Source organism: Limanda limanda, chromosome 6 (genome assembly GCF_963576545.1).
Source record: "Limanda limanda chromosome 6, fLimLim1.1, whole genome shotgun sequence".
Classification (NCBI taxonomy): domain Eukaryota; kingdom Metazoa; phylum Chordata; class Actinopteri; order Pleuronectiformes; family Pleuronectidae; genus Limanda; species Limanda limanda.
This window is the reverse complement of record NC_083641.1, coordinates 26,562,035-26,698,976: the sequence shown is the minus strand read 5'-3', so window position 1 is coordinate 26,698,976 and position 136,942 is coordinate 26,562,035. Positions and strand designations below refer to the sequence as shown.

General features: G+C 44.4%; 3 protein-coding genes across 9 annotated transcripts; 2 read left to right on the top strand and 1 right to left on the bottom strand.

The window, feature by feature from the left end:
• Positions 1-40,714: 40,714 nt before the first annotated feature.
• Positions 40,715-77,977, top strand: cdon (cell adhesion associated, oncogene regulated). The gene is made up of 19 exons (XM_061073122.1): positions 40,715-41,090; positions 56,384-56,522; positions 57,292-57,570; positions 58,053-58,199; positions 59,139-59,282; positions 59,373-59,666; positions 59,757-60,026; positions 63,587-63,819; positions 64,272-64,446; positions 66,066-66,182; positions 67,022-67,225; positions 67,768-67,949; positions 69,323-69,428; positions 71,097-71,219; positions 71,424-71,615; positions 72,879-73,174; positions 74,191-74,270; positions 76,106-76,368; positions 77,385-77,977. Exons 2-19 carry the CDS (start codon positions 56,450-56,452, stop codon positions 77,537-77,539), a joined length of 3,333 nt encoding a protein of 1,110 aa, XP_060929105.1. The 5' UTR covers positions 40,715-41,090; positions 56,384-56,449; the 3' UTR covers positions 77,540-77,977.
• Positions 77,978-105,762: 27,785 nt separating this feature from the next.
• On the top strand, positions 105,763-133,359 carry bcl9l (bcl9 like). Of its 7 annotated transcripts, none has more exons than XM_061072668.1 (9): positions 105,763-105,914; positions 123,725-123,798; positions 124,505-124,905; positions 127,240-127,362; positions 127,746-127,920; positions 128,065-128,149; positions 128,491-130,888; positions 130,971-131,225; positions 131,423-133,359. In XM_061072668.1, the coding sequence occupies exons 3-9, from the start codon at positions 124,581-124,583 to the stop codon at positions 132,601-132,603; spliced, it is 4,542 nt and encodes a 1,513-aa protein (XP_060928651.1). In that variant the 5' UTR covers positions 105,763-105,914; positions 123,725-123,798; positions 124,505-124,580; the 3' UTR covers positions 132,604-133,359. The 7 variants fall into 7 exon arrangements, with proteins under 7 accessions (XP_060928651.1, XP_060928656.1, XP_060928655.1 ...); XM_061072673.1 differs by lacking the exon at positions 105,763-105,914 and adding an exon at positions 122,444-122,546; XM_061072672.1 differs by lacking the exon at positions 105,763-105,914 and adding an exon at positions 122,548-122,594.
• A 7-nt stretch (positions 133,360-133,366) lies between these two features.
• Positions 133,367-136,001, bottom strand: LOC133003007 (C-X-C chemokine receptor type 5). Its single transcript, XM_061072593.1, has 2 exons — positions 135,972-136,001; positions 133,367-134,543 (listed from the first exon to the last, which is right to left on the bottom strand). The coding sequence occupies exons 1-2, from the start codon at positions 135,999-136,001 to the stop codon at positions 133,473-133,475; spliced, it is 1,101 nt and encodes a 366-aa protein (XP_060928576.1). The 3' UTR covers positions 133,367-133,472.
• Between the last annotated feature and the right edge of the window lie 941 nt (positions 136,002-136,942).

Sequence of the window (136,942 nt, the reverse complement as noted above, 5' to 3'; positions counted from 1 at the left end):
ATATCTACTGATTCCAGAAGTGTGTATGTGGCTCGAATATCTCAAGAACCTTGCTTGAAGACTTGCTTCGCCGTCCGCATGTTGGTGGTTCAAGGCCCAAGGAAGTGAAGAGTAAGTGCCGTCGAACACAATAACAACGTGTTCATGACAACAGGGTTTCCAGTTCGGCTTCTACACACTGAGTCGAGCTTCACCAAACTTTGGTTGCACAGTTGAGCAGCTCCGGTGCAGCCTCAGGCTTCTGCAGCCTCGGAGTTCTGCAGCCTCTGGGTTCTGTAGCCTCTGGGTTCTGCAGCCTCGGGGTTCCGCAGCCTCGGGGTTCAGGAGCCTCGGGGTTCTGCAGCCTCGAGGTTCTGCAGCCTCCAGGTTCTACTGCCTCGGAATTCTGCAGCCTCGGGGTTCTGCAGCCTTGGGGTTCTGCAGCCTCGGGGTTCTGCAGCCTCAGGGTTCTGTAGCCTCTGGGTTCTGCAGCCTCGGGGTTCTGCAGCCTCGTGGTTCTGCAGCCTCTAAGTTCTGCAGCCTCAGGGTTCTGCAGCCTCTGGGTTCTGCAGCCTCGGGGTTCTGCAGCCTCTGGGTTCTGCAGCCTCGGGGTTCTGCAGCCTCGGGGTTCTGCAGCCTTGGGGTTCTGCAGCCTCTGGGTTCTGCAGCCCCTCGTTTACTTGCAGGTCACAGTTTCAGCTTCATTCCAAACAGTCATATTCAGAACAGGCACAAATTGGAAACACAAGCCCCATGTTTTTATAATATCTGGAGCATTCCAGTGACAAGAGGTGAACGTCATCAAATCACGTTCATCTTCATCTCTAGTACCCCGCCCCCCCCCTCCAGGAACTGTGCAGTAATTCACCGGTTTGTTGGATGCAGCTTTTAGCATGTTTCTGTATTGTCTTGCATTTCTTTGCTGCAAGTTCTTCTGCCAAATATGTGTTTCCCTTCCTTCATTCCTGCTCGTGAATTTGTAAGATGCATAGCACTGAGCTCAGGATTGATGGATGGATGTAAAACCCATTAACACACACGGGCTCATCCCCCATCCGGGCTCTGCTGAGTTTCACCTTGTGTCACAGCAGTAGAGATAGAGATAGAGAGGGTGATGTGCTGGAGGCCGGAAGACAATCTTGATTTGTGTGTTTGTCGATAAGTAGATAAGAACCAGGGATGTGTTTTATCGTCAGGGCCACAAATGAGTTGAGCACATGCTGAGGCCTTTCAAAAACGGGCTTTTATTTTGATGGAATGGTGCCTGCTCGCTCTCTCCGTCCCAACTCCAGTCCTGAGATGAGACGTAACCGCTCTGATTTACTTTTCAGAGGTTGTTTATGGCCTGTGGACAAAAAAAAGACAATTGAATTATGCTGTCGGAAGAGTCGGGCTCGGCCGGGGCAGCTCAGGACGGATGAGCTGTGTGATGGATCCTCCTGAATGCTCCGGGCGACTTCCTGTTCCTCCGATCGGTTCTATGTGCTGATGAAAAGCAGAAGGAGGAGATCTGTTTGGAGTCAAGGCCACGGGTATTCCCTGAGACATCTACACAAAGCTCAGGGTCAAAGGTCACTCTGCAAGAGCATCCGTTCAGGACGTGCATGGACACTGTGTTCAGAGATATATTTTGAGTTCTTCAAATACACCAAACTTATTTATTTCCACTCATGTGCTCTATCAGAGGAAGCAAGGAGGACATATCCTGTCGTGATTTACTGGTAAAGTGATGATTGTTTGTTTAGGTGGTTTCATAAGTTTCTTCAGGCATTTGAACAATGTTTGTTTTTTGCTGTGATTCTGCGTCTCCACTGGAATTTATTGCGAGATCTTTGAACAAGGAGCAAGTTAATAAATATATAAAGTCAACTTTCCACCAAAAACACATTAAACACAGCAAAACAAATCAGCAAGTCCAGATTTCAATATGCATTTATGTAATTCTACATTTTTTAACTAAATCTTGTTATTATTCCTCTACACTATAATGTTTTCAGGTCGTCTGTCCAATTCTCATGCACAATATCTAAAGATTAACCTTAAGGGAATTTCTTCAAATTTTGTGTAAACATTCAGAGTTGATGTGACTTGATATTGGTGGTAAAAACCCACAAAGCACATACTTTGCCTTGTGAACACAATATCTCAAGATACTCTCCAAGGAAATTCTCCAAATTTGGTACAAACATTTAGTTGGACTGAAGAATGAACTGATAAGAATTTGGTGGTTAAAGGTCCAAGGCCTCATGTTGTAATGGATGTGATATATCGAAAAACCCCGAAAGGAAATTGGTTCAAGTCTGTGACATCACAAATCCCTTTATGTCTTGTGAACACGTTATCTTAGGAACGCACCTCAAGAGAATCCTTAACAAGTTTGCACAATTGTTCACTTAGACTCACAGATGAACTGAGTAGCTTTTGGGTGGGTGGGTGGGTGGGGGGGGCAAAGGTCAAGGTCAAAGTGGACTCATAAAACAGGTTTCTGGCCTCAGGGAAGTCATTCTAGTTGAAACATGAAGCGGTTGAAGCTCTACTTAAACTCCTGATGCTCCGTCAAACACTGTGTGCACTGAACTCATCATTGTGTCATGTGTGAGACGTCCAACATATACACAACACTACATATACACAACGCTGTGATGAAGCAACAATCATCAACCAGTGTTTCGTCTGTCGGGTCTGAAAACTCAAACACATGTTCCACACCCAGCCATACAATTATTTCCTGGATGATCTGCTTCCTCCTCCTCACTGACATCATGTTGTTGGTGTTGATCCTCCATTAGTTGAACTAACTGCACAGCAACAGACAGATTAAACCAATATTTGCTGCCACATGTGGAATATTTAACTCTCCGTCATGTCCCCAGTGAAATAAACCATGAGACATTCCCATTATGAAACGCTCTCCTCAGAATTTGTGGCCACATTCCCTGTTTCCTTTAGGATCACTTTCTGATCACTGCTGCAGAGATGTCTATGGCAGATGCACCCAGGTGTTGGCAGGACATCCCTTGTTTTTGAGGAATGTTTTACCCGTTTCCCATCTGGAATCCCTGATATTAAAAAATCGAAAGTACACATTGAAATCCCAGGACACACAGATTGCATGAATTTACCAGCATCACCTCCGGCAGGGGAGTGTGTTGGGTGGCCTTTGCTTGGAGGGTGGCCCACCATGGCATCGTATGAGTGCCGATTGTGTACAATGTGAGTATCAATTGTAACTACCCCCCCTCCCCTGTTCGCCAGTGGGAACATGGCTCCGCCTCCCTCACCTCCCAGGACACAGAAGGTGAGCTGGACCCCGGCCCAGATAAACGTGGCGTCCGTTCCAGCCGGGGTTGGGTCAGGATCTCCCGGGCGGTGGGGACAGGCCCGTCTTTGTCCAACGGGAGCTGCGTGTGGTTTAGTATCTTAAGAGAGTCATAATCACATCCGTGATTGGGGTGTTAACAGGCCCCCACAGCTGTCGGAGAGCAATGCACCCTGGGAATGCGTGACGAAGGAACCGCCGGCCCTTGGCGTGCGTGGCTGCAATATGTGTTTATCCCTGTACACACACGCAGCACGCACATATCCATCTCTGCGAGGGTAATATGGGCCGACGCCTCATTTCTTGTCCAAACACACCAACAGCTATGGCAGCACATTAGCAGCTTCACCCTGTGCAATTTAAGTGCCTCATGAAAAGCATCTGTCTGGGACATTGTGTCCGACGCGGCCGGGCGCTGTCGTGATCTACGTCTGAACGAATGCCGAAGCCACAGCAAATGACAGGAATCGAAAATAAACATAACTACGTGAAACAACAATGTATTTTGAGAACTTTTAAAAAAAACCCGCAGAGCATCATCTGCTTGGAATCAACTGAGGAACATTCCCTCTTCTTGCTGAGCGGACGCTCGCAGGCCTGTCGATGCGTGACGGGCGACCCAGAAATATCCCAGTGATTAGCCGAGAGGAGCTATAGAGCACTGAAGGGATCTGCGTTCAAGTGCCTCCTGTCCAGGGGCTGATTCATGAGCCGGGGTCAGTGCTTCAGAGTATATATCAGGTTCTCAGTTTGTTGCTTTTAGCAGCTGTTATTGCATTCAAGAGCCCGAGCCGGCCCCACTGAATCACAGGCGTGAGCGGAGGGAGAGGACTTTGACCTCCAGGGCCACGGCAGGCCGAGCTGTGGGCGGGGCCTCCTTCCCCGATGACACCGCGGTGCCACTGCCGGTCCCAGGCAGGGCTGTGGTAACACCGGATCCTGCCAGGCTGCGTCCAGGCTGGCAGGCGACTCAGCCCAGGGTAGGTGGTCCGGCCTTGTTTACTCCTCCAGCCGCACGCACGGGCTTGTTTAAACAGAGCGGGTGCCTTCGTAAGCTTCCCCTCGGCCCGTGGACGTCATCAGGCAGGCGTGTGTTGATGTGGCCTTTCCCTGCAGCGCCCTGGATTGTGTACTCCAGAAAGAGAGAGAGAGGGAGAGCGGCGTTGCCAGCTGCAGAGCTCACACCACAGTGCCCTGCTTCTCCCAGTTGTTTGACCAGATCACTTTGGGCCAGAACGACGTGGAACAGCATCCAAAACCTTGGCTCTCTCTCTCTCTCTCTCTCTCAGGCCTGATTAACATTTGGATCCTCGAGTCGAACCCTCCCGCCAACAATTCGACATTCCTCCACAATGCGGAGTGGAAAGTGCTGCCAGCGCTCTCTGTGATCATGGTACACTCAGCCGTCACCTGCTGCCTGCGCCTCACAGGTGATCCTCACTCAACCGGGATGGAAAGTACAATTCACTGGAGAAATATCCGGATCAAAGACACAGATGGGAAACAGAGAGAAGTTCTGCTTTTTGATCACAGGGCGCTGGCGTGTGTCCTAAGAGCATGAATCACAGGAATTATGAGAAACAAGCCGGTTCAAAAGAAAGTTGGACTTTTATCATCTCAGTTAAATGTCAAACACCTGCACCATTGTTTTAGTTTAATGTCGGACCTCTGCAGGATGTGGAGAGAGACGGGAGATGTTACAGAACCCGGTTGGTGGCATCACCATCACAGAGGAGCCTCAGGTGACAGGAGAGTGAAGATGTCAATCAATCACAGCCACATAATCCTGAGATGATGACTCATCATTAAAAACATACATGAACCAGCGCCTCTAATTAATTCTCTCTGCCAAGGAGGTTATGTGTTCACCGCTGTTTGTAGTATTTCCACAAAACTCCATGGAATTATGCGATATGGTTCAGGGAAGAACTCATAAAGGTTTGATGCCTTCATTTATTTTTAGTATTACTATTATATTGTTATTATTATTATTATTATTATTATTATTATTATTATTATTATTATTATTATTATTATTATTATTATTATTATTATTATTATTATGATTTATGTCATCTATTCTTTTATTAATATATTTACTTGCTTATTTATTAATCCTTTATCTCTCTTCCTCTATCAACCCATTATTTTTTGTTTTTCTTTTGTTTGTTTTTCTTTATTTTTCAACTATATGTGCTCATCTGTTGGGGCTAGGTGCCGGAGGGAGGGGGGTGGGGGGTTGGTATCTGTTCTGTGGTATGTTGAAATTACATCTGTAATTTTGACCGTATGGAACACTATTGTTTGTTTGTTAATTATGTAAAATTCAATAAACAGATTGTTAAAAAAATAAAAAAAAATAAAAAAAGGTTTGATGCCGATCTGCACAGGGGTCGAGGAATTATTGTCATTCTTTAACATTGTGAGATCGGGCGTTTTTCAACATTTTAAGTTTTTCCAGAGAATAATTATTCAATCCTTCTGGAAATCAGACATATTTAAAGCACTGATTTTTAGGAATTTGAGCCATTTGGTGCAGCCTGATTGAATTAAAGGGGACTGTTGGTCCATGGTGGAGTTATTTGCTCTACTTTGTTAATCATAAGCTTGAAAATGGTTTAATTAATGTTAACTAAAGGCTCTGATTTGATCAAATGATCCAAACCATTCAAGGCAAATCTGTAAATACATCATGTATTAAGGGAACATGCCTGTTTGAAGGAGCTGGTATATATCTCCAGAGAAAAGCTCTAATCACCATGGACCATATGGACTTTATCTCCTGAAACACATGAGGCTGCAATCTCATCACGCCGGAGCCTTTTTACTGAGGAATTTCAAACTACAGGAAAACCTCCTAATGGCTCGGCTCTGTCACTGATCCCGGGCCACGTCGTCCATATCAGTCACGATTAGTTGGATGAGTCATCACTCTTTGCCGTTAAGGCCCCTGGGCTGCTCAGGCTGTCATTAATCAGAGCTCCATGTCCCTGAGTGACACACGGGAGAGAGCGACCAGCGATCTGTCTCTGCTCTATCTCCGTGCTTTGATCACGTGTCGGCCTGTTATCTCTCTCTCTCTCTCTCTCTCTCTCTCTCTCTCTCTCTCTCTCTCTCTCTCTCTCTCTCGCCCCCCCTACCCCATTGCCTCTCATCTTCTTCTTCTTTTGAATTGATCTCCCATCTCTTGTGTGTGAGTGTGTGTGTGTCTCTCTCTCTCTCTCTCTCTCTCTCTCTCTCTCTTTCTCTTTCTCTTTCTCTTTCTCTCTCTCTCTCTCTCTCTCTCTCTCTCTCTCTCTCTCTCTCTCTCTCTCTCTCTCTCTCTCTCTCTCTCTCTCTCGCCCCCCTACCCCATTGCCTCTCATCTTCTTCTTCTTTTGAATTGATCTTCCATCTCTTGTGTGTGAGTGTGTGTGTGTGTGTCTCTCTCTCTCTCTCTCTCTCTCTCTCTCTCTCTCTCTCTCTCTCTCTCTCTCTCTCTCTCTCTCTCTCTCTCTCTCTCTCTCTCTCTCTCTCTCTCTCCACCTACCCCATTGCCTCTCATCTTGTTCTTCTTTTGAATTGATCTTCCATCTCTTGTGTGTGAGTGTGTGTGTGTGTGTCTCTCTCTCTCTCTCTCTCTCTCTCTCGCTCTCTCTCTCTCTCTCTCTCTCTCTCTCTCTCTCTCTCTCTCTCTCTCTCTCTCTCTCTCTCTCTCTCTCTCTCTCTCTCCACCTACCCCATTGCCTCTCATCTTGTTCTTCTTTTGAATTTATCTCCCATCTCTTGTGTGTGAGTGTCTCTCTCTCTGTCTCTCTGTCTCTCTCTCTCTCTCTCTCACTCTCTCTCTCCATCTCTCCCCCCTCTCTCTCACTCTCTCTCTCCATCTCTCTCTCTCCCTCTCTCTCTCTCTCTCTTTCTACCCTACCCCATTGCCTCTCATCTTCTTCTTTTGAATTTATCTCCCATCTCAGGTGTGTGAGTGTGACTCTCTCTCTGTCTCTGTGTCTGTCTCCGTCTGTCTGTCTCTCTCTCTTTCTCTCTCTCCCCCCCTCTCTCTCTCTCTCTCTCTCTCTCTCTCTCTCTCTCTCTCTCTCTCTCTCTCTCTCTCTGTCGGCCCCCGGTGGCTCTGGGTGGCCCCCGTGTTCGAGTCCAAGCCGGGTCCTTGGGGGTCAGGGGTTTGGGAACAAGGTGCCTATCTCACATGTCCTCCCCTCCTCTGTGTCATTCTTCTACTCCGGCGCTGACATGAATATTTGATCAATGGCTGGAGCCTGTCCAACACCGCTCTTCTTGCCAGCCTCCCCTCCCCTGATGGCATCCCCCCCCTCCCACTCCACTCCTCCCCTTTCCTCTCAGTCTAAAGCTTGGGCAACTCCAAATGTCAATGATGTTAGTTTAGCCATTGTACACGGCTGGCCGCTCCTGAATGGGTGACTTGTCCCCGGGCCAGCCCCCTACAATTGCCTCCTTTCTCACTCTGACTTATTCTCAGCGTTTTCCCCCCTGCATGAAGAGAGGGCTCTCTCTCTCTCTCTCTCTCTCTCTCTCTCTCTCTCTCTCTCTCTCTCTCTCTCTCTCTCTCTCTCTCTCTCTCTCTCTCTCTCTCTCCCGGCACTCCTGGCTCTTTGGCTCTGCCGAGGATCCTGGAGCCGAAGTTAAACGAGAAGAGAGGGCACGGGAGATCCAGAGAGAGAGAGAGAAGGCCCGAGACAAAGTGAGAGTGTTTGGGAAGGCTGGAGGTTCGGGGGTCAGCGGGCAGGTGGGCCGTGACAGAGCAGTAAGTGGGTTTTATAACCAGAATTGTAACAGTGCGCTCTGCCAGTAATTACCAGCGTAGACGAACCGGTGGTGAATCTGGCTTTCACTCACCGGCTAAGCTTGTTAGTGTGTTTAATCGGACAGGGAAAGAGTGTGTTGGTGCCCTGGAAGCTTCGGGGACTGAGAGAATGTGCAACTGGTTCCTTAATGAAGAGTGACGAGAGGAGGTCGGGGGGGGAATGTCATACATATATGTTGAATTTACAGATCGGGACGGGTTGAAATTCCTCGTCTGTGAGAGAGCGAGTGTGAGTGTGCGGCCTGACGAGGAGCTGCAGGTCACACAGGGTCAGGGAGGGAGAAGGAACCAGGGAGGAGGTTTGGATTCTTTATTTGAGCTCCATGTTATTTGAGCTGGTGAAGCGGAGTCCACCTGACGTGGTCAGAGGTGACCACGGCTGTTTTCCTGTCTTCTGGGTCACGTCCATTTTGAACTTCGAGTCAAGTTCAAGCTGCCAGTCAAACCAAATGTCTCCAGTCCTCAAAGACAAACCAGTGGATTCATACTGGATTCAGTTCTCTCAGGTCTCTGAATAACACTCAGTCCCTTTATGAAACCAGGTTTAAACTCAAGAGATCCAGATGTTTTGTGGATCAAATTACAGTTTTTGCATAATTCTTTACTAAAATAAAAACACTTCCTACTTGGTGAAGTCAAAAACCCTTTCATTTGCAATATAAGACTAATATTTAAAATATATCTTGCATTCTCAAGTTTGACTGATCTCAACTTCTGTTACTTCTCTGCGTTCTGTCTCCTTTCTCCTCTCATCGATATCAAATTTGATATAAAGCAGATTTATAAAAAAAAACAATTTCACATATTTCACTCAGCTCAAACATTTTTAAATTGTTTTGAGCTGCTCTTTCTACAGAAGCCTGACTCACATCTCACGTCTACTCCTCCACCCGAGTTCACCATCAATCCCTTCATCATCACTCTCCTCACCACTCGCTGAAAGAATCATTTTCATTTCAACACAGCTTTTTAATTTTGCAATTGGAAACAGATTTCTTTTGTTAAACTGAAAACAATATGATTGTAATATTTTCTTAAACAGCCCTGGGCTGGGTCACGGCCTGATTTTGGACAGGAGACACACACCAAACACACACACACACACACACACACACACACACACACACACACACACACACACACACACACACACACATGCAGAAACTTACTCCCTCTTTTTCTCAATGAAGACTTTATAGACACTGAACATCTGGATGAGGGGAGGAAGACGAGTAAAGAGGAGAAGCAACAAGTCACGTACTGTCACCGACTTCCTTTGAACGGAATGAGGTCATCACTTTTGGCTTAGATTATGATTTTCTGAGATAAAAACGCATCCTGTTTTATGTTTACTCTTTCATTCAGTGTTTGTTGTTCTCGTTCAAAGACAAGTTCTATTGTTGGTTTTGGCCTGGAACTGAACTTTTCCATTCTGTCACATTTACAAGAACAAATCTGTAAGAGATGATATTAAATCTTTGTCCTATACTAATATATTTAGGAACACTTACATTTTGTATCTCAGACTTGAAAGAGCTGCAGTGGTATATTTCCTTCAGGTAAACTTTATGTGCTGCCCCCTACTGATGCCTTGTTGAACTGCTTGGATTCTTTCGCTGTGTGGAGGTCAGATTCACATCTGGAAGGCACATGGCCTCTGAGACAGATGTGTGCCGGGTCGGGGGGGTCAGCCGGGCCCTTTAATGCAAATTAAAGAAAGAAAAGCTCCGAACAAACAGAGATGAACAAACCTCGGCAGCAGCTCTGAGGCGGAACAGCCACTCGGCTGTGAGAGTGAAGACAGGGAACGAGCTGGAGCTGGACAGGAGTCAAAAACACTTATTAATGTAATGTATGTATGTGTGATTGCATTGAGGAAGTAGGGATACAATCATTTTAGTGGTTATGACCTTAATTATCTCATCCAAGGAGAGTGAGTTCCCATCTGTCTGTTGTTTTGTTCTTTTGTTTATTCGGTTGTTGGTCGACAGAGTTACACAAAAACAACTACATGGATTTCCACACGTCATGGACAGGGATCAAGGAAGAAGCCATTCAAATGTTTGGGCTGGATCCAGGAACTATCTTTAATACAGAGATGGATTTGATTTCCCAGATTTCCCAGGAAATAATTCATGGATCTTAATGAAAAACATCTGACGTATTGAGCGGACTGATATCGTTGAGTTTGTGAAATTTGGTGCAGGCCTCGGCACAGACACACACTCTATTGCTTTGTTTGGTTGTTTGTCAGCAGGACTACTTCTAAACAACATGGACCAAAGGGTTGTATCCAGGAATCTCTTCATTATCATTTTCTTTACCATTACACGGGATCGTTTTTGACCTTTTCACCAAGTTCCCAGGGAATAATCCAGCATCTCGTTGGAGGTTTGCCACTCTAGCTGAGGATTGTTACAGCGTCCGACCCTAAATGTAGATGTGTTACGTGGCGTGCTGCTTGTGTCGAGTCTTTGTTCCCTCTGCGACTCGCTCTGCTCAAACATGTTTCTGTCTCCCCCTCCCCTCCCTTAAATTCCCTTCTTTCAGGGAGAGGTCAGAGGTCAGGGACTGTGACCTACCCTGGGGGCGGGTGAAGGACTCCAGCTCCCCCTCCTTGAGAGATGGGCTGTGTCTCCCCATCTCTTTATTTTGTATACACCTGAGAGCCTTCTTCTCCCTGGGATCCACTGACAGAGTGCCGAGAGAGAGAGGCTCCGGTTTCCTGCTCTGTTTGGTGTTGTGGGGACAGATCAATAAGTGCTCCACTCTCAGCTCTAAGGGGTCATTGTACTCCCGGAAAGGAAAAGAGGGACAATCCTTCAAACTCTGCTGAAAGTTTTCATCGAGCTGCTGAGTTTATAACAATCTAGGGAACTCACTAGATTATCTAGTTACTGCAGATGGAATGTTTTCCTCTTTCTGCAGAGAACGAAGAGCTTTTGCCGTCATTACCTGTTTCAGGGAAGTTACTTGAGAAGAAGTTTGGTCTCTAAGGTAACACAAGACAGACTGTTCTCTCCGGACTCGTACTTGTGATGCTGACCAACCTTCCTCTCCTCCCTGGCACCGCTCCTGCATGTGTGTTGGTTCAGAGGAATTCTCTGGAGCCTGCAGGAGACACAAGTTGCACATCGCTCACACCACTGTCTTCCTGCTGAGCAAAGAGTTGCTGGCCCTGTCTCTGCGTGTACTCTCTCGAACACGTTTAAACAACTTGCCTCCTCTCTGCTCCCTCATTCCACATCTTGACAAGCGGAGTGGAGCAGCAGAATCTGGCCCGGTGTCAGACTTGTGTCTCCTCTGTCTCGCTGCCTTCAGAGATCCGCACCACTTTAACAACTCCGCTCCCAAGGATTCAAATGGTTTTTGCATGTGGGCTCGAGTCGTTTTTTTTTTTATAGTCACAATTCAGAATGTGAAAGTGATCAAACTGATTTAATGCACCGGTTTGATACAAAGCTGTTTTCACCCTGGATCTTTTTCTGTTGGTTTGTTTAAAAGCAAGATTTCACTAAAACAACTGAATGGACATCCACAAAACCTGGTGGAAGGATCCAGTACGGGTCAGAGAAGAACCATCAGCCATTGGATCAACATGTCCACCTTCCATCATAAATATACCTTATTTTGGGCAAAGACTTTCGAACGTTTCTCAACACAAAACACAAACATTGATGCTTTTTCTTTTGCGTTTTAGGTCCAGACGACGTTTTGCCTTCTCTGTATTAACATCTATCTGAATATGAATGCAGATACATTTAAAAGCTGATAGTCGATGCATTCCGGCACAGAATATATTTTTCTCTTTCTTTAACATTGTGAGATAATCGTGAGTAATTTGATGCAGCTTGATTGAATTTAAAGTGTTGGGCCTTGTTGGAAGTTTGTGCTCTACTGAGTGACATGTTGGTTTGTTGTGTATTTGTTCCTTTATTTGTGGTTTTTATCACTTACATAATTTACTTTTGTGAAGTTTTCTAAATGCAAAATGTCTTTCTTTATTTTCTCCATGCACTTCCCTGCGTGAGGATTTATTTCTAATCAGACAAATCAAACTGATCTGAGACTAATCCCAACATTTCACCCCGAGCAGAAAGCACCAGCAGGTTAATAGTCTCTGTAAATTATATTATAATATTTGAGTATTTCAGGGTTTTATGAAAGGGATTTGAGACTCTGTCCTTCCTTTGGCGGCATTCCTTTCTTCCTCAAACGCAATTATCTATTCCCATTTGTCTGTTTTTGTTTTTTCCCCATCTTTCCCCTCTTACACTCATTTCCTGTTTTGACTTACACCAGGCTTTTAGCCCCCCCACTCCGCCCGCCCCTCCCCTCCCAACCCCTTCTCATAAGTATGGGAGCATATCTGTTATTTACAGCCCCCGGGGGCTACCTGTCATTCTCACCGCTCCGTCGTGATCGCCATGGCGACACCCGAATTCCACGGAGCGCAGGTCCCGACCCCCGCCCGCTCTCCCATAAAGCTCTGACCCCTGACCTCCGCACCTGGGGACGCAAACTTATTGCTGCTGATTAGAGAGTGCAGGAGAAGAAAGAGAGTTAGAAACAGAACATGGAGGAGACGGATAGAGGGATGGAGGGATAGATGCATGGATAGAGGGAGAAATAGATAGATATGGGATATAGATGGATGGAATTACAGCGCGTATACGAACAGGTTTGCTGTTGCAGGCTCTAGAATCCCAGTATCTGGTGGTTTGTGGACTCGGGTTCATCACAGGGCAGAAACCTGGATGTGTTGCTACATGTTCTTTTGTCGTGTGCGAGTTAACACAAGCCGGTGAGTGTCCGTGTGAGAACATATAAGTGTCGCTGACATTGTAGACCCGTTGCCATGGATACCGAGGCAGCCTGCAGAAGAAGACACGGTAGAAGGTGATAAGAAGCTGCCGTGAACTCATGACCTGCTGTGGGAAGCAAAGTTACTGAGTTACACAACGAACGCTGGGTTTTAATCTCTCGGCAAAATCAAAAACTGTAAGGACGTCATCCAATATCGACCATTTAACAGCGGATTAAAACACCCAGCAGGGGTCTGGTTCTCTCTCCGTCTGAGTCATGCTGCTGCTCTGACTAGAAACAATGATATGAGTGTTAATAAAAGAAGAAGAAGCTGATCCCAGTCACAGGTGCTGTTGTGTGAAATGAGGAGAAAACCTTTGCTCCTGCGACTGTTAATGTTCGAAATCGGGTGAATTAACCCTCCAGCCCCTCCGGCTGTGTTACTGCATAATTACATGGTTTCACGATTTCCCCTTACTCATATTTAGCCATGTAATGGTTTACTTCTGCAAATATTTCGGTCCAGCTGGCGCTAAGGTGTAACCGTAGATGCCGAGCCCGTGTGAGAGTGGAGGCGCTCATGAATGGAGTGTGTAACAGTCGAAAAGTCCGGGCAGACATAATAAAGTAAAAACATTCCACAGTCAGATGGAAAAACATGTCACATTTAGCAATAAAAGAAAAGAGGAAAAACTCAAACTTATCACCGAGTGTTGACTTTGAAAGAAAACTGTTATAAAACCCAGCCACAGATACATTAACGCTGCCGACTTCGATTCAGCTCAGTTACGCTTTCACCAGGTGGAACGTGTTCATCCACTTTTCTTGTTTCCCGACTCATTTATCTTTTTCAATATTTCCAACCGCGTGCTTTCTGACATCTTCCACAGGATGAGCTCTGAAACCCTCAGCTGTGTGAAGACATGAATAAGTGTTTTGTGGGTTCGGTCAGTAGGAACCTTGTGTACACTGTGAATATTGTCTCTTTTATAATAGATTTCCAGTATGTGTTTGGTGTTGAACTTTTGTATAAATGGACAAATGACAATATGATGTAAAATATTTATATTCAAATATTTCATTATAACGACGGACACCGGATAATTGCTTGTTTCACATTTGCAACTTGTATTACTTGTAAAAAATGCCATGATCAACATTTTTATTTGGTATATGACGGCCAAATCAAAGCATTAGAAATAGCTTCACCAAATTGCACACACTTATAGATATTAGTAAACAAAAAACTGATTTCTTACATCAAGATCCATGAATAACTTTCTGGGGAAATTGGTTAAAATGTAAAAACAGAATCTGATCCACCAAGTTTCGTGGAAGTCCGTCCAGTAGTTTTTGTGTAATCCCACCAACTCACAACCCAAAGGACCGGGGGTGAAAACATAACCTCCAAAGTGTGACATTACCAATTTAATCCACAGGTTACAAAAGGTTAAAAATGACCTTTTTATACAAAAGTAGCCGCCACTCCACAGGTCAGGAGAAAACCACAGTCAGTGTCTCATTACCATAAACAGTAACCCACACTCTCCACCTTGTTATTTCACGGTGCGCTGACCCATCTGCTGAGCGGGGGGGGGGTGCTTCACGAGCTCTTTCCCCTCTGGAACAACTGGTCAGTCTCGTGGTTCCGCGTCTAATGAGGCAGACGTTATTGTTGGCCTTTGTGCCAACATGCCAGTCTGGGTCCTCAGGCTGCTGCTTTCCATCTGACTGCCAGTCTGGCCCCCCCCGCCCGCCGCCGCACCCGTGTGACGCCCAACTGTCCGTCACCGTGTGTTTGCCCGTCTCAGAGCTGTCAGCCGTCGGGCCAAACCACAGAACCATCTGCCCTCGGCCTGGCTCCTGTCCTCCCAAACACGGATCACCGAGCTGTTATTCCACTGTAAACCTCGGCAGAGCTACAGGAACGCCGGCGCTCTGGCACACTCCGGTATTGTCTCTGCTCCACGAGGGCTCGCTCGCCCGGAGGCCCGGCAGCCCGGCGGCTTCAGAGAGAGAGAGACACCGGGTCAGAGGGCGCGGATTCATCTGTTGTGGAAACACGTACAACACGTGGTCGGCCATCACGTCCTCTTCCATCTCGTTAGCATCTGCTGCCATCTTTTATTTCTTCTGTTTAATGCTTTTATAGCGTTTAAAATCTAGTGTCTTATTCTAGAACTTTCAATTACACTAATCTGTATGAAAGGTGCTGCTAATAAAGTTTGATTGATTGAGTTTCTTATTCCATCTTCTCTCTCGTTAGTTTTTTTACTGTGATCTGTGTTTTCTATCTTAACCTTTCCCCCACTTCAATGTTTTCATCTTACGTTTGGAAATCTAATTCCTACATTTTCAATTTGTTTGATAAATATGACATTAGTTCTGCACCGCCTGTGAAAACTAATAACCTTGTTTTCCTCTGAATCAAACCCGAAACCGATTTGCCTTAATTGAAAACATGTCGAGTTTACATGAGAAGACATTTGTCTCAGTGGTGGTGAGACGGGAATTAGGTTGTGAAAATTGAAAGTCGAGATTTACTGAGACGCATGCTCACATACATTACATTTCTAGTATATTTATCTCTATGTTCTGTCAGAGGGAGGAACTGATTTTCCTCACACACACACACACACACACACACACACACACACACACACACACACACACACACACACACACACACACACACACACACACACACAAACACACAAACACACACACACACAGGTGGAACTGTTGCCCTGGCCACATGTGTACACAGAGTGAGAGTTTGGTCGACCTCGACATTCTCATTCACACTCACATGCGGTTTTCAGTTTTCCCCGAGTTGAGTCAAACCTCCACATGAAGCCTCAGGTTCACTTGATTATTGTCACAGGGAACTCTGGGAAACTTAAGTGACCATGAATCCTCAGGTGATCGGAAGAGGAAGCTAATTAAAAGAAATAAAGAAGTCATCGCAAAAGCAAACAGAGTTTCTGCAGGAGCTGTTTATATGTCTGCTGCGGATCTGATGGAAAGGTTGTGTGTGTCCAGAGAGAAGTCGGGTTTGGAGACTTAGCCCCTGCTCGTCTGAATCTCCAGAGTGTCAGCGATGGATTTGCATTGAAACTTTTCACAAAGAAGAATTTAATTTAATAGAAATTTGATTTAAAGTGGCCTATAGACTCTTTTAAAGCTGCAGAGTCCGAGGGAGGAGTCGTTATCACAGATTACACCGTCTGCTCAGTATCAACAACACGATTCCTCAGTGTGACCACAACTCACACAGTGAGAGGGAGAGAGAGAGAGAGAGAGAGAGAGAGAGAGAGAGAGAGAGAGAGAGAGAGACAGAGAGAGAGGGAGAGAGAGAGGAAGAGAGGGAGAGAGAGAGAGAGAGGGAGAGGGGAAGAGAGAGAGAGAGAGATTCAGAACTTTTTTCATCGCCCTCGGTTCTCGCTCACGCCTCTCTCTCTCGGTGTCTGCTCTCCTCTCTCCTCTTCTCCCTTCTCTCTCTCTCGTCTTTGTTTGAAAACAGCTTTCAATTTCCTGGGCAGCCGTCTTCAAAGGGAGTGGGGGGGGAGCAGGGGGGGGGGGGGGGGTTGGGGGGGGGGGAGCAAGGGGGGGGCGCGAGAGGCCAAGTAGGATGCCAGAGGCACAGTGACAGCTGGGAGGCAGGAGACTCCGGGACGAGATCAGAGGGTTCGAGTTTCTGCCCGCCACAGACACGCTGTCATTCTCCCAGCTCCTGCCCCTGCTGCTTCACACACACACACACACACACACACACACACACACACACACACACACACACACACACACACACACACACACACAGTTCTACACACAAACATGCATTTGGTAAATCTATACACAGAAGCTTGAATACACAACGACTACAAATACCAATACACACCAGCTGTTGAACAACAATGTGCTGTAGTGAAGCTCCAACATACACAGACACACACACACAAACAGACACACACACACACACACACACACACACACACACACACACACACACACACACACACACACACACACACACACACACACACACACACACACACACAAACACATAAACACACCTACTGAGAAAGATCCGTATAAACACAAAGCCGATTGTTCATGTGAGTCGAAATGAAAAGCTGCCACAAAGGAAACTCCGGCGCACACTTTCCCAGCGGCACCTGCCACGACTCCACTTCGCTTTCATCACGGCGCCAGAGGTCTTCTGAGGCCGCGGGCGCCGTGTTGCAACATCCAGCTTTTTATTCCCAGGTGATGATGTAAGTGTTGAGGGAAGAAGCGAAAAGGATCTGATTTAATTTACATAATGTGTTGACTTTGGAACCGATAGCGTTTCGGGCTGGAAGGAGAAACAGAAACCTTCTCATTGGCAGCGCCGGCGCTCGACACATTTTAGTGATTAACGCACTCGACCGGACTTGAAACATCTGTCCCACGTTCTCATCTGACTGTCTCCTGCACAGTGTGGGTTTCAGCTTGTCCTCTGTGTGGCTCTTCAAAGCCTTCTCCAGGTGATGGCACTTTTGGCTTTTTGGCAAACGCTGCCACAAGCTCACACGATTATAAAGAAGCTTTTGAAGACCCTGGCGCCACATTAGAACCGTATCTCCTCACCGTCTAATCTCATACCTTTCTAGTGGCAAACAAATTACCTCCTGATAGCACCGGGTAAGACGATGCTCGACCTGCGGCCTGGCAGCTCCGTGCAGCGCCGGGAGCAAAGTGACATCAGTGACCACAGAGCTCCCGTTTGCACACGAGGAAGGAGCAGTGGTGGTGGTGTTGGTTGGGTGGGGTGGTGGTGGTGGTGGGGGGGGGGGGTCTGGGGGAATCTATTTGGAGAGGGTCAGTGACGCCTTGCTAAGTCTCACCTCAGAACCCAGGGTGTTGACTGCTCTCGTATTCCCAGTGCATCTCGCACTCTCAAGGAAAAATATGCAAGAGTGGTCGGAGGAGGGAAAGCCCGAGATCCGAGCATGAAGGAGAGAGAGAGAGAGAGGAGGAGAAATGAGAGTGGGAGAGGCAGAGGGAGAAGGAGGGAGAGGGAGAAGGGGGGAATGGTCTTTGTTAATCCCTCCACATCTGGCTTCTATTAGGATGTGGGGGCCGCTAAAATAATGTTTTTCACCCTACAAGCCTTTCTGTGCTATAAATTACCCACCAGCCACTGGGCCTTCCTCACGGAGACTCTCTCAGTGCAGCCAGTCAGGCCGGCCGCTCGCCTCCTCCCTCCCCCCCCTGCGCCTCCTCCCCCCCTGCGCCTCCTCCCCCCTGCGCCTCCTCGCTCTTGTCCTCTCTGCTTTCTCCATTTCGAAAACTCCCTCTCAGCGCCGGCGCAGTAAAATCCTCCCTTTCTCTTCCTGTCAGCTGTCTGCACTTCCTGTCGCTGCTCGGCTCTTCATAAATTTGTGGATCTCTGCATTCAGATGCCTCCTCCCCCCCGCCACTGAACACATTGGAGAATCAGGTTGTTGTTAGGACCAGTAGTAATGGTATTTTGCAAAATCTGGACGATTTCAAAACCATCACCACGAGTGCTCGAGCAAGAAAAGCTCTCAGGTTGATCTTGGCTTCGTCCCATCGGTGACTTCAGCGCTCGTACGTCACTCTGTGATTTGGTAACAGCTGCTTCAACCCAAAACTATTATTAATATTCCAATAACAAAAGTCTAATACTTTTTTTCTTTCCTGGATACGTGTTCAATCCACTTCCATAACAATCAGTTCAAACGTACGGACATGGGACCACGGTGCATTTCATCTTGTTGTGTTTCTGTGTGGAAACTACAGTCCAGGAGATATTCACAGATTCTGTCTTTATGGATCAATAACTAATAAACAAAACATCTTTACAACACAAGAGAAGCCTCCTTCCAACCAGCTCCAGCTTGATTTCATCAAAACGAGCAGAATTCCGATCAGGAGGGAAACACATTGGTCTTTATGCAGAACAGGCAGTGAGACGAGTTCAGGGACCGTCTACAAAGTGCAATGCTGAAAAAACCCAAATCTATACACAGATAAATGGTCTCCACCAGGTCAGAGAACACCTCTCACTTAAGAAAAATATCTAATACTTACTCAATTAATAACTTCAATTATTCTTTTTGTGATGTCCCGTTAGGGGATTTGTACAAATGCACTTCAGTGATTCAAGTTCTTCAGTTTGAGATGTTCACCAAACTCTCAGCAGCACAAACTTTAATCAACTTGTCTCACAAGAAAATCACCTTTTCATGAGGATGTGCACATTTGTGAGATTAAGATTAGATCCAGATTGTGAGACTGTACTTGAATACAGTCACTAACCCTAACCTGACACTAGTGGTGTTCACCAAGTTTGTTTGGGATAAGCACAAAAAGTGACTCTTCATATGTTCTGTCCTATGTACAGTAATGTCTTCACCATCCTCTTACAATGGGCTGGAATGTCAAATGATAATACTTCATGGTTTTATAGCTTTGTGTTCATTCTGCTAAGTGTTGAGACAGAGGATACTTTCCGTTTAAACTTCCCTCAAAGGATTATAACCACTGCTGCAGCGTCTGAGAATCTCACAAACCTCCAGACCCCCTGGTTTCCATTCCGTTGCCTTGTACTTTCCTTCTGAACTCAGCCTAGAAGCCGGACCCGTGGCCCCCTTCAGTCTCTCAGCAGAGAGAAGGCCAGCCCGGTCGGACCTGTCACGGCTGATGAGCCCTCTGCTCATCATCTCCAGGGGTTGAGCAGAGTTCAATGTGCACAGGTTCATAAGAGTAGCGTGGGCTTGCACGTATAGAGCCGGAGACATGAGGTCTAAAGGGCGGTGAGAGGGCCAAGGCTGGGCCTGGTGGGGCGGGAGGGAGGGAGGGAGGGAGGCTGGTGGAAGGGGTGAAGGGCAGCGGGTCAGTGCCTCATCACCAGAAACACCAATTAGATAAATCAGAGCTGACAGCTCCGAGGATGAAAGGGAGAGGATTGACTAATGCGCAAATTCAAGTGGTAACGATGAACTGGCCAAACCTGATTTGATAGCCATTAGGCACCTGGTGGATCCGAGCAGCTGGTGGTGCCAGGAGGCCGAGGCTTCCCCAGGTGATCCCCAGTCCCCGGGCACATCTGCTGTGAAACCAGAGTCTGCACCATCCCTCTGTGGTGTGTGATCGCCAGGGAGAAGCTTCTGGAGATCAAACCGAGTCAAGTGGAGCAGCACTCACTCTATAATCTTAATCTGCGGACCTGTATCAAGGCAGATTGAGATGATCTCACCTGATGGTCTGACGCAGAGTGCAGGATTTCTGGTTTCCTCTCGGTTTTACAGAGATCAAATCAACCTGAAGGAAATCTCAGAACCTCGCCCACATCACACGGAGGGAGAGAAACGACTCGATCCACTTTCACACTCACACCATCGGCATCGACCAAACAAACCGAGGTCTCGTCTTTCTATCGAAGATGATTTATGAGCTATGACGAGAGTGAACTCCACTTTTGATTGTTTGAAGTCGTCCTGAGAAACAACAGGATCGTATGCGCACTGCCGAGGAGGAATGTGCCAACGTATTTCGGCACGGCGTAACTCTATCTGGTCACGGCCTCTCATCTGGATGGAGTGGATGTCATCCCCGTGCGGGTGCGGGTTCCCATTATGTCAAACGGGCCCTTTGCCACATATCTCGATGCGCCCCCCTGTCTCTCCTGTCCGTCTCTCCATTACTCCTCCATCCCATAATCACCTTCTGCGCTTCACTCAGTGAACCCAATCCTTCCTTTGCTCGTCTGCCAATTCCTCCGAGGTTCAGAGAGATCCATGTCCCTCGCCTGCTGGGCTCGGGCCGGCCGGGGGAGCGCCTGTCTGGACCGCTCCCACCGGCTCGTCTGTTTGTCTGTTATTTAATGAAACACATGTAACACCGACCTTTTAAAAACAAACGTGCGATCTTTGGAAACTTGTTATGGACGAGTTACATTTCAGTTCGTTATCTCGTATTGAAAAAGCCGCTGCTGCTGCGTCTATCTGCTCACTCACATGATGCCTGTGTATCCTCCGGCTGTCAGAGTTTATCTCGGCTTAGAGCAAGAATGTGGAGATAAGAGATGAGGATCGAGACAGACAGTTGGAGCTGAGGCTGCAGATGAGAGCTGTTCACCGGAGGAAGGCCGGCCCTGGGAATCCAGCAGCACATTTATCCGGTAAAAGGTTAAAAAAAAAGGACAATCTTTCACAGAGCAACGTAAATGGTAAATGGTTTTGTATTTATAAAGCGCTTTTCTAGTCTTGATGACCACTCAAAGCGCTTTACCACCTTTTAGTTCAGCTGATAACATATGCATGTTAAAGCATGCTTACAGGTTTGCTTGTTTGCTTATTTCATAATTAATGTTTTATCAGCAATACTCTATAGGCCTTGTTAGTTCCAGGTTCAATATGTGCACTAAGGTTCTTTCAATAAGTTTTCAATAAACGTTGAACCCTTCTGGCCCTTGACTTGTAGCAATTTTTTAATTTTGGCCCACTGTGTATTTGAGTTTGACACCCCTGCTGTAAGTGAAGAAACACATGGAACAGGCCTGATATCACAACCTTGGCAATTAAAAAAGTTATAGAAGCGTTAAATCCTAAATGTGAGGGGTTTCAAGTATATGTATCAACGTGGACGTGTGTCAACGCTGCTCAGGATTCTAAAACCCATGTCATTTTTCTATCAAAATCCCCGGGATTATTTGTTTGGAGGTGGGGTGTGTGTGTGTGTGTGTGGGGGGGGGTGAACAGGGGAGGATACTCTTCCATGCAGGGGTCTAAGATATCAAAGCCAAAGGGCTGTGGGGAGGATGGAGAGAGGGTGGGATGCCACAGGGGGGGTGGTGGGGGGGTTCAGAGTGGTTTGGGGTTGGCTTTTGTTCCAACCCCTTCACCAGGATCCCCTGAAAAGATCACCGAGCAGGCCGATTCGTCGCGGCTCCGGGCTGCCCTCCTCTGATTGGCTGTGGCGGGCCAGCAGATGTTGGCGCTGCAGCGGGGGGTTCGGATGATTCCGGCTCCTCGCTCCCGGTCACACGGCACCGGCGGCGTCTCACACACAACCTGCAGGAGCTGAGGCCCACGGGCTAATAACACCCATTCACACTCGTCACTGTTCACTTCTGCTCGGCCACATCAAACACGACCATCATGGCCCCGGACTGTGTTTGCCTCTGGAGTTTATTATGGGTGTGAACTGAGCGTGTGTGAATCCACTTCACGATGCTATTGACAAACTTGAGATCCGGTCACGGGGTCGGAGGTTTACTCCTCATTGAGAATAGATTACAAACTGCATATGGAGCATTTAATTGGTGGTTATAAATGTAAAGAAAGTATTTTAAAACATCAATATTTATAACACTTTATAACACAGGGTTTTTAGTAGTTTTTCCTTACTCTTGCTGAGGGTTAAGGACAGAGGATGTCTCACCATGTTAAATCCCTATGAGACAAGTTGTGAATTTTTGAATATGGGCTATACAAATAAAATTTGATTGATTATTTGATTGTCATGTACCTTTGTGGGATCTCCGGGGTCATTTGAAGGAATCTGATGTAATGTTTTATTAAATCGGCTGCCAACTAGAATTTGGCCTGAATCCATATGAATCAGAATCAGAATTATTTTTATTGCCACGTATATTTGCATATATTGGAAATTGCCATGGTGTGGTGTTACTCGTAGGTATAAAGTTTTCAGTTTCAAGAATTTGAATTGTAAGATGTTTGAGGCTAAAAGCTGCAATCCACAGTTATTTGAATGAATATTAAAAAAGCTAGAGAACAAGAACAAGAACAAACTAATCTCATAACTCCGCCAGTCCCCGAATGAAAACACATTTCAACTCAATCTGCTCCAAAATCATCAATATCTGAATCTTTCTCTGAGAAATTAAGGATCATCCTTGAAGAAAGTTGATGGATCATGGATCTGGATCTTATCGGTCCTTTAGAATCTGAAAGGAACCCACAGTTATTTGAAAGAATATTAAAAAAGCTATGCAGCTCTAAAAGCTGTATAACTATATAGAAGTTGCATTAAATTAAATGGGATCACTCTTAACCGGGTAAGTTGTTCCTCCATGGTGTATTTTATTGTGTAGGAGAAACAACTGTGGATCAGTCTTATTGTGTATTTTTAGAATAATAATTGTAACCGATGCATATTGTCGATTGGAAGATCTGGTCCCGAGCAACGCGGCAGGAGATTGTCGGGTCAGAAAAACAAACTGAAGATTCCCTTTCTCACACACAGCCCGTCCACAACATCCAGAAGGAAACGTCTGGACTTCAGCACGCGTCCGAAAGCAGCTCCAGAAGTTTATTTCTTCTGAAGGTGCTGAAAAGAAATTCTTCACCGTCAGAACTAACTGCGCCGAGATGAAAGGGAAAGAAAAAAGATGCCTCAAGACTCGTGTTCGGAGCGAACTCCCCCTTTAAGTGAACTAATTAGTGTGATTAGTGTAGAGATTACTTGTCAGTGTGTCTTTGAGTGAAGCTGTTTCCCGTCCCGGTAGCTCTGCAGCTCTTTATCTGAAGCTGCAGCAGATAAGAGCCCATGTGTGTGTTTGAGGTCTCGTGATGCAGAGTCCAATCTGCTGAAGCCTCGGAACAGAAAGGCAACAGGTTCTGCTCTGCTTTGCATCAGCAGATCTTGATGTTTGCTCAAGGGTCTGGGTCCCATACAAACGCTTTGTTGCAGAGTTAAAGAGGCAGATATGTTATCTGGGAAAATCTGCAGGCTCTGGAGCAGAAAACAGTTCCTGTCCCTCCTCTGCTTGGACGGAGCCACGGAGCAAAGGGCCAGTTGGACCGTCCTCTGCTTTTCCCTTTCCTTATCCTGACATGTGTTTTTATACATCACAACAACACACACAAATAGAGAAAGGAGATACTGACAAATAAGGATGAAGTGATCTGAAGAACAAACTTAGGCCACATATTAAATTTCTACAAGAAACTTTTTATCTGGCAGGAATGCCATAGGAAAAAGAAAAGTTCACACACAAGTCAGAGCATTCAAAATCACGAGGGACTATTTGAAATTGCATCAAATCTGTTTTCAGCTTTGTGTTTGTCTGGATATCACTTTACCAGCGAACTATCACAATGGCAAATGTTTTATTGACAACACGTCCTCACAAGCTGAAGAACCTTCCACCCGGAGCCGGGACGAGAGCCACGGAGACGAGGAGCAGCAGCTTGGCAGGACAGTCGTCATGACGACAGTAGGTGTGTCCATCAGAACCATAACGTCCCCAAGGCCCTCGGAGCGCCAGCCCATGTGTTTAAGGTTGCTTTATGATAATCATCTTTGTTTCCAGTGTTTTTCCTCTGCATGGCATATTTGCTGCTCCACTCACTTGGATCAAAATGTCCGTGTGTTTCCCTCCACGTGAAGTTTGCATGGTTCGGATTTTCCTCCCGAAACCCAGACGACAAAGTAATGCCGAGTGATTTAAAGCAGGAGACGCACGCGGGGGACGGAATTTCTGATTGATTGAAATAATGAACGGTTCAACTCTGGGGAAGTTAAAGCCAAAGGGGTCAGAGGTCAAAGCCTCTGAGAGAACAGACAGGAGTTGTGTTATCCGCCACAGATCAGCCGGCTGTGGCTCTTCTGCGTGTGCACGCTGGCTCTTTGAAGCCCGGAGCTTCCCCTACGTACGGCATGGCGTGACTGGAGCCGAGCCGCTGGAGGAGCCCTATGAGGGGAGATGTTCTGGTTGTGGTTATCGGTGAGCGATGCTGGCATCCAGGCGGCGCAGCATGCTGGAGAGATAACAGGCCTTCGGGAGGGAGAGCACGGGGGGGAGAGAGAGAGAGAGAGTCAGACCATCCACCTTTTAACACCACGTGACCGGGCCTCCACCCGGGCCTCCACCCAGGGCCTCCACCCGGGCCTCGGACAAATGATGTCTGAGCCAGTAATGCACATCTGTGCCTTATTTTATTGCTGTTCATTTTTGCGTCGGTATGCACGGAGGCCAACAAACAAAGCACAGTTCCACCTTGTTCCCATATCCCCACCCCCCCTCCCCTTCTGAACACACATAGGCTTGCATTACACAGAATGCAAAGGTACAGATCTTATATTGGAGTGGCATTCCTGCAAAGCCCCCCCCCGGGGTAGATGACAGGGTTTTACTTAAAAGCAAAGAGGCATGCGGAGGGAGACTTGAAGTCTGAGGAGGATATTAGAAAAATACATTGGAAAACGTCCCCTCCGGCAATATTTCTTTTTTTTTTCCTTTTCACTTTCAGGAACAATTTTGTACCTTTCGTTCAGAGGCGGGGGGGTGGGGTGGGGGGGAGGAAGGGAGGGATTGCTTAGGTCTGAAGTGCAGAGGACGTAATGAAAACCAACTGGCAGGCCGTCACTATCTATCTATTCTGCTGAGGGAGTGCATTGACATGGAGAGGGAAAACAGGCCCTCGCCCCTAATCCAGTCAGGCCTGCACTTCTCTTTTTCTTCCCTCCTTCCTCCCGCTCTCTCCTTCTATTTCATTTCCAGCTTCCAACTGTTCTCAGGCCGAGTCGCTGCTTTGGCAAAAACAAGAGATTCTCTTACAAGCAGGACGAAGACGTGAGCTGGACGTGTGGCTGAGGTCAGACAGCGACGACAGCGACTTTTCACTCGTGTGTTTCGCTCAAGATCGAGAGAAAGACTTTAATCGTGTGTCTCTTTTTTGACAGTATGAACACAAACAAGAACAAACTAATCTCATAACTCCGCCAGTCCCCGAATGAAACCACATTTCAACTCAATCTGCTCCAAAATCATCAAAATGTGAATCTTTCTCTGAGAAATTAAGGATCATCCTTGAAGAAAGTTGATGGATCATGGATCTGGATCTTATCGGTCCTTTAGAATCAGAGTCAGAATTCTTTTAATTGCCAAGTATATCTGCACATACAGGAAATTGCCTTGGTGTGGTTGGTGCACTGTACATAAATAACAATCAGACATTAAACAACAATATAAAACAATATAAAACAAAACAATATATACAGTAAGAGAGTTATGGGCACGTACAGTGCTAAGGTGCAGAGATTTTCTGGAATAGGTAGGGACCAGGGAGTCCACACAAATATTCTGACCAAAACACATTCTTACAACACATTTAATGGTAATAATAAGTTTACGAACAAGCAAACAAGCAAACCTGTAAGTGAAGAAACAAATGGAACAGGCCTGATATCACAACCTTGGCAATTAAAACAGTTATAGAAGCGTTTAATCCTAAATGTGAGTATGTTTTACTTTGCTGTGAAACTTCACTCTATCGGGCTCCAGACGTTTAAATACAAATGAACCAGTTGGGATTTGTAGTCGTGAATCTCTGTGTGTTTGGGACGTCTGAGGCTGGTTCCTCTCGTCCCACCTGGCCGGGCGGTGAAGCCGTCTCTGGCTGGACGCTGCAGTCGGGGGTGCTCAGGGCGATAAGAGACTTCTTTCACACCCACGCTGCTTCCTAATCCACACTGCGCCACCCAAACCACCAAGCCCAATATTAGTTTTCCTGCAGCTGGCCAGTGCGGGTAATGAATATGAGTATGTTTGTGTGATTGCGTGTGTAGTGTTGCTGAGCTGCGACAGGCTCGTCGCTGTGGATAAGTTACTCGGATGCAGGTTTGGAATTTGAAAAAAAGCCGCGAGGAATGTTTGCTATTCGCATATACATTTTGTGAAATAGTTTTCCAAAGTTTTACAGTCGACAGAGTTTCAGAAGTACGATGATTTCCTGCATGATTTGATTAACTGATTTGGTAGATTTGTCAGAGCAACCGAGCAAAACACTGAGGGTCAAAACTCTACATTTAAAAATACTGTTGTGTTGTGTGAAATGTTGTCTTTTGACCCTCTGGGCCACCGTACAATAAACACAGGTACCAGGAGATCAAACAGAGGAAAAGGAGATAATAATAATGTTCAAGAAGAAGAATGTAATGACTTCTTTCAAATGATTCACTAATTATCCCAAATGTTGGTGATTTCTCTCAAACAACTTGTCAATGGATCAAATATTAATTCCAAGAAAAACTTTCTTGAATCAATATTCATAAAGGCGAGCATCATCAGTTCCCATCGTCTGTTTCTGCCGGTCCAGACCACAACGCAGGTCTCTAACTCTTAATAACTTTTATTTGTCAGATTGATGGATAGAGAGAGTCTATTAGCAAATACTCAATCAAAGTCCACCAAACAAAACCACAGGGCTTTTCCACTGATTGAGGTGATTCACCGTGACGTTCACAAGCTCTAACACGGCCCAGACGCCACAGACTGGGGAGATTATGATTATGAATCCATCAGACGAGGTGTTTTTATGCACTCAGAGGAAACATTGTTTAGCCTTTTGTAGCTGGGAAGTATTTACGAGTGCTGCTCTGCACTTAAACGTTTGTTAACACTCCATCTACTCTTTTCCTGATCAGCGGCCATTAGTGAAGTCCGACCTGGCCTCATTAACCAGGCCAGGCTGACAGGTAGAAGGAGCCTTTCATTCTCTCCACATTTATTGTTGCCCGGCCGTAATGAGCACTTTGGACCATCACCTCCACTCTGTGATTTATAGCGTTTTCAGCAGAGATCAGAGAGCCGGGCCTGTTACGCGCCTGTGAAGCCGGCAGCCTTTCCTGACACCCCGGGCCGGGCCTGGGCACCGGGGGGGGGACGCAGCTGGGCCCAACATGACCAGAGGTGTGAACCTCCCCGGGCCTAATGAGCTGACGGGCGGAGGCGGATTACAGAGGAGGGTCAGAGGTGATGGGACCAGGGCCGAGGAGCCTGGTCTTAATATCCATGAGCCAGATTAAAACAAAAGAGATTTAGTCTGGGAGACTTCCTCCAAAATAAAAACGCTCATTGGAGAATAAGTGGAAAACTAACCTGACATACAGTCTATAAAATCCACTTCTACAACAGGGGTGAGAGAATCATTGTCAGAAATTTATAAGAGAAAAAATGAAAAACCCCATAGTCAAGGTGGGGAAGATGAATCCATCTCCACGAGCCATCATCCCTTTACATGGTTGTTTAAAAAGCAGGAAAAATTTCCTCTAAAATACAAAGCAAAGTCATTTCTCTAAACAAACATGCAGCGTCATCATTGTCCTCTGCAGCCAAACCAGTTCACTGTGGGTCCAAAAGTGGAGTTTTTATCTCCTTATCTCCTAAATGTTCCTGACCGGATGGTCCTCTGCTCGGCAGCAGACGGCAGCAGATGAGTCAGTTTAATGCTGTATATGTATAACGCAGCATAAACACTTTGGAGAAGTTGATCACATATTTATTTTTATTGAAATGGATCATTTTGTTGTCCTCAGTATCTGTAAATTAAATCTATATGGGGATAATTTGGATATTTGGGCCAATGATCCACTTTGGCAATTGGACGATAGAATTGAAGTTACCTTAACTTAAAGAAATGTGGAAGATAAAGTTTTTTTGGATGAGATAAAGCAACTTTAATGAGCCAATAACCATTTATATTTTTATTCCAAATTGGACTTTTAAGTTCAAAAGACAAATCCAAAGGAAAGTCCACATGTGTGAACATCTGTATCTCAGTTAATTAAATGTGCATCAAACGTCAAAAGCCGATAAACGTCTGCAGCAACACAAAAAAAAATGTTCAGTGCTTCAGTTCGGTTATAAATCTACAATTCTTCTCAGATGTGTGTTCACGCCAACCTTCACTTCTCCATTTCACTGCACCCCATTTCATCCTGAGTGCACGAGTCAAGCTGCAGTGACCTCGGCCCATCGGGGCACGGAAGCCAGCGCCAGGGAGGAAGTCCAGTGAACTCACGCTGGGCCGGGACATTAACTGTGGGAGCACACAGGCCATGAAATATACGGCTCTGTAGAGGGAGCTTTATATTCACCTTTAACAGGGCTGTTAAGAGTCTTTCAGAGGACTGATCAGGAGACCACAGGCGCAGTGACACCGGCCTCATCGTCCTCACACTCCGACGCTCGCCATCAGTATCTGTCCACGCCACCGGACCAACTGGGGAGACGGGAATTAGACGTGTTTTCAGCGTTGGGGTCGAGGGGACTTTTGTCCGGCCAGCCTAATCTGAAACAGGAGTCTTTGCAGACAGCTCTATCTGGCTCCCACTCGTACTGTCTGTCCAGGCGTCCCCGGGGGAGCTGCGATTTATGGAGCAGAGAGACGAGCACAGGCTGTGGAATGGAGCAGATTCTTCATGGATGTAGCTCGCCTCTCTGGCGTGAGGGGGGGAGAAAAAGAGAGGGGACGGAGCAGAGCCGGGTGAGATAGCACGAGTTGGACGGGAGAGAAAACTGAATTCGTTATGAAGACATCAGTGTCTTCACTGCACATCTGCCAGAGATTTCCCCTGCAGGCCGTCCTGCAAACCTCCCGTGTCTTGTCAGTGATTAGATGGCGGCCATTATCACACCGTGGTTCGAGAGACACAACATGCATCCGATCGGCTGCGTAGAAAAACAAATAGTGCACACACAGGGAAAAGGGAAATAGACGTGTACAGGGCATCAGCTCACAGGCGAACACACAAACATGTTCCTGTGGCTCCACGGTGATTATCTGGTGATATCCTGCAGCGATTGTGCGCCCGGCCTCTCGCTGGGGGGGGCGAGGCTCCACATCTGCACCAGCGGAAGACAGATAGATGGTATCTTCCTGGTGATGGTGTGTCCGACCAGTGCAATGTACAAACAGAAGAGAGATACAAGGGTTCTCCCGAGACAGAGGTTTGCAAAAAAGAAACAGGATGCTCTATCACACCCTGACTTCCTGTCCCCGGCCTCTAGTCCGTCTGTTACAGTCCAATCTCTGTTTTCTGGATTTTAGGACTTTTCGGTTCAGTCTGAAACCACAATAAGCTCAATAAGAGTCAATTAATCCATATTAAGATTCAGATCATCAGACGTGGTCTCGGTCTGGATCCAACGGAACCCTGGTTCTGTTCGTTTGCAGTGAGAAAACATAAAACAATAGAAGAAGAAAGAGAAGAGGAGGCCTTGCTGGTCTCTCCAGAAACTGAGGTGATCAGGTGATACTGGGAATCAAACCATATTGATATTTCAGTAGATGCAAAATTAACCAAATGACCCAGTTCATTCATCTTCTCCCACAACACTCGGAAATCAAACACAAGCCTTCCTCTAGTGAGACTGTTGTAGTCCAATTTTCTGTATTCTGGATTTTAGGACTTTTCGGTTCAGTCTGAAACCACAAAAAGCTCAATAAGAGTCAATGGATCCATATTTAGATTCAGATGAACAGAGGTGGTCCCCGTCTGGATCCAACGGAACCCTGGTTTTGTTTGTTTGCAGTGAGAAAACACTAATTGCAGAAAGAGACAACATTAAACAAAAGAAGGAAGAAAGAGAAGAGGAAGCCTCGCTGGTCTCTCCAGAAACTGAGGTGATCAGGCTCATATGGCTGCTGCAGTTTTCACTTTTGATAATATAATGTTATAATAACGAGGACGTTCACTTTGTGGTGATACTAGGAATCAAACCATAATGATTATTCAGTAGCAGCTAAATTAACCTTCTTCTCCCACAACACGCAGATATCAGACACACGCCTGTCTATAACCGATGGTGACAACAGGATTTACGTATGAAGTTAAACTCTTCTGTTTGTGTATTTAGTTTAACACCTGTGTGAATGCCAATAACCTCCAAGGGCCATAATGAGATAAGTTTAAACGTCCAAACATTTTGGGCATGTGCTCATTTCAAGGTTGACGAATGTGCTCGGCCGAAGCTGCGGGTCAGGAATGTGAACTAACAGTTTCATGGCCTTGTGTAACGCAGTGTTGGCATGATGGATGTGTGTGTCCTTCGGGACAATGGCAGCTGGTGGAGATGTTTGTGTATTTGTGTAGTGACATCTATTTGTATATGTGTGTGTCTGGATGAGGAAGATTACCGGAGATGAACTTTCTTTAGCGTCTCAGTCTTTGACCTCCCCTCAAAAGTTTTACTGAATTCCAGCAGCTAAGGGCATCTACATATTCTCTTATGGGCAACAGTGTGATTTATTTGGCTGCATCTTACATATTTGTTTCAAATATGTATTTGCTGGATATCTCTTCCCCTTTCAGGCTTAAGTGTCCCGTAAAATAACGGCTGAAGCAAAGTAAATATCTATTAAAAAGAGATCCATGAATTAATCCCTTTGAGAATTACCCAAAAAAATAAATAATCAGTTCTCTCTTTGCCTACAACTCATCCTTCCACAAAGTTTCAAGAAAATTTGTTCGATAGTATTTGTGTAATCCTGCTAATGGAGAAACTGATAAAAGTAATGACAAAATAAACCTCCTTGGCAAAGATATGGTTCCATCCCTGCACCGAACACGGATGTAAAAGCTCACAACTTAAAGGCAAAAGCTAAATATTGTGTTAAAGCCCAAATATTTAACTTCCAGTTCCATACTTTTACTTTTAAAACTACATACTTTTACTTTTACTTTTTATATTCTCTTATGGGCAACTGTGTGATTTATTTGGCTGCATCTTACACATTTGTTTAATATATGTATTTGCTGGATGTCTTACCCGCGCTCTCTTCCACTTTCAGGCTTAACTGTCCCCTCACATAACGGCTTAAACCCCTAAAATATCTATCAAAAAGAGATCCATGTATTCATCCCTTTGAGAATTACCCAAAAAATAAATAATCAGTAATAATCTGATAAAGTAATGACAAAATAAACCTCCTTAACAAAGATATGGTTCCATCCCTGCACCGAACATGGATGTAAATGCTGACAACTTAAAGTCAAAAGCTAAATATTGTGTTAAAGCCCAAATATTTATCTTCCAATTCCATACTTTTACTTGTCTGTGGCTGCGACTGCCTGAGCGATGTCCCACTGTCCCCGGTGACAGCCGAGTCCTCGCACCGCGGCGGCGAACAGAGCAGCGCCACATGCACGGCTCACAAAACCAACAAAACAATGATTAGAGCTCATTGAAACGTCTGCATGGAAGCTCCTGGGCCGAGAGAGGGTTAAAAAAGAAACACGCTGAATGTGGAATTCAGCCTCAGTGAATGTGAGTGGAGGTTATACGACCAGACGGGCTCGGAGTGAAAGAGAGTGTGGTGACCTGTAACAGCTCCATGACTCCAGTCTGGGGCTTTAGAGTCCACACGCCGGGGTCCTGGGCTGAACCCGCGGCAGACCTCACTCCAGTATAGACAAGGCCGCCCCAATGGGAAACTGATTGTTTATTTAACTACTGTTTTATGGAATACCTAGTGACAGGAAGTCCTTAAAACAGCAGCAGTTACTATTTATATAGTCCCTTTTCAGAGTAAACACACCCGCTCGCCCCTCCTCCCGCAGGCAGACACCCTGCCGCTGAGGAATGCGCCCATTCACAAGCTGGTGGCCATCTTGGACGCTTGCCTCTCACTTCCTGTTTCCATGGCTACGGCCCGGTGCAAAGGGAGATGATAAGCACTGGAAGTGGTAATCCTCTTGATCTGGCTCAGTTTCTACATCGCTTCACGCCACTCGGAATGAGCTTGAAAAGCCAGTAAGGCGCAACAAGTGACAAACGCATATTATCTCTGCAGCCACAGACAATGTGGATGCTTTTTTTTTTTTTTTTTAATAACAGCTGGAAAACCTTCAGATGAGGATTTCACAGTGGCTGCTTGCATGAGTCGGACACATGTTTGTGTGCAGCCGTGGGGCAGCTGTGTTCTGATCCACTCCTCCGGCGCTGAGCCGTAAATCACCGGGTCACCACGAGCCCGCGGGACCAGAGGAAACATCAGCGTTGAACAGGAATGATATTTCACTTTTCGCATCTTCCTGCTCCGCGATTCCCCTGATGCCCACTACGAGCGACTCCTGAATGCTTCATCATGACAGCTCCACGTCACTGCTGCTCTGGATGTCAGGGACCAGAGCGGAACAACATGTCCCAGGGGTGAAGAGCAGGAGAGGGGAGCAGCTCCTGGATAATGGACCACATGAACTGTTATTGTGTAAAATAGAGGATTTAGTTGGAAACTGTTGTTTAAATACTTTAAGAAACCACTTGTTGTAACAATATTAATGACTTTATCACATACTTTCTGCCTTTTGTCGTTATTTAAATCCACTTTCTAGGACAATGTGAATCAGGGCCCTAGGCGGAGGAACAGAGCTCTAGTATTCTAGTTTACATGTTTTTTCTTTTTGTGTGGTCAGATACAAGTCAGGTATGAAATCGTGGCTGGAACATGGTCCATTAAAACCGAACGTTAACCTGTAGTCACTTCCAAGTGGTTTCCAAGCTGCTGCTCCGCTAGAATTGGACAAAACCCACAATTCACACAAGTTAAAGGGATTTCATCTACAGTTACTTTTTTAATGATCGCTCTCCGAGAGTTAGAATCAGAATATATTTCTTATTCTGTTTATTACACACTGCACAGGCTCTGAGGGGTGTAACTGGCAAATATTTTATATTGGAAATATAAAGTTTGTCCAAAAAGTCAATAGATGTGTCACTAAAGGTGTTTTGAAAATATCTGCTTTCATTGGCAGCACTGAGGGACGATGTAATAAATATAATATCTTGGACCAATTAATTTTGACAGCCAATGGTGAAACACTTGGCAGGACGACCAATGGTGTAATGGCCTCAGTCATTAACGCGACATTTGGCCGATGAATGGTGGGATTTGATCACATGTTGGCGTCTGTGGAGCTGACTGTAAAATGGATTGTTAATAAAGTAAACAAGTAGTGGAATAATAAAGGAAAAGTTACAACAGTGACAATCCAAAGTAGGTCATCTATGATAATGAGCCACTGATACACACATAAATAAAAATTTAATATATACACTATAATATCAGCTTGTATCTTTATGCTTGTGAAAGAGTAAAACTTTTATTTCCCTTCACCTGAACCCACAATATATAATAAACAATAATACAACCACAACTTCTTTAAAATCTACTGTATTCAATATATGGAAGGCAAAATAATCCAAAGGTCAAAAGAACATTATAAATTAGTTTAGTTCTTTGTGTTTAACTTTTGTTATTCTGTTATTTATTGAATATTATTCTGTTTATGTACGTTTACTGTACATTGAGCACTTTGCGGTCGGATATCAGACGGGGGGGGGGGGAGCGGCTTGAAAGACGAGCAGAGGATGTGCGGGGTCACCGGCGTGTCAGGGGGGGGCTCGGGGTCGTTGTACACGGTGAATTCCGGGGAGATGTGTGAATAAGTGAGATGTTACACACTGATGAAATTCCCAGAGAGCCCACGATGGATAACGTGATCCCACCGCGGTGATGCAGAAACCAGATAGAGGGAAGCGCCCCCTTCAAATCTCTCTTTCTCTTCCCCCTATACACATTCACAAACACACACCCACACCCACAACTGCAAAACCTATGGACAGACACGGACCTACACACGCACACATTGAGCACACCTGTCCGAGCCAGCAGATATATGGGCCTCCGAGGGGAAATCCATTTAGTCTCTGTTGTAAAAATTGTGATTTTTCTCACTCTCGTATATATTTCTTCGCCCGCACAAAGTTTTCATTGTCTTATAAAAACGTATAAAACGCTGCAAATGAATGTCTCTGTCTGGGCTCTGTGACGGACGTTTGTATATAGTTGTGTAATTGTCCCACTTCACGACTAAACAGCCGATAAAAATAAAGGAAACAAGTGCTTTTTCATAGCGAGGACATTTCCCCCAAACAACAACAAGTAGTTGAGTAAATCAAGCGAACGTGTTTGTCAGATCCGAGGCCCGACAAAGAGCCTCTGGTATTTTGTTCCTGCTGACCAATCCACAAACCCCGGCCGGCCCAAACAGAGAGGTGGCAATCCTGTTATCTGAAAGTGCCTTTTAATAGCCCTGGGAGTCAGGCGTCTCCCGGGCCCCTGCTGACAGAGTCAACACAAACCTTGCGTTGCTTTGCAGGTCATAAACACTCTGTTGACAGTGGTCGGAGGCTTATTATCCTCACAGCAAAGCCCAGCAAGCTGCATGTACCTACCCTAAACAACCCTTGTGGATTCACTACACAAAACCCTTGTTAGTGGTTCTCTTGCCGTGTTTAAGCTAAATCAGGAAGTCGCGGGAGGGAAATCGGTATTTTGTGCCCGTTCTAAACCGGCCTGTTTGGAATGATCTGTTCTGTTGGTCTGTGGTGATGCTGGTGGAAGGATTCTTACTTTAAACTGCAAAAGTGACCTGGGACTCGTGCTACATCCACACAACAAGGTGTCCGTCTAAAAACCTATCAACTCTGCTACAGTTCCACTAAAGATCCACTAAAAGTTTGAAAACTTTGCTGACCCACTTAAAAACTCCATGTTTCAGTCTTGACGGGCAGAAATGTTTGGAAACTATGACGAAGACACTCAACTGCTATTATTTGAGCAATCTGTGACACTTCCCATCTCCAGCTTCAAAGTTCTGAGAAGCTCGAGCTGGAAAATCAGCTGTAGTTGTCATGAACAAGCTTGTGTGGTGTTCAACAACATCACTTGTGTTGATGCAAAGCGCTGCTCCCCTGTATTTTCAAAGTTTAGAATCAGAATCAGAAGATGTTTATTGCCAAGTAGGTTTACACCTATCTGGAATAAGCTCTGGTTATTGGTGCATACAACGAACATAGAAACATAAAAACGCAATAAATACACCACACATAAGAAAAACAATAATAAACATAAAATATATGGAATGAATCACGTTTCCAAATCACACTTGATTCACCTCTGCTCTTCCTTTGGTCCTCAACACTTCCCCTGTGAGGTGTGAGGCTGATAAGAGGAATGGTATTTGAGATATGTGAGCCACAAACAGACAGACTGAGGTTTCTGAAATGAGTAGATAAAGTGTAAACTGTGTGTTTGTAAACAGTATCTCTGCTTGATCATCTAAACACAATCAATTGGCTAAACTGTTGTAATCTTACTGATATTGGATTGGGGCTAATGCGACGGAGGCACCAGGCTTCATATCGGTTAAATGTGGGCCAGAGGTCACTGCTGCTTTGTGTACTTATTGTTTTTGCAGCTCCTGCTCTGGGCCGAGCCTCCACCGCTCCGTGAAGCCGCTGGAGCTGGCAGCTCCGCTCAGATAAGTGAGTGTGGACCCCAGGGGGCCAGAGACAGCCCAACCCTGGGTGGATAAGAAGTGTCTGTGCTGTCAGCTTTAGTTCCCAGCGTGGCCTCTCCTCCTCGGGCCGCCCCCCCGCCCCCGCTGAGCCCCTCCCTGGCCCTTTGTGAAGGGGACCCTGCTCCCTGCGGACTCGCCGCTCTCTGGCCTTTCACATGCGACTGTGTCCAATCACCCTGCTCACCCCCCCCTGAACCCAGAGCCGCTGTCTCCATCTCCAACCAGCTCCTGACCCCGAGACAGAGAGGGAGGGAGAGAGAGAGAGAGAGGGTGAGGGAGTGATGGACACGAGGAGAGAGAAAGTCCCCAAACTAAAATCAATCACTCAGGAATATTTAAGAAATAGTGGGTATCAGTTTATAAAGGACCAATCTCGAAAAACAGATTGTACATGTGAATATTCAGAATCTGTGGGCGAGGGACCAGATTTATGTGCCTCAAGCTTCTAGATCCGAGTTTGACCGATTGTGTTTTAACAGCTTTAGTTTCTAACAGATAAACAGTGAAATCTGCATACGTATGCAGATGTGTCAAAAAGCAATGAGCCAAAATGTCATCTAGACCTAAAACCCCTGCACAATCCTGTCCTGGTTTTGTGTTGAGAAACGTCCAACTTGTTTTAAACAATGAACGAATGGAGGACTGAGTCTATCGGATGTCCACTGTCTATGTTGTCCCCAGAGGCTGATTCGTCATTAGAGATTGAAAAAGGGCTAAAACTATATAAATTAGGTGTCGCAAATTATTATTTATGATTGAAAGTCCTTTATGAAATAGGTTTTCCTGCTTCGTAGCCTGTGTGAGCATCAACAATGGTTGCGGGTTCAGCTTCATTCCTTTACTCTAGAATAATAACTCCTGGTTTGCTTCTATTTGTGTCACTTCTTGTCTTTTCCTGAAGTTAGCATACGAACCAGCTAGCCTCGGCCTGCTATAACCTCTTGTCCTGAAATTGCCAAGATGGCTGAAGTGCTTGGCGAGCGACCACAACCGCTACCTGGCAGCAAACCAGGTTCAGCTGCAGAGAAAACGTACATACAGCACCTTAAAAAATCATAAATCATCTCCGAAAACTTTATAGTCAGTAATAAGACATGCGGGGAAAAATACTTTTGGGTTGCCAGGTTGTGAAAGAACACTTGTCCTCCTCCGTCATCAGACCTCCCCCTGAAGAATCACTAATAAAAGGTTCTTCCACTAAAATAATCCATAATTCATAATCTGTGGATCAATAACTGTTGGACCAAGATATGTGAAGTCAAAAGATCGGGCCTCCTAAGAGGGAAATCAATATATTCACAGGTTAATGATGAACAGATTATTGGTCTTTGAGGCGTCATCCTTTTCAACTTGCTTTATTATCATAGTTTTATAAAAGCCACAGTAAAGATTTATTACAACACTTAAGTTGTTTATTGCAAAGCAGAAGGTCTCAGTCTGTGTCTGATAAGTAACCGGTGCTGAAGAGTCTCTTGACAGCAGAGAGTGGATAGAAAATTACGCTTTACAACAACAGAGAATTGCAGTGGTGGGAAGAAACGAAGTAGAAATACTTTGTTACTGTACTTAAGTAGATTTTTCTTATTTTCCTGACGACTTTTTACATTTACTCGTTACATTTGAACAAAAATATGTGTACTTTCTACTTCTTACATTCTCAAACTGGCTCGTTACTTGAACAGCGGAGGTTGGTGCTGCACGCACGCCTCTCTCTCTCTCTCTCTCTCTCTCTCATCTAGGGTTCAAAATTTGTAAAATTATACATTATATACATTATATTCATATTATTGTTATAATTTTTCAGTCAGTTGAGATAAATCTTGAGGAGAAACATTTTGGGTTGTTTTGTGTCTGTATAGGCCTACTATAAAAAGCACTTTGCATTTTTAACTTTTACTTTTGATACTTAAGTACATTTCAACACCAGATACTTTTGATACTTAAGCACTTTTAATATGAGCTACTTTAAGACTTTTACTCAAGTCATTTTCTGACAGGTGACTTTTACTTTTACCGAAGTCACTTTCAGGTAAGATATCTGTACTTTTACTCAAGTATGGCTTTCAAGTACTTTATACACCACTGGAGAATTGGCTCCGTTAGAAGTTAGAAGACAAACAGGATGATCCTGCTCGTGAAAACAGAGCCGAGGCGTCCGTCCTCCACCGGGCTCGTCTCCACCACCTCCTCCATGTTGTTTCTTTTCTCCTCCTCCCGTGTCAGAGGTTTGCCGGTTTGTTAGCTTTGGCCTCGTCACCGCCTGAAGGCCTCTGGCTTGGTGGACCCGGCCTCGGGGGGGGGGGGGGATTGGATCACACCTTCCATCGCACTCAGCTGTCAGATGGCGAGCTGCACCTGCTGTCTGAAGCAGGGTGGGCCCGGCCGCCACCACCCGGCCAACGCTGGAGCACATAATTACTGCCTCGGAGATGATTACGCTGTTTACCCATGCCCATACGCACAACAGATGACTGTTCCTCCCCCCCCCCCGCCCCCCCGCCTCTCTGCTGTGAAGGCTTTTCACCCAGTGATGAGGAAACGGCTGCAGCCAACCAACATTCAGACGATTCCAAGCAGCGCGTCTGATGCCAGGAATGACCCGTAGCTATTAGCTGTTCAAACAGCCTCCTCCCACATAACTTTGATTCAATTCAATGGAGCTAGTGAGCACTGGATTAAGGAAAAGTGTATTCCACTGCAAAAAAAAAGGAAAGGAACATGAGTTTATGGCTGTGAGGCTGTGTTGGGATTTAGGTTTCGTGCAGTAGGTGAAACTCTCCTGGTCTCAAACAGAGGGAAAGACTTGGTCAGGGGAGGTTTGGAGAAATAATCTTAGACGTGCAGCACCTTAGGGTGTGTTCATATTCATAACACAGCTAAGGATAACAGTCTACCTTCTTGAACAAGTAAAACTATATGTAAATATGACTGTAATATTGTAGGTGACTGGTTAAAATGTTCATCTTTACTGTAAAATCTTCCACTTTTCAATTAAATCTTTTGTCCTAATATCAACACACACACATCTGTTATGTTGTTTGCATGGTTGATACTTTTATGATCATCACCTGATTCAAAACCATCCTGTATCTCTGCATAAAAGTACAAACTACAGTACTCTATTATCATATAATCACCCATTGTTTCATTTTTTTACACTATATGTAAGTATTACTTTCATTATTGTAGCAGAATGGTACAAATTTTCAATTTTAGTAGGAAATTCATGACATGAATCCTTTATCCCTTTGTTTATTTACACTGACATTAAACCAGTGTGAAAGTGAAAGTATAATTTGCTTTGTTTACATGGGTGAAACTTTAACACTATATAATCACCTGACTGAGCAACTGTAGACAGTTCACTGAGAGGTCGACTGCAAACTACAATAAGTCATAACAAGAGAAACAATAAAGGTTTTGTATACATGTGTGATTTGATTATAATTTATTCTTGTTTGATTTCCACTGCTTCTTCTCTCATGCTTCCAATGAGCTTTAAGTCAACAGCCCTGTCAAGTGTTTATGCTTTTTGTTTTACTTCCACAATTCTCTCTCTCTGCAGATATAAGAGAGATAATTACAAACCATAGATGGATAGAACGTTAGATACATAAAAGGTTATAGAGACAGATTGACAGACATATAGATTGACTGATCCTAAAGGAAATTTGCATATCTCCTAATGTAAATCGTCACTAATATATTTATATAATATTTTATGTTGTACCGAACTAATTGTCACAAGCAGTGATTCATGTTGAGCTCAGTGTGTCCAGGTGAGCTCACACACGGTTAACCTGGTGAGTTTAAACTGTAGTTAACCAGGTGAGTTAACATAAAGTTAACCAGGTGAGTTAACATAAGTTAACCAGGTTACTCTGAAGTTAACCAGGTGATTAAAACTGAAGTTAACCAGGTTACTCTGAAGTTAACCAGGTGAGTTAACATTGAAGTTAACCAGGTACGTTTACTCTGAAGTTAACCAGGTGAGTTAAAACTGAAGTTAACCAGGTTACTCTGAAGTTAACCAGGTGAGTTAACATTGAAGTTAACCAGGTAAGTTTACTCTGAAGTTAACCAGGTGATTAAAACTGAAGTTAACCAGGTGAGTTAACCCTGCAGTTAACCAGGTGAGTTACTCTGAAGTTAACCAGGTGAGTTAACACTGAAGTTAACCAGGTGAGTTAACACTGAAGTTAACCAGGTAAATTAAGACTGAAGTTAACCAGGTTAGACTGAAGTTAACCAGGTGAGTTACTCTGAAGTTAACCAGGTTAAACTGAAGTTAACCAGTTGAGTTCACACTGAAGTTAACCAGGTGAGTTACTGCAAAGTTAACCAGGTTACACTGAAGTTAGCCAGGTTAAACTGAAGTTAACCAGGTGAGTTAAGCCTGAAGTTAACCAGGTGAGTTACACTGAAGTCAACCAGGTTACTCTGAAGTTAGCCAGGTGAGTGATCGCGGAGGAGGAAGTAGACCGTTTCTCTCTCCCTCTGGTTGTAAAGGCTGTTCCCTGAGCCCGGTGCCTCCCCCTGCCCCCCCCCTCTCCCTCCCTCCGCGGAGCAGCGGGGCTGGGACTCGACACATTCCTGGTCTGAGCAACTCGACACTGGGTCCGAGATGCGAGTGAGAGGAGCCGGAGGATCCGTGGAGGAGCCGCAGTAACGGGACGGACTCACCGGGGGAAACACACCGGGGAAACACACCGGGACTTACCGCTTCTCTCCGGAGCTTTTCCACCGGCCTCCACCTCCACCTCCACCCGGGGGGAGTCCTCGCACCTTCGGCCCCGGGAAACCTCCGCTGCTCCGGGGCGGCTGTGGATCACACTCCCCGCTCCGCCTCGTCCACCTCCGGCTGTGTTCATGTTCCCTCCCGGCCCGGGGCTAATGGAGGGCCCCGTCAGGATCCAGGAGAAGAATGCGGTTCTCTCCTGATTCCACCGACGGCTCGCTGCTCTTTTCACCCCAGCGAGAGAGGTAAGAACCCGGGGAGGAGAGCAAGGGGGAGTCCCGGGGAGAGTACCGGGGCCTGGGTGCCTCGCTGGCCGGGCAACGGAGCTCCAGGGGGCCGGTGTGAGTGTGTGTGAGCACCGGGGGACAGACCGAGCTCCGGAGGGAATCACAGAATAGAAAAAGTGGAGGTTTTTAGTTTTAAAGTTTGTTTCCCAACTATTACAATAACTCGCCTGTCTGGTAAACTAGGGGCGCCCGTCCACGGATATTAATATGTGTACACATCCATCAATGAAGTACATCTACACCTAAAATACTACTGGGTTTCATATATTCTTTAATATATAAAAAATCCATTTCCCTTCCATTGCAATGAGGAGATACACCACCATAGTTTTTGTATTTCCATGCCCTGCAGGCTTCATCTTTTTTCTTATAGATTACAATCTGCAGACAGGAGAGAAAAAAGAGAAAAGGCCCTTTCATGCTTTTCTTTTGTATTTGCACAACAGAAGCCTGGGACATGTCCTGGTTGTCCAGCAGGGATCTGTGTGTCCTCAGGTCGGGATGTGAGACCCAGAGGAAGGAGTCTGGGTGTTTGTTTGGTAAACAGCTCACTGGAAACATCCCCAGCTGCAAACACATGACCTGCACTGATGCTTTTTGTTTTTAATATAGAAAATCTCAAATAAGTCGCTTGTTTGGTGGAAAGAGACTGAAATACATGAGTTGGACTTTGTTCTAAAGTTGTATTTAGGGCCCGAGCACTGACATCAAAGGTCAGGTGAGACCCTATTGAAATTGTAAGGATTATTATTATTATTATTATTTATGCAGATTAATTGGCTTTTTGAGGGCTTTACCATGCTCAAATTCTTACCAAAATTTGCAGAAAGTGGTGAAAATGTACGTATTCTGAAGGAATTTTCAATGGGCATCGCAAAATGGCTCAACGGTGCCCCCCGAGACCCCTGGAACGTGTTCACATTGACCGGTCTTCACAAAAATCGATATACAGGTGTATCATGACCAGACAAACTAAAAAGTTTTTAGGTGCAATTGGAAAAACACAACAGGAAGCCTGCTATTATGCATTTAGTGGCCATTTTGGCCATATTCCACATTTTTACTTTGATGTACTTGTGTTTTCTATATATCATGGATCCAGTTTGTCCAGGAGCCGGCTGTCTGTCTGCCACAGGAACTTTGTGGCTCAGACTAATATTTGAACGTTTTCCTTCCTCGCCCTCCGCAGACAGAAGAGCCTTTATTGTTTTAGATGAGTTTACCCCGAGGCGGTGTCATAAACGGTGGTTTGGTAAATCCCTGTTAATATTTGGCAAGTGCACAAATCACCGGGGCGAAGCGGAACCAAATGGGACTGGTGCCTGCCTGCTGGGATGAGAGAGTCACTGTTCACACACTGGGAACATGTTGGTTTTACTTATTTAGGATCTGGGATGAATTATTAGTGGAGTTATTGACATTATAAAACTATAGAGATCTTTAAAAACCCAATCGACAGCTTCTCCTTTGATTCAATTTAACGTTTCTGTGTCTTTTGATTTGAAAAATGACTCCAAGACTGATTGTGTAGTTGTGTACATGAGTTTGTTCTAAAGAGGTTTTGTTGTGTTGTGATCTGCTCAGCTGCATCTCAGGAACTTTGAGGGAACACACCTTTTAAACATTGTAGTGTATTTTGGGCCAAAATATAAGATTATTCAAAAAAATATGTTTATTAAATACATGTATATGAAGTAAACTATTGTAAAACATGCACATTGTGGATATGAATATACGGTTTTCAAAAGGAAATTTACAACAAAAAGGTGACAGAGTCAAATGTGACTTTAGAAACCAGTTGAAGTAACTTTTCAGTTGAAGTAACTTTTCTTCAATCTGTCCAGGATATTATGTTACCAAAATATAAGATTATTCGCAATTTTTTTAAATTAAATACATGTATATGAAGTTTATTTTGGTAGTCCGTAGCTAAATGTGTAAAAACATGCCCATTGTGGATTTGAATATAAGATGCAACTGTAAATACTGTGTCTTAGGTGAGGTTTTCAAAAGTGAATTTACAACAAAAAGGTGACAGAGTCAAATGTTACTTTAGAAACCAGTTGAAGTAACTTTTCAGTTGAAGTAACTTTTCTTCCCACCTCCTCCCTCCAAGTAATGTCTTACGTCCAGGATATACGTTACCAAAATATAAGATTATTCGTGAATTTACAACAAAAAGGAGACAGAGTCAAAGTGATTGTAATGATGTGACTTCAGAAACCAGTTTAAATCACTTTTCTCTTCCCACCTCCTTCCTCCGAGTCACTTCCTGCGTCCTCTCCTGTCCCCTATCATCATCAGAGCCTCACTGGGACTTTAGTGACATGAGGGCAACTCTTCAGAAAAGTGAACACTTAAAAGTTGTCGAGAACAAAGTCCCGAATCCCTCTCGAACGCATGACATCCAGTCGCTGGGACACGCATGGCTGCTCGCACATAAAACACTCTCAAGTTCAAACAGTTGCTCGTGCATTGTTGCGTCCCGCGGGGGGACAAGGAGACACTTCCGATGGCTTTCAGATCCTCTCGGGGCTCGGCAGATATTGGGTGAGGTTTTGACGGTGGGGGGGGGGGGGGCAGAGAGAGAGAGAGAGAGAGATTTGCTCTTTGTGTTCAGACGCTGGCGACGGCGTTCACTTTAAAAACCAGAGAGAGAATCAGAATCAGAAGGTATTTATTGCCAAGTAGGTTTACACCTATCTGGAATTTGCTCTGATTATTGGTGCATACAATGAACATAGAGACATAAAAACACAATAAATACACCACACATAAGAAAAACAATAATAATACAATATATATTTACTCACTATTTACTTCTTATTTACTCACTTTTTCTAATATTTATACAAGGGAGCATTTATTTAGACATAAACATATTTAAATAAAAATAATCCTTACAATTTCACTAGGGTCTCACCTGACCTTTGATGTCAGTGCCCAAAATGGCCACTAAATGCAAAATAGTAGGCTTCCTGTTGTTTTTTTCCCAAGACATTTTTGTTTGTCTGGTCATGATACACCTGTGTATCGATTTTTGTGAAGACCGGTCAATGTGAACACGTTCCAGGGGTCTCGGGGGGGGCACCGTTGAGCCATTTTGCGATGCCCATTGAAAATTCCTTCAGAATACGGACATTTTCACCACTTTCTAACTTTCTGCAAATTTTAGTAAGAATTGAGCATGGTAAAGCACTTAAAAAAGCCAATTCATTTGCCTGAATAATAATAATAATCCTTAAAATTTCAATAGGGTCTCACCTGACGTTTGATGTCAGTGCTCGGGCCCTAAAAATGCAAAATGCAAAATGCAAAAAGCAAAACAGTGAACAGTGTCAAATTGCAGTATGCAATGTAATGCAGGTTCTGATTCTGACTCTATGACTCTTCTCCTCTTAAGAAGGTGTAGTGCTGTTATTCTTCTGTGGCTTCCCTCCCCCCAGCCGGACTCATTTTAACTTAATAGCCTCCCATGATTTCCTTTAATACCTCGTTCCCTCGGCCTGACCACAGTGTGTCCTGTGGCTGCAGTGTTCTCGGGTCAGCGTGTGGACAAACCTCTTCTCTGGGTTTCTCCCTGTACGCTGAAGCAGTCACAGCGATAGAATACAGTTCTTACACTCGTATATTTTGAATAATTTGATGTTTCCAGATGTTTTCGATTTCAGATTCATGCTTTTCGCTGTCAGTTGCCCTTTGTTGGACGCTGGAATACATTTCCGAACGGCATCGGGTTCAAAGAGAACGTGAATATTTCTCTTGTGAATGAGAAAATAAACCCAGAAGTACAAGTGTTGCTATTATGATCGTCCATTTTGTTAATATGTGGGTTTTTCCCCACGCTGATTCTGCATTGAGAACGTGATTGAATCAGAGAAACAGCTCCTCAGAATCCGGTGCTTTTTTGATTTTGCAGTGAATTTAATAAACCATTAGTGCCCCAGCTCTTATCAGGCGGACCCGAACAAAGCACAGCCAGGCCATTAGGGCCAGTTTGAATAATGTTTGAGCCATTAGGGTGCCGGCTAATGATAAACACATGTTGCTGTAGGAGAAGAACTATGTTAAGTGGGGCAATTTGAATGTAAGCATGTGTAATGATACCAGCCCCTGCTCTCATAATGGCTCTCTTGATTTCTTTTTTTTTTTCCGTGGAGCGGCATTTTAATCACGCCGCCACCGACGCTGCAGCAGTGACAAGTGTTGGTGAACGACGGCAAAACCGGGAAGCCAGCTTGTACACAATTAGTCGATTAGCGGCTCGTCAATTAACTGAGGGCGATGACGCAGAGGAGTGATTCATTGTTTATCATTTTTCAAGCGTAAATTTCAAACTGCTCTCAGCCTCTTAGACGAGTGTTTTCAAGTTGTTTAATAGTGTTTTGATTTAAAATATTTGATAGTTTGGGAGAAATCAAGGTTTAAGATAATGTTTCACAGACCAAAGGATTAATTGGTTTATTTAAAAAGCTCGTTACAGCTTTACATGGCAGAGATAAGTGGATGAGTGTCTCTCTGAGGTGAGTGTGGTGGGAGAGGGTGTGTCCACATGGGTGACTAAAGTATATTTTGGGCCCCTCCCACATTCTCCTGCTCTCCGAGGCCGTACAGATTTGAGGCCGGCGAGCAAACCTCAGCGAGTGCAAGTGAATCTAAACCCTAAATCACAGTGTGGCTCGGGTTGTTTATTTGGTTTCTCGCTGTGATCTGTCACATCTCCGCTGCAAAAGATCAACCTTAGTTCCGAGAAGAAATGTTCGGAGGGTCGTAAAACACAGGAGGGGAGGGGCACCACCTTATTTTTCATCATCCTCACAATATTTTGACCGCTGGAATTAGGTCTCGCTCGTTTGCTAAATCTCACACGGCTAATCCATGTCAGCTTCTTGGTACAATAGAGAATTTAGTGTGGCGTTGTTTGGTTGACGTTTGACCCCCCCCCCCGCTACTCCCAAACTAGAACAAGGCTTGTTTTGAACTTGAACACATCGCCATCGCCGTCCGTCTGCTCTCATTTCTCAGGGATTGAGTCATGCTGCAGCGTTTCTCTCCCAGTTTCCAACGCCGGCCTTTACTCCGGGAGCCATTAGATGGACAGAGGGGAGATTTGGGCAGGCGGCCAAACAGCCCCAATGTTTAAGGAGCCGGGGGGGGGGCGGGGCGGGGGTGCTGATTGACAACACCCAGCAGCCCTTGAGCGAGGGGTTGATGGGAAAGATGGGCAGGTCAGAAAAAGGGGGTTTGAGTTCTTGTGACTGCTGGGCTGGTGAGTGCACCCTGCAGCTGCAGCGCTAACACACACACACACACACACAAAAGAGAGAGAGAGACTTCACTTTCCCTCCCTCGCTCGCCCTCCCTCCCTCGATTCATCCTGAGGACAAGCTGTGAGCGGAGCCGGGTGGATTGAAGCAGTAGCTGGAGGTGTCCCCCTGTGTTTACGCGGAGCTGTCAGCGGCGGCACTTCTTATCCGCTCCGAGCTCGCACCGTCATTACTTTAACTACACAACGCATACGTCTCTCGTTGGGACCCCCCTTTCTCCCGTGTCCCCCCAAGTCTGACAGATGATCCAAACAGCCCGGGCGCTGACTCGCTGTCCTATGCAAGCATGTTCCTCCAGGAGGTTTACCTGTGAACGCCACCTTTCCAACAGACGCTCGTCGTGTCGGGGTTTCTAAAAGATTCAGAAAACCTGGAAGGACCTGAAACTGGATAATGACTTTCCAGAGATGTGAGAAATGAAATGAGAAACATCGGGGCCGTAATTGTTAAGACAAACAAACAGTATTTGGGGAGCAGCAGAACCAGATGTTCCAGCCCAGCCGCTGGAGGAGCAGCGGGACGACGAAGCCGCTGCCGGGGCCGAGGACGGCGTCTGCTTCTTCTCGGGAAGAAGTTTTGTTTTCTGTGACTGTAACTGAAAGCTTTAGGCTGCGGCTAAATATAAATGTCTGCGTTTTAAATATGATAAGGGAATGTAAACCTGATACGGCGAGCGATAGATAAGGAAAATACCTCAACCGCAGATGGTCAAGAGCTGCGACACGTTGATAGAAACTGATTTTTTAAACTGTAGGAAAAAGTTTTTGTTCTCTTGGCTCAGATCAAATCTCAAACACAGCTGGTCGGTTTGATGAAAAAGACCAAAAGGCTAAGAAAAGTCTCTGCCACATGCTTTGACGTTTGTTAGTTTCTGGAGATGCCTTTTTATTATATGCTCATTATCATTCAAGGGAGGGAGTGCTCGTTGGCTGGAGCAGCTGTAACGTACATGATGCAGGACACCGCATGTACGAGAGAGCGAGAGAGAGAGAGAGAGAACAAAAGCTTCTCCCGGAGGGTTGGACGTGGCATCTCTACACAGCGCTCGCCTCCTCTTTCCAAAAACAACAATTTTCCTCATCGTTTTCAAAATCGAATGCAACAACGACGCAACAACCCTTTGTCTTCTGCAGCTCTTTAAATGATTCCTCAGCCCCCGGGGGAGGATTCCAGCGAGTGAACTTCTGAACCGGACCCTCGCTGACAGCTCTCCTTGCAGAAGTACTTCAGTATTTTTTGTGTGTGTGTGCATCCTCGGCGTCTTCCTGTTTGCCAGCTCCATTTCTTTCTCCCCTTCCTGCATCTGACCCCGACTCGATAAGCCCGACCATAAGTCCGTCGCTCCAGCGCAGGCCTCAGGAGCTAGGAGCCTTTTCTTCTCGAAACTTTTTGAGCAACCGCAACTTTCTATTTCAAATGTTGAACCAATAAGTCACATCTGACGTTGGGGTTGTTTTTTTCAGACTGCGAGCGCTGTTGAGAAGCCAGCACAGGGATCAGCAGGACTATATTAAGGCAGAAGCAGTGGCTGGCACTCCCCTCTGGCTGACAAACAGGCTGCTTGTTTGAAGGGCTGTTTCGGAGTGTGAGGCCGTGTGGGTACCGCTGCCGCGGCTGCCTCCAGGCCTGTGGTCGCGGGTGCCATTTTGGGCCCTTCCCTCCACCAACATGTGGCCCCCGTGGGGAGCGACGGAACCCCTTATTTGTAAAAAGAGATATTCAAAGTGAGCGGAGGAATCTGAGTCAGAGGGATGGAACATATGCTTCGGTTGCAGCCTTCTGCATTGTCCTGGGAATCTTCTGGGAGATGGAGCCGTTACTCAACGAGCTGCAGTCGAGTGGCGTCTCCGCCCGGTGATTTATGGATTTATGGTCTGACTGACTTCTATCAAGTAAATTTAAATCAGTGTTATTTCTTTGCGGTGCTCGTACACAGTAGCAAACACAAACAAGGCTATGTAAAGAATCCACCAGGCGAGCAAACGCCACGGGTTCTGTATTGTTCCTGTGTGTTGCTGTTGTCATGCGGTTGTGTTTCTCTTGGCAACGACATCATGTGACCGAACGCTCGTCTCACCTCCAGCGTTTCAGCCATAGACATTTATAAAGACTAGATGTCTCGTTCGACGGAGCCGGACGTCACCACATGGCGGCCATCTTGCTACGGGGCAGCTCGCTCAGCCATAACATTGTGTTGGTAGTGGTAAATAACCATAACTTGCTCAATTTTCAACCGATTTTGAAACGGTCTGGTTTGTTATAAACGTCAGAGATGTAGTTATGACACTGCATAAATTATTTAATTTTTTCAGAAAATAACATAATTATTCATAAGTATGCAGTGTCATATCTACATCTCTGACGTTTATAACAAACCAGACCGTTTCAAAATCGGTTGAAAATTGAGTAAGTTATGGTTATTTACCAACACAATGTTATGGGTGAGCGAGCTGCCCCCTAGCAAGATGGCCGCCATGTGGTGACGTCCAGCTCCGTTGGCCGGCAACGAAGACAAGACATCTAGTCTTTATATATGTCTATGGTTTCAGCAGCCCGGACCCCAAACAGGTTTTTTATGATCTGACCAAGAGCCAGAAGTGGAAACTCAGACGACGTGTGTGTTGATACATCACCACCGAGTTTGTTTTGCGATCACTTGATTGCCACACAACAAGCTTGAAGTGTTACATGGCGAGACGGATAAACATTTAGACAAACTAAATAAAGCGTCTACACGCTCCGAAGGGGACGGGAGTATTTATCTCTGCGTCCTCGCACTTGTACATACAAGGGAGCCGGTCTGCTTGTTTGGGTTTGTGCAAGAGATTTGTCGAATTGGTGAAGACTAATTATATTTGAACCTTTTTTTTGAACATGTGTTTGTTTTTGTTCCGCTGGCTGGCTGGCTCGCTGTGGAGCTCAGACCCTTTTTTAGTCCCCCCCCCCCCCCCCGCCCGCCCGCCCGTCCTCCCCCTTCCTGTGAATACACGACCATCGCTCCATTATAGTTGCCGAGTCAATTCATCATCCTGAGAAATGAAAGTGCTCATTGCGTACTGTTTTTCTCACGCCTCTCGAGCGACAATGTATGAAATTACAATGTAATGTTTGAAATTACGTTATTTGATGTATGTATTTTAACTTGAAAGTGCTTTTGGTCGCCGGCCAGCGAGCCATCAGGAGGAGACTGAGCAGGAACTGTTGTCTGCGTCTCTGCTGCTTGTTGCCGTAGAGACGCAGGGAGTGATGGAATCCAGGAGAGCTGGGGAGGGACGGGAGACTGCGCCGAGGGGAGGAGGAGGGGCGGGCGGGTGAGGCGGGGGGGGCAGCTGGATCAGATCACCGCATGCCCATAGTTCACAGCCCTACACACGAGAGCATTTCAACACACACACACAGAGCGTCTCCACTCCCCCGGAGGAAGGTGGACGTTTGGCAACCTCCATCATTTCTCCCCTCCTCTTCCATCAATGTGTTCTCTCTCTCATCTTCTCTAATCACGGCTGAGACGGAGGAATGTGGATCTGTGGCCTCCGCCTCCGCCGCCGCCACCGGTGCCACGGCTGCACAATCCCAGCTCGCCTCTCGCCTGGCGTGATGAATCAGACTCTTGGCACATGTTGGAGATCAGTGTTAGAACACACCCTGCAGGCAAGAAGGACCCTTCTCGTTGCATTCCTCCTTTCCATCAGAATTACCTTTTTCCCCGTCTGAACAGCGGTTCCCCCCCCGTGGGCTGAAAGGCCCGGTGAAATCAGCCGGAAGAGAGAGAGCGCCGCCACAATGGGGCCGGGTTGTTAGCTACATGCGCTTTGCAAAGAAAGGTCCCGAGGTGGACTTGTATGGCGGGCGATACCCGTGGATCTGTTTCCAGTGTCCGAGGCCGCTATTGAGTTTCGCCCCCGTGGTTAATCCTGCTGTTCAGGACCTTGGGAAACAACCGCACCCCCCCACCACCACACCCACCCCTACCCCCCCGCCCTCCTGTCCCTCCCTCCTCCCCCTCAGATTCCCAGGGAAAAACAAGACATTGCAGAACAATCTCCAATTAAGATGGGGTCTTACATACTGTACCATTCAGTCCCCACTCGCTCTACCCACCCCCCCACCCCCCCCGTCTCTCAGCCCGCCAACAGGCCTCGGGGGGGAATTAGCGCTGTCTCCCAGGTCCCGGCCCTGGCACTTTGGGAGGGTCGGGCGGGGGGGGGGGGGTATGTGTGTCCTTGGTAAACAGGGCTTTGTGGGATGTGACTGTCTGATCCCCCGGGGGCCTCTCCTCCTTTCATTCCTCCTCTCATCTGATCCCACACCAGGCTGGTGTCGTCAGGCCGGGTTCTGGGACCCGCTCGGCCCCCCTGTCACCCCCCCCCCCCCGAGCCCCCCGGACTGCTAATGCTCGGGACACACAGAGGGACGGCAGGGTCCGAAAAGCTGACCGTCCCTGAAGGTGTCTCTCGCTTGTCTCCTGCAGAGTGTGAAGGATTCATTGAAGAGTCTTGACTCAGGTCTTTTTGTTTTTAAGGGTCGCCTAAACCCTTCCACTGTTGTTTTCTCTTCACCTCCAACAGCTCCCTCTCTTCTTTGCCATCCTAATTCCCTGAGTTGATTCCAAATCATGTCTCCCTCCTTCTCTCCCTCTTTCTTTAGCTCTCTCTAAGTCTGTCCCACTTTTTTTTAATAACGTCTCAGCTCTTTAATCAGACCGGGTTGGACCACACCACTCATTAGTTTCCTCCGTGGCCCCATGCTGCCTCACCCACAACCAATAGAGGAAGCTGAATAATGGCCGACACACAGAGGCTCTTCTCTTCTCTTCTCTTCGGGGAGGCTCTTCTCAAACTTCTCCTCCGCTGCTGAGCTCACTGCAGTCGGGCTGAATCATCGGTCGGGTTTGGCAGCCGTGGACGCGAACGCAGCCATTATCTCTGCGTCTCTATCTCCGGGCCAAAGAAAGAGGGAGGAGGAGAGAGGAGAGTCTGGGCTTTGCACATTTTCACCTCACAGAGAAGGTTTCACCTCCTTGCAGCCCCAGCTCCTTTTAACCCCCCCCCCCGAGAGCTTTTCTCTCCAGTTTCTCTCCTATGCCCCCCCATTGCCTCTCATCTTCTTCTTCTTTTGAATTTATCTCCCATCTCTTGTGTGCGAGTGTCTCTCTCTCTCTCTCTCTCTCTCTCTCTCTCTCTCTGTCTCTCTCTCTTTCTCTGTCTGTCTGTATGTCTCTTTCTATCTATGTCTCTCTCTCTCTCGCTCTGTCTCTCTCTCTCTGTCTCTCTTTCTCTCTCTCTCTCTCTGTCTCGCTCTGTCTCTCTGTCTCTCTCTCTATGTCTCTCTATGTCTCTCTATGTCTCTCTCTCTTTTTCTCTCTGTGTCTCCCTCTCTCTGTCTCTTTCTCTCTCTCTGTCTCTGTCTCTTTCTCTCTATGTCTCTCTCTATGTCTCTATGTCTCTCTATGTCTCTCTATGTCTCTCTATGTCTCTCTCTCTCTCTGTCTGTCTCTGTCTCTGTCTCTGTCTCTGTCTCTCTCTCTCTCTCTCTCTCTCTCTCTCTCTCTCTCTCTCTCTCTCTCTCTCTCTCTCTCTCTCTCTCTCTCTCTCTCAGTCCCTCTGTGTCTCTGTCTCTGTCTCTCTCTCTCTCTCTCTCTCTCTCTCTCTCTCTCTCTCTCTCTCTCTCTCTCTCTACCTCTCTCTCTCTCTCTCCCTCTCTCTCTCTCTGAGGAATGTGTGTGCTGCAGATCCTCTGTCAGTGAGACGTGGGGCGAGTGCAGACAGGTTTGGGGTATAGCATGTGAATCGGCTTCAGCACACATGTCAGATTAGACCATCACACCAGAAAAGACTCGCTCGTTCTCTTACACCCGACTGCTCCTCCCTCGCCCTCAAAGTCTTTATCTCCCACTCCGGCTTAATGGCCACTTGTTACCATTCTCCCTCCCTCTTTTTTTTTTTAGATAGATAAACCTTTCTGAGTTATTGGATTTGTCCCACTCCGGTGTATTGATTGTGGTGGCAGCCGGGATCGGCCCCTGCTCCTCGGCGTTGGTGGTTGGCTCCGGTTCAGCTCTGGTGCAGTCGTGTGAAGCGGGGGGGGGGGGGGGGGGGGGGGGGGGGGGGGCGGCCTGCAGGCCCCGGCCTCCGTCGGCAGCACCAGTCGTGACCTGTTCCTCCTCTGCCCTCCAGGCCTTTGATGCACCGCCGTGTTGCCTTTGTCCCTGTTTACCCAATACGACAGGGATATGGGCCGGCCCCACATGGGGGCAGATGGGGCTTTAAGTAGTTCCTGCAGAGAGGAGGCCTCAAAAAGAAGTGCAGGTGCTAACCCCCACCGCCACCATCAACCCACCGCCCCCCCCAAACTCAAACCCCTTTCCCTTCCCTCAGGGCCAGCCTGTCAGTGTGTTTATTTTCTCCTGTGTCATCACCAGGGATCCCTCTCGTCCTACAAGGGGGATAGATGGGAGTTTTGTGTTCCTACCAAGATGGATGCGTGTTAAAGCCTCAGTCTGTCTCTGGAAGGGAGAGCGACAGATAAAATACGAGTTTGAAAGCTGGAGGAAAGGCTTCAAGCTGTCGGAGGAGACTGTTGTTTCACACACTTAAGCCGGGTGTCAGTCAAACATTTGCCAAGCATGCGTGGGTCAACCCCCACACCTGTAGAAAAAAAAAAAAAGAGGAACTTTTCCACTTGAACTCACTGACTCTGACCTCCTTTATTTTCATAAACTGTCACATGTGTCTGTATATCAGCTTTCAACGATGTCTCTGCAGTTTACAGCCGGTCGACCCAGCAGCCTGGAGAGTGGTCATACATCTCCAGTGTATAAGTGCAAAAACAGAGAGTAACACAAGATCAGAGCTGGGACGGGAGCAGGACATTTGCAAGGCAGGATTTTCTTCCTTTTACGTTTGTGTGTAGTCTGGAGATTTGAGGAGAGAGGGAGTGGGCTGGCCTGGAGATCAACGCCGGACCAGAGGAGTCGGCTCTCAGGCTGATCAGACTTCATTTGACGATAGGGGTGGGAATTGGCAAAAATGTGACGATTCAATAGTATTGCGATATTTGGGCCACGATTCAATAGTATTGCGATTCTGCGATATATTGCGATACTGCAAGTATTGCGATTCGATTCTGCGATATACTGCGATTGATGTCCCCCATATTATTCAAAGGCATTACAAAAAATGAGGAAAATAAGACTGCTCAACTCACTTCAAATGTCACATTTAATTCTGTGAACAACATTGTCTTCTACACATTAACTGAAGTGCAAAAACTTTGTCCTTGAACCTTCAGGACACAGGACCTTTGTAATTATTTTCTGAATAGGAGACCTCTCACATGAACACTGAGCTCAATCATATAAATAAGAGTAACCTAGAGCTTCAATCAAATTGAGACCTGCAAGGTCATGACCCAAAATGTTAAATTAATTTGGGAATATTGGCATTTTTGTTCAGAAAAAGGAGTTGGTCAACATGCTCAGATGTTAAAGTTCCTCTGGGCCATTACTAAATCTCCTGCAGTGGAGATCATCCTTTCCTCATACACACTCGGTATCTTTTAAACTCTGAAACTCTCCTCGTCATGCTTTGCCAGCCAGGGGCTGTTACATATATAATTGTAAATAAATATTTAAAAAAATATATATATATCGCGATACTGAACAGAATCGATTTTTTCCCCCACCACTATTTGACGAGGACTTCCCTCTTTTATCAGAGAACCACTCCAGCCTTTGTCTGGGGGGGGGCGTCTGCTCAGGAGGAAGCAGGACTTGCCCGTTTCCACGCCGCAGCCGGTGCCAGCATCGGGACGACTCTCTGCGATGAGGGATACAAGATCTCCTCTCAGTGTCTGTCTCCACTGAGGCGGCTTCATGGTGGCGGATGTCAGAGGGAAAGCCAAACAGATAAGGAGCAGGAATGATGCCCGTGTGTTTCCTCGTTGTGCCAGATCCATGGGCCAGATAGGCAGCTGTGTGTGTGTGTGTGTGTGTGTGTGTGTGTGTTTACACGAGGGCACCCAGTCGCTGCGCCCACTGGGAGGAAGTGAACGCTCCGACTGAGACGCAGGCAGAACATTAGATAAAGACAGAGAGGGCTGCAGAATCTACTCCCTCGGTCCTCGTCGTACCGTTCACCAATGTGCCTGCGCTTGGCTGTGTGCGTTTTTATAGCACGGTTGCTCATTATTGTAATTATATATCATTATTCCCGGCACAGAGGGAAAGATAGTTTCCATTGATGACATGGGGGCAGCGTGCAGGGCCTGTTGCAACTCGTGGGATCAAGAAAACGCCAGCGTGAGAGATGTGGGTTTGATCTGCCTGAGTGGGAATGCACACACTTTGACTGGAGCCTGAAACGCATGAGGACACACAATGTTGTGCGTTCAATCCTATACAGACATAAAGTATGTGTTGTTGTAGCAGATCAAACTCAAAATGTAACTTTTGAGATTGGGTTTGATTGTTTTTTCCCCAGTTTTGAATGTTACTTTAAAGCACTTTTGTTGTGTGTGTGTGTGTGTGTGTGTGTGTGTGTGTGTGTGTGTGTGTGTGTGTGTGTGTGTGTGTTGCTGGTGGTGACCTCTGGGGGCTGGTCCAGGGCCACCAGACACCCGCTGGTTCACCCTCTCTCTCAGCTCCTCCCCGACCTCTGACCCCCCGGGTGAGAAGGGGGCGTGGGCCAGGAGCTGGGAGAGTTTATTATTTCCTGCCTCCTCTCTCCTCCTCCTCCTCCTCCTCCTCCTCTCATGTTGCCCTCTGAGCGAGAGAGAGAGCGAGCGAGCGAGGGAGCAAGATGAAGAGAGTGAGAAAACGAGTGTGTGAATAAAGCATCTGTGTCTCATTGGACGGGATCACAGAGGAGCGAGTGTCTGCCCGGCGTCGCTCACAGCCAGCGGTGAAACTCCGGGTAATTGATGGATCATTGAGGTCATTTATCAAGCCAGATTTTCTGCTTTTGTATTTCTTTTCATAATTGCAAATTTGAAATTGGACTTTTCAAAGCAGTTTAAAGAATCCGGGTCATTTTTTTTTGTTCTTCCCATCACCTACTGGAGAGGCGGCTAAGCATCTTGACCTGTGTGACTGTTGCTCAGATGAAACTGTGTTGAGGTTGGAGGGGCTCCAAACCCGCTCGGCTCCACTGATCCCACGCAGACATCATCCTTTTTAATTTGACCCCGCCCCTCGGCCTTTTTCCGCTAACGTCTGCGAGCCGTCCAGGCGCCAGTGTGAACATCACAGCTGGACGGCCATTGTCCCTCCGGCCTCGGGCTCCGAACCTCTGCACCGGGTAGCAACCTGGGATCAAAGCTGGCCCCGGATTACTCTTAGCAAAAAAGAAGGGAGGAGGTGCCGCAGTCGGAGGGGGGGGGGTCGGGTTGAAAAGGATCGAGGAATGCTCCTAATTACGTCCCCTCCACTCCTTTTCTGTCTCTCTCTCTCCGGCTCCTCTCTTGTCTCCCCCCCCCCGTGTGTGTGTGTGTGTGTGTGTGTGTCTGGGCCTGCACTTCAGGCTACAGTGAACCTGTGAGGGAGCAACACTCTGTGACAAGAGAGTGATATTAAGAGCCAGGCGACAGTCTCTCCAGAGCCACTCCATTAGCGCCAGATCTTAGCGGGCCCAGCGTGAGGGGGGGGGGGTCCGGGAGGCAGAGGGGGGGTCCGGGAGGCACAGGGGCCTCCGTGGAGACAGTGAAGTGGGTGAGAAGACGGGTCACAGGACCGGGGAGGGAGCTGGAGATCAAGGAGTGTGTAAAGAGGATGTGTTGTGAAGATTAGAGAGATTGTCGTATAGAATTCATTTCGAGTGGAGTTCGGTCCCCCCCCCGGCTCACATGTTTTACAGTGTGTTTCCGTCCCTGTGCACGTGCCGAGCTCTGGTCTGATGTGTTTCTCGTCTCCTCTGTGTTTTGTCGCAGGTTTGCAGAACAGACGGAGGCGTACGTGCCGGACACCACGGCTGCTGACCGGGGTCCGAGACCACCATGGACAGTGGCCTGAGGGTCCTCCTGTCCACTGTGCTGTGTCTCAGCCAGTCGCTGCTCATCAGCTGCTCAGGTAAGTTTCTCTCTCTTACACTTGTCTTTGGTTCTGAATGTTTATAAAGAGGACACGTCTCCAGCAGAAGAATCCTGGATAGAGACGCTTCCATCTTGTCCTGGTCATGTCATTTGGAGTCATTCGATCCTGATGATACACCTGAGTCAATCTCAGCTGTCAATCAATCTAACCCTAAGTCTCAGCCTCTCAAATAACTGATTAAAATCAATAGTATCAGGAAAATAAACATTTGGCCAAACATCAGTTTGTTAAGAGCGACTTCAAATGACAGAAAACAACTTTGGGAAACATGTATTTAACGTGGTGGTTTGTGAACTGGCCACAAGGGGGCAATCCAGATGTTTTGGCTTCACTTTTGGGGAGCTGTCATGTGACTATTTATATTTTCTATTTTTTATAATCAAGAAAAGATCATTGTTTAATGTTACACATATTGTTCACTGTTACATTATTATAGCTCTTATTATTTCAGTTGCATAATCTACAAATTTCAGCCTCATCAGTTTGCTTGTTGCTGTTTTCATCAAATAAAACCCTAAAATAACTCAATAAAAAATAATAATACAATAAATACAAATAGTACAACTGTAAATTAATAACAATTTAGTTTATTTAAAAATATATATATTTCTTTGTTTAAATTTGTCAAGGAGTTATGTCTCAAAACAATATCTTTGTGTAATTTGAGCTATTTGACCCTTCATGACAAAATTATTGATTGATCATCCTGAACCTGTCTTTCTTTCTTCTTTCCCCCCCCCTCCAGCTCAGTACCCGTTCTTCAGCTCTGAACCCGGCTCCCTGGTTCAGAGTCGCGGCTCCGTCGCTCGCCTGCGCTGCTCGGTGAATCCTCCGTCCGCCGCCGTGTCCTGGCGCTTCCGAGGCCGTCCCCTGGACCCGGACGCCCTGCCCGACGTGGAGCTCAGCGGAGGCTCCCTCACCATCTCCTCCCTCCAGCCGAGCCACGCCGGCGCCTACCAGTGTGTGGCACGCTTCGACCACGGGCCGGCCATCGCCAGTCGCCTGGCGCGTGTTGACATAGCAGGTACGGATACAGAGAACGACCCCTCTGTGCATTCTCGTGCTCACTTCAAAGCTGCGTGGTAGAGAAAGCAAGGAAGTTGCCTTGAGAGCGGGAAGGCCGTTCTGTAAGTGTTGAACGCTGCCTGCTGCTGAGCGGCCGAGGGGAAGGAAGCAGTCGGAGTGTTTCTACTCGGGCACCGATCCAGATGCCTCTTGACCGGTATCCTTAATGAGCCTCGGGGCTTTCCTGTGTGGTGTGTTATGCTCCTGCTGGGACGCCGCTTGCTGTTGGACACAACACTCGGGGGTTGACCCTGATCTACAACTGTATCAAGCTCAATAGAATCACTCGCTGCAACAATAAACAAACCCAGTGATCCAACACAAACAGCTGGAGTAGCACTGTCGGCCTCCGCTGCCGCTCAGCTCGGATGGAATGTTTCACATGCTGCAGAAGAATCCCAGTTTGACTAAAGACTTCGTCTGTTTCTCTCACCATCGCAGAAATCACAGAATATGAAGCCGGCAGACGACGGTCGTTGTCGGTGCAGGAAGGAAGCTCGGTGCTCATCGAGTGTCCGCTGCCGCACAGCGTCCCGGCAGCACGGCCCCGGCTCAAGGTCCGAGGGGAGTGGATGGAAGCGTCCACAGGTTCGTGTGAAACCAGTGAATTATGATCTTCAGCTGGAGATTAATGATGTGATTGTATATAACATAAACAGTAGTAACAAGAGCTTTGGTTTTATTAATCTAGTGCAGATTGTTTTGCAAATCAGTGAGCAGAAATACCTTTGGATTGATGTGATTATATTAAGTGTTTCTTTTAGAATTTTCACATATTTAGTCATTTAATTAATTTCTCTTTTGAATTTCCAGATTTTTTACAGCATTTTTACCATATTTATTATTGTACAAAAATTGAATTCACCATTCATGGTGTAAGGTAAACACTGGGTTTTATGCAAGAGCCACAAACAGATTTGTTTAGTTCGTACACATGATTATAGAGAATTTACCAATTTTCCTGAATTTTGAGTTTAATGCAGTTAGGAACAGAATTTAAGAGTCACGTGAAATGACTGTTTTCACTGATGGATTTTATATTTCATTAGTTTGGAGCAATTACAAATAAATACATAAATTATAGCTCATAATTTCGTTGACATTATTCTGTTTAACTCTACATTACATTACATTACATTACATGTCATTTAGCTGACGCTTTTGTCCAAAGCGACTTACATATTTTAGTACACTCAGCATTTTATGAGAGGCCAGTTAGGAGGGTTCAGTATCTTGCCAAGGACACTTCGGCATGCAGATGGGGAAGAGTTGGGATTGAACCGGCAACCTTCTTGTTGGAGAACGCCCACTCTACCCCCTAGGCAACACCGCCCTCTCTACAATCTTAATCATAATTTGACGCTAAATTTAATTATGTAACTACTAAAGGTCGCGCGTACCAGGCGTTTAGGAATATCTTGCAAGAAACATTTAAGAACAAGTTTGTGCATCAGGCCCAGTATCTTCAATCTTTGTGTGTACGTAAGTTGTGTTATTATTGAAAATACTTCATCCTTCTCTTTCCAGGTGATTATTTAGTTCTTCCGTCTGGAAACCTTCAGATTGTCTCCGCCTCGGTCCAGCACCAGGGGATGTACAAATGTGGTGCGTTCAACCCGGTCACCGGGGAAACCGTCCTGCAGCCTTACGGCACCAAGCTATCAGTGAAACGTAAGTCAGGTGGTCTCTCATCAGGACTCTTTCTTCTCTCAGCTGTGTTTTCTGTTATCGTCCGCTAACGTTGGACATTTGTTCGTTTAGATTCAGACGCCCCCTCCTCCTCGGTGCGGATGGTTTACCCCACCGCCCCCGTGACGGTTGTGGTGCTGCAGTCGCGGCCTCTGACGCTGGAGTGCATCCTGTCTGGTCGTCCTGCACCGGCGGCCAAATGGTTGAAGAACGGTAAGGAGGTGTCACCGGCGCCTCATCGCCAGCAGCAGCACAACAACCTGGCGTTCGCGACGGTGACGAGGAGCGACGAAGGGCGGTACACCTGCGCCGCCGAGAGCGAGCAGGGGGGCGTGGTCAGCGCCAACTACACCGTGACCGTCCTCGGTGAGACAGAGAGGAGAGAGAGAGTCTCTACGTGGTGACTGGTTTCAGCAGGTGGTCACGGAGGTTAACGTCTCGTCCTGTCCTCCACAGAGCCCGTGTCCGTCCTCCAGGGTCTCACGGACCAGCTGGTCTCCCCCGGCTCCAGCGCTTATTTCACCTGCGCGGCGAAAGGAAGCCCCGCCCCCAACATCACGTGGCTGTTCAACGCTGATCCCATCACGCCGTCACAACGCTTTCAGATCTCCGGAGCCTCACTCGTCATCACAGAGGTGACACCACAGGATGTAGGCGTTTACCAGTGTGTGTTGGATAACGGGATCGGCTCGGCCCAGTCCCAGGGGATGATGACAACACAATCAGGTGAATATCCACAAGCTCTCTTATTCTGATTTGTTATACTGAAGCTATCTCTGTTTTTCTTGTCTTTTTTAGTCATGTATTGGGTGACACAACAGCTGAATGGTCAAAAAAACAAAATACATGATATTGTAACGTCCTCACGTAGAGAGGACAGGAAGCTTCTTCGTCGTTTATCAACTTTATTAACTTTTACATGAACATGTGCCTTTTTCCTTCACTCCGTCACTCGCGCGCATCAACAACAAACTAACTTCCTCATTGCCACCCAATCCCCCGCAAATACCAGCCAATGGGAGAGCCTCTTTACCAAAGAACCCATCCTATTTGTTTAAACAATCACATGTCCTGCCCCCGACCCCTTCACTGCCGCTCAGGACATCAGAACACTCCTTAAACACAATGTCTTACTGACAACGGCCAACAATCACACATAACCATAAACCCCAGTCCGTTACACTATAATACAACTTTAACTTTACCCCAGTGCTTCAGAAAAATTATTAAATAGGTTTTTTGCCTCCTTAAATCCTTAATTTCTTGCTGGTGTTAGAAATCCTGAAGGTTTCTCAGCAGGTTCTCTGTGGGCCTGCACGTACAGTACCTGCAGGGAGTCCTTGCTGTGTGTGTGTGTGTGTGTTTCTGAGGCTGGTAGGAACGGTTTGGCCAAGGCCGCCCTCCTCCTGAGCCTTGAACTGAGCTTGAGCGTGAGAGTGAGCTTTGTGCACGCCGCCGGGGATAAGCCCCCGGACGCTGGAATGCAAGGAGTAGCCGTGGAGGGTTATGACGAGGACCAGACCACCCGGCTGTCAACATCATACACAACTGCCTTTTATTTATTAACACATCACAACCCTCCCCTCCCCTCCCTCCACCGCTCTCTCCCCCGAGTGAACCCCACCACCACCACCACCACCACCCCACCTCTACTCCCAGGGCGCCTCCACGCCAAGGCCCCATTCCTCAGCTCGCCCCGGTGTCTGCCGAGTGATTAATACCGACGCATGTGGAACGTTAGGGAGGACGAGTCTGGAAAGAAGGAGGTTCCCTGCGAAACGGTTGCTGCAGGAGGAAGAGTTTAATATCTGTGGCTGCAGATCGTACACAGAGAACCGAGCCGAGCTGATAGCGAGACGCGTCCAGCGGAGGTAAACACTCCGAGGCGGGTTCGGGCTGCGGCGGTTTGCAGGTACCAGGCGCCGCGGCGTATCCAAGGCTCTTTCCATGCAGAGTAATCGGTCTGTTATTGTAATTCATCACAAGCAGCAAACTGAAATATGTTTGGGTTCAATGTTTGGTGTTTCCAATCGCCATGACAACTCCCTGCTCTCATCCTTTGAGTGGGATGTACCTCAGGGGAGATGTGGTGTCCTTATGCTGACGTGTGATTGGCTGTTTCATCGCCACCACTACTCCCAAAAGGAAACTTAAAAAATAGATGATACGTTGATTTACAGCAAATTAATCTTACAAAAAAAACTAATATCCACTGGTTTAATCTGCTGAAAGTTGGAAGTATCTGATCTGCTTTCTGTTAAAGTCTTTGAAAACTGGATATATATTTGTTTCTTCTAGACTTGTTGGACAGAATTGTTTTAAATTCCGACCTCGGATTCTCCCTTTTTCACTATTATCAGATTTCTCACCTTCACCAACAAGGTTTTCAACTCTGTCCGTTGCTTTATTTGTTAATTTGTCAGCAGGATTGAGCAAAAGCTACTGAACCCAGTGTGGGCCAAGAAGGAATTGGACACAGATCTTCTTTTTTTTGACATTTTCACTGATTTCCCAGGATTTAATTCATGGATCTTGACGAATATAATCAGGGAAATGTAGGGGACTGATATATATTGAATTTAAAGGGACTGTTGCTCTACTGCAAGCCATTCTAGATTTGATTTAAAACCAAATAGGTATATGAGTAATTCAAATAACAGATAAATCATTATTTGTTCTTGAAGTCGCAACTTTGAATTCCCTAGATTTTAATTTGGATCCACACCAATTCACACACACCTCCTTGCATCATAACGCACTCCTCCACAAAGTGTAAATGGAAATCGGCGTAACCCAAACAGACGGGGGGTGAAAAAAGAACCTCCTTGTTGGAGCTAATTAAAACAGATCCATCAACTTGTCCTCTAATAAGCTGAGCTCTGTCCGCTCTGAGGCTCTTGTCTCCGCTGGTAATCCTCCATGAGTTACTGTCACATTTCCTCCCAGGTGTGCTCTTCTCCTCTAATGGACTGACCTTTCTGTTCTGGGAAGGATGAGCGATTCCCTTCCTCCTCCACCGTGACCTTAAATGCCTCCTCCTGCATCAGTGTGTCGGAGGAGGAGGAGGAGGAGGAGGAGCTCCATCTGTGGTGGAGCCATGAGTCAGAGCCGAGGAGAGAGTGTGCAGGACCGAGCGCCGGGTCTGATTCTCCCCGGTATTTTAATGGTTGGCGTGTGGAATGTGTGGCAGCTGGCCGCAGTCCCAGGATCAGGTCTAGTGTTACCAGCTCCGGGCCTGTTTGTTTTACAGAGTAAACCGGTGGCGCACTCACCTAACACTCCCAGACACCGGACCCAGGCTCCTGCAGTTTGCCCCCTGTGGCAAACCCTCGCTGCTCTCACCTACTTACTCACTTGTTTAGCTTTTAATATTGAATCATGTCGCTCTTTGACCTCGGCCGTGCGGCTCCGGGCCGAGAGGTCTCTGCTCTTGTGGGCAGCGCTCGGTGTCCTCCAAAGCTGCTGTGAAAAAATTCCACCCGGGCGCTGCCAAGCCGGTGTCAGCTGTAATCAAGGCTCCCGGCGCTCGGGCTCGGCCCAGGTGGACTTCTCTGGCTCGGGCGAAGCTTTAATGAAAAAAGAAACAAACAAAGCGTGATTGTGCGGCGCTGCAGCGATCCAGCTCTCTCCAGTTATTTTATGTAGATTAAAAAAGACTTGTTCCAAATTCTGAAAGTTTCCAGCCACCCCTTGTCCTCTGTTGACATGCACTGGCCACCTCTGTTCACCACTGGCCAGCTTTCATTACACCGGGCTTGTTCCTTTGAGGGATGTTCAAAACTCAGCTTAGCCAAGAAACAAAATATTTCACAATAAAAGCAGCATTCATGAAATATACCAGCACATAAGGTTACACCCAATGATTAGATTTAACACGTAACATACTCTTACTGAGGAATAAGAGTACACACAAATAAATATTGAATAAATAACACAATAAACGACCCAAAAAAATGTATTTGGATGTAAATAATCTTTTCTGTATTGTTTATTCTGTAAAATACAAGTTTTCCTATTACCAAATATAAACGCAGATACTCGAGTGAGTTTAGACGTTTTCTCTAATTGTTCATTGATTTCTATTTCTCACTTTAGTTTTTTATCTGGCCAAAGAAATGTTAGCATTGCAAGTCGCTTTATTAGATTTTTTTTCTCTAAATGTTGCTGTTTGGTTGCATTTTGCATTAAAACCTCTCTTACAGGTCGTAACTCCACCGATCGTCTGACTGAACCATGATCTCGTATCGTTCAGACCTCGGTGACATTGAGCTTGTTCTCGTTGACAGATCCTCAGCCGGGGGCGTCGCCCTCTCTCCATCCCATGCAGAGCGACGAGGGCCGAGACGAAGACTCGGGCAACGCGCCGGCCGACCGGGGGGGCAGCGACCGTCCCACCCCCGAGGCGCCGATCATCACCAGCCCGCCGCAGACCCACAAACCCGACATCTACGACCTGGAGTGGAGGTCGGGCCGTGACGGAGGCAGTCCCATCGTTGCCTATTTTGTCAAATACCGCAAAGTGAGTACTGCGTTTCACTTCTTAAAGTCGGATTTCAGTTTAACCACAAGGCCACGACCCTTCACTGAAGTGTTTTGAACTAAACCATCTGAGAATGGGCGAATGTAATTTCTTCATTAAGTAGAGAAGGTAAAGAGCCAGGGCCTGGAAGGACTGAGAGTCGGTCGTTTCCTCTTTAAAGTCCTACGTTTGCCCCAGTAACAATCTCACTCTGACCATAAAACAGCAGCGAAACCAGTTAAGACTTTGTTGGCAGCAGGACTCGGTTCTGCTGGAGCTGGAAACTGTGACAGGAATCTCACAGGCGTCGTTTCCCGAGGTCGTTCGCCGCCGTTCCTCGGGAACAGACTGAACCGTGCAGGATTGCAGAGCGACAGATGCTTCTTATTTGTCATTTTGACTCATGTGTTTGTATTTGTCTGTGTGTGGCCGCGTGTTTGTGTGTGCGTCAGGTCGATGAAATGGGAACAGTGGTGGGGAGCTGGCAGACGGTTCGAGTCCCTGGCAGCGAGAAGACCCTGCGGCTGTCGGAGCTGGAGTCCACCAGTCTCTACGAGGTGCTGATGGTGGCCCGGAGCACGGCGGGCGAGGGCCAGCCCGCCATGCTCACCTTCCGCACGGGCAAAGGTCGGTCCCGTGCAAACTCTACAAACTCTCCAACACTGTGATAATAACCGTTATTAGCAGAGAAGCTCCACTTCCTGTGCGCTGCAGTGTTTCTGGTCGTATTCCTGGGAACTGCTGACCCACTGGAAGACAACACTTTCCCCATTTTTCAATAAAACCGCTGGAGGATTAAGAAAATGTTCAGCTGCCTAAAACATCAACAGTAAATGTCAGGTTTTGGTGTCACTTCCTCTGAGTTACGGAGCATCTGGACATTTCTGGACTCGCTGACGTTCAGCAGACGCTCAGGAAAGAGATTTATCGCAAAAGAAGCAGGAACATGCGTCCGTTTGTGCGTCAATAGGAGTCGGAAAATATGCAAATCACACCGTGTGTTCAAGTCGGGGGTTGTTAGAACCAACTGTGGCTTTTTGAGGCTGATATTTGTGTTTCTACCGTTAGAGAAAACCCACAGAATCCCGTTGTTTTGTGATTAATTGAAGAAGAAACACAATTTTCTACTCAGACGATTATTAGTAAATCGAAGAATCAAAGAAAACCAAGAAATTAAATACAAGCAGATGAGGAGACGGGTTGAAACCTAATATTTTACACACATTATTCCTTTAAATATCTTCCTCCCTCACATTATCCAGTTATAATTCAAAGTTGGATCCTACAACTAAAGGTTTTTGTGTGTTTTTTAGGCCAAATATAAATAAGGACAACTGCAAAAGTTCTGTGAAAAACGAACAATATTGTTATACCACAGCAGGGTTTAGAAAGAAATGTCCTCTGGTCAGAAATATGTCAAACGCTGCCAGAGACCGTGGATATGATCGTCTCCCACGGGAGTTTCTCAACCAAAAAAATGCCAACCAGTCAAAAACCAGGCTCTTGTGTCCAGATGTGGATTCAAACTCCACTCATCCACTCGACAAACTCACATGTTTAAAGGCTAAATTGTGCTTTTGATATTGATTCATTAATAAGTTAATTTACCTGCTCACTGCTCAGTTTAACTGCGTTTTCATTTCCCTTTCTGGTGATATTTTTATGTAAAATTGACCTTGATGCTCTCACCAGCTCTTCTTCATTTTCCAGAAATATCCCCACGGTGAAGAAATACTCAATAACTTACTAATAAAGTTTTAATCCATCCTATTAATACTCAGTTTATTTCAATGAAAGAACCCAAAAACCTAATCCTCCTAAAAACAGTCAAATTAAAAGTGCAAAAATATCATAATCATAACCACAAGGCCATTAAAATTATGTCCTTTGCTTCATCAGTTTGACTCTGTTTGAAGATATAAACTAGATTTTGTATCGTTCTTATGAATCAATCTAATGAAACCCTGATGTTTCATGTTACACATCTCTTTGTGTTTGTGTTGGATACACAATCACATCACACACTCCTTCAAGCAGCAACACGCTCGAGGCGTCAGCGCGGCCGCGTGTGAACGTGAAACCCGCCCTGATAACACCGGAGCAGCTCTGAGAAGCGGGGGGGAAGTCTCTGATTTCAGAGCCAACATCCGGAGCTGCTCCGTGGAACTGATAGCTCTGAAGACCTGTCGGGCCTTGTTTTCTCACTCCCAGCCTTTTCCTCTCTCGTCCCTGTCTCCCTCCCTCAGAGAAAAGCACCACCGTCGTTAAGACCGCCTCCAAACCTCCCGTGGTCCTGATGCCCCCTAAAGCCCCGGAGGACAAGACCCCCAACACGCACTTCGGAGTCATCATCCACGACCGAGGTAGATGTGAGCGCCATCAGTGGGAGGTGTTCTGCTGCTGGAGTGTGTGTGTGCAGATGTTGAGCGTGTGCAGATGTGGACTGTGAGGATGTTCCTGATGATGTAACATGCTGATGGTTATTGTGGAGTTTATGACGAATAGATCTCAGAGGCCACACCCACACCACAGTCGTCGTTAAGCAACCAATCAGCGAGCAGTTGTGTCTACGTCCTAGTTTCCAAACTTATTATTTTCAAACAGAAACGTATTGATGTGGATGAAGCCTTAGTTTAAAAACAGTAAAACTACAGTTGACACCTGTAATGACTGTTTGTCTGAAGGATGCTCGGAGCATGAAGCTGTGAGCGTTCACACGGCTCCAGGGTCAGACCTGACTCTCTCTCTCTCTCTCTCTGTGTGTGTGTATTGTGTGTGTTGTGTGAATGCTTTACTCGAATTACAAGCCTTTGTTGCTTTAACTCACATTAGTCTTTTTTCACTAACCCTCTATTCTCTCTCTCTTCCTCCTGCGCTCTCTGACTCTGTGGCTAAGAGCCCAGGCAGTAAGTACACATTCCTCCACGACACGTCACTGTGATGTGTATCTTTCCTTCTTCTTCTTCTTCTTCTTCTTCTTCTTCTTCTTCTTCTTCTTCTTCTTCTTCTTCTTCTTCTTCTTCTTCTTCTTCTTCTTCTTCTTCTTCTTCTTCTTCTTCTTCTTCTTCTTCTTCTTCTTCTTCTTCTTCTTCTTCTTCTTCTCTGTGAACTTGTTCTGTCCTCCTGTGAGATGTGATGCCGTGACGCCATTTCGTATTCCTCTGCCCAATTCAAACATGTTTTTTTCCCCTTTACGTCCCAGTGCCCGAGGCCCCAGATCGCCCGACCATCTCCATGGCGACTGAGAGCTCGGTGTATGTCACCTGGGTCCCGAGGGCAAACGGCGGCTCGCCAATCACGGCCTTCCGTGTGGAATACAGACGCGGCCGCGTGGCGGAGTGGGTCGTGGCTGCCGATAACATCTCACCGCTCAAACTGTCGGTGGAAGTTCGCAACCTGGAGCCTGGTGAGCGCTCGCAAAACTTTCCTCGGGGTTCCTACGGTCATGAAAAACCTGGAAAAGTCATGAAATTGTAAAATGTGTATTTCCAGTCCTGGAAAAGTCATGAAAAAAAATAAAATCCCAAAAGTTTTGGAAAAGTCATGGAAATTTGTTATATTCATATTTTCATGTCGTTCATTTACGCTGAGTTTTAAATAATTCATATGCTCTCATACTAACTGAGTTAGGTATACTGTATGCCTTGGAATTCTCATTGCTAGTTTAAATACTACATTTTGTCACGTTTTCATTTATACACTGAGATTTCACAAAATGTTTGGACATGGAAATTTGGTTTAAAGTTGTTGAAAAGTCAAGGAAAAGTCATGGAAATCCATTGGTCAAAATGTGTATGAACCCTGTTTCCTCTTCAGTCCATTGAAGCGTGACATGAGTTTTTGGATACCTAACACATCTAAAATGATCTTCTGGGAACTAGTTTAGTCTGTTTAAGATTTATTTTTATTTCCTCTAACACATCCTCCTCCTTGCGTCCTCCTCTTCAGGCTCCAACTACAAGTTTCGCGTTGCGGCCATGAACATGTATGGCGAGAGCCCCCACTCCATCCCCTCCAAGCCCTACCAGGTGCCACAGGCCAGCCCGCGCATGGCGGACCGCCCGGTGGTCGGACCCCACATCTCCTCCACGGACGCCATCAGTGACACACAGATCATGCTGCGCTGGACTGTGCGTACACCCCTGACACACACTGTGCACACGGTACCACAGATCGTTTTAATAGCTTCATTCCTGATCTTAATGCTCATGAGTTTTAATTCACAAAGTATGATGCCTTGATTTTTTCGGAATTAATCTCAAATAAGTCACTTCCTGTAGTTATCAGCTATCAAGTTCTACTTTTTACCTCCACCACGGTTATGGTCTCAAACCAGTCTGTTTATTTGTTGGTTGGTTTGTTTATTACACAAACAGCTGAGTGGATTTCTATGAAAACTTTGTGGAAGGATGTGGAAATTTTGCACATCCTTCCCGATTGATCCCGATTTTTGCTGCAAATCGGGATCAGAGGTCGGATCCGGGAAGAATTTTGGATGTTCTTACGAATAATAAGTTCTTGGATCTAAGGAGCTGATATCTATACGAGTGTGTTCGGCCTCGGTGGAGGATTCTGCTCTTTTTGACATTTCTCGAGCCCAAGTATAAAGTGTCAAGTTTGTAGGTGCTGATTAAAAGTATAAAGTAGCAAAAAAATAACAAAGTAAAAGTATTTTAACGATAAAAACATTTTGATTACAAGTACCTGAGTTATCAGCTATTAAATTCAACTTTTTACCTCCACCACGGTTATGGTCTCAAAACAGTCTGTTTATTTGTTGTTGGTTTGTTTATTACACAAACAGCTGAGTGGATTTCTATGAAAACTTTGTGGAAGGATGTGGAAATTTTGCTGCAAATTGGGATCAGAGGTCGGATCCGGGAAGAATTTTTGACGTTCTTTACGAATAATAAATTCTTGAGTCTGAGGAGCTGATATTTATACGCGTGTGTTCGGCCTCGGTGGAGGAATCTGCTCTTTTTGACATTTCTCGAGCCAAAATATAAAGTGTCAAGTTTGTAGGTGTGGATTAAAAGTATAAAGTAGCCTAAAATAACAAAGTAAAAGTATTTTAACGATAAAAAAACGTTTAGATTACAAGTACCCCAGAGCCTTTTCTTTGCTGAACCATCCAGTGGTCGTATAATTCGGTGACCACCGTGTGTAGTGTCTGTTCCAGCTGGTTAACCTGCATCTGAGTCTCCATCAGAGCGACGATTAGGACTCGAGCACAGATCAAGAGGTTCTGTGTTCGTTTTTATTTCTTCAAAGCCTTTGCAAGGATGTAGATTCCCGCCCCCCCCCCCTACATTTACTTAACCTCAGACAGCCTCATTATGTCCCGAACTTCAGAATCACAGCCTCACTCGCAGCCCTGTACATCTGCTGATAACAAGGCCCGGCCATTAGTCGCTGGAAAACTTTCCTCTCGTTTAATAATTGCCCCGGAAGATTGCTGTAGTCTAACGTGATCTTTTTTCCATCCTCCCCCCCCCCCCTACAGTATAGTCCCACGAGTAACAACAACACTCCGATCCAAGGTTTCTACATTTACTACCGACCCACTGACAGCGACAACGACAGCGACTACAAAAGAGATGTGGTGGAAGGTGAGTTTGTGTTTGTGTGTCTGTGTTGGGAGTGTGTAGCCGGCGTGGAGTGTGTGTTGACGGGCTCATCCGGAGCCGGACGTCGGGCCCACGCTGGGCAGATAAACTGGGAGCCGGCGGGGTAATGGGATACTCTCCCTGTAGTGAAGAGGGGGCATTGCTGCTGTTTGATTTATAGAGAGCGCTGTCCCCGGGCAGCAGGGCTCTTTCTGAAATCTGGTTTTAATAAATGGTTGCCAGCTAATGGGCCAGAGCTGAAATACGAGCCCGGCCAGAGGAGAGGGGCTCAGGTTGCTGGTGGAATGCTAACAGAGGAGCCCGGTGCAGAAAGAGGAAGGAGCGATGGCGTTTTAGCATCTGAATGTTTGGCCTCCCGTCGTCTCCTCACTGTCTCGGACCAGTGAGCGTAGAGTTTGGTCAAAACGTTAACGATGAAACCGAGAGGAGGAAAAAGTGAAGATCTGTTCAGGTACTGTATGATCTCTATAGACAGATTCTTCAAGTCAATGTGCAGAATCTGGTTCCAGATGTTTTTTGGCGTCTACTCTGGAATATTGACCATTACCCCCAGAGGCTGATTCGTTGTCAGACAATAACCACTGGGCTCCACATACTGTTTCCACAGAGTTTCAATAAGTGTATTTCAGTGTGTAGTTGTAACCTGCTTCCACTCGATATCGTTATTTAGGTTCACGTTGAAAAACAGATGTAACTTAGATTCGTCTCCAGCATCTAAAATGTCAATGTGGCCGATTCAGCACCGATTTTAACAGGGTTGTCTCCTTTTTTAACTAAAACACACAAACTTGACAATAATGTAGAGTTGTTTGTAAAAAATAGAAAATAAAATAATAAAACCATTCAATGCCAACATCTGGTATTTGAGGTTCAGTTCACGTCCTCTTCCTGTTTCTTACATATTTAAAAAACTGTTATTAAGCATCAACTTGTGTTTAAATGTGACTTAAACTTTGCCTCTGTAATGATTGTGATTTACAGCGCAGAGTACTTTTAATGGTTCCCACTTGAAGGGTTAGAATCCAGCTCGGGGCAGAAGTCACACACACACACACACACACACACACACACACACACACACACACACACACACACACACGTGCAGTCGTTTGTTTCTACGAACAAAACATGAGGAGAACGGCAGCTTGTTTCAGCCCCATTTGTGGGAAATGTAGCATTTCCACGTCGGGAGATTGTCGTCTCATCTGTGATCTCAGAGCACGTAGTTGTGTGATTGTGTGTGGTAGGGCAGCAGCGTGTGTGTGTGTGTGTGTGTGTGTGAGTGTGTGTGTGGAATGGGAATACTGGAGGCCAGCCAGGACAAACACCGAGCTGCCATATATGGAGCTCATCTTGAGTAAAACAACTGTCTGGGCCCTTGTGGGACTGATGGAGTAAGAGAGAGGAGGTGAGGCAAAGAGAGAGGAGGAGGTGGTGTGGGGGGGGGTGGAGAAGGAGAGCGTGAAAGAACATGACCTCCATGAAGGTGTGAGACATGAAGGAGAAGGAGGAAGAACTGATTGTGAGTTTACTCAGGCAACGTGAGTCAACACTGGCTCAGGTAGAGGAGGTGGTTTCTCACCTTTGTCCTCCTTTTTCTTTTTTCTTCTTCCTCCTCTTCCTCCTCCTCGGTCTCTCCTTCCCTCTCAGGTGTGAAACCCTGGCACATGATTGGTCACCTCCAGGCCGAGACGTCCTACGACATCAAGATGCAGTGCTTCAACGACGGGGGGGAGAGCGAGTACAGCAACGTCATGATCTGCGAGACCAAAGGTGAGACAACACAAACTTTACCTCACGAGAAACAACTCATCAGACGTCCAGACACGTTTCTGTTCGATCGCCATAATTACACAACATAAACGCACACTCCTGAGTTTTACGACACCCAACAACAATGGCCTGTATTGTATAGGTTGGTGCTGTGTCATCTTTTCACATGCGTCTCCTCCTCCTCCTCCTTCCGCTCTGCTGCAGCACGTCAGACCCCGGGGTCGCCCAGCCAGCACCCGGTCACCCCACCCGGGGCTCCTCCCCAGGAGACGCCCAGCCCCCCCGGCGGCCTGCTGTACCTGATTGTGGGCTGCGTCCTGGTGGTGATGGTGCTCATCCTGCTGGCTTTCATCGCCATGTGCCTGTGGAGGAATCGTCAGCAGAACAACATGCACAGTGAGTTTATGGATAAGCGGGAAAAGGGGGAAGTCGCTCCCCCACACTGCAGGATGTGGCTTAAAGCTGATGCAGCATTTGTTTATTTGTTTGTTTATTTAAAAGGATCCCCATTAGCTCTACCCTAAGACAGAGCTACTTTTAGTGGGGTCCACATTTAAGACATACATACAGATATCAATATCAAACATTTAAAACATACGTTAAATTACAAATATCAAAAGTTAAAAAACATTAAAATAATGATCATACAATTTTATATTACAGATATCAAAAATTAACTTAGTGGTTATGCAATTTTACCTTTGTCATGATATAAAACACTGATATATCCAATTCCATAGAAGCGAAAACTGCAAACCATGTAAGAGAATACTACACATTTATGTACAGTACATCACCATCTAGTGTCACAAGTATGCTGTACCCAAGTGTTTCATTATTTGCTTTTTGAACATACATCTACGTGTCACGTTTATAATTTCTGTTGGTAGTAGGTTCCATGACTTCATGGCTCTGTATCCCACAGTGCGTTTAAGAAAATTGGTATTAGCATATTGCCACTACAGGTTTTTGGCTGTTTTTAAAAATGAGTGGACAGGATCAGCAAAGAAACTAAACCTGCTCTCAGACATTCACTAAACTCCGGATAGTCTCCAGAGCGGCTGTTTGAGAGAAAGAATGAGAGCCTCAAGACTTTCTACGGAGATTCTCTGATCGTCCACCTTGTAAAAACTCAAGAATAAGCTCGAGACATTTCCAACACACAACAGAAGCAAAAAGGAAAAAAGGAAACACATATCTTCTGTCATACAGAAGAAGACACAGACGAAGGTGTCCAGAGAACCTGTGGTGATAAAAGCCGATGCCGGGCTCACGCTGCATTGGTCATTCAACCTCCGGAGAAAGTCTGGACCTGATTATCTGGACATTCTCCGGAGCTCATATCTGAAAACTCCGATCCCAGGTGTCTTGTATTTCTAAGATATTTGGCCACAACACAGCTCGTGTGGAATATTCCAAGTGCTCATCACACAGATATGGTTCCCACAGCGCTTGCAAAACTCTTTGCCATTATTGGATGGACTCTTTCCTCGACCTTTTGGATTTTATAGCTAAAAGATTTGGGAGAAGCAGCAAATACTGAGTCACAGGTTAAGTTTTTTAGCAACTTGTCACCTGAGTTTCTGGAGCGATGGGATGATATAAACACAGGAACCTAACAGCTGAACTCCTGTCTCTCTCTCTCTCTCTCTGCTACAGAGTATGACCCTCCTGGTTACCTGTACCAGCCGGCGGAGATGAACGGCCACGTGCTGGAGTACACCACGCTGCCCGGCACCAGCCGCATCAACGGCGGCGTCCACAGCGGCTACGGACACACCGGCCCCGTGATGCCCCAGGGCTGCCACCACCTCCACCACAAACTCCCCAACGGCCTGGCGCTGCTCAACGGCTCCGGCGGCCTGTTCTCGCCGGGCCACCCACACGGCCACGATGGCACGCTGCCCCACGGCACCAGGGACTGCGAGCTCTCGCACCCGCACCACCACCACAACGTGAGTGTCGCCCGTTCAGATGCCTCAGAGTACCACAGGCCCTGAGGCTGGGATGCATGATGGTGTTATCCAAGTAGCAGTGGTGGAGGAAGTACTGAAGTTTAGTACTTAAGTAAAAGTACAAGTACCCAGGAAAATAAAAGTACTACACCAACAATCCTACTTAAGTAAAAGTAAAAAGTACTTACTTTTAAATTTACTTTAAGTGTTAAAAGTAAAAGTACTCACGCAATGGGTTGTCTCTCAATGTCTAGGCTGTGCCATTTTGATAAAGAATAGATAGATAGATAGATAGATAGATAGATAGATAGATAGATAGATAGATAGATAGATAGATAGATAGATAGATAGATAGATAGATAGATAGATAGATAGATAGATAGATAGATAGATAGATTACTTTATTCATCCCCGAAGGGAAATTAAGTCGTCATAGCAGCCGGTATATTTGAATACAATAAAATACAATAGAATAGAATAAAATAAAAAATATTGAGGTAGAAAGAATAAAAACAGAAACACAAGATAAATAGGTAGATAAGGTGCAGTGGCAAGATGATGGTAATAGTACTGATGATATGATGGTAATGTTATTGTTAGACAGTATATCAAAATAGTACAGTATATATAGTATAGTATATAATATAACATAATATATATTTTTATATGATAGTAATTATACCAATATAATAGCAGTATAAAGTAATAATGGCAGCAACAGTATATATAATAATAATAGTAAATATAATTATAATATTAACAACATGTACACATGTATAAATATGTGTATGCAGATATAGCTACTGGTAATACTCATGCCTCTACAGATGTCACTACTAGTAATAATTATAAGTAACAACATTTGTTTATTGGAAAAGATGGTGTATTAATTGTGCTTACCCTCTGTAATACTGTTCACACTCTATCTTACAATTCTGCGGATGACAAGTTATCTACCAAGTATTACACAGAGTTTAGTTTAGTGGCTAAAGCTGTGGTTTGTCTCCTCTTCACAGGGTGGAAGCATGTACACAGCTCTGCCCCAAACGGAGTCGTCTGACTGTATGAGCTGTCAGAACCTCTGCAATAACAACAGGTGAGAGAACGAGTCCCACTCTACACACACTACATTCATATGGACACAAACAAAAGACAAATACAAAACATTGAACAATTACCCAAATTCAAGGTCCAGGGGTGATCAATAAATCCAAAAGACAAAGTATCAAACCCAGTACGTGCATACAGTCTCACTCATTGGCCAAGTAGGCTTGCCATTTCTGCCAATGTTTTTCACCTAAATCTTTTTGGAGTCTGACTGAATAAGTCATTTGCTCTAGTACATGTAGTTGTTTTACAATATTAACAAAAGAGTCTGTGGTGGGAGCGTTTTTCTGGAGCCAACATTTTGTGATGGCCTTTTTACTTTCAGCCAGGAAGACCCTAAGTAGGTATATATCAGCTTTACTCAACCAATCTGGCATATTCCCAAGATAGAGAGTTGTTAATAATACATTCATATTAAAGCATAGAACCTTTGAAACAATTTTTGCCACTTCTCTCCAACAAATATTCTTTTCTAATAATATATTAAACTGTTTAAAACAAGTCTGAAGAAGAAACTGTCGTGTGAACAGCATTTTCTGATTGACCTGAATATGATCATCTGTGGAATAAGCAATAATAAATGAAGACATGTGGATTATTCTGTCTTTAGTCACATTATGTAGACGTGTTTACATCTAAATCACTTCATTACGTCCTGTTGGACTTACCACAGCCTTTTAGAACATCAACGTGTGACTTGACGACACATGTCCTGGGTTCACGTGTAAATAAGATGGGAAAAATTGCAAGGAGCTGTAGTTTTTGCAAATATTAGAAAGAAAACACGTGAGGTAGCATCGTACAATAAAATAACTGGCAGAATAACGTCAGACTTTGAATGGTATATTCTATTAGTTACTCGTGTAAAGAACATAATCGAAATAATTCCTTAGTCTCAATACGATCAATTTGTGCTGTCCATGTAAATATAGTCGTTCACAGATATCTTCTTCTTTTATCTCTACATTATTATTCCAGATTATGTTATTTTTCAAGATTCCTGAGTTTATTTTGAATATTAGTCTCATTAAAATTTAAAATGCAACCTTCTTGGAACTGGGTTTGTCACAAATCCATAATTTACCACCTGTCCACCACCTTTTGGTTTGTACCGGATCAAACCAAGTGAAACTCTCACTGAACAATCTGTTTCCTCAAAGTCTCTGAGGATATCACACAAGTTTGCCTGAGAAAATTAAATACTGCTCGAGTTTCATAAGCTGCAGCCGAACAGAAGTGTCCTACTTTGCTCGTGACCCCTGTCGCTCTCTCTCTCTCTCTCTCACACACACACACACACATACACACACACACACACACACACATCGATTTGCCCTCCTGCTAGTCCTGTTTATGTACTTAAGGGTCCCCAGCATCACAGTTTACCCTGTGTGCACCCAGCCAGCAGCCCTAATGAGCCCACTGTTTATTTACCTCTGGCTGCTGGGAAAAGAGGGGGTGTGGTCGCCCCCCCCCTCCAATCCTCATCCCGTTCCACTGAAGCTGAGTTCAGGGAAACTTGGTGAAGATCCCTGCGTGCAACTGTCTGCGCTGGGGAACTTCACCCGAGAGCGAAACCACAATGTGTCACAGCTGTTTAGAGGCAAAGCGACCGGACCTTTAATCTCTGGCTCGACTCTCCCGATGCTTTCTGCAGCTGTGCACGACGCCTCAAGTTGTGTTGGTGCTGTCGTTGTGTTGCACGCTGTCAGGAGTGTTAGCACGAGGGGTTAGCTGTGTGTGTGACTTCCACAGAAAGGAAGAGCCACCTTGTAAACAAATGTCCTTCCTTTTCTTCTCCATCCCCTTTCTCCTGCCTCACAGATGTTACAACAAGACCAACGGCTCGTACTCCAGTGGCACGCTGCCTCTCATGCACCGCGTGGCGCCGTGCCAGCAGGACGGGCTGGAGATGGTTCCTCTGGGCCAGGTGTCCTCGCCGTGTCACGGGCCCGGCAGCCAGATGACCTCCGGCGACCCGGAGGCGGAGGAAGGTTACCGGCCGGACGAGCACAGGGAGTCCTCGCCCTCGCAGCACTCCTGCTGTCTGATGGGGAACAGTGAGAACTGTCCGGCAGACAACACTGGTGAGACACGTTCTATACCAAAGTCTTTCTTATTTAGCCCTGGTTATGTGATTTAATTAGCTTTTTATTCAATTATAATAACTATAGGTTGGGTTGGTCATAGGTTTGAATGACCTCATGCCCTTGTGATCATAATAAAATACATTTTATTCATATAGCACATTATGTCGGGCTATAAACATAGAAAACAAATCAGATTAAAAACATAAAAATACACATCATAATCACATATTTAAAACAATTCTGCCTGATTCTTTTTAAGGAGACATATGATAATATTCAGGTTCATAATTTTAATTTGTGTTATTACTGGAAAAGGTTGATTGAAAACTGAAAAACAGCCTCATATGTCTCCTTTAAATAGTTTATTTATGATTTGTGATGTGTTTCATGGTAAAAGTAGGAATATAACAAATCAATAAAATGATTGATGTTTTACATTTGACAGTAACACATATATATACACCTCTTTAAACCCCAGAGCTCCATGTATGAATAAGCTTAGACAGTCAGAGAAAGTTCATTTGGGCAAAACACTTAAATCCAGAATAAAACACCTTTAAAAGTGCAATACGTCATTTTCAAACTTGTTTTTGTGTGGAAATGAAACTAATGAGACATGCAACAAGTTGAATTGTGATATTTAAAGGTTGTTAGTATTCAGATTGTGTTAATGTTGGACAGTCAGGCAGTTTGTCCTGTCTGTGCTAAACTAAGCTAATCATCTGCTTTTCATCCGACTGTCACAAAATGTTAAACTAGTTCTTTTAGACATTAAAGTTTAAGTGAGAACATTTATTTCCCGGCCGACTCGACTCTAACGGTTCCAGCTCTGACGGCTTCTTCTAAGTGTCTAACTAGCTAGTTTTTATGTAATTACCAGTCCTCGTGGTAAATGCAGACAAAACTATGAAGCATCACCACAAATTACACTGTTGGGCCTCTGCTGAATATGTCCTCGTCTTTTTTTAATACAAAGTATAAAGCTCTCTCTCTCTCTCTCTCTCTGTGTGCAGCGGAGGAGGAGCTGGAGTGTGAGGACCTGGACGGGCCGGTGCTGTGCTGGGAGAGTCTGGGCCTGCCGGACCTGGACTGTGACGAGAAGCCCGGCTGGATCTCCAGCAGCAGCCTGGCAGGAGAGCTGATCCAGCCCGGCCCACAGGAGGTCTGAACCCAGCCCAGTGTGGAGGCTTCACAGGAACCAGACGGACAGAAAGAGAGAGAGGGAGAGAGAGCGAGAGCTGTGGAAACATCCCAGAGGAGCGTGGGAGGACCAGCGTCGGGACAGTCAGAGACACTGTGTGTTACAGTGACCAGGACAGAAAACTGATGACAGAGACACTGGGGAAAAAAGACTGTGTCCCACCGGAGGGAAGACTCTCATACAAGACCCCCAAAAAAACTCTTTAGATGACTTATTTATTTTTTTGTAGTAGAAAAATATTATTTCATATGAATGTATCTGTTTTAAAGAAAAAAAGTTTGTCTTTTATATTATTTATGCCATTCGGATGAGAAATACTGTTTATTTTTGTGGTTCTGTCGCCGCCCGAGCGCGGAGGTTAGCAAGTGTCCGTGTAAAGTTTTGTAATAATATAAAGAGAAGATATGGAAGAGTAAAGCACGGCCTACTTTGATGTCTGTCCCCCCCCCCCCTCACCTCTGTGATGAGTGATGGCCACAGCGAGTTTCCCAGCCTCGGTGATGAGCCGCTCCCCGGCGCTGACCCCTGAACAGGGTGAACATTCCCTGCTCCGCTCAGATTAAGGCGGCTGCTCTCTGCCTCAGTGAATCCTCGATAGCTCATCACTTTACGCAAAATGCACCGTTGCTCTCAGAGACCTGTTGACCTACTGACCCCAATCTGCCAGAGCGGCGGGCAAGTTACGCTTAAACAGAGTCGTCGAGCGTGAGCGGCTTTTTCTCTCACACACTTGTTTCCATTTTAAAAACTGCTCCAAACACAGAATATTTATTGTTATTATTATTATTACGGATTTTTATGCAAATCTCCAGCTGCCACAGAGAAGCACATTTTAAAATTTAAAGTTTTACTAGAGAGCGCATACGTCAATGTGTCAACTTGTGAAACCACATTTAAATTCACTTGATTTTCCTTTGGATCTGCACCAAATTGCACACACTCTCAAATTCATCTCAACAGTCTTCTAAACATTAATAATCCCCTGAGAAATTAACGAAAATGTAAAAATGTCCTTTCTCGGAAGGTTAAAGAAAGTGAAAGGAACCTGAGTGCTCCACTGATTCATATCCCATCCTTCCATTATGTTTTGTCCATAAGTTTCTGTGTAATCCTGCTAAATATCACACAGACATAGACAGAGAAGCACATTTTAAAATCTAAAGTTGAACTAGAGAGAGCATACGTCAAACTGTCAACTTGTGAAACCACATTTGTATACACTAGATTTTCATTTGGATAAATATAAAGACAGTAAATATCAGTCCCCTTAACGTTAATTATTCCCTGAGAAATAAAACGAAAATGTGAAAATGTCCTTTCTCTGAATTTTAAAGAAGGTTTAACAAATTCCTGAACAGGCTTCCTAAATTTGGATCTGCACCGAAATTGAACGACTGCTTCCCTGATTCATATCACATCCTTCCATTAACTTTTGTCCAATATTAATCCTGGTAAATATCACACAAACAAACAATCGCAGATGAAAACATCACATCCTCGGTGGAGGTAGAAACTTCATCCTCGTGGATTTGTGTCATTGCTCTGAGGAAAGAGGAGAAACAGTGTCATTGAATCATTGAATGTGGATGTTTTCGATCACCCAGAGATAAAAGGGACCTTGTGTCTGAGAAGTAAAATATCTGCAGAGATTCATGCAGCACATTTATTTCTTCACCTTCTAAGATCTCAAGAGGGTAAAAAAAAAAAAAAAAAAACAAGATGCAGGAAACCAGAATTATCTGCATGGTTTTGAAATATGCTAATCCACAATGCTCCGTGTCAATTTTAATCCTAATCCACATTCGCTCGTCTTTGTTTCCTTCCATCCAGAGTCAAAAGCAGTTTTCAAACTTAAAAAAAAGTTTTAGCGCCTCCAAAACTAATGAGTTTCCAAATGAAAACAGTGGTGTGGAAGTTGCCGTAGTGATTTGGGTGAAGTGAGCCTTTAAAAGCATCAGCGAACTGGCCTCTGTTCCAGTCTGATGACTTCTCATTCATGGTTCCTGTGGATTCATTTTTGAAACAACCGAGTGGCCGACGTGCAAAGCTGCTCCAGGGAACATGTGTTTTATTAGAAAGTGAAGGAGGCGTGTTCCCTCTCTGCTGTGTGATCCTCCCGCTGCAGATAAACTCATTCATAAAACCCGTGTAACTCCTCAGGTTTCAGCCCCAGTTAAACCAGCCCCTGTTTTCTCAAGGCTTAAACCCTTCATTGGTTTTAAAATAATCTCCGTGGTGTGCTGGCTGATTGGACGTGATGGGATTGCAGCGGGCGGATGACAGAGCTGGCCGCGCTTCACTGGGGGATGACTGCGGCGGCGGCGCAGGCTTCCCGGGCCCGGTGCCTGTCTGCTCGGCGTCCGTGCCAGCGCCGGCTGCCAGTCCTCAGGCCCCGGCTCGCCTGGCATCTCTCTGTTGGTACACGGGTTATTCCGGGCACGCGGATTCACTCGCCGGCTGCTGAGGCGTGGCTCAGCGGCTTCCGGCTGTTATTTATAGTCTGGACGGAGGCTGTTGTGCTGCTGAGGCCCGATGGCGTCGGCCCAGTTGACTTCAAACTCTCCTCTTCTTTCCCAGGAAGAGTTTTCTCAGGCCTGGAACTCTTGTTATGTTGCTTTTGAGGAGTGAATCCAAAACCAGAAGTGGCTCCAGGCCGATCGGGATGGAAAGTCGAGGCCTTTGTTTTCACAGTCTTGTTATTTCTTTTTCTCCCCAAACAAATGTCATATTTCTGTGCAGCAGCTTATTGGGAGTCTCGCCGTCGTTAGAAAAGCAAAAGGAACCGAACAATGGGGGTTAGGAAATGAAGCTGGAAATGAAAGAGAACTGGTCCGAGGAGAGAGAGAGAGAGAGGGGATGCTGACAGATGCAGGCCGGGCTCGATGAGGAGGAGATAAGGGGCCGGGTTGTCTCCGAATGACCTGTTCTCCATCTCCCACGTCTGTCAGTCGGCACCCCCACCCGGCCCTGCACCCTCCACCCACGCAGCTACACCCCTTCATTAAGGAGCCCATGGGAACAAGAAAGCTCATTGTCTGCCCTGGAATTTCTGCCCCTTTGCCGGCCGAGCCGACCTGTTAACGCCGGTCCCGCTCCCCTCCGCCCACCATTCTTCCTCTCTCCCCTCTCCAGCACACCCTGAATGGATGCACTTCTCATGAATCGGGCAGTGTGTTGTTAACTCGCTTGATTCGGCCCTCGGGCGTTTTTTTTTTTTTTTTATCCTTGAGATGTCCCAAAACCCCAAGTGGAGCATGTTGTCGTTGGACGAGCTCCAGTGGGCGAAGGGATGAGCTCATGCACAGAACCAGACTCATAACCTCCGTCCTCCCTCCAGGATATCCAGGCTGTTTATCTGTAATCAGGCTCAGGTCTCGGTGCAGGAAGGTGCTGACGCTTCTCGCTGGTGAAACTGTTGCATTTCTCGACTTCACCTGTTGGACTCAATCAGGAAGAAAAACACAAACTCGGCCTCATCTTCATCGCGGCTGCCTCCATTTAATGGCCTCCACTCTCTCCTCTGTCAACTGTTAAAAACGTGTTCTTTTATCCTTTAAGAGAAGACGAGCCGAACTCAGTTTGCTCAAATCAGGTATTTATTTAGAAAGCAATGAACAGGTTACGGCAAAGGCAATGGGCTTCCAGTACATTAGTTGTATCAGAGCGCCATGAACATCCGGCATCTGTCCATTTTATAACAGTTGATCTTCGTTCCTCCTCCTCGGAAGTGCGCAGGCGTAATCCATCCTCCTGGCTTTTGGAATACGGAAGTGAACAGGGAGACACTCCCAATGACGCTATAGTTGCAAGGCAACCAGTTTTACTTCATAAAAGTCCTTGAACCACAGATGCAATGTGGGGCAAAATTGTTGTCCAGCGAAGCAAAGAATATTATGTTTCAGCTATAACAAAACAAACCTGACTGTGTAAACATTCGCAACAACTTAACCAAAACAATGTCCCAAAATGAAGTCAACAGAGTCTCTCTGTCCCCTCCAGAACTTTATCAGACAGCTGTGAGACTGACCATTCTGAGAATGAAAAGATGATTATTTCTGCTATATCGGCTGTACGTTCTGTTTGTACAGACATTCAAGCAACTAAACCAAATCAAGGCAACAGCAATGTGACGCACATACATTCTAATTCGTAGATTAAACCTTAGGAAGGAAACGGTTATTATTAAATCATTGGTACAAGGCATAATGTCTAACTAAAAATACTTCTATCTTTATTTGTTTAGAGTTCAATCAGACACAGACTATAGTTAAAAAGTTTGAAATTCCAACACAACAGACTTCACGATTCAGGCGTCGTCGCTCGGCTTCCGGATCAATAAGGAGTCTATTGATGACAAGTCGGGGGGGTGGGGAGCTGCAGAGACAAGGGGGATCGACCCAATCAGGAGAAACTCTGAGAACCTGAGACCAATAATCCACACAGTCATTTTTATTCCCCCAGCGTAAAGGATATCTCTGCACAGACACAAAGAATGGTACCTTTATTCAAATAGGCATGAATTATTTACGAGAACATTCGTTTTACATCAAGGTGTCTGTCGGTTCAAAGGGCCTAAAATGCCCCCCCGCCCACCACCACCTGGGTATTATCCAGGAATGAGAGTTTGTGGCCTCGAGCGAGAAGCTTGAAGATGTCGAGATGTGTCGGTCGCACTAAACGAAAAAGAAAAACGCACTTAAAGAAAGAAAAACATCCCAGCAGGGAACCCAGGTGGTTATTGGAAATAAGCAGAAACCGTAATAAAGAAAATATTTCAACAAAAACACACACACATACACAAATATAGTGTTGTCTAATGAACCCGCAAACCCAGATGGTTTTAATAATGAACGCTGCGAAACACAAAGGGCGAAAGTATTTGAAATTGAAACCACAACCTCAGGTCTGCTCGGTGTCACGCTCTGTAAGTTTATATGGTTCAGTCCAGTCTGGAGTTAAAGGATCACTTTTTATACACAGAAATATTTATCCTCTTATTTACCTCTAATGGGTTTTAGTCACAGGGATCGTTTTTCTTTTGACTCCGAAAACAGTGGAGCTGAAAAACGACATTTAACGAAAAGCAGCAGCTGCGTGTTTGTCTGAAAAATACACACAACTTCATTTCATTGTTCTTTTAGGACAGTTTCAAAAGTAGAGTCGTTCCAATAAAATAAAAAATAACCTGTGTCAACGAAACATGGAAAGAACTACTCAAGTCACTTAAGTAGATTTTTTTTTTGGGTACTTTTTACTTTTTAGTCTCCCACATAAATCAGCAAATATGTAAACTTTCTACTTCTCTACATTTTACAATGAATTTTTTTACATGTTAAAACCGTTTTCTCTATTTTATAATAATTAGAAAACAATTGGTCCATTGATCCAATCAGAGCGGGCATGTTCCATCAGGCCCCGCCTCCTCCGCCGAGACTCAGCCATAAGTTAATATGAAGATGTCTCAGTAGATTCATCTGCAGCTTTATTAATATGAGTCGGTTTCATACTCGTATTAAACAGAACATATGGGCCCAGTTAATGAGGCTACACTCTGCAAGTACTTCTACTTTTTATACTTGAATATATTTTAAATAAACCACTTACTTACTTTTACTCTGGTAGAAAAGGTAATGTGGAACTTTTACTGTGGAACTTTTCAAACATTAGTTACAACCTGAGGACTTATAACTTGACAAAGTTAAAGACAGACTCCTGGACTCCTGTGTGAATGGTAGGGTTGCAAAATTCGGGGAATATTCAAAGTTGGAAACTTTCCATGGGAATTAACGGGAATTAACGGGAATATATGGGAATTAACGGGAATAAACTGGAAATGTTGTGGGTTATTTATACTAACTGTATTTACCTTGTCATATACAGACATAAATATAAAAATTTTGTTTTGTTATAGGCTGATTTGAGCCCTGAGGAAACTTTGGGCACTTGACTATACGCTTCTGCATCGTTGTGTCATTCTTAACATAGGTCTTTGCACAGTATTTGCAAATGTACACAGCCTTTCCTTCCATCTTTCCGCCCCTTTGCAACCCTAGTGAATGGGTCCAAAATGATCTGCACGGCCTGAAACCACAGAAAACTCATCTGAGAAGATGTTTTTGGGACATTTGGACAAAATCACTTCATGCACACGATGCTCACGAGCTTAGAAAAGTAGAGAGAAAGTAACGCAGCAGAAGTTTGAGGACATCCTCAGTCGTCCTCCACGTCCAGCCGGGTGAAGTAGAACGTGATCCTGGCTCCTTCCTCCGTGTCGTACAGCGCCTGGCAGGTGTACATCCCCCCCGCCTCCCTCCGCAGCTCCTCTATGACCAGAGCCGAGGTGTTGACCGGCACCTGCAGGCGGCCCAGGCTGCCGGACTGGGCCTGCAGCTTGGGGCCTTGTCCGTAGTTGTACGCCACCGCCATGTTGCTGTCGGTTCCCGGCTTGGTGAAGCCCCAGATGAAGATGCTGGGCATGGTGGAGCCGCAGTCCAGCGTGACCGACCCCCCCGCCGCTGCTGTGACCTGGGAGCGGATGTACTCCACCTCCTCGGGGTCGAATATCTCCAGACCTTTGGAACACAGGACAGCAGGAGTCAGCTTCAGGCACGTGTTGCTTTCTAAACATCGACAGAAAACGGCGTCTCCAGGAAACTTTGACGAGAGCTCACAGTTCTCTGGGAATCGGCTGCGTCAGCTTCTCCAAGACGAACAAAACTCATTAATTACACTCACAAATTTCTCAAGCCTCTGGCCCAGATGGGATTTTTATGGCCTTCTCATTAAAGTTTTGCTCACCTGAGCTACAGCAGGATGAGATCTTACCTTGCAGAGGAAGAGCCAGCGAGCAGAGGAGCAGGCAGATCCTCGGAACCATCCTCAGGCCGTGTGTCTCCTCTCCGGTCCCGAGGAGAGCGAGTGTGCGGCTGCAGGATTGACGGAGAGAATTCTTTCAAAACACACTGAAATCACAGTAAATTATTCATCAGTGCTTCCACCTCCTCGCTCCGTTCTGCCTCTCTCTCTCTCCTCGGCTCCCCGGCTCATGACCGGGCTAATGCCTGGACCTGCGACTGAGGGGTGTAGGGTGTCGGGGGTGTGATGCCATCGCCTCATCTATTATTGAGCGAAGCGGTGGAGATAGGCTTTTTAGAAATTCCATCACCTCCAACGTGAAATGAAAACAGGGGGAAGTGCTCCCACGCAAACACCTGCCAGATATTGTTTACCCTGTGATGCATGAAGCCGGAATAAATTCACCTCAGATTCATGTCGTCTACCGACAGCTGCCTCTCTCTCTCTCTTCGCTCACTCGAAGGCACTGTGTCGTCTCCCTGCTTGTGTGGATGTGAATCGTGGGAGCCGAGCACAAAGAGACGGCCAGAAATGCATGTGTTAATACATATTTAATTCATGGGTATTAGTCCTGTAAAGTAGGACACAACTGTAATAAATGGACAACATTTAGGAGCAGACAAACAGTTTCCCAGAAGCTTTGGTGTATACTCGGGCCTGTGAGCTGTAGCGAACACAGGCCGAAGCTGAACGCAGCCCATAAACCGAGCTCTTATACTGGAGGCAACCCCAGACTCAGGAGAAGGCTCTAATTAGTGCTCTGCTCCTTTGGGGGGGTAAGAGCAGGACTATATTTAGAAAGCTGCTGGAGGACAGACAGATGTAGTAAAAAATGTGATATAAAACCACATGGTTCCTGAGTGTGGAGCGACTGATGAGGAGTGGACGATCCGTCTGAGAAGCTCATTGCACTGAGGTGTTTACAGAAGTAGATCACACGGGGAAATATAGATCTGTGTGGGAAACATGAGAATGGAGCAGCAGCCAGCCTCGAGGAGTGCGGTGAGGTCGGGCAACGTGCTGGAGTTTCTACAAACTGAGAATAACGACCACTTCACAGGGAATAAACAAATGTGGGAAAGTGGTGTTTTCTTTTTGGAAAGTTGTTGGAAGTCGGTTTCATGTTAGTTGCTCACCCCCCGAGCCAGGACAGTAACAGCACGGTTACAGCAGCATGTGAAAGGAAGGATCAGGTATCCAGACAGGAATCTATTAGGACGTCTCAAAATCAGAATATGCACAAACGAGATTGTTTAGCATTGAAACCAAAGCTGCTTTCAGACATTGCACCGGAACTCCTGATATTCTCCACAGGGGCAGTTTGCAAGAACGAGAAATGAGGGAGTGAGAAGCTCTGGACTTAAGTTTATTTAAAACAGATCATTTCCACTGAGACAGCAGGAGAGGTAAGATGCTTCTAACACGGGTCAGATGCAAAACTGGAAAAGGGGTAAATATCCCAGGAAGAGGTAGATAGATAGATAGATAGATAGATAGATAGATAGATAGATAGATAGATAGATAGATAGATAGATAGATAGATAGATAGATAGATAGATAGATAGATAGATAGATAGGTAGGTAGGTAGGTAGGTAGGTAGGTAGGTAGGTAGGTAGGTAGGTAGATAGATAGATAGATAGATAGATAGATAGATAGATAGATAGATAGATAGATAGATAGATAGATAGATAGGTAGGTAGGTAGGTAGGTAGGTAGGTAGGTAGGTAGGTAGGTAGGTAGGTAGATACATAGATAGATAGATAGATAGATAGATAGATAGATAGATAGATAGATAGATAGATAGATAGATAGATAGATAGATAGATAGATAGATAGATAGATAGATAGATAGGTAGGTAGATAGATAGATAGATAGATAGATAGATAGATAGATAGATAGATAGATAGATAGATAGATAGATAGATAGATAGATAGATAGAGATAGATAGATAGAGATAGATAGATAGATAGAGATAGATAGATAGATGGATGGATGAATGGATAGATAGATAGATAGATAGATAGATAGATAGATAGATAGATAGATAGATAGATAGATAGATAGATAGATAGATAGATAGATAGATAGATAGATAGATAGATAGATAGATAGATAGATAGATAGATAGATAGATAGATAGATAGCTGGAAGATAGATAGATAGATAGATAGATAGATAGATAGATAGATAGATAGATAGATAGATAGATAGATAGATAGATAGATAGATAGATAGATAGATAGATAGATAGATAGATAGATTACTTTATTCATCCCCGAAGGGAAAGTAAGTCGTCATAGCAGCCGGTATATTTGAATACAATAAAATACAATACAATAGAATAAAATAAAAAATATTGAGGTAGAAAGAATAAAAAACAGAAACACAAGATAAATAGGTAGATAAGGTGCAGTGGCAAGATGATGGTTATAGTACTGATGATATGATGGTAATGTTATTGTTAGACAGTATATAAAAGTAGTACAGGATATATAGTATATAATATAACATAATATATATTTATATATGAGAGTAATTATACCAATATAATAGCAGTATATTTTAATAATGACAGCAACAGTATATATAATAATAATAGTAGATATAATAATAATAATAATAACATGTACACATGTATAAAAATGTGTATATTATAGGAGTCGAGGGAATCATGTCATCCTGAGATCTTCTAGCTTTTTTTGTGCCTCGCGACCATCGTTTATTTTCACAAACAAATCAAAACACAGCGACCTCCTGGTGCCACACAAACATCCGCTTTTAACCACACCCAGTGCACTCGTTACCTTGGTAACCCCACAGTAAGTGTGCAAACCCCATTAGTGTAACGTCTTTGGTGAATTATGTGTTATCACCTGTCCCCTACAATATAGACTTATATATACAAAGAATATACAGAGAGTATGATATAATATATGATATATAGTAGAGGTATAAATATAAGTATTTGACTATACAATAGATAATATAATATACTATGAGTGTAAGAATATGTAGACAGAGTGTGCAAAAGACAATATTATTGTATAAAATTATATATAATATCAATATGGTTTATATTAACACATATCACATATGATGTGAAGTAAGTGTAAGGTGACAGGTATGTTTAGTGCAATCTCCCGCTGCATTCTGCACGTGTGAAAGACAAACTCCGGAGAAAGTCCGGTTCCACTTCTGCAGCTCGTCCTCCGGAGGTCCGGTCTGAAAACAGCTCAGCAGAGTCAAATGTTTTTCTACCACGTGGAGCCAATGATGACACCTGATCAAACTTGATTAGCTCAGTAAGATGATCTTGAATCATGATTCAACATCAACAGAATTAGGTTTTAGCTCTTGCATCCCACATTTCAGAAATAGATAAGATGATCCTAAATATAACACTTTCATTCTGAGCACAGTACAAAAGGAAGCTCATGCCAGTGCAGCTGCTACCTCGGGCGATAAAGTTCCTGCTGTGACAGAGGAGAGAGGGAGTGTGATTTGTCGTTACTGGGACCAGTAAGAACCTTTTCTGCCGGAGTAAGAGCTGAGGAAATTCTTTACTGGTGAAGCACGTCCTGCCACATCTGCTGCCGCCTGAAACCTTGAGAAGAGACGACCGGGCGACTGGAAACTGTGAGTCGCCGAGAAAATGGCGACTCACAGGCCTGTTGGGCGGGAGCGGGGGGGCAGAACAGGTGGGTTCCCTGAGCCCGCCCTGTGATTAGATCAGTCATCACCACGCTGGCCTTGTTGCAGTCGCAGCCCACCTCTCCTCTCACGGGACCACCTGCACTGGAACGTGTTCCCGGGTCTTCAGGGCAGAAGATCTCCTCTGAGGAGAGGGGACGTGTTCACGTTTCTAACAGAGGGGTTCTATCATCGACTTCCTCTCGTTTCCTCCTGCTCTTCCTCCTATTCCTCCTCTTCTTCCTCCTCATCTTCCTCTTCCTCCTCCTCCTCTTCCTCCTCCTCTTCATCTTCTTCCTCCTCGTCGTCCAACTCGTACTCATCCTCCTCCTCCTCCTCTTCCTCCTCGTCCTCGTCCTCGTCCTCTTCCTCCTCTTCCTCTTCTTCCTTCTCATCCTCATCCTCATCCTCGTCCTCGTCCTCCTCCTCTTCCTCTTCCTCTTCCTCTTCCTCCTTGTCCTCGTCCTCCTCGTCCTCCTCTTCCTCCTTGTCCTCCTCTTCCTCCTCATCTTTCTCCTCCTCCTCCTCCTCCTCCTCTTCTTCCTCCTCTTCCTCCTTGTCCTCCTCTTCCTCCTCCTCCTCCTCCTGCTCCTCCTCCTCTTCCTCGTCCTACATCTCCTCCTCCTCTTCCTCCTCCTCCTCCATCTCTTCCTCTTCCTCCTTATCCTCCTCCTCCTCCTCCTCCTCCTCCTCCTCCTCCTCCTCCTCCTCCTCCTCCTCCTCCTCCTCCTCCTCCTCCTCCTCCTCCTCCTCCTCCTCCTCCTCCTCCTCCTCCTTGTCCTCCTCTTCCTCCTCCTCTTTCACCTCATCTTCCTCCTCCTCTTCCTCCTCCTCCTCTTCCTCTTCCTCCTCCTCTTCCTCCTCTTCCTCCTCTTCCTCCTCCTCCTCTTCCTCCTCCTCCTCTTCCTCCTCATCTTCCTCCTCCTCTTCCTCCTCTTCCTCCTCCTCCTCTTCCTCCTCTTCCTCTTCCTCCTTCTCACTGCCTCCTCCTCAGTTGACAGGGACCACACATCTCAGGCTGGCTGTGAGGCCTCTTCCTCCTCCTCCTTCTCTTCCTCCTCCTCCTCCTCTTCATCCTCCTCCTCCTCCTCCTCCTCCTCCTCCTCTTCCTCCTCCTCCTCCTCCTCATCCTCCTCCTCCTCCTCCTCCTCCTCCTCCTCCTCCTCCTCCTCCTCCTCCTCCTCCTCCTCCTCCTCCTCCTCCTCAGTTGACAGGGACCACACATGGAGGAGGAGCAGAGCGAGTCTGTTGCTCTACTCTCCTCGACAGACTCACATATATTAACCGACCCATCGTATATTTCAGCTCCTTCGTCGTGGAGGTGAGCGAGGCTGTGCTCGTAAAGAACATGCCCCCCCCCACCCCCCCGAGCTGACTGGCCTTGGGACGAGGGCAGCAGGAAGGGGCCTCTCTCTCTCTCTCTCTCTCTCTCTCTCTCTCTCTCTCTCTCTCTCTCTCTCTCTCTCTCTCTCTCTCTCTCTCTCTCTCTTGTCTGGGTATCCGAGTCCCAGGAGAACCCGGTACTCAAAATGTTCAGGAGACCCATTATGTCACAGTGTCCACCATGAATTTGTACTCACAGCCAAACATAGCGAGTCTTTTAGTTTTTAGGTTTACAGTAGATTTTCTCGAAGCAAGTGTTGGATTATTTAACTTTTTCCCAGTTACATCAGCTTGTGTTCTGCTTGTTTAGAGAAACAGAGTCGTGAGTCAGAAGCAGACACAAGGGATCGAACACTCGTCTCACTCCACTCACGGCAAAGTTTTTTAGTTTTATTTTAGTTTTTCGAGGAATCTACGGTTAAGACCGAACAGCGTGCTGGTCCCAGTCAGTGGATTAAACCTGCGACATGCTAGGTTCGGTTGGGCGTGTAAACCTGCAGCCTGGCTCTCTCTCCTCTCAGCAGGGGGTCCGTGTCAGGGGACGTGTGGAGGACGTGACCTGGAAAGAGCCCGATGGCCACCAGGGGGCGTCCAGCACCACAGGGGGCTTCTGCAAACACACACGTGGAGAGGCTTCGCTGGCTAATGTAGCGTTGAGTGTTTATGTACTGAACTTGACCACTGTCAGTATTCAGATGGGCCTCATGGAGCCTCTGCAACTATTTCACAAGACCTCGTCCAGTGCCACCCCCCCACCCTGGTTCAAACAGTAGCTCATACCCGACGCCCTGGGGGGGGGGGGCAGAGAACCACAGGAACATATAATAATCCAGCACTTTAGGTTGATTTTTGGTTTTATTTCCCTGCTTTGATTTGTTGAGTGAGAATGTCCTGAAGTCAGATGAGGTCGAAACAGCTCAATGGATATTTCAGTTTGTGTGTGTGTGTGTGTGTGTGTGTCTCTGCAGGATCATGTGACTGCAGTGAGCTCTGCTATGACATCACTGGGTCCTCTTGATCTTTCTGGATCTGGATCTGGATCTGGGTCGTGTGATCTTACAAATCAGAAACCAAACGCGTGCGTGTTCACAAGATGCTGAAGAATCCGACAAGAGCAAAGTTTGGATGATTCGATTTTGATGATTTTCAGTTTTACTTTAAACTTTGTCCTAATTTAAAGTGTTGCTGAACTAGAACATCCGTAAACGCAAAGCATTAATCATTAAATCTCATGTTTTGATTCACAGACAGGAAACTTTTGGGAGGAGCAGGTCCAGTCAACCTTCGCCCAGCGTTCACTTCCAATCTGTGCGACTGAGAAGGAAAATTAAACTTTGGGGATTTTAGGGAGTGGATCTAGGAAAGAATAACTTTCTGTGAACTTGTGAGAATTCATTTTTCACCAATTTTTCAGGGAACATGCATATTTAGGGGACGCATATCTATGAGTGTGTGCAATGTGGTGAAGATCCAAATAAAGATGTGGATTTAGTGGATTTAGGGACTGTTACTTTTACGGCCAAATGTCTGGAAAACGGTGATCACAGCAGAGTTCTAGTCGGTTTCAGTGTGAATGGAATCAATCTTTTCAGAAAGTGAAACTGTATTTTCCAAAATGTGAATTATTCCTTTCAGTTAGTTTAACGCACCTAATCGTTTGAGTCTGCGAACATCATCTTAAAGATTGTATGCAGCCAAGTTGAGATCCTTTGTCTTATGCAACAGTTATTTCCATATTTCATGAACACATGCAGGGATTGAGAAGGACACTACAGAGAGTTGAATCTTTATGATTAATGTAATGAGTTTATACTTTTCACCGAGGTCTGACAGTTAACAGGCTGAACGCTCATTTCAAATTGCAGCTTGTTTTCACAAGTAATCAGCGCTGATGCAAAGTGCTCAGTTCGAGACGTGAAGTTAAAAACATGCAGATGCTCCTGTTCCCTTCTTCAAACTGTTTATACTTCAGCAGCGAGGAACACTTTGTATTATTATCCAATTCATCACCAGATGTACGACAGTAAATTCTCAGCCTCTCTCAACGGAAGCTGCAGCCCGAGGTTTGTCGACAGTTTAAACGTTGGGACCTTCCCCTAAAAACCCAAAACGAGCTTCAAAAATGCTTCAAACATGACAGTGAAATTACTATTTTGTTTCCAGTGGTGTAATGAGAGTCGTCAAACACGCTTTAACTCCTTCATCGTCTGAGGAGGAAAAAAATCTAGAGTGTAATTTAGAAGCACGCAGCTGATTTGTGCGAGTTCGGGTGTGAACGTAAAGAACGCTGGTTGATGGAGGAGCGGCAGGAGAGGAAGTCTGATTCCTCACAGCAGAGCGACTCAGTCCGGAGGAAACAGGAAGTCCAGGTCGAGCTTATGTTGCAATGAAAAAGAAAGTTTAAAGTATACCAAAAACTTTCCGAGAGTGGCCGAAGTAAATGACTGTGAAAATGGAAAGTAAAAGTTTTAAAGGGTTTTACGAAATTCACAAGACAATTATTTTATACATGGATTCATGGGATATATTTTATTAAGGACTATGTGCTGTATGAGTAAAAGTAATAAATATGTAAAAATACAATATAAATATGAGGAAATATAAGTATAACAGTATATATAGAGTACAACAGGATTACACGTACAAGGTATTGAAATTGCACAGATAGAAAAATAAGTATTGTTCAGTTAAATAAGTTAAATCTGATCAGTTATATATATATAGAGAGAGGAAGACAGACAGACAGATAGATAGATAGATAGTTAGATAAATAGATAGATAGTTAGATAGATAGAGAGATATTTAGATAGATAGAGAGAGAGAGACAGATAAATAGATAGATAGTTAGATAGATAGAGAGATATTTAGATAGATAGAGAGAGAGAGACAGATAAATAGATAGATAGATAGATAGATAGATAGATAGATAGATAGATAGATAGATAGATAGATAGATAGATAGATAGATAGATAGATAGATAGATAGATAGATAGATAGATAGATAGATAGATAGATAGATAGATAGATAGATAGATAGATAGATAGATAGATAGATAGATAGATAGATAGATAGATAGAGAGAGATATTTAGATAGATAAATAGATAAAGAGAGAGAGACAGATAGATAGATAGATAGATAGATAGATAGATAGATAGATAGATAGATAGATAGATAGATAGATAGATAGATAGATAGATAGATAGATAGATAGATAGATAGATAGATAGATAGATAGATAGATAGATAGATAGATAGATAGATAGATAGATAGATAGATAGATAGATAGATAGATAGATAGATAGATAGATAGATAGATAGATAGATAGATAGATAGATAGATAGATAGACAGGTAGATAGATAGATAGATAGATAGATAGGTAGATAGATAGATAGACAGATAGATAGATAGGTAGACGGATAGAACTCCCTGAGTTTCAGTGATATTCTTACTCCAGACCTCAAACACCTCACATCTGCACAGATGTTTTTCATGTCCGAGAAGTAAAAGTAGAAATCCACCATTGGACTTCTCCATTCTCCTCGGCTACTTTACAAGCTTCTAAAATGGATCCTCGCTCACAGTGAAGTGGTTTCTGACACTTCTATAGAGGAGGACACTGGAGCTGGGGGGGGGAGAACATCAGGATTCACAGCTGACATTTTGAGGTTTAATCATGATGATGACGATGATGATGATGATGATTCTTCATCGTCAGAACCTGTCTGAAATTGGTTTTCGCGTTATAAAGCAGCTCCGTTTACATTTAATCTCTGAAATCAGATTCTGGTGCAGAAGATCCAGGAATCCTTTTTCTCTTTCTCTAACATTGAGAGAACAATTCATGGATCTCGGTGGAAAATAGCTGATATCTCTGAGTGTGAGAAACTTGGTGCAGATTGATTGAAGTGAAGGGAGGAGTCGGGTCACGGCCGAGGTTTGTGCTCAACTGAGGGAAACTCGTAAAAAGAAATGTTGAAAGACGTCCAATCTCGCAATGTTAGGAAAGTGGAAAGAAACTCCAGCTTCCACCCTGAAAAGAATCCGCTCCAAACATTAACGTGTTCCTCCTTGGCCCGAACCCCAGCCTTCAAGTTTCAACACAATCGGTTGTGACCTCCACGATGAGGTAATAAAACAAACGTGTGCTCACATATGACAACATGGAGCTTGTAGCCCGCTCCCTGTCACACACACACACACACACACAGCTTCTCCACAGTGTGTGTGTGTGTGTGTGTTCAGGGACATGCTTCCATTCACACGCTGCGCCGCCAGGAAAACAAACAACCATCAAAATGTGGAATAGAAATAATCTGCGGATGCACGGTCAGTGAGTTTCAGCGAGGGACGTAAATCTGTGACAGGCTGCACATCACACTCCTGCAGCTTTCTCCTCTCGAGGTAAAGACATTAAAGCTTTTCTAAAACTCCAACCCCACGAGTTCCTTCCCCATCTGGAAGCAGTACCGGGTTTGTCTTAAAGATAAAAAAAAAAACTAAAACGATATGAATCGCTGCTGGCAACTCAAATGTCCAGTCTGGGATCAATTACACAGACAGGATTCAAAGAGAGAGAGAGAGTAGGAGAGGGAGAGAGAGGGAGGAGGGGAACACAGATTCTGTATCAGGGCCTGGTGCAGTGTAGCAGCACAAACACACACACACAGACACACTCACTAAACAAACTCCTCTGCGCCCTGCACACGGTTCCCAGTGTTCCCAGTTCAGTGGTGGGAAGTAACGGAGTAGAAATACTTTGTTACTGTACTTAAGTAGATTTTTCACATATCTTTACTTTACTTGAGTGTTTATTTTCCTGACGACTTTTTACTTTTACTCGTTACATTTGAACAAAAATATGTGTACTTTCTACTTCATACATTATCAAACTGGCTCGTTACTTGAGCAGCGGAGGTCCTCTACGCACGGCGCACCTCTCTCTCTCTCTCTCTCTCTCTCTCTCTCTCTCTCTGTCTCTCTCTCTCTCTCTCTCTCTCTCTCTCATCTAGGGTTCAAAATTTGTAAAATTATACATTACATACATTATATTCATACTGTTGTTATAATTTTTCAGTCAGTTGAGATAAATCTTGAGGAGAAACATTTTGGATTGTTTTGTGTCTGTATAGGCCTACTATAAAAAGCACTTTGCATTTTTAATTTTGGTACTTGTACTTTTACTTTTGATACTTAAGTACATTTCAACACCAGATACTTTTGATACTTAAGTACTTTTAATATGAGCTACTTTAAGACTTTTACTCAAGTCATTTTCTGACGGGTGACTTTTACTTTTACCAAAGTCACTTTCAGGTAAGATATCTGTACTTTTACTCAAGTATGGCTTTCAAGTACTTTATACACCACTGTCCCAGTGTCTGGTGAAGGATTGGCTGAGACCGCATGCTGCCATGTTCCCGCCCCCCCACGCTCGCTCACTGGGTTTAACAAGCGGCTGATGGCAGCTCCAGATGAGGCCGCTCTCCGCCAGCTGCACTGTCATGTGGGCTCGGGCAGGGAACTTTCTGTGAGGATCAATGGAAGAAGCCGGTGGTCTCGTTTACAGCTTTCTGCTGTGGCACACACACACACACACACACACACACACACACACACACACACACACACACACACACACACACACACACACACACACACACACACACACACACACACACACACACCAGTCTCATGCAAATATTTGATTCAGTTTTAAGCATTCATTTCCCAGCTTTAACATTTGCTTTCCCCCAGAATTCATAAACTCTCCGGCAGCACGAAAAAACATCTGCCAAGCAGTCGTCTCCGAGCAATGCATTATGGGATGATGCTTGAGACAGGGGGGGTGGTGGGTGGGGGGGCGAGGGGGGTAGCGGAATGAATATGAATAACCCAAAGTCAAAACAGACAGGAGAGGGGAGAATGGGAGAAGGACAAAAGGTTTAATGGGATCCAGACTGTTTGGAGCTCTCTCTGTTTCAAAGGGAGACGCTGCCATGTGCACGTTTACACTCAGTGTGTGTGTGTGTGTGTGTCTGTCTGTGTGTGTGTGTGTGTGTGTGTGTGTTGGAGACCTGAGCAGACAGCGACAGGCATTCACAGCATCACGAAGGGTCACAGCAACACCTCCAGTCCCTGTGACCTTTCTTTAGGGTCATGCTTGGATTCACAAATAGAGCAGGACCTCACCTCATGTGGCCTCATTAAACTTCACTGCTCTGTGTCTCCCGTTCCCCTGGATAATGTAAATATATTATTTATTTACATTATTATATTATATTATAAGTCAAATTAATCTTTTTCAACTGTCCTGCACCAGTCTTGATATTACTTTGAAGAACAAATTAATATTTATAATATAAGTGTATTTTTTTCTACTTTTTAACTTTTCTTTTAAATATGTGTTTCTATACCTGCACTTTTTTTTCACCTTTATACTTAAAACAGTTTCAAAAATATTAGTTCATCAAATATTATATGTTTTGGTGGACCAACCGTAAGCGCTGATTCTATATTGGAGGACAGAATAATGGTAATAATAGAGGTACTTTTTATAATAAGTGCATTTTATACTTTTCTTTAAATTATTTGTATCCATGCATGTAAATGACAAGGTTCAGACAACTGCACTTTTTCCAACTTTCCACTGAATACTATTAAATATTAAATTAAGTTCTTATTTTTTAATGGACACAGGACATTAGGAATAAAACTCCAGACTAAACCGTTCTGTGCAGTTCAAGCTGCATCGCAGAGGATTAGGAATTCATCATTACACCACAAACATCTGGATTGTGCAGCTTTTGAAACACATCTGGAGCTCTGTGTGAGTATTCTTGGAATCTAACTTCATTAAGTTTTACTTCCTCTGCTTTTCTTTGAGTCCTCACCTGTGTGCATGTGACTGATGGAGGGAAAATGATGATTGAAATTCATCATAGCAACTCTACTGCCATCTACTGGCTGCTGCTGTTGTCCACAACGACAAGTGCAAGTTTCCTGTTCAGTTCCTGTGGACTTAAGTGTGATTCTTTATCTGTGTTGATAGTAAAGAGTCTAGAGCAGCTGGTTTTGTCCAAAGTAATTTTTCAGTTAACCTGAAATCAGATCTTCTTCAGAGAGGAAGAACCTGAGCTTCACTATGAGCGAGGATCCATTTTAGAAGCTTGTGAAGTAGCTGAGGAAAACGGAGAAGTCCAATGGTGGATTTCTACTTTTACTTCTCGGACATGAAAAACATCTGTGCAGATGTGACGTGTTTGAGGCCTGGAGTAAGAATATCACTGAAACTCAGGGAGTTCCATCTATCCATCTATCTATCTATCTATCTATCTATCTATCTATCTATCTATCTATCTATCTATCTATCTATCTATCTATCTATCTATCTATCTATCTATCTATCTATCTATCTATCTATCTATCTATCTATCTATCTATCTATCTATCTATCTATCTATCTATCTATCTATCTATCTATCTATCTATCTATCTATCTATCTATCTATCTATCTATCTATCTATCTATCTATCTATCTATCTATCTATCTATCTATCTATCTATCTATCTATCTATCTATCTATCTATCTATCTATCTATCTATCTATCTATCTATCTATCTATCTATCTATCTATCTCTCTCTCTCTCTCTCTATCTATCTATCTATCTATCTATCTATCTATCTATCTATCTATCTATCTATCTATCTATCTATCTATCTATCTATCTATCTATCTATCTATCTATCTATCTATCTATCTTCCTAAATTGTTATCATGTTTTTGAGAAAAGATTAATTACATTTTAATTTATTTTACATTTATATATGTATATTTGTCTTTGTTTCCAATATGCCATAACCTTGAAAGTTGGAAGAGGTTTCAATGTATATTTATATATTAAATATTTCAAGCAATTCTGCAGCTATATACAATTATAGTAATTGATAATTCATAGATGATTGCTCCTTCAGTTCCCACTTTTGTCCACAAGGTAACAGTACTGCTCAGCTTGAGTTGATGTTGTGATCTGACTAGAATATTATTATTATGATGATGATGATGATGATGATTATGATGATTATTATTATAACCATAATTACCATTATTTATATCTTATATAACTCTCTCTCTCTTTCTATCTATCTATCTATCTATCTATCTATCTATCTATCTATCTATCTATCTATCTATCTATCTATCTATCTATCTATCTATCTATCTATCTATCTATCTATCTATCTATCTATCTATCTATCTATCTATCTATCTATCTATCTATCTATCTATCTATCTATCTATCTATCTATCTTCCTAAATTGTTATCATGTTTTTGAGAAAAGATTAATTACGTTTTAATTTATTTTACATTTATATATGTATATTTGTCTTTGTTTCCAATATGTCATAACCTTGAAAGTTGGAAGAGGTTTCAATGTATATTTATATATTAAATATTTCAAGCAATTCTGCAGCTATATGATAAACTAGGGCTACGTTGAGTCAAATTTACAACTTGGATGCAATAAAATATGTCTATTATCAGTTCAGGGTCGACCTCACATTCGACATTACACAAGTCCAACCTGCTCAAAATGAAAGAAACACAATCCCTTGTTCTGTGTCAGGGATAAATGAGTTCTGTTTCATTTTGGTGATTTACGTGATGCATCTCTTAAATATGTTTTTCTTCTTGAAACAAATCTATGAAAGAAACTGATGATGAACAGTTGTAATACAATAACTCGTCTGGCTAAACTTAAACTAATCATGTGAACATCACCTTAATTCACCTTCCTCCTGGACTTCATCCAGAGCCTTGGCCTCATGGGTGTTCAGGTGGGCCGAGAGCCTTGATCACAACACAAACAACACTGTGGAGATTAGATCGACTTCCTCAGGATCCCATGTGCTCATCTTTCCCTGGTAATCAATGTCACTACCTTGTGCAAACGCTGGAGTCGATCACACACATCGAAACCCTCGGGTTTTATTCCCAGTCAGACTGAGAGAATCTTCCTGCAGCTCCAACATGTCACAGCAAATTTCGGTCCAAAATCCTTGTCCAGGAGAATTTCGCTCAGCATCCATCACGGCTTGATTTACCTCCGCTGCCTCCTCCACCTCTGAGCACTTTGTCTTTTCTATGTCTGTTGGCCTCCCTCCATCATAGAGTCTGCAGGATTTCAAAGTACAGGGCAGGAGGGAAACATGAGAGTTTCTGACTTTGCCCATCTGGGGATCCACCTGTTTGAGGTACTGGTCCTGCACCACACGCAACGGCAACCCCTCCTCACAAAACACACACACACACACACACACACACACACACACACACACACACACACACACACACACACACACACACACACACACACACACACACACACACACACACACACACACACACACACACACACACACAGACAGGCATACATAAACTATAGGTTTTACATGGGTGTTCTGAATTGTGATAAGTGCTGCTGCTGTTGTTATCTTTAAAATATTGGAGTTTGTTAAAATGATGACTTTATTTCCCCTTTTTAATAAATGCTTTTGTAATTAAAGTATCTGTAGTCTGTGATTATTTGTGCATATGTGTCACACACACACACACACACACACACACACACACACACACACACACACACACACACACACACAATCAGACTGCACTAAGAAACAAACCTGTGAGAGGTAACATCTATCAGTATCAGCCACCGAGAAATCATTTGTTTTGCGATTCTCTGAATTCTTCCTTCTTCCATCTCTTAATATGACAGTGTTTCATGTTGTGTGTTATTGTTTAGTACCGTATGTGTAAAATGCTGCACAAACTTGATGTGGCAACAGCAAATATCACTGAATACATGATACAATTTCAACATTTCAACATTCATAAACACATGTACTGCACAGGTTTCTTTAATGTGTGTGTGTAACATTTGAAAACCAGTTGAAGATGTGTGATACTGTGGCTCACGCACACATGCTTCAGATCTGTTTCTTCTCTGAAAGCTCTGGTGGAGATTGAGGATGAAAGACTTGACTTCCTGCATAGCGACACCCAATGACAGGAGCGGTGTTTGTCACCACGGAAACCATTAGTTTCTTGGCAACATTCATAATATCTCCGGCCGTCTCTCTCTCTATTCGACTCTAATGATGGGATTCCAGCAGTTGAGTGAAAGAGGAGCGTTTGCGAGCAGAGTGGTGACAAATACTTCAGCGGTGTGAATGGAAAACACACAGTTGAGGGAAGGAAAACATCTTCAAAACTTCTCTTATCCCTCTGTTCCTGCAGCTGCTGATCTGTGGGTTTGCATCCTGTCATGTGTAATATTCTTGAATGCCGAGCGTGAGAGGCGGCTGCCGCGCATCTCCATCACCAAATGTCGTCCTGTTGAGAGGAAATGACAGCTCTCCTATTCAGGGATGGCCGAGCCACAAGTTGTTTATCCACATAAGTAATTCACCCACTCAGACTGACCTGTGAGCCTCTCGAACAGATGCATTTAAATGTTCAGAGGCTTTTCTGCAGCTGTCTTCATCCAAGAGACGCTGGGAGTGTGTGCACTAAGCCTCTATATTCTCAGATTCTTGGACACTGTATTATCATTTCTATTATACATGTATTTTTGTTTCAAATCTCTTCATTTTAATGGAAGATCCTCCCTTAAATACAGCTCCCTGCTCATTTCTCCCCCTGTAGCACCATCACATTCCCTGAGGGTAAACCAATTTACATTCTTGTTTTGCTCTTCAGATCCATGCCAGTTTCCATGACAACATAGTTTCACTTTCTCATCCTCTCTGTCTCACTCTCTCTCTATCTCCCTCCTCTCTCCGTCTCCTGCTCTCTCATTCCCCACTGCTCCTTTCTTATGTTCTTTTTGACCTTCCTCCAGTGTTTCATTTTCTTTCTCTCCAAATAGCGGCGTCCAAATTCCTCTCCTCTCATTTCCTTACCTCAACCGAGCTCATTCCTCCGCTTTGCCGTGTACAGGCAAAGAGAATAATGGACTGAAACATGCCGGATCTCAGGGGAAAGAGGGGGGGGGGGGTAGAATTCACAGCATCTTTTCCCATTTTTATCCTAATATACAAATGCACAATGCTCTGCGGAGGATTTTATTTACTTCCCAAGTATCCCCGGGCTGTTTGGCAGGATTGATGCCTAGAGTCCAAAATTGCTGAATCAAAAACAATGTGCAGCAGAGAATCCTTTTCTTTGATAAAAAAGTACACTTGTTTGGGGAATAATACCCCCCCCCTCCACACATACAATCACATTCACAAAGAAGAACACAGGAGGTGTACATCAAATGACCAGATATATGTTTGCTTTTCCTTAATTTGAGTTATTTAAATTAAAAGTGATCCCGGTCTGACCTGATCTCCATGATGATTTGGCAAATAATGACAGAGCGACATGTTGTGCAGCTCTCGACCAAATGGCATGATTAAAATCTCCAAGCTATTTAATTGCCCAATAATTAAAAATGTCTGATGCCAACAGGTGTGATGGTGCTTCTCCGGCTGATTAATGCCAGGCCTCTGTGTCTGTGTGTCTGGACGCAGAAGGTCATGCAGAAGGTGGTCCGTCTCCTGAACGTCTGCAGGCTGGAGAGTCACAGAGACCCCCCCCCCTCGGTGGGTTGTGATTATTTCCTCTGCTCCGTTCTGACCCTGATCTGCTGCAGATTCCTGATTTATTCCTCCACTTTAAATCCCTGCTCTCACCACACGACTGGTCGTCTCATAAGGAGACATCAGGGCATCCATCCTCTGTTCACATGGAAGCTTGTGGGTGGCCTAGAAACCTACATCTAAAGTTGAAGAAGCAACTGGTGCAGGTTTAAAATGTTGCTCCAGAAACATCTGGTCGAGGAACTTGTGTAAAATAGATAGATAGATAGATAGATAGATAGATAGATAGATAGATAGATAGATAGATAGATAGATAGATAGATAGATAGATAGATAGATAGATAGATAGATAGATAGATAGATAGATAGATAGATAGATAGATAGATAGATAGATAGATAGATAGATAGATAGATAGATAGATAGATAGATAGATAGATAGATAGATAGATAGATAGATAGATAGATAGATAGATAGATAGATAGATAGATAGATAGATAGATAGATAGATAGATATATAGATAGATAGATAGATAGACAGACAGACAGACAGACAGACAGACAGACAGACAGACAGACAGACAGACAGACAGACAGACAGACAGACAGACAGACAGATAGATAGATAGATAGATAGATAGATAGATAGATAGATAGATAGATAGATAGATAGATAGATAGATAGATAGATAGATAGATAGATAGATAGATAGATAGATAGATAGATAGATAGATAGATAGATAGATAGATAGATAGATAGATAGATAGATAGATAGATAGATAGATAGATAGATAGATAGATAGATAGATAGATAGATAGATAGATAGATAGATAGATAGATAGATAGATAGATAGATAGATAGATAGATAGATAGATAGATAGATAGATAGATAGATAGATAGATAGATAGATAGATAGATAGATAGATAGATAGATAGATAGATAGATAGATAGATAGATAGATAGATAGATAGACAGATAACTTTATTCATCCCCGAAGGGAAATTAAGTCGTCATAGCAGCCGGTATATTTGAATACAATCAAATACAATACAATAGAATAAATTAAAAATATTGAGGTAGAAAGAATAAAAACAGAAACACAAGATAAATAGGTAGATAAGGTGCAGTGGCAAGATGATGGTAATAGTACTGATAATATGATGGTAATGTTATTGTTACACAGTATATAAAAGTAGTACAGTATATATAGTATATAATATAACATAATTTATATTTATATATGATAGTAATTATATATATAATATAATAGCAGTATATAGTAATAATGGCAGCAGCAACAGTATAAATAATAATAATAGTAGATATAATAATAATAATGATAATAATAATAATAACATGTACACATGTATAAATATGTGTATATACAAAGAATATACAGAGAGTATGATATAATATGATATGATATATAGTAGAGGTATAAATATAAGTATTTGACTATACAATAGATAATATAATATACTATGAGTGTAAGAATATGTAGACAGAGTGTGTAAAAGTCAATATTATTGTATATATTATTATTATTATTATTCTGTATATATAATTATATATGATATCAATATGGTTTATATTTACACATATCACATATGATCTGAAGTAAGTGTTCCAGTATATGGAGCGGAGTGTTGTACAGGGTAAAATGTGAATGATGTCTCTTGTTCCCTTGATTATGGGAATTACTTCAGTCGGGCTAAATGAGAGCCGGCCCCTTAATGGTGTGAATATCTGTTTCTGCTCCAAATCTACGGTCAGGAGGATAACTGTGTTTTTAATTTGAGGGGTATAACCATACACTGTGGTAAAACACATGTTGTGCTCTCTCAGCTTTTCCCAAACCAGTGCCTGTTGTAAACCTGCATGTTTGGAATGAGCTGTTCTCTTGCTGTTGATGATCTGGAGAGCTTTTTATGAAAAGTATATGGTGCTTAGATGTCTCTGATTTCATCCTACCTGGTTTATCTGCAATCAAATTTGATCGTCAATGTTTTTAATCAAATGAAACTGATGTGTGTGGCTCATATATATATATCTATATACACTATCACCTTGACTGATGTTGTGTTCAGCTCAGTTTGCAGACTAGGGGCTGAACTGCACGATTTCAGACATGACCTCCAGAGGAAGTGGGGAAACTTTCACTGACACCTCTACGTGTTTGGTTCCACTTGTTCCTCTGAAGATATTTGTTTTCTTATTGTTGATTTTTAAACTGTTTCTTCTGTCACCTGTGAGAAACATCATCAACACGCCTACTTGCTTGCGGCGAGGAACTCCTGCAATTTTCTCACATCGGCGCCTTCTCCAACCGGTGCCTTGGTATAGAGTCCTTGAGGATCTCTGGAGTTCATGCAGATCTGGAAGCAGCTTTACAGACAAATGACAAGAAACACAACTTAGATTCCTGTCTCCAATTGAAAACCCAGCTGGTATCTTAGCTAATAAAAGCCTGTGACCAGAGTTCATCTGAGGGTAGAGCCTGTTTCCAAGCCTTTACCTCTGCTGTGCCCACACCACCAGAGGGAGCATTCATCTGAACAAACAGGAGCAGGTTCAGTTGAGCAACAACTGGATTCTCACTTCACTTCATCACAGTTCCTGGGCTCAGTTCTCAGCTGCTTCTTCACTTTTGTAAACTTCGCTCCAAAGTTCAAGGAACAGACTCGATATCAGAGAAGCTTCAAAAAGAAATAAATAAGCGCTCCTATATATATATTCTTTTTGAATCATTTTCATTTTTTTTTATTCTTATGCATTTTTTTAAATTGTATTATTTATTTTTTATGTCCCTTTCTTGTAAATGTCATTTTCACACGTTCTTATGATTCATAAAAAATATTTTAACACGTTTTCCTCGTTATTGCACGTAACACACTTTGAGCTGAATTTCCACAAAGTTTAAATCATCATCATCATTATCAATATTACAATGACTTCTGATTTGAAAGTATCATCACTCAGCCCTCGGATCGATGGGGATTATAAATTCAAATACACGATTAATCAGAATTCTTTTATTTGCCAAGTATATTTGCACATACAGGAAATTGCCTTGTTGGTGCACTGTACATAAAACGTAAAACAAAGATCGGACATAAAACAACAATATATACAGTAAGCACAATTAACTGAATTTAAGACTAAAAACAAACACAGAGAGAGATTAAGCTTCTATTTGATTGATTGATTGATTGATTGATTGATTCCTGGTTCCATTTCTAAAAGAGGAAAACGCAGCTTTACTTTTTAAACTGCAGCAGTAGAAATTGAAGTTGAGAGAGAGAGATTAAACTTCTATTTGATTGATTGATTGATTGATTGATTGATTGATTGATTAATTGATTGATTGATTGATTCCTGGTTCCATTTCTAAAAGAGGAAAACGCAGCTTTACTTTTTAAACTGCAGCAGTAGAAATTGAAGTTGAGAAGAGAGAGATTAAGCTTCTATTTGATTGATTGATTGATTGATTGATTAATTGATCGATTGATTGATGATTGATTGATTGATTGATTGATTGATTGATTGATTCCTGGTTCCATTTCTAAAAGAGGAAAACGCAGCTTTACTTTTTAAACTGCAGCAGTATAAAATGAAGTTGAGAAGAGAGAGATTAAGCTTCTATTTGATTGATTGATTGATTGATTGATTGATTGATTGATTGATTAATTGATCGATTGATTGATTGATTGATCGATTGATTGATTGATTGATTCCTGGTTCCACTTCTGAAAGAGGAAAACGCAGCTTTACTTTTTAAACTGCAGCAGTGGAAATTGAAGTTGAGAGAGAGAGATTAAGCTTCTATTTGATTGATTGATTGATTAATTGATCGATTGATTGATTAATTGATCGATCGATTGATTGATTGATTGATTGATTGATTCCTGGTTCCATTTCTGAAAGAGGAAAACGCAGCTTTACTTTTTAAACTGCAGCAGTAGAAATTGAAGTTGAGAGAGAGATTAAGCTTCTATTTGATTGATTGATTGATTGATTGATTGATTGATTAATTGATCGATTGATTGATTCATCGATTGATTGATTGATTCTTGGTCCATTTCTTAAAGAGGAAAACGCAGCTTTACTTTTTAAACTGCAGCAGTATAAATTGAAGTTGAGAGAGAGAGATTAAGCTTCTATTTGATTGATTGATTGATTGATTGATTGATTAATTGATTGATTGATTGATTGATTGATTGATTGATTGATTGATTCCTGGTTCCACTTCTAAAAGAGGAAAACGCAGCTTTACTTTTTAAACTGCAGCAGTGGAAATTGAAGTTGATCATGTGGAGGCAGAGCAGCAGGGGGTGGGGTGGGGGGGCAGTGACAGTCAGACGGTGACAGATCGGCTCGGGGACATACGGAAGCCCGGTGTGGACACACTCATGCTTGTCAGCGGCTGCATCTCGACCAGTGGGAGCCAGTGGGAGTCATGAGGAGCCGGAGCTGCTGCTGAAGGTGACACGTCCTCGGATCTAGAACCTAGAACCTAGAACCTCCACCCGGGGATTCATCGGTCTCCATCGGGGGGCGGGAGGAGGGGTGGTGGTGGGGGGATCGGGGGACCACCGGATCGGGACCGTGTTGCGCAGCGGAGGGTCGCGAAGGGACCGAGGACCCGGGGACAGAGGAACCGAGGACCGGGGAGGAGGCAGCGGCCACTCCGGGGAATGTGGACCGGCCGTCAGTCCTGACATCGGCCTCTTCTGATCTCAGCCAAATGGGGTAGAGTCCACACTCACACACACACACACACACACACACACACACACACACACACACACACACACACACACACACACACACAGACACACACTTCACAACACTGTCACCACCGAACCATGCTAGCTGTCTCATCCCTGACTCGTCCAACTTTCACCGCCTTGTGTTTTCATCACGCTAGCAAAGACACCAACAAAGTTCGAATCCCGTTAGCTAGCACTGCTGTGTGAGTGTGTGTGTGTTAGTGTGTGTATGTGTGTTAGTGTGTGTGTCTCTGTGTGTCTCTGTGTGTGTGTGTCTGTGTGTGTCTCTATGTGTGTGTCGGCTCACACGCCACCAGCACCAGGCTAGCGCAGACAGGAATTAGCATGCTAAGTTAGTTAGCTCCCCGTGGAGAACACCGGGGCTGGCGCAGCGAGTCTCTCCCTTGCTCATGGGTTCACGTCAGGGGCATGTGTCCTCAGATCCCCCCCACCCTCCCCCTGGCTCCACTGTACGCTCCACATCAAGCCCCCCCCACCACCCAACCTGCATCCAGATGTGGTGGAGTTAGCTTCAACAGCTAAACGTGTCAGACTGCGAGTTGTTGTGTGTTTGATTGACACCTGTCACTCACACAAGTGTCAGGATCCACACACACACATGTTCAGACAGCTGCTGCTGCTCGATGTACACAAAGTGAACATACATGTGCTGTCACACACATGTGCTCCTCTGTCCCACTGTCACACACCAACCAACCTGTGGCTGTCAAATCAATAACTGTCATATTTAATCAGTGGTGTATAAAGTACTTGAAAGCCATACTTGAGTAAAAGTATAGATATGGTAAAAGTAAAAGTCACCCGTCAGAAAATGACTTGAGAGAAAAGTCTTAGAGTAGCTCATATTAAATGTACCTAAGTATCAAAAGTATCTGGTGTTGACATTTAGTATCAAAAAAGTAAAAGTACCAGAATTAAAAATGCAAAGTGCTTTTTATCGTAGGTCTAAGACGTCATTTAAAAGTTGATATGATCGAACGTGATTGAACGTGTAATATCAAAGATTGGCGACTTCCTGTTGCGTTTTCCGTTATGTTACGGCATAATATCTTGAAAAGGAACTGTTGTTGTACTGTTCTTTGAGAAAAAAAATGATAAAAAAATAAAAACTATATTTATAATATATATTTATATTATATTTCTCAAATAGTAATGGACTAGTGCATAAAGCCCGTTTTGCGCTAACCTCTGCTGCTCAAGTAACGAGACAGTTTTGAGAATGTAAGAAGTAGAAAGTACCGAAATTGGTTGTTCAAATGTAACGAGTAAAAGTAAAAAGTACTCAGGAAAATAAATACTCAAGTAAAGTACAGATATGTGAAAAATCTACTTAAGTACAGGACGAAGTATTTGTACTTCGTTACTTCCCACCACTGCATTTAATACCACGATTCAGTTTAATATCTAATTTCTAAATCTCAGGGGTATATTGCTTATTGTAAACCTCTCATACACATGTTGGTAACCGACGTCAACTAACTTTAACATTTAACATATCGTCACCATCTATTCAAATTGTAGTTTTTTATAATTTGATAGCTGACGACTAGAACTCGACATATATCAATTATATCAATCGTTAATATCTCTTGATGTCAGCGTTTACGCCCAAATGAAAACTCTTCTTTTACCGGATAAGAGAAGATGTCATGTCAGGGCGTTTTACTTTCACAAGACATTTCCTGTCCCACTTCACTGTGAGTCCGTCCCACAGAGACATCGGGCTGCGACAGCTAAACTGTGCTGGCAATTAAGTTAATAACACAAACTGGATGTATCTGACACCACTATTCAGTTTAATATCTAATTACTAACTCAGTATTGGCGTTTACGCAAATTAAAATTTACATTTTATACAAATAAGCGTTGCAGAACAGATGAGGTAGCATTCAGGTGTCAGGCAGAGTGTGTGAGTCTCTACCTGTCGCCTCAGTGTGTGTTCCTGTCAGGACCAACAGGTAGTTTAATATAATTTAATATCTAATTATGAAATCTCTTTTGTTGGTCGTTAATATCGCTGATTACAAAAGCTCGGAATCAGACGTTAGGCTGAGACAAATATAATGTGATGCTATATAAAGTTAATTATTTTAAATTTAATATATTAGTTACCATTATTCCTATTGTAGATGATTTTATAACCTTTCACACATACGACAATATTTAGTGTAGAGAATAAACATTGTAGGAATCAATGACATAAAAAATAAATTTATATACGAGTATAATGGCCAATATATCGGGATCAGAATTTTATTACTCCCTAATATGAGTATGGGCTTCAGCTGTGAAGTTAAACTGTAGAAAGTGGTGTAGAATAATTGTGCGTGTGCGTGTGCGTGTGTGTGTGTGTGTCTGTGTGTGTCTGTGTGTGTGTGCGTGTGCGTGTGTGTGTGTGTGTGTGTGTGTGTGTCCTCTCGGTCGAGTACGCTCATGACAACCCATGACCCTGCGAGTTCAGCCTGTTGCATACAGTGTGATAATGCTGCTCTTAAAACCTGTTCACAGGAAGAGATACTGCAGCTTCTCTCTGTTGGTACACACTCAGCCTGTGTGTGTGTCTGTGTGTGTGTGTGCACAGGCGCTCCATGCTGTGTGTGTATCTATAATATCCTGGTGAGCTATATATAGCACCTAACAGAGTTTGCAACTTGATCTGAATTGTCTTCCAGGGCTACAGTACACTGTGCATTGCTCTCCACTGGAAGGGAAATGTCTCTGCCTCTCTGTTGTCCTCTGAGCAAGCCTGTTCTATTTTGTGTGTTTTGTCTGTTTTGTCCTCAAGGGGCTCCTGTAGATTAGATTGTTGTGGATAATGATGGAGGCTTTGTGCGAGGCAATCGATCTACTATGTCAGGGCTGTAATAAAAAACAATATTATCTTGGACTGTATTCTAAACACATGTGGGTGGGATAAAACAAAGCAGCCTCTCCTGCAGCAAGACGACAAGTGCATCAGGCAAACATGTTTTATATCGACATCTCCTAGGTGTGAATGAGAAGTCTGCTTCCTGCCCACTCGGCTCCGGCGTGTCCACGCAGTCGCTCGGGTGCAGAGACAGATTTGGTGAGCTGCTGACAAAGTGTTTCTTATCTGGCTAGGTGATCTGAGAACTTTGGGGGTGAGTTACAGGGAGCACTCCTAAGGTGAGCTATGAAAGAATAATGTGATACTGAGAACGTTTCCACCTGACAGAATGCACTAAGACATTTAAGTACGGGGACTAGTGAGCAAAGCAAGGCCCCCAGTCTAATCCCCTGAAGGGAAAGTGTTTGAGCTAAGCAGTTCTTTTGTTTTTGCATTATGGTTCACATAAATGTCACAGTGTCATTTGTGGTTCTGTTTCCTCCCACGTGCTTGTCTTTTGCATATTTTTGCATAATTTCTCACCACAGGGCTACCGGTCCTTTTTAGAAATTACTTTAAAGGTTCCCCATATTGTAGAAGTGAGACTTTCATGTCTATTTTTATTATTAAGTATGTCTCGGTTAGGGCCGGGCGATAAAACGATCAAGACAATTGGTGGGAAATAAGTTTTCCACTGTAGAAATATAAGACGTGGTTGATACAACGTCGATAGAACCGATTTTTTGTCTTAAATATGTTTGAAAACTGTAAAAAATATCTTGTTTTGTACAAAGGGAAAATCCTTTCTAGGTGAACGGGTAGGTTTTGTCTCATTTGTGTTAGACGCCAGCTCAGATTTAAATTCTTCGCCTCATCACCGTAGACCTGTGGGAGCAGAAGCATGTTGGAGAATCTCTAAATATCATTTTTATTTTATGCATTGAATGCAGACAGTTGCCAAATGACTCGCTGGTCGTGTGGCAGCAGAACTCGGTTTGACTTCTTAATGCGTGCTGTGTGAATGCACAGTAGTATTTTGTCTGTGTGAGGGTCTCATGTAGCCCAGTGTGGCTTTAACAGTGTATTCCATTGTTCTCCCTCAGCAGCATGTGTTGCAAATACATTCGAATGCAGAAACAGGCTCTAACTGGGATTCTTCATCTGATCGCTGCATCTGTCAGCACCTCGATCCCCTTTGGCTTTTGTGTGCACTTTCTTTTTCAAATTATAAGATTATTTACAGTGGGTATGTTGTAATGACACTTACTATTTTACCTTACAAATCTGCTTTAGCTTGACAAGTGCAAACACTGATGATCTGGAGGTAATTTCCCAGCTTGTTTATATCAATTTCAGTAATTACAAGTTCTTTTCCTGTCCAATAATCCAGGTGCAATTTCTTCCTGGCATTCATTCATCTTCTTTTCATCTCTGGCTTTTCACTGCTCCAGTCTACAGCACCTGATGATGATCTCAGTTATGACCAGTGTAAACTTGTATTGTTACATTTTGGGAGGTCTCATTTTTGTCCTTTCCCACAATTCTAGGCTTAATATTTCAGTCCGAATCAGGTTGAAGTTCTGGCCCATGTTCATGTTGGCTTTGGAAGAAAATGCTGTGTTTAACCCCAAATGCTCCCCAGTCGAACAGCAGTTACACTTCACCTCCACTGTACTGATACTAGGGATGGGAATCGGCAGGGACCTCCGAGATACGATACTATCACGATACTTAGGTGGCGATACGATATGTATTGCGATTTCTGTGGGTATTGCGATTCGATATTACGATTTCCTGGGATTTCTTTTGGTTATTTTTTTTTTAAATACTGGACCATGGAAAGATGTTGAATCATACCTTCAAATACAACACAGACAAATTCACTTAGAGCTTTACCAGTTTTATTTCAAATATTAACATTAACTTAATGACTGCCGGGCAGCCAATAGAGAAAATAAATAAAAATGTTCCCTATTATTGTATAGACCCTGTCAACTGCACACAAACTGACAGATTAAGAAATGTAAGCCACTTAGGCTACTTTTAAACAATAAATAAAAGGTAAATTAAATAGAATGAATAAAAGTTTACTTAAAATATAAACTTTGAAATAAACAAAAAGTAGGCTATTGTTGTTTGCATGTAGCCGATGCAAAGCTAGTGCTTTGGTATGTTTAGATTCTTGTGCAAAAACAAGAGCTGGTCAACATGCTCTGGGGTGATGTTGCTCCCCCCATATATCCCTTTGGGAGGCAGCATGGCGATTTAAAATCGTCATTCACAAGAATCGCGATTTGTAACTGAATCGATTTTTCCCCCCATCCCTAACTGATACTGGGTGAGATGTGAAAATGGTTTGTATGTTAAACTATGTGTGGAATGCATTCTTACACGTATCTGTAATGATGAGGATCTTTAAACTATGAGGGAAAACACAGAGACACAGAATCTGGTTGGATGGACCGCTCGTCCTCTCCTGAGCAGACTGGGAGTTGTGTCTCCAGATTCAGCTCGACACCAAATGGCTTCTGTCCATCAGCTTCTTTTATGCCGACTTGCCTCTGTGCCGTAACGCTTGATTTCTGTCCGTGCTAAGGTTGCAGTTTGATCTTCTTCCTTGTTCCAGTTGGCGTTCATCCCAGAATGTGCTGGAGAGGATACAACCCTTGACCCTGTGTAAAAAATGAGCTTCTCCGTCGCTGAGTGGAGGCAAAGCCACGAACTAGGTGCCTACAGACTTCTTACCACTTCATTTCCAACCTGTTGTGGAGATTGTTGTGTGTTTTTTGTCTGGAACAGCCAAAGATCCATGCCTTCAGCAAATAATCCACTAAATGAGAAGACATATGTCTGGAACACGTGCAAAGGAAGGAGTTCATAACTCTGTCAAGGCCCAACAGTTCCCCCGAATCAGTTCCCTAAATATGTCCCACCCTATATCACAAAATAAAAGAAAGTGATCATTCTAATCCAAACCACAATTGAACAGCTTCTGTCTTGTCCCGTGCCCCACCCTTCCACCGAGCTCTGTGGAAATCTGCCGAGGAGTTTTTGCATAATCCTGCTAACAAACAAATCAACAAACAAATGGACATAACCTTTTCCCCTCAAGTGAACCGGTTGATCCTTTCAGCTGAATATCTCTTTTCCTCCCTCTCTTTAACTCCCTACTCTTCATGTACCATTCATGATACTCTCCCCTCGGTGTGGAAGGGAAAGTGCATCTTAGGTCATCTCCTCTGTTGACACCGTTTAGAGAACCAGAGGCATCAAACCACAGAGGTGCTCTGAGATCTTCACAGATGTCTGCCTTTTCATTTTTTTGTGTGTGTGTCCTTTCCTCTGTGGCAGGCCTCTCTCTCTCTCTCTCTCTCTCTCTCTCTCTGCCTCTCTCTCTGCCTCTCTCTCTGCCTCTCTCTCTCTCTCTCTCTCTCCTTCTCTCTCTCTCTGTTTGTCTCCCTCTCTCTGTCTCCCTCTCAGTCTCCCTCTCTCTCTCTCCGTTTGTCTCCCTCTCTCTGTCTCTCTGTCTCCCTCTCTCTCTCTCTCTCTCTCTCTCTCTCTCTCTCTCTCTCTCTCTCTCTCTCTCTCTCTCTCTCTCTCTCTCTCTCTCTCTGTCTCTCTCTCTCTGTCTGTCTCCCTCTCTGTCTCCCTCTCTCTCTCTCCGTTTGTCTCCCTCTCTCTGTCTCTCTCTCTCTCTCTCTCTCTCTCTCTCTCTCTCTCTCTCTCTCTGCCTCTCTCTCTCTGCCTCTCTCTCTCTCTCTCTCTCTCTCTCTCTCTCTCTCTCTCTCTCTCTATCTCTCTCTCTCTCTCTGCCTCTCTCTCTCTGCCTACTGGTTAGACTATATTTACGCAGCCCCGTGACATGTTTTGTTGCCACAGCAACCTGCCACAACCCCCACTGTTGTGTGCAGATTTTATTATTTGGCTGTCACCTGTGCACTGTCCCACAATGCACTGCGGTTTACTCCCAACAAGTGCTACGAGGAGACTGACAAGTACAAAGCTACACAGATCACGGCCTTGTAAACAGAGTTTGAATTGAATTATCCCAAAAGTTAAAAAAAGGACCTTCCTTATTTTTATTTATATTTTTTTAAATCAAGGCTTCATAAAATAGATTTCTTGGTGCTGATTGAAACCACTTGAATTTTTAGATGTTTGTTCAAATAGATGTTGACCTGCATTAACCTCGTGCAGAGTAATACATTCCCACAACACCAGCCAGGAAAACAAACTTGACGCTGGGAGAAAAAAAACAAGCAAATGATAGAAGGAAGGACAGTAATTCAAAGTGTTATGGCAAGGATTATAAGGAGCAAGAGGACGCTATGTCTATAGGGTTGAAAGTGGTCACTAATCCTTGTCTGTTACACTCTTCACTCTGCAGAGCGTTCCGACCGAAAAATGCCAAACACGCAGTCCACTTTCTCTTTTTTTTCTTTTCCTCCTCCGAGATTTTTGAACAAGTTCCAGTTGTGTCCTTTCCTTCGCTCCGGCCCTGACGGCTGAACAGAGTCTCCTCCAGCACAGAGTTCTGAACCCCCCCCTGCGTTCACACCGGCTGCTTGGATACCAGGTCATCTGTCCAACACTAGTAGTAGTTTCTCAGTTCCTAATCTGGAATCAGACCAACCCAGACCAACCCAGACCAGACCAGACCAGACCAACCCAGACCAGACCAGACCAACCCAGACCAACCCAGACCAACCCAGACCAACCCAGACCAGCCCAACCCAGACCAACCCAGACCAACCCAGACCAGACCATACCAACCCAGACCAACCCAGACCAACCCAGACCAGACCAACCCAGACCAACCCAGACCAGACCAGACCAGACCAGACCAAGCCAGACCAGACCAAGCCAGACCAACCCAGACCAGACCAACCCAGACCAACCCAGACCAACCCAGACCAACCCAGACCAACCCAGACCAGACCAACCCAGACCAACCCAGACCAGACCAGACCAGACCAACCCAGACCAGACCAGACCAGACCAACCCAGACCAACCCAGACAAGACCAACCCAGACCAGACCAACCCAGACCAGACCAGACCAACCCAGACCAACCCAGACCAGACCAACCCAGACCAGACCAACCCAGACCAACCCAGACCAGACCAACCCAGACCAACCCAGAACAGACCAGACCAACCCAGACCAGACCAGACCAACCCAGACCAACCCAGACCAACCCAGACCAACCCAGACCAGACCATACCAGACCAGACCAGACCAGACCTGACGGCTGAACGCAGTCTCCTCCAGTACAGAGTTCTGAACCCCCCCCCCCCCCCCCCTGTGTTCAAACCGGCTGCTTGGATACCAGGTCGTCTGTCCAACACTAGTAGTGGTTTCTCAGTTCCTAATCTGGAATCAGTTGCTCTATTATCAGACACAGATGCTTCCTGCTTTCCAATTAACTGACCTTTCAGTGGTCACAAGGGACCCGTGATTGAAGTATTCTTCTGAGACATTGGTTTTGATTCTGAGCGGAGGCATGGAAAATCAGAAACTCAATTCATCAGAGAGATTCCTACAGGCTGTAATTTATCGGGTGCCGGCACCAATAATCACTGGAAATGTTCGGGTGGTTCAGTGTTTCCTTATACAAATCTATTTTTCCTAATGTATAATCCTAATGTTGGCTAGTTTAATCTTTTGCTGACTTCTCTCTGTCTCTCTTATTCCCGTCTGCCTCCCCCCATGTGCAGGCCTTGGCTGTATCATCACGTGACTCCACTTCCTTGTTTCAATATAAAAGCACAAAGCCTTTATATACTTTGCTGAAGTTGTGTAATTTGTTTTTCCGTGACAGTGCAGCAGCAGCGGCAGCGATAATTGGAGAAAGTTTCACGTTATTGGTCCCAGTTGGATTTACCCCGAGGGAAAGTTGGCTGGGGCTTGATGGCTGATTCAACATCTTCCCAGCGAGCAGCACTCCACCATCATCGTGTTTGTTGATTTTTCTAAAGTTGGGTGGCTCGCAAAATCAATTCAGCTCCAACGGCAGGAGAAGAGCTGATGAAACAGTTTAGATGTTTTAATTCTCAACTTTGTTTTTCTTCCCACGAAAACATGATTTTAAATTCAGCCCAAAACCCATTTCACTTCAGATTCCCAATCACAGATGTGAGCTTTATGGTAATTATTGCTTGTGGATGTTTTTATTACACGTTATATTATAGCATTAATTATAAAGATGGGATTTGCACTACAAGAGACAATGACTGTACTCTGCTGTATTTACAGTTCACATGTAAAATCTAAAATTGTCTGAGAATCCTTAGTTTCAGTTGTGTCCTTAAGCTGCAGGTTGTGTTGTCTGTGCACGATGAAGGAGTGCGTGTTCAGTTTCCAAGTGTTCATCTGCTGCAGATTGTACTTTGGGAAAATGTCAAGTTACCAAGCAGCTCAGCTAGTGACTGAAAACATTGTAAAAGTGTTTGTAAAAATGACAAAATCCTAAATTCCCACAAATCTCATAACACCATATTCCACGTTTTGATGGTCCAGACCAATTGAAACAGTTCTCTTGGCCTAATGTGATCATGTGATAGCGTTGTCACATCGCATTTCGTTAAATTTGTCACGGCCCACTCTAGAGTTGAATCATTTATCAGGAGCCGGCCCACAGGTAAATTCAGCAGCAGCAACTCTGTGAAATATGCAGGAAGGAAAGTGGTCAGCGGTGATAAGAGAAGCAATTTTGGGCTTGTTTGAAACCTTTATGTGTGGATATGCAGGGAGTTGTTTCACCAGCAGCAAGCGGGCAAACACCCGTCAGAGGTGTTTTGTGTTTTTTCATCTTGAGCAGGATGTGATAAAAACAAAATTAGTTAATTTATTGGTGTTTATTTGTGGCATTTATATGGTTATAAAGCTCTTATTCAAACAAGAATGACCCAACATGAAGTCCCTTTTACAAAACCACTTTTAAATCCGCCAGATCCTGCATTTTATTTGGATTCGCACCCACTCATAGATTTATTTCTTTTTAAATCAAGTTTATTATCCCCTGGGAAACTGATTCCCCCTTTGTTTAGCTCCATGCCAAACTATAATGGGTTCTGAGGTAACAATGACCCATGGTGACATGTATGTCATCGGGACTTTGATACTGTGGCTCCACAACATCACAAACTGTGAACTCTGGCCCGAAATCCAATCAAATAGGCAAGATTGTGGCCCCCACACGTCTTCCATCTTTGTATATGGTCTCTGGTCTGTTCTCACAACTCTCATGCTAACACAAGCAGCATAGAGTAAGCTGAATGTCATCGGTCAAGTAATTTAATGTCACCTGACACATAAAACATTGATTTTTACTGTCTCTTCCTCCCACTTCTCCTCTTTCCCTCGAGCCCCTTGCACAAGAACCAGTGCTCCCTGTTGCTAAGTGGCTGGAATAGTGGGAGTCACTGTATTTGTTTCCCATTTACAGAGCAATACTTTAACAAGTGGAACGTCCTCTGATGAACCTGCCATGGACACTCCTGTTGTTTCTGTGCCAGATCCCCGTTGTTAGAAATAAATGCTGAAGAGAGTGGTAAGATCCCGTGAGGACCTGTTATAGCTTTAATTTGTCCTTTATTTTGTTAACAGTCCTACGTGCTGTGTCAGTCCTACATGTTGTGTCAGTCCTACATGTTGTGTCAGTCCTACATGTTGTGTTATCCGAGGCCTTGTGCTAGCTTGGAGCGCGGCTGGGGCCTCAGCACATTTAAGTCATTTTCCTTGGGCTACATTTCGACTGGCGCCATGTGCAAATGCAGTTTGTTAAATAGCCGACGTCAAAAAAAATTCCCAACTGTGCACCTCTGTGTAACCGTGCACTCTCCTGCGTCACGCGCACATTACTCATTCATCAATACTGTTAAACACTTTGCCCTCAGTGTTTACTGGTGTTGATCCACAGAGCAGCACTGTGGCATTTGTGTTTCGGACCGGCGTTTGTATTTTGTTCTCACCATCGGCCCCCGACTTCCCAGGCTTTCTGGGTCTATTAATACCGACTTGCTCTAAAAATACAGAGTACTGTGTGACCCACTGGGACTAAACAGGAGCGCAACCTCTTACCGTAAACTCACACACACACACACTTACGGACACACAAAGTTATAAATTCTGACCTGTACTACAGTGGCTGTACTGTTATTGTACTGAATCGTAGAAAAACAACATCCCTGTTTGATCATCTGAAAAAAAGAAATAACAGATCAGACTTTTCCACACTCAGAGGCAAATACCTTTTAGTAGCTTGATCATGCATCGAACCCCGAGGCCGGAGCTCAGAACACTGATGTTTGTTTCCAGCGATGTTGAAGGAATGTGAGGGTGTGTGTGTTTGTGTGTGTTTGTTTCGTTTGTGTGTGCATACGAACTTATGGCCCTCACTTAATCGGCGTTTTATATATATAAAGAGCATGTGCTATGGATTTTAAAACTCATTGAATTATTTCCCTAATTTGTTCGGCGCGGTGATTGGATGCAACTGGACGACGTCCAACCGCCAAATTGAATTTGTTTCCCAAACAACCTGTGAAAATGTCAAATGAGAAAAGGGAGACGGAGAACAGTGTAGGCCGTATTGCATTTGTTGATTGGATAATAGCCGACATTAGCATAAACATACGCTCATCTGCTTTAACAGGAGCGTCTCCTGCAGCATTTTTCATTAAAGGATTAATAAGAGTCTCACAAAACCTAATTGAAGTCCACAAGAAAAAAGAAACTACCAGCCCACGTATTTGTTTTTCTCTTTTACCGCTGGATCCCTTGCTGTTTGTGAAGTCCTTCAGAATAAATGGTAAAAAAAACAATCACAGAATTTATTTATAATAGTAACTCCAAACTGATTGTGTCCCCTGGGTGAAACAAACTGGGGCAATAACTCAAAAAACCAAAGTGAAAATTAATGTGGTTTGATTTCGTCTCATCTTAAATCAAATCTGCATTTGTTATAACAAGGTTTTGATTCTTATTGCAGGAAACCGAAGAGGCACAGCTTCGCGCCGTAGAGTCCTTGCATTTATTTGCGTATATAGCTGTACCTTTTAATTCTAGCTAATACAGCAGCTATACCAGAAACCTCACACTACAGGCCCCTACTCACCTTCTGTCCATCATCACAGATCTTTTATTATCATTCTTAACAAGACTCCTGTTGAAGTGCAGCATCGGCTCGAACAGGCTGAGATCCACCGGAGTCCCAGCATCAGTTCTTCAGATGTGCTCCTTTACTGAGAGCCCATAATGATGATGTAGGCCGGCTTGGGCAGGAGGGAAGATAAACACATAACAGGCACTTTGCCCCTGCCTGGCACAGAACAGACCACAAGCAGACAGAACACACAGTACTGGACAACATGTTAATTTGTCCAAAGGCCAGAAACATTTTTCATGAAATACGACACAATGCTGAACAGAATCCGCAAATAAATGTGCTGCGGCTGCTGCAAGTCTGAAAAACACAGGGACTGGTGGATATGCCAATATTACAAAAATCATACCAACACAAATATAGATATAGAGGCTTAAATGTAGCACTGAGTATTTGTTTAATTCTCAAAGCTGTGTGTGTTCTGATGCTTGGTGCTGGTGCGATCGTCGTAACAACGGACAATCACAGCTGGTATAATACCTGTATTCAATAGCTTGAATATGGCACCAGCACTTAAAAAGATTGAGCTTTTCTTAACTTATGACTTACGCAGCGCCATCAAAGAAAAGTCCTACACAAACAGTAAGTGTCTGTTGTACTGGATTCTATGTTTCAGTAACTTTATAAATGTCGTTTACATCACGGTCATTAGCAGCATTGTCCTGAATCAGATTTCCTTAATGCTGGGTTTGTTTCTGTGAACTTTGCCTGGTTTGCTCACCACGAAAAAGCTTCCTTGATTCTACTTGATCCAGTTGCAAACCTCCATCATCTCGCTTGCCTCGGCTGGAGACATCTTTTTCAGTAGTTTCTTGAAACGAAAAAATGGAAATACAAGTAACCTGGCAACAGTTGTTTTTCTTTCTGTAACTTTTCTTGCACACCTGCTGCACAATGAAGGCTGCTATGGATCACACTCATTCAATTTAGGACGTCAAACAGTTTTTTAGTCAGAGCTCGTGATTCTGTTAACTGTTTCCAGTTCAAATATTTCCAGGTGAAACGAAGCTGAGAGATGTTACCATTAAATCCGTCATAATACTGGGATAATACCATTATCCTTAGCTACGAGTGATATTTCCACAGCAGTATTTTGAATTGAGACACCCAGTTTTTTTTTTTTTTTTAACAATATATTTATTGAGTTTTACATATAAGAAACATACATTCAAACATTTATAAACATACAAACGTTTTTGAACACCCCCAACCCACAATCAAACACTCAGGGTAAATAAAAAGAGGCAGAAATCAAATAACTTAAAATAAGATTAAATAAAATAATAAAAAAAATACATATATAAAAATATAAGAATAAATGGAAGTAAATAAAGACATAATTATACTAATACAAATAAATTTAATTAAATTCCAATCGATCAAATCAAAAGCCTAGATAAAATAACGTTCTCTTATTCATAATATTAGTTAGTTTTGAGACACCCAGTTAGTTGCTCTTAGTTTACTTCTCGTCTTAGTTGATATTTTCCCACTAAATAGCTTTTAAACAGAATTTAAATTCATACTTATTTGTATTTTGTATATTTGTATTTTATATTAATTTATTTGTAATAACAAACACTGAAGCTACTGGTAGTAGCGGGTAATGTGGACAGTCCAGGTTGAGTGACACCTTTGAATTTCTTATTTACTTTAATTTCCTTCACTCCCGTTGTCTGTCTGGTGCCACACTTTCTCTTAATGTTGCACAAGACGTTTTAACATTGTTTACTTTTGGTTTTGCCGGTTTTGGCTGCAGGGTGAACACGTGCGACTGTATAACGCGCCGCAATAACAGTGAAAGCTGTCAAGTCATTGGCAATCTAAATTGGATTGAATACAGTTTGATGTCGTATCGTTCCATGGATACATCACGGTTACCGGCTGTTACACACCCACTGTGTGATCTTTTATATTACTACCACATGTTTGATATGACAACAAATTGTTTCCTGTATTTTTATTCCCATATATTATTGATATGACACGTACAGATGGCTAATCTGATTCTGTCTTACAAACTATACTCCATGTGGCTGCATTGAAAACCCATAGTTATATTAGTCATCGGGTTCCAAATATCAGGAGATCTGTGCAAATTTAGTCAAATACACAATCACCTTTTACACAGTTCTGCAGTCATCTGTTCACACCTTTTATTATAATGTGCTCATTTGTAACCAGCTCCTATAAACGTGCAGGGTTGTGTTATTTACTGAGAGTCAAATATCACAGTACTTCAGCTGTAATTGTTTTTCAAGCTTTTTGCAAAAGTGTGTGGAGATTAACATTAACACGGTTTGTTTTTACTCTGTTTTGTCAGTAACCAGTCAGCTGCTTGTGAGTGATGTCATAGCCTTTATTAGTCTCTGTAAACAGCAGGTATGTGGGATTAATCACCGGAGCCAGCGCCCTTTACTTAACACGCTAAACTGGTGTTTGAACATTTCCAAATGTGTCAGCCTGCTCTGTGGCACCGTGAGACTCGGGTCTTAATCAGGTTTCATCTATTGATCGATCTGTCCATCCATTACCCGTCCCTGCTTGCTTTTCAGGCTTTTTGGGGCCTGAGTGTTCAGCTCAACCTTGGTGACAAAGACTTGAATGCCTGGTTCCAGATGTTTGTCATTTTGCGTCTGGAAATTGGCTTTTTGGACCCTGCAAACATATTAGAGCAACACATTTCCCATTGATAAATATGATTTTAAACTGATGAAAAGAAGAGGAGACGTTTTTTTCTTCATGAACACAAAGAGAGCTGCAACCTTGTCAACACGACAACAAAAAGCTAGACCTGAAAAGAAATGTTGAAATCTGCTTTTGCAGAAACCGTTTGAATAGATAAGGGGGGAGTGAAAAAGGGAGAGCGCTTCCCCTAAGGGACATTAACTTTGATTTTACAACCTTGATTTTATTGCAGATTAATGCCACAGCAGCCGGGGTGATTTGATTTAATTCATCATTCAAATGTCATCATAATTAAGTACTAATCATTTTTCAAGATTAGCTGTTAAATGTCTTGTTGTGTTCGTGTGCCGGGGTCAGGATGTAATGAATGCAGATGACATCAATTAAGTTTAGTCATGGCGCTCCAGCTCTGCCTGATTCATTGATGGCTTTTTCTCAGCAAAAATAAAAACCCATTGCACCTCATACAAAACAGACTTTACATGCATCTGTGCTGCTGCTCGATTTATATTGTACCACATATTTAAAAGTATTTAATGGCCTTTTTCTTTTACAGAATTGAATTGAAGTGAAAGTTGAGTGAAAAACAAACACACAACATAAAGTACAAGTAGTTCTCACTCGACACTCTGACGCACCTCACTCATCACTGGTCCACCCAGTTATTGTCAGAGGTTGTATGTTACACAGACTGGAGATCAGATATGTGTGTAATCAAGGTGTGACAAGATAGTTCAGGGTTAATAATCCTCAAATGGATAATTTTTCACCATCATGAATTAATTGTTTGTAAACCAGAGCTTCCATGTCAGCGGTTTAACCTAAAATGAGCTGTTATTGAACATTACGGTTTATGGTTTTCAATTGTGTTCCCCTGTCTGCAACGCCCGAGGCACTTCTCTCCAGATGTTGTAACACAAACTGGGACTTTTTCCAAACACGATAATGTTCAAAGTCGGCAAACAGCACTGCACAAATACACAGTTATTTCTTGGCTTGAACGGGGGAAACCTGCTTTTCTCAGACCTGTGACCGCATGACAGTTCTGTTAAACATTATTGTTCCAACCAAAAATGGTTAGTCACAACAGCATCTAATCACGCTGCTGCTGCAGAAGGTCGAACAACAACATCTTATATTACATATTCATCAGGGCAGATTGGTTCGACTGCTTTTATCGGACAGGAAATCTACTATAAAACTCATCCTGGTCTCTATTTCCATGATCTCTTTACTCAAGTTGCTTTAAATGTGGAGAGGAGTGTGGATAATGGTGGCATGAGGCCTGTAACCCCTGGTGCAGTAAGACAACGCCTTTACTAGATCCTCCAATGACTTCTCCTTACTGCAGAGTTCATCCTGGGACGCACCAGGCTCCTTCAGGCTTTTCCCTTTTCACCATGTTGATAACGTTTAATGCCAGAAAGTAGAACGGCCAGATTTTTCTATATTTCCTGGGAAATTGTTAAATATCTGAAAATGCCCAATGTTGCAACGTTAAAGTGATTAAAACGTTTAATTTAATTGTTTCTTTGTGTGTCTACCAGGTTTCATGGGAATCTGTGTAGTTGTTTATTGCATAATCCTGCTGACAAGCCAACAAATGGCCGGGGGTGAAACCAGTCTCCTTGGCGCAGGTAGTGATTGGGAGTCTCCTTGATGTCTCCCAGATTGGTATTCTCTTTGGATAGACCATATCTTTTCTTAACCGCCAACTCAAAGGTCAGCGTCTCACCGTGCCATTAATCTGCCTCCTCTTTGTGTTGCACAAAGCCAGTGAGTCACACTTTGTCAACAGGAGTGATGCCTGACTGTCCCTGTTTGAGTTAATGAGTGATGAGCTCCTCTGCCAGCGAACAAGGATCCTTTCTGTTCGGACTTGAGCCGGCGTGAGTTAATGACTAATTGCTGCAGTGTGTTTACCATTACCTGTCGAGGTAAGTGAGCGGTACAGATGGTTGTGTAGGAGCGTGACAGCTGACCTGCCTGACGAGGCCGTGTGCACTGCAGGGGTTGTGTCATCGGCCAAAAATGGAACCTCGATGGAAATATTTACATGAGATCTGCTGCTTCACGTCGGCCAAATATCTGGGCCTAGATGTCTTTGAGCAGGCTGTGATGACTGTTTTGACCAACTATTGTTCACCAGCAACAGGTGTGGGGGAGTCGTGTTGAGACCTGCGATTACTGAGAACTGCTAAATGCACCGAGCACAAGCAGCTCTGGAGGGATAGGCATCCAGACGAGTTGTGTACAACTTTGTGTTTGTGCAATTTGTAGTTTGCACACAGATTCTCCGGCACAGAGAGAAAGCACACCCCAGTTACTCGGGGTTAAGGACCCAGGCATGTGGTGTCAGGAGGGCGTCAGCTCGCAGCTCTGGACTTGAACTCGAGAGCGAAGCCTCACACGCTGAAGAGTGTCCTTCGTTCTGAATGCTGAGCTGGAATCCTGCTCGGCTGAAAGCTGTTTTCACCAGTTAACCATGAAGCAGATAGCAGAGGCTCGAGGTGAAGGCTGTGCTGCCAGGTCACATAAAAACAGGTTTTACAAAAAAGCGTACAATTCTAATGAAGTCCTAAGTTTATGGTGTCACTAACTAACTGTGAAAACTAAAGCTAATGAGGTTTTGCGTGTTCATGCTTGAACTCAGAGTGTGCAACAGAGAGTGTGTGTGTGTGTGTGTGTGTCTGGGCGGGAGCGAGAGACAGGTATTGCTACAGACAGTGTTGTGGAATGTGTGGTGTCTTTGTGGTTTGTTAAGTGTTTGGCTGGGGGAGGGACCTGAAACGCTGCTGAGCTACTTCTGAGTTTCAAGTCACTCCCTCGCTCTTTTTGCTCTCTGTCGCTTAAAGGGACAGTTACCTCACAGTGTGTGTCTCCGCGGCCTCGCACACAATCCTCTCCCGACAATCTCATGGCTGCTTCTCTCTCTCCGGCCTCGGCCCACGACGTTGATATTGACCCGTGGGCCCGAAGACACGCGAGCTGACAGATAGCACCGACTGTAAAGGCTTTGCTATCTGCCTCCACTGATGACGTTACTCTCTGGTTGTTGTCCCCTCAGGTCCATGTGTTGTCAGTGAGGCGTCCTGGAGTGCAGCATGGCAGTGTGTCAGCTGAACATCTGGGTGAGATGAGGTGAGTGCAACGGGCCGGAAAGGTGAAAGATTAGAGCCCTGACCTGAAACTGGATTGTTGCCCAACGCCAACTTTATACAGAGTCAAGATTTAAGCTTTATTGTAAAGGACAGAATAGGCTAAATACTTTATTATAATACGTTTTGACTTAATCTGTCCAGTAAAGATTTTAAGAGACATTTCCGAAGTGCTGCTCGGACAGTGGTCGGATTCAAACCCCTAAATTAGACCTTGTAACAGGGTTCCCACGGTCATGGAAAACCTGGAAAAGTCATGGAATTTTAAAATGTGTTTTTCCAGGCCCTGGAAAAGTCATGGAAAAAAATAATCTCCCAAAAGTTTTGGAAAAGTCATGGAAATTTGTTATATTCATATTTTCATGTCGTTCATTTACGCTGAGTTTTAAATAATTCATATGCTTTTAAAGAAATACGCTCAAAATATAAGCAGGCATACCTCGGTTTGTGTCATTTAAGGTATTCTGTATGCCTTGGAATTCTCATTGTTAGTTTGAATACTACATTTTGTCACTTTTTTGCGTATACACCGAGATTTCACAAAATGTTCGGTCATGGAACTTTGGTTTAAAGTTATTGAAAAGTCATGGAAATCCATTGGTCAAAATGTGTATGAACCCTGATGTAAAGAAAACGTAGTGAGTTTTATTATGAAATTCTAATCATAATGTTTTTCTTCTCTCCACCAGTGTTGCCTGTAAGCAATGTGAGCTCCACTGACAAACTGGCACAGCTATTCTCCACGCCGGACCTCCAGCTAATCAAATGCTCCAAGACAGTAAACTGGCCAATCATGGCAAGCAGGTCACCAGTGACACCCGATCCCAGATCCCGGGCGTGAACCCACAGGCGCAGCAGCAGGGAGCTGCCGGCCACCTGGGTTCAAAGGGCGTTGGCGCCGGGAGCCATGGAGTCAAACCCAACCAGATCTCCTCCGGCGGCAACCCCGTGCTGAAGGCTGCCAGCCAATCGGCGAGCAGCGTCGGAGGGATGCTGAAAACCAAATCCAAGCGGGAGCGGAGCGTCTCCATTGACTCCGGTGACTCCAGAAATGCCATTCCCCCGGCCCTGGAGACAGACGCCAAAGGAGGTAAGGCATGCGTCGTCGCACACAAGGAACTGTGTCAACGTCTGGGATGTATAGACAGTGTGTTTCTGTTCTGAGAATGCAGACGTTCACTTCCTTTACATTCTTTATCAGCAGAGCCTTTACCCGAAACCCCAGATTACTTGAATTCACCGCCTCCACAGCAGGAAGTGAATATAAGGACCGAGAGGACACGAGCGCTTGTTTTCTCTCTCACTGAAAAGCCCTGACCTTTTCGGCGAAGCATCAGAATTTCCCCCTGGCTTTTGATAGTTTGTGCCATGTGTGCAGTGCAGTGACGTGCATCAGATGGCTTTCTGTAGTGCTCCGAGGGAGAGACGGGTCACGAGGTTGTGAAAATGTAGCAAGCCCGGAGAGGTTGTTATTAAAGTAAGAGATGACGCGTGGGAGGAAGGACATAAAGCTCCTCATTGAGTGTGCGTCAGGGTAAATATTTGTGTTCACGTGGCTCAGGACAAAGTGTTTAATTTGCATTTGTTTGCTGCTGCTCATCGGACACGTGCTCACCTGAGGGTTTCACTGCAGATGAGATTAATTCTATTTCGTGAAACCTTATCTGAACTCGCTGGACACGACTGTTAAAAGTCACACACAAAAATACTCACGCTAACAAAACACATACGTACGCACACACACTCATTTGACACACACACAGGGGGAGGTGTGGCACCAACACAAAGAACGACAGAGGTTGAAAGAGAGGGTGGATCATTTGAAGGCATATCTTTACTGACCTCCCCTTACACACACACACACACACACAAACACACACACACACACGCACACGCTGCCTGAGATCTTATTTCTGTGTGTTGAAAAACAAAAGTGCTTTCAAATGAAACACAAGCCTCCCTCCTCTTCACTTCAAGCTACTCGGCTGCCAAACCTGGAAACCGGTAGAGAGACAGGTTAGAAAACACGGTTCAATAGCCAATTTACTTATTCAAATAAAGCAGTAACTTGCGGTATCACAGAACAGAAAACAAGAGGTGGCTGTGTGTGGAGGCCGCCGCCCTCCCTCTGCTGTCATCTGCTCTGTCACTGCAAACTTCCTTCCTCTCTCACTCTACTGTACATTCACAGTGTATAACGTGTTCAACCTGAAAACTCGTCTCCTATTTTCCCTCTAACTTTGTGACACTAATCTGGGAAAGTGGAGTTTAAAGCCACCGTTGTGTTTCCTCCGTCGGAAGTGGATGTCTCTCACGCTGCAGGATACCTTGTGGAATTGTTTTTAGGGCTGCAGAATGCTTCTTGCAGCTGTTTGCACCCACTGACACACAACAGCTTGTATATCCACAAAGTTATTACTCAGGGCTCCCAGGGGTCCTTCACTTCCGTGAAAGTTTGAGAATTTGAGAAATGACAAATCAAGGCCTTAGACATGAAAATAGAGATAACAGAGGAAAATGCAAACATTGTTTGTGGGGAAAATACAGAGATTGAGGTTCTTTCTATATATTTTTCACCTTAGAAAAAATTGTCTCTGTGCCGCTGTCTGCATGTGTCTCCTCTCGCTGTCTCTCAGCTCTTCACTTCGACACAGAGACCTTCACACATTCAAACCCGTCTCTCTTTGTAACTGTTGTCTCAGAGCCTCTGTGAAGCCTGCTAGATGTCATTGAAAAAAAATTGCTCCTTGAAGTTAAGTGAATTGGGTTCTTGAATTCGATGTTTAAGAAGGTTTGAGAACCCTGATTAACGCTCGACATGAGAGGGCTCAGCACACTGATCTCTGCAGATGGGATAAGAAGGCATTACACATTGTTTATGTCACACAAAGATTTGTTGAAGTGCAAATGATCATCAGGTTTGATTTTTACCGGAAAATATGTTTGGCTGATTTAAGAAAACCGATTTTTAAGTCAACACTGTTTGTGGATATCGGGCAGAAAGATCAACTTTACTTGTAAATCATTAGTTTCATGTCCTATGGAAGTTCAAGAATGAGAAAGCAGAAAGTATGAGCGTACTTATGTCCTGGTGAACATACACCTTTTAGAATTTGTCACGCAGACAGATTGTAACTCTGATTAACCCAACCCGTTATTTTTATGACTTGACCATGGTACATATTAACTTAAGGTTTTGATAGATAGATTACATCAGGGCCATCTGCATTAGAATAGATAGTAATACTTTAGCTTCTGGCTCTGGGAATTACAGTGGTGGGTCAAGACCATTAGTTGTAAAAGTAAAAACAATACTGTTAGAAAACCCTTAAAGGGACAGTACTGTGACAGTTGTTATACAAGTGTTGATGTGTGTGTGTGTGTGTGTGTGTGTGTGTGTGTGTGTGTGTGTGTTATTCTCCAGAGGGTGTTATGCGCAGTAAGCGGCGCTGTGTCCTGGAGAAGAAGCAGCCATACAGTGGAGATGAATGGTGCTCTGGACCTGACACAGAGGAAGATGAAGACAAACCGCACACCACGACCCACCGTGAGTCTGTCCACCTCCGCTGGAGAGGAAAACCAGTCCCGTGTGCCGTTATCTGAATGTCCCGCAGGGCTCACCAAACAATGGTGTCATTGTGGCCACAACTGTGAGGGCAGGATGAGTTACATGTAGAAATCCCCTGGCATGTCTCGGTTTTATTTGTTCTGAAAGCAACAGGTTAAGGCCATAAATTATCCATCGCTGTGTTCAGATCCTGCACAGACAGAGAAAGACAGGGGAAGTCAGCCTTGACTGCTGTGCTCAGTTCACTTTACCTGTTTCTTGGCTCCATCTAGTGTTGAGATGATGCACTGCTGCAGCAATTCTGAACAAGGAGACCTCTTAAGATGAACCTTACACAAATGTGCTGCTGGTTTTTCCTTCAGGGGAGCGCGGGCTGGCCGGTCCTATCCAGGGCCTGGCTGAGCGCCTGTCTGCAGGACCCATGCCTGAACCGGGGGGTCCTGCAATGGGATGTGGACTGGGACCAGGGCTAAAAGCAGAACCACCTCCACCTTCACAGCAAGTGGTGTATGTTTTCACAACCAACCTAGCCAACAGGTGAGAGCTGCCTGCAGACCTGACATGCAGTGGGAAATATCTAAATATTCTGATTGGATCTGTTTGTTGGATATTGACCTGAACATTGAATCATGCAACATCTGTCCTCATTTAGTTTGTGTCTTTCCTCTTTATCTTTGACAGCGCTGCAGAGGCTGTAATTAAAGGACAGACTGATTCCATCCTTCTGTTTCACCAGCAAAATGTTCCACGCACCAAGTTGGACCAGGTCAGACTTCTACAGCTTAGTGGCAAATTAAACAAAATGTCCAGTTTGTGTTAAACCGGTTCAACCACAGGGGATTACAAGTATTTTTCCACAACAAACACCACAGGGGGAAAGTATTTGAGATGGTTAATTTATTAAGCTATGTTAGTCTCAGCCAACTCTTTGTTCCTGTTTCCTTTAGCAAGTGAAATGTACTGTTTTGTTCAAGTATACTATATATATATATATATATATAATATCATTCATTCTACTACTTAACAATAGTGTTATTTGAAGAGAAGCAGTAGCATTTCAGTAGCTTGATAATAACTTGTTTCTTTCTTTTCTTTTGTCTGCTACAGGGCCACCCATTAGCAAAGCTTCCTAACATGTCTGAGAAGGGGAACTCCAACAGCTCTCCTCCCACAGGCACCCCGAAATCCCAAAGTGGAACTCCGCGGCCAGCCTCTGCAGGAGCTGGAGGCCCGCTGCACCGTGCAGGGACACCGTCATCAGCGGGACATTCTGATAATGAATCCTCTCAGACCAGATCAGGCGGTGCCTCCTGCAATAACAGCAACGTCGCCCATAGGTCAGAAGGAGGGAACTCGGCCACACCAGCAGGCCCGGGTCCAGGTCCTGGAGATGGGGAGAGCGCAGGGGGAATGCCTCTTCCTGTTGCTACTGTTTATCCCTCCGAGAATCCCTCCATCCTATCTGCACACTTACAGGGTGACATGGGCCAGAGGGGCGGCCCAGGGAACCAAGATGGCCTCTCTAAAGAGCAGCTGGAACACAGGGAGCGCTCTCTGCAGACGCTGAGAGACATCGAGAGGCTGCTCCTGCGCAGTGGAGCCAGTGGAGTCCCTGGAGAGACGGGTGGCCCCAACAACAATGCTACTAATAACTCTTCCAATCTAAATAATAACAACAACACTGACAGAAGTGCTATTCTGGAGCACAGTGATAATGGTACTAATAACCCTGGAAATTGCAGTAGCAGTAATATGCTATCGTCAGCCTTGGCTCCGATGGGAGGGATAAAGAAATATGAAGAACCCCTCCAGTCCATAATTTCTCAAACACACTCCCTTGGTGGTCCTGGCCTTGACAGCCCTCAAATGGACTCTCACCACAACCTACCACAGCACCCCCACCACCAGATGTCTTCACCTGGGGTTGATATGGGTCCCTTACTCGGACCCGAAGGGCTGACCCAGGAGCAAATGGCGTGGAGGAAACTTCAAGAAGAATACTACCAAGAGAAGAGACGACAACAGGAAATGCAACCCCCCACACATCCGCAGCACTTTAGAATGGTGACTGAGATGGGCGGACATGGAGGTCCCATGATGATGAGAGGACCCCCTCCTCCCTACCACAGCAAGCCTGGAGACCAGCAGTGGGGTCCCGGCAATATGATGGGAGGAGGAATGGGCGGAAATGCACGAATGATGGACATGCACCAAGAAGGACCACGTGGCCCGAGGTTCTTGGGACAGATGCAGAGAGGGCCACCCGGGGGAGGGGCCTTTCCTGGTAGTCCAGGGGGAGTTTTATCAATGGAGGGTCTAGGACCCCAAAGGCCGACCAGGCCAGGGATGATTTGGATAGACGACATAGGTGGAGGAGGCCCTTTTCATGGCTGCTATCCTGGTGGGCCTCCTCAGCACTTACAGGGAGAGCCAGAGCATCTGTTAACACGTGAGGAAATGTTTCGCATCATGGAGAAACGGCAAATGCAGGGGCTACCCAGGTTCGAACTTGACCGATTAGCAAAACAGCAGCAACAGGACAACCTGAGAATTATGGATAATCCAGGGGGCCCAGAGTTTTCCAATTTGGCAATGGGTCGAGGCCCACCCTCCTCACGGGGAGATCCAATGGACTTCCCTGGCTCCCGGGAGATTATGGGCTCTCCTGGTGTGGGGCCTCAGATGAGAGACATGGTGGATTCTCCTCTGGGGAACAACCTCACAATGAACATGAACCAACAAATGAATGTTCAGCAACAACATCAGATGATGCTATCTCAGAAGCTCAGAGGAGGTCCTGCAGGAGGGGGGGCTTTAGGTGAGATGTTAAGTCCTGGAGAGATTGCACGAATCCGGGCTTTACAGAATGGAAGAGGAGGAAATAAAGTAATGATCCCAGGACCTGATGGTCCCTTCCAGTTTCACAATCAAGGTCCCTTTTCTGGAGGACAGGTGGAAGGACCTTATCTTCAACAACCCGGCCATGCAATGTATGGGTCGGACCAGCAAGGACCTAATCAGATGGGGTGTACCTCGCGGCTCAGTCACATGCCGATGACAGGAGGCCCCAGGGGAGCAGACCTCGGTCCTCGGCACCCCTCTGACCTGTCGATCAACATTAACCCTCTGACATCTCCTTCAGTGCCTCCTCCTCATCAGCTTAAGTCCCCATCCCTCAATCGAGAGCCATCTCCTCTTCTACCTTCCCCCTCTGCTCCAGGTCTGAAGTCACCCTCACAGATCTCCTCTGCAGGCCACCACCCCCCTCTTCCCCCTGCATCTGGTGCTGGGACTCCGTCCTCTTCTTCCATGAAGTCTCCCCAGGTAATGGGCTCTTCCAACCTCGGCTTGCACTCTCCGTCTGCCTCCCCTGGACGACTGAAGTCCCCGGCTATGGCTGTGGGTTCGCCAGGGTGGTCATCTCCTAAAACAGCTCTTCCAAGTCCAGGTGGTCCAACCGGTGGGAAAGTCGTGGGCAATGGAGGAAGTGGTTCTACTGAGACAGGTATGTTAAGAATCGATGACACACATCTGAGTTCCTATTACTATTGCTGTGATATTCATTGTGTTTTATGTTTTCTTTGCAGGGCAACAACTTCACCCCAGGAGTTCCAACTCTACCCCCAGTAGCCAGCCAAGCTCTATGAATCCTGCTATGCCATTTAATTCCTCTCCTGACGCCCCTCCATCTCAAAATCCTTTATCCCTTATCATGTCCCAGATGTCCAAGTATGCCATGCCCAGTTCTACTCCCCTCTACCATGAAGCAATCAAAACAATTGCCACATCCGATGACGAGATGATGCCTGATCGCCCTCTACTGTCTGGTGTGAGCATTGGAGGTAAGAAAAACAAGCCCTGGGGTCATTGTGTCATTTGAAAGAATATTTTTTTCGCTTGTAAAATCATTCTTTTATGGTAGTTGTACTGTTTAAAAATATGAGTGTATCGTGTTGGGAAAGGGGCAGTCCAATTTACAATATTGAATGTGATTTAATTATGATTTTTTTTTGACATGCTCGCCTTGTTTCATCTACAGGAAACATTGGAAATCTCCAGACCTCCCAGATACTTGTCTCCCAAGGCTCCATGGGCCCGCACAGTGATCCACAAAGCCCCATGGGTATTGTCAATCAAGGTCAGCAGCACCTGTCCCACGATGCTTCAGGACCTGTTCTCTCTTCTCCAAACCAAATGGTCTTACCTTCCATGAATTCTGCCCTGATGGGAGGAGGAGGACCTGATGGAATGGGGCCTTGCAATGTTTCCCCCATATCTCAAAACCAGATGGCAGGTTTTCCTCGCATGCAGCCGCAATCTCACGGGCCCATGCACTCGCCTATTGGAGGAATGTCACATAATTTCTCTCACCCTAATGAGGATGGTCTGCCGCCCCAGCAGTTGCACCTGTTGAGCAAAGGCCATCCTCACCAACGACCCTCTCACCCCTCAGACTCATATGGCCCTCTGCCCATGGGGGAAGGCCCGGATCTAAGTGAAGTCATACGTCCCACTCACATGGGGATCCCTGAATTTGATCTGTCCCGCATCATTCCTTCTGATAAGCCCAGCAGCACTCTCCAGTACTTCCCCAAGAGTGAGCAACATCAGCATCCACACCAGGGGCCACCTTCCCAGCAACCTACTCCCCAGCAGCTCCTCAAACAGCTTTCTTCTTCTGGTCCTTCGTCTAACCCCCACTTAGCAAACCTACAGAATATGATGGCCGAACAGCAGATGCCACTTCACCCTTCGCATAGTGGGATACGCCAAAGCATGGGTATTCATCAAGGGGGCTCTAGGGTTATGGTTTCGGGCGGGGGCATGGGCATGGGCCCCATGTGCCCCCCTGGACATATGATGGGAAGGACAGGCATGGTACCCCAGCAGCAACTCCAGCAACAGCAAGCCATGATGGCCAACAGTCTCCTCCACCATCCTTCCAATCCGTATCCTGGCATGATGCCCTCCCAGCAGCACCCACACAATCTGATGGCACAGCAAAACATTATGATGATGCAGGCTAAGCAGCGAAGCATGTCAGTTCCAGGGGATCCGTTCGGCCCCCAGGGTCCTCTGATGTCCCCTCAGGGCCCCATGATGGCCCCTCCCCATCCGCAGTCAGGTATGATGGGACCCCAGTCTCTAAGACAGCGGGGAATGTCTCTGGACAGTCCTCTTGGCTACGGCCCTGGAGGCATGGCCAATATGCCATTCTGATCCAAGTCACACGAGCTGTTGAAAAAAAAGAAAGTGTCCACAGGTCACGTCCCCCGTCGTGTCCAAATGTTTTCATTAATGTTATTCTTGCGGCTGTTCGAAAAGAGGAATGTAAAAACAAGGTGTCAGTGATAATCTTAAAATTTTGGATTACAGCTGATAAAAAAAAGTTGAATCTTTAAAAGCACTGTATTATGGTTTAGTCACAAATCTGAAGCCATTTTCTAAAATACTGTAACATATGTATATTTATAAGATGTGTGTATTTGTTGTGGGAACAGAATGGCGGTCGGGAGAGGAGTGCCTCAAATTTATATTTGTTTTAATATCATTGATTTATTTTCTCCAACTACCAAACTGTCGTGCAAAGGAGTTATATATGTATATATGTTTATGTGTATGTATGTATATATATAAATATATATACATACATACACATTTACACACTCATATAATATATACTTGCTGTATATAAGATGCAATTTGTGAATGTTTGCAGTTGGTCTGTAAAGCTGTGTTTTAATAGAAGTCTAAAAAATAGAATAATACTGATCTCTAAGGTGGCTTTAGTTTCCGTTATTGTGTTGTCGATTACTGTTGTTTGATAACACTGACGAGGGGCAAAGTGGTTGTGTAACATATTAAATCTTTATTAAATTCAATTTGCAGCTGCTAAAATACAAGCAAATACAGATTCAGCCATCAAAAACCATTTTTTTTTCATTACTGGGAAAATAAAACATCTATAAAATACAACGGGTACTGTATTATCAGAACATCTGGAAAGATTTGAACATGATTTATCACCACATGTGAAATATAACAGAACAGAAGCATTGTACAAGAGATTATTTAGATTTTTGTCCCGTTTAGATTGTCGAGCTGATGGTTGTTGCTCCATCAGAAGTGGACGGTCGACTTTGACCCTGACTCCTGAAGAGCGGGTTGGCGCCGCAGCCAAGTTGACGCAGTAACCGATTTAACTCTTTCCGGAACTGCACCCCAACGAAGGCGTAAAGGAAGGGGTTCAGGCAACAGTGGGACAAACCAAGACCCTGGGTCACATCACGGGCGGCTGACAGCACGACTTTAGGTCCACAGCTTTTGTAGCCGATGACCTGGAAGTCTACCAGAGTTTGTATCAGTAAGGTGATGTTATACGGGAGCCAGCAGAAGCAAAAGACAAGAGTGATAACTACAGCCAGTCGCATGGCTCCTTGCTTTGCATGGCTTTTCTGACTCTTGCACAAAGTAAACACCACTGCTGTGTAGCAGTAGCACATGACAGTCAGAGGTAGGAAGAAGGAAATGTGATCAAAGACTCTGGCGGTCAAAACCCAGTTGTATGCATGGTTTTTATGATGATAATAGTAACAGGAGAGCCTAGAGGTGTTATTGTTGTCCTCTCTCACAGTGAGAAACACAACATTTGGTACTGATAAACCCAAACAGACAAGCCACAGGGTAATGCAAGTTACATGCACTGCCCTCGGACGCCGATTTCGCATACTGGGAATGGCATGAACGATTGCCAAGTAGCGATCGAACCCAATGCAAGCTAGAAGGAAACTCCCACAGAGGAGATTGAGATTTCTCATCAGGCCCACCAGCTTGCAGAGGAACTCCCCGAACACCCAACCAGAGACGACGTCGACCACATCGAAAGGAAACGTCAAGAGGAGCATGAGGTCCGCCATGGCGAGGTGAAGAAGGTAGATCTCAGTGATGCGCAGGAGGCGCCAACGTCTCAGGAGGACCGTTATCATCAGGCCGTTCCCTGCCAAGCCCAGCAGGAAGATCAGGCTGTAAAACACGGGCTGGAACGCAGCACCGAGGGTCTGCAGGGCGAGGGCCTGCTCGTCTTCATCACAGCTGTGGGTTGGGAGGCCGGAGTAGTCCTCATACACGTATTCTGTGTAATTGTCATATTCTCCGAGGTCCTGCTCTCAAATGTAAAGGGAGAGGGAGGGTGTTAGTTTTAATGATCTCATCACCTAGAGAAGTCCTTTGTGTTCTGTGGGTTTTTTACACAATTTGATTGATATTGGCTAAATTCTTATAAGTAGTTTGATAATAGATTTATTTGATAATGCTTTAAACAGTTACTACCTTGATGTTTTTGTCGTTATCATAGTCAAATTGTTCAGGAAACACTGTATAGGCCAGATTTTTTTCACTTCCCCTTTAACAGTCCCCAGGAGAGCAAATATGACAAAACATCCTATTTTGGCTGCATATTAAATAATTAATTAATAATAATGACTTTGTTTCCCGTCAAAGTAACATTTGCCGTCTTGTGCTATTTTCTAAAATAATTTTAAAAATCTGTAGTTGACGACCACGTTAATATTTTGTCAGATGGAGATTAAACCTTCAACTTGATCAATGAAGAATGAGATGATGCAAAAAATAGTTTTAGTTACTCAAGGTCTAAACAATTTTAAACTACATTTTCCCATGCGTGACAAAGGTATAAAAAAAACACCCAAAACCTATATGTTAAATTGAATGCACCCTCATGAACTTAACTGCATTCCAATTTAATGTAATAGAATAATTAACTTTTTTCACCTGTATTGTAATGCAACTTCTATATAAAATAATGCTTTAGAAAAATATAGATCAGTAAATATGATAAGATATATTTGTAAACACGTTTATCATCTTTTAAGAGAACAAAATAAAAATGTACATTCCAATAAGCACATTTTTACATTTTAAAACCTTATGAATTAATTAGAATTGTATTGCAGCTGCAGTTGGTGCATGTCAAATAATATGTAGCACATAAAGTTCATGACTGCCTCATTTTAACGATATCAGACATTTTAAACAACATTTTAATCATGTCATGTCTTCTAAAGTAAGGAAATGTATACATTGGATTCACATTGTAATCGATGTATATATCATTAGAGATAAGACCATTTTAAAATAATGTATAACCCTTCTCTCCTCTCAGGACAAACCTACAGCATATATGTATGCAACCCTTACATTGAATTTCATCTCACTTATTTCCCTGGAGAGTTGACAGGAAAGAAGCTGAATCTGTTCTTGTCTTCTCTTAAGCTTCAGTAATTCAAGCCAGATTTGTTTGTGGGTTTTGTTCCTCAGCTTTGTGACAATTAAAAGAAGAAGCTTTGTTTAGCTTGTTACCTTAAAAGAATACTTTTGCTTTACCAGACCCAAGGCTGAGTTTGACAATCGTCCTTTTATGTTTTGAGGACTCCGAACAATGAACTTGCACACATGCTGTGTTTGAATATCCGAATTTTAATCTACAGCGGATGTGATCATTCTTAAAAAAATCCTTATAGCTCCAGGAAACGTACCATTCATTTAATCAAATATTAGTCATGTCTTACCTCGAACGTAAAGGTCTTTGGCCCTGCCATGTCCATAAGTCACTTGAATGTATATCTCTCGCTGCCGTAGTCAAATGTGCTGAACTTCCTGTTAATGCTGGTTCTTATGTATTTGCTTTGCTTATTTCATCTCTGGGGGTTTAGCTGCTACTTGGGGCGGAGCCAATCTATAGTAAACATCAAGAACCATAATACGAGTACAAGTAACTTCTCAATATTCTAGCTTTCATATACAAGAGACAATTATACTGAACTGTTCAGGTTTATTTGTGTTATGTCTGATGACAATCACCTTACAAATCATATTTGAATGCAACATCCGGGCATGTTGACCAGAGGGTTTAATTATCTACAGTCGCTAGTTGGAAAGATGGGAAATAAGATAAGAAAAGATCAACTTTATTGAGACAGCAGTGCAAAAAAGTGCAGGGGTAAACTGTATAAAGATGAAATAAGCATACAAAAATAATAAATACAGTAATAATATGCAATACAGTAGACTCATTCTATACATGTGCAAAGACTTGAGGATGAAAACTGAAGTTTGAGCAAAATAAATGAGAAATAAGATATATAGGTATATGGACACATTTTACTTCTGTAATTGTATCTACACAAATACAGCCTAAGTTTTTTAAATGATATGTATGAATAAGAGACGGGGGATGGAGTCTTGATATAATATAAATCAGGATTAGAAATACTTTATTGATCACCGGGGGAAATTGGGTTTTGCGTCACAGTTGCACCAACAAAGAATGGAAACGTATACAGACCTAAAATTATAATAAAAACATATATATAAAAAGCATAAATTGTGTCATAATAATTAATTTAAAATAAATAAATGGAGGAGACCAGAGTCTGGCATTTGAAGGAGCTCCTGTTGTTTTCAAAACACTAACAAGATGCTTTATGAATTAAAAATTAAATATTGAAGGCAAACAATAGGAAAATAGCAAAGATATTCA

Excerpts from the sequence above, each read along its gene's own strand:
- cdon (XM_061073122.1), top strand. The coding sequence starts at position 56,450 with ATGGACAGTGGCCTGAGGGTCCTCCTGTCCACTGTGCTGTGTCTCAGC. Across the intron at positions 59,283-59,372 it reads CACCAAGCTATCAGTGAAAC|ATTCAGACGCCCCCTCCTCC; the intron begins GTAAGTCAGGTG and ends TTGTTCGTTTAG. Across the intron at positions 60,027-63,586 it reads GATGATGACAACACAATCAG|ATCCTCAGCCGGGGGCGTCG; the intron begins GTGAATATCCAC and ends TCTCGTTGACAG.
- bcl9l (XM_061072668.1), top strand. The coding sequence starts at position 124,581 with ATGCTCCAAGACAGTAAACTGGCCAATCATGGCAAGCAGGTCACCAGT. Across the intron at positions 127,363-127,745 it reads ACCGCACACCACGACCCACC|GGGAGCGCGGGCTGGCCGGT; the intron begins GTGAGTCTGTCC and ends TTTTTCCTTCAG. Across the intron at positions 130,889-130,970 it reads AAGTGGTTCTACTGAGACAG|GGCAACAACTTCACCCCAGG; the intron begins GTATGTTAAGAA and ends TTTTCTTTGCAG.
- LOC133003007 (XM_061072593.1), bottom strand. The coding sequence starts at position 136,001 with ATGGCAGGGCCAAAGACCTTTACGTTCGAG. Across the intron at positions 134,544-135,971 it reads CAAAGACCTTTACGTTCGAG|GACCTCGGAGAATATGACAA; the intron begins GTAAGACATGAC and ends ATTTGAGAGCAG.